Consider the following 144179-nt stretch of genomic DNA (forward strand, 5'->3'; position numbering starts at 1 on the left):
ATTAAAAACCCTATATCCCTCTCTTCCGAAGGTGTAATTGTGCGCCAATACAGAAAAAACTTCTGCTCTCCATGAATGCCAACGTCGCCTAATCATACAGTGCAAAAAGGGAAAGACTCAAATAAACTTCATGAGAGAGAATATTGCAAAAATCATACGAGAGAAGCTCGTTTTATCGTAGGCAGTCAATTCTCACTCTCAGTCACACATCACTACCTTTATCACAGTTTTGGCTTACCTCTTCTTCTTGTATGCTTTTCAATATACATAAAATTGGTATGAAAAACGAAAAAGGAGAGGTCTATCGGTAGAGTTTCATATAGGTTAAGTATACGCAATGTAGAACCCACCAGCGTCATAGAAGCAATTAGTTAACAGTCCGCACTCAATGTATGAATGGCAATTCACATGTTTTAAAAAAAATGCATTCTCTTTGATTCTTTTGAAAAATTTAAATGTATGTAAAATGACTTATGCACAGTAGCCGGTTTGTACATTTTCTTTTCAACAATATTTTTGCCCGAAACAAACTAATACAAAGTTCACTTACTTTCTGCTTTTCTTTATTTAAACGGATAGTTTTAACTTTTTCCAAACTCGAAAGGAACCCAAAACTGAAATCAAACTGGCAAATATTAATAAATTTCTGCACTTTAATGCATCCAATTATAGAGTGCTGAAAGCAACCTGTTAGACTATCAATATTTGTAAACGAAATCATATAAGCACGCAAGTACTCTAATTGACAAATAGCTAATACAGTTACAGTGCATGCAATTTATTTAATTAAATTTGATATTTGAAAATACAGATAAACACAAGCCAAATAATCGAAATTTCGCCCACAAATGGAATGAATTGAATGAGTAATGAAGTTGAACAGAATTAACGGAAATAATAACAACAACTTGAAATGATTTCAGCTGATTAGCTTCACAGTTGTTACCCACTGCTTATCAGTCACAAACTATTTCAACCAACCATTTGTGAAAATTTATTTTATTTCTCAATAATCTGAGATTTTTAATAACATGAAGAGTGAACATCAGAGAGATATTACTGTATTTGATAATGTAGTAGAATATTTTGAAACAAAAGAGCATTCTCTCACATTTATAATACCATAATAGAATTTCTAATTGGGCATTAAAAGTAACGTTTGCAGATAGCTACAGGTAACAAATGTCTATACATACACATTAGGTTATTTTTTTAACTATTCGGTGTTTTAATCCCTCATAGAGTAATACCCTATGGTAGTAATTGTGTACTAAAAAACCTATGAAAATTCCATACAGCCTTACTTAAAAAGCCGAATATTTCGTGAAGTATTAATGATAGTGAGTTTGCTCTCGGACCTTTTTTGTAGAAAATAAAATGTCCCTACAAGAGTTTGTCACTTTTCTTTTAGGTCTTGTTGAGATAAATGCAAAAGATATTCGATTTTCGTCTAAAAGTCAAGTTTAGAGCCTCGTACTACCTTGCCGGTGTGAAGAGAAAAGAATGAACGAGAAAAGTGCCAAATAAGCCCTTAACGTTTCATCAATTTATAAAGCAGCTCCCATCTTGGAATTCTCAAATGCCCACGCCAAACACTTTTATCAATAAATTTGGAGACTTTATAGAATTAAAGAGACTTAGAAAACTAGGTTGGGACAGATCATGCGAAAGAAGTCAGTCCCACAAAGATTTTCTTATTCAGAAAGGTGTTTTTTCCCATAACCCTAACTTCCAAACTTTTATTCCACTTAACAACGAAATCCGATCCCCAGTCTGTTTCATAGTCCATCAATTTAGCTAACTTGCGAGCTTAACATTTTATAACCTTCAGCTTATAACTTCCAGTCTCAACTATTTCAGTTCAGGAACCAATAAAGGTATTTAAAATCACCGAGTATGGAAGCAATTAAAAAATATATAATTTCAATAGAATTAAACTTTGAATTAAAAGTTATGTATTACAGAAGGAAACCATTAAATTGTTGATTCCTAGAAATATATCGAAAAATAACCCCTGCTGCAATTTTCAAAATAGAAATATAGCACTACAAATATTTGTGATACACTTATATATAGGACATGGTATGCCATGAACCATTGCGACAACAAGTTCTATGTCTATTCGTAGCCCATTTGATATAGCTGTCGTCGTGGTTGCTGATTCCGTTGTTTATCATTGCATCTGGCAGAGAGTCAACAAACTCAATTGGCATGCCATATATTGAGTGTGCTGTGAATTATTGATGTTGCCGCATTTTTCTGTTTGCACTGCAGTCATCGCTTTCCTCACTCTTACGTCCATTCTACCCAGCAAGTTGTTTTTGGTCACACCTGATGATGATGCTGTTGCTGTTGCGGGTGTAAGGTATCATAGATGTGCAGTTGTTATTTGGCGCTCTCTATTGGTTCATTCGACTGCACTTACACGTTTTACCGACATCATTCATGGCATTATAATGAGCAGTGCAAACACCTTTGGAAACTCACAATAGCATTTTATAACATTACCCTGAATAACTTAAGTCTGAAAATTGGTAAGTGAATTGTGGAGGGAGGGTGGAACATGAAAAAGGACAGGACGGGCCAGTTGCTTAGGCAGCGATTAAAGAGGATTCTAATGATTTATTTCGTAAAGAAGGAGCCCTGTTTGCTCTTTAAACTGATTAAGTATGTTTTCATATAATTTTATATTGTTCTAAACTAGAAATGACTTTTTTACAGCATTTACATTGCTTATTTCGGCTGTCTTCTCTGAAAAGCTCGCTTTGTGGTCATTGCACATTTCTTATAAAATGGATACTCAAAATGGCAACCAGAAACACATAAAGTAACTATATTCTGATTCTCGCAGTCAACATCGTGTATGCTCATAAATATTGCCACTTTTTATGACTATTTCCTCGCTTGGCTTGTCCGCCCACCAACAATTTAGTAGGGAGCATACTACATTGCATGAGCTAATATAAAGAATCCGTGTGTTATGTAAGCTATCACAAACCCACAAATGACCCGAATTTTGAGGAAAGCTTTTCATACCCTCCTCCTTTTTCTTTATATGCTCAATTTTAATATTGAAATTACTTTGGAAAGCTGCAGCCTGCTTACTATGAGGCTTTGAAGTCAGTAGGGTGGTCCTTTTACAGATTGTATGATAAGGAAACTGATTTGAAGGTACAGGTTGTCTTAATAATATCACTGCTTTTTTCAGATTCAGCAACAAAAGAATTTAGAGGTTTAATATAATTTTCAAAAAATATTTTTAAAAATTTTTTGCATGTGTAACAAAAGATCTAATTCATGTTGGCATATAATTGACTTGAATGCCGGAATAAATCGAAGAGAATAATATTTTTTAATTCATTAAGCAGTTTCATTCAAACCTTTGCATGGCTGATCTTTTAGGTGAAATTAAAAAACAAAATGCTATGATGATGAGACAGCGCTAAGCCCTGTTTGACAATACACATACCACCTAAAGGAAATGAAGAAGATTAAATGGAAAATGCAAAATATGCCGAGTTTGCTTGCTAAATGTGGGATCTAAGCTTTGCATAGTCTGTACGCCAAAAAAACAGCAACACAACAGGAAATCGAATGGAAAGTACAAAATAACACAATAATTCAGTGGCCTAAAATGCTTTTAAATTTTTCCGAATTTCTTCCCTTTAACTCCACTTAAAACATGTAAATGTGAAACGAATATTGAGGTCACCAAAGGCAAGGCGTTGAGAAAACAAAATGCAAATATATACACCCGAGTACAACGCCATAGGGAGCCGGGCATTAAAGATTCAATTCAATTGTGAATTCATTACACATTTGGGCCAATCGATTGGAGGAATAATCGAGACTTTGATTTTATGGCGTAGAAAAGAGCTTTTCAGCAGACTTTAGTCACTTTCGTAGGTGATGTGATGATGCTAATGGTGTTTCTGAAGGGGCAATTGTAGTTGGTGATGATGCCGGTATTGCGAGATTTAGTGCTGTTTGCAAATAAGTGGTGTCTACAGTAACCTTTTGGGTAGTAAGTAGTACAAAGCGGAATATAAGTAAATTGAATTTTGGACATTTCTATTCTTAAAATGTTCATCATCAGAAAGTCACCTTTGCTATCCAGAACAATGTTGTATTTACAAGAACTGAATCAAATGCATTCAATTTTCATTTGTTTTTCAGATTTTAGCGAAAAGGTAATAATCTCTCATTATTCGCTCCCACCTACGGAAGGACCTCAAATGGCCTTATAAATATGTTCATTTTGATATACGGAACAATCCTTTCTTATATAATTATGAAGCCAGCCATACTAACACTATACATATCAACACAGAAGAAATCTCAGCAAGATTCATATTGACTTATGCACACTTCAGTGCATTCAATTAAAACTAATGCAAATATTCCCACTTCACCCATCCTTTCCAGTGTGCACTGCAACGCATATCTCCCCTACCCTCCATTAAATCCGCAACTGCTTTCCCTCATACGCAGAAGCATATACTGAAAGCCTGCATACACATTTTCGCTTGCCTAGGAAGTAACTGAGTCAAAGGTTTTGGCATTTTCCTATGATTTTCCAGTCTGCATCAAATTCGCTTCCATCGCCAACAACAACATCTCTATGACTATGCAAACTAGCGTATCTAGTTCCGCCTGAAATATTCCGATTAGGCAGTGCCGCTAATATCCTACTTTACATTTCACAACAACAACAGTAACGCTAACTGTGTTCTTCGTCATAAAGTAAACAGCGTTGTTGGCGAAAAAAGCATACAGCGATTGTTTTGAAAATTTTATGAAGTTACTAATTTGAAATGAAGATGAAAAAAGCTTCACCACTGTGATTCCGACGATACCGATTCTTAACTCAACGATCTTATTAATGTTCGAATGTATATAATAAGCAGCGGAAATCGCCAATTTTTGTTTGCTGATCTCATCGACTACTGAAAAATGATTTCTTATCTAATTTTGAACTGTTCAGTCCATATACTTATTGCATTAAAGGAGTAACTGACTAACTAACAAATTCTTTCCTCCTGACTCCTTGAGAGAATCAAGCACTGAGAGCAGATAGCTTTCAAAAATCTCGAAAAGTGCAAACATGACATCACAATATAAATTATGTGATATGCCAACAACAAAACCAACGAAGTATCACTTAAAAGAACTTGTTAAACTAGTATGTCACTCACCGATGTTATAATGGTGTTCAATTTGTTCATAAGCGTTTTTCTTCTTTAAATATACCATGGACTTCCTACTTGACTTCTTCTTTATTTTATTATTTTATCTCATGATAATAAATTAAATACGGATATTAATGACAGTTGTCGGCCCAACGATACAATTTCCTTGCATGAAAGTATTATTCGGTACAGTTCTATATATAAGCAACCGAGATAAAACATTTGACTCTAAAACTTATTAACTCTTATTCCCCTCTTCTCTGTACTCAAAATAATCCATCGAACAGTTATTACAAAGTTCTTCACATAAAAGATTTTAAGTTTTAAACAATAGATAGCAATCTCTGAACCCATTCATAATTAATTTTGAGCTACTTATTTGTCTAACTGGTATTCATTTCCAAACCACTCCATTAGAAGCTAACCATCTGTCACGCCAAACTGCCGAATGCCGCCAGCTGAATGAATCGGTGTTTATTGTTGTTGAAGTCAATTGTATTTATTTATATCTGCTCTTTACCTCTTGAAAATACCCAAATTTCATTTCAGTCACCCTAAATACACGTATAAATAAATTAAAGAGGCACATTTAATTTACATAGAATAACGTTAATTAAAAACGAAATTGGATTTCTTGAACACAACCAACAACTCAGCATTCCGTTATTCGATTTCAAACATTGTTTTTGCTCCAGTTCCTTTCGTTTAAGAAATCATTGTCATAAATGGTCATCACTTAAACTGTCGGCCAGCAACTGCTGACTAATTACGATGGATATCTAAAATAAAATTCACAGAGCTTGCAGACAATGACAGAGAAAGCAATTTGCTCATTTGCTGAAGATGGAAGAAATTGTCTTCAGAGTTCTTTTATTTATTCATAGACACTCTTTAGAAGCTGTACTTCTGCATGTGAACTCTGCGCAGCTTCTATAATTATTAGGCATTCTCCCGTCGTCCGCCATTTATATTTTTCATTATTTTGTATTTGTAGATTCTTGTGGTAAACATTATAAATATGATAAACAAATTAAAAGTGACAAGATAATGAGAAGAATAATAAGATTGGAAAGCTTTCTGAAATATTAATTCTTTCCCGCTGAAGAGTGCAAGAATTTCCTTTATAGAAAGAGACGAAAACATTAACAGAGCGATTTGACCACATCATACGTAGGTTGCTAAATATTTCTGGCCTAATAATGTAAATAGGCATATTTATCAACGAAAATAGTTTTTTTGTTTTTTTTTTTCATTTTTATTTTTTTTTTTTTACGATTGCTGTTTTGTTTCGGGCTCATACGCATAGATCCATGATTCGTCACCTGTGACGATCTTATAAACGTCTTTTGAAGCACGGCGATCGTATTTTTTCAGCATTTCTTTACACCAATCCACACGAGCCTTTTTTTGAGCGATTGTCAAATTGTGCGGGATACAACGAGAACAAACCTGTTTTACGGCCAGGTGTTCATGCAATATCGAATGTATGCTGGTTGCAGAAATGCCCTTCACGGAATTCGTCTTTGAGCGAGCGTCGGCCACGATTGAATTCGTTGTACCAGTTTTTCACAGTGCCATAAGATGGTGCTTCATAGCCATACACAGATTTTAGTTCATCGATTCACTCTTGTCGTGATAATCCACGTCGAAAGTTGTGAAAAATTATAGCACGAAAATGTTCACGAGTTAATTCCATTTTTTGGCCGAGATGAATTTTTTAATTCCCTGTAAACAAAACAATTCACGATTAAATGACAAAACGTTCTGAGTGATGTTATGCTAAAAAATGTCAAACTTTCCAATGGAAATGTCAGATTGCACCTGGCAACACTTAGTGTTGCCCTAGGCCAGAATATATATAGCAGCCCTCGTAGTAGCTTATGGCATTCCTAAACTAAATAACTATTGGAAGTAATATTCATATATATTTTCCGTCGCACGTTGTGCTCATGTGTCTGTAATAGATCACGTTCCTGCTAATTAAACATTTTCAAGTGGGTTTGCGTAACCCTGGCGCAGAGATCCTTCAAAATGAACATATTTGCAACACTTATCTGAGAGTCACTTGGCGTACTGTGTATGCATCACAGGTCTGAAATAAAAATAAATACTATGATTATAGCAACAACCGCTGGGACGCCAAATAAAAACTCCAAAAGTTTAACTTATTTTTAATAATACTAATGTTAATAGCCTCGCTGCTCTGTTTACCAACCTTTTTGTTTTACCAGCGTGTTTTATAACATTTGCGAATTCTTCTAGAGCAATACTTCTTAAATTTTTTCACATGCTAACTGAAATAAAATTTATAATACTATCAATAAAATATTTCCATTACTTACATCTTTATATATTACGAATTTTATATTATAGTCTGCCGCGTATTTCCGAAAGACATTTGCTGAAAATTTATTGGTCTTATCTCAATGTTTCACATAAAGCAAAATATCTTGAAAACCGGATACTAGTAGTGAAATTAATAGTTCTATATACTTTTCAAACAAAATATTTGTTAGCAAAGGACGATTTTACACTTTCCAGACGCTCATGTAGCAACATAAGTTCTTCAAGATTTTCCATTCCAACCAATCCCCAAAAAAATTGTTTCAGTTTGTTTCCTGTTCTCCGTCGCATTAGTACTGGGTTTTCCTATAGAAATGATATAATTTCTAGGTAAGATTTTTGATGTCACGAATTGTAGTTTTTTTTTATAAACTAATGTTTCATCATGGAAAGACGTACGCAAGAACAAAGTTTACAAATTATTCAATTTATCATCAAAATAACGTTCTCCAATTTTCCGCTTTTTATGACCATAATAATCGCCAACACGTGCGTCGTGAATTTGCTGGTTTTGCCTTGCAACAACTTGAACGATTTTTTAAGAAAATCTTCTCCGATGAGACTCACTTTCATCTGAGTGGTGCGGTAAATAAACAAAACTGTCGATTCTGGTGCGAAGAAAATCCAAAAATCTGAAGGAATCATCGGTCCGTACTTCTTTCGGAATGAAGTTGGTGACACCGTTACTGCCAATAGAGAACGGTATAGTTCGATAATAACCAACTTTTTATGGTCGAATTATTGCGAAAAAAGTTTGGAGATTCGATTATTTCAAGAAATTGCGACATTGAATGAGTAGAGGCCATTGGACTGGGAAGTTGTGATTTAACACCATTAGATTACTTCTTGTGGGGTTATGTGAAGTCATTGGTCTTTAGCAACAAACCAGATATTCATGACATACGACTTTATTTAGTAAAAAAAGTGCTCTAAAATTTGGTTCATCGAACTCGTTTTTGCAACAGAATCGTTTCAACGATGTTATGTTGCATCAAGTGACATAAATATCGTTGAAATTAACAATTAGTGTGTTTACAAAAATTATATTACTCTTATTGGAATACTCTTTATTTAAACTTGTTGCCACTGTGCAGTTATTTGTTGCAACATCGCGCCTTATGTACACATAAATGCTTACGTGTCTCGTGAGCTTATGCTTCTGTCTCATCGCTTGTACTTGGCGATAAGATTCGTGCTTCGTGGGAAGAGTTTTTTTGTCGTTCATTAAATTACTTGTGGTCATTTTTCTAATGTTCTTTGTTTTTGTAGGGTTTTCTAATTCTTTCGTTTCTTTAGCATTAACTTTTGAAGATAACTCCTTAAAATTGCAAAAACAACAGAGAACTATTCGAATCTGTACATTCATATATGTGACAATTCCGCGTTCTTTATACCACTCATTCGAGTAAGCAAACTAGATGCAAAATGCTAAGAGCAGTTTGCACTAAACGCACATTCATACATGCATACTAAAGAACTAAAGCTCACGCTGGTAACCACATCGACCAAATGCTCTCTTCCACTTTTGTTGACCAGAAGTGGCCAAGTGCCAGTTATCAGCACTTCAAAGGTCTTTTCCATGTTCACTTTCACCATCAACTCAATTGATATACTTGTTAATTCTCTTTTACTCTTCCTTCAGCTCTGCAGTGACAATGATTATAATATAATTTACTCAACACATAGTAAAATTAAATTTGTTCACAATTTGTGCACTTTTTTGATGAATTGTCCAAATAAAACTTAATACTTATAATGCAAATGCAACCATGCACTCCATAAATTATGTAATGTATAAAGCTGCTGGCAAATTCTTCGTGGCACAAATCAAATAAATGGCGAATCCGAATCGAATTGATTTAAGCCTGTGAAATTTTTTTCGTACTTGCTAGCTTAGCTGCTGAGCGGATTAAAGCAATTACTAGAATAATGGAATAAAGGAATGAGCAGAGCTCCCGCTAATTAAATAACTTTGAGCCATTAATGGCAGAGTTCTTTAACTTTCGCCAATTAGATTAAGCTGGCTATTAAACGAGGAAGGATTAATTTATTAGAGGATATGTTCAATATTATTTAAATTAGAAAAACCGCTGCAATTCGCTTATGAGGAATATTGGGAAATGGCAAAATTAATTTGTTGTAATTTGTATACTGAATTTGAAGCGTTCTTTTTCCGTTAAAATTTAACCGAATTGGACCTCTCTAAATATATATCTGTATATAGAAAGTTGTTGTTAGTTACACCATTTATAACTCAGGAAAGGCTGAACCGATTTGACTGAAAATTGGTGGAGAGGTAGCTTAGAACCAGGGTAAGGATAAAGGATACCTTTTATATCTTTATGTCAAAATTTAATACAACTCATAAATACAAAAATTATATTTCAAATCATAAACATTTGTTCAAAATATTGTTTGAAGGAATCATTTGAATATACGCGTACCTTTTTTAACAGATTTTTCCTCAAAAATAATACAATTGCTAAGTATTTGTAATAGTAGAAAAGAACTGCAACCAAATACGCAGTGCAATGGATTATAACTGGCTCAGTAATCAGTCCTTGAGTATGTGAGAACCGGTTCATCATATGCACTCCACTAGAATGGCAGTTGATTGGACTCCAATGGCAAATGATGGAGCTATGTTTCCATCACACACCGACGCAAATTAAAGAGCGCTCAAGTACTTCTCAGAATCAGTAATTCGTTGTTTTTATTAGATTATGAACTTGCGAGGCACCCACTTTGCACATTGCTTTCGAATCTTTAGAGCATCATTGTCCTCGGTGCTCTTTTCGCCTGTTTCCAGCTTAGCAAATATCTTTTCAACGGAGGATTTCCCTAAGCCCAAATTCAACAATATTTTCCCTCGAAAAGCAATGGTTTACGATCCATTTTTTTGGAAACTAACACAAGTTGCTTAACAAAAATGCTATATCTCATTAGCTTATAGTTATAATCCAATTACTAGAAATCATATATGTAGATGGTAGTGGTAGTTTTATTTATGTATCAGCCACAGTGAAGAGTGGACGGGTCCTCCAGTTAAATATAAACAAATATTCAACGGAAATAAGAATTAACCCTTGAAGAAGTTTTTTTTAATTTTAACTAGTACTTCCCTACACTGAAATCAATCTAATTTCCTTAAATTCTTACTTTTAGCTTATTTCTAGCTATTTTAATTCACTTCGTTTAGAAGTCTTGAACCAATTTGCGAGCTTAATAAACCGTGTTCTAACCGATTTGATAGTAAGTTTGTTGTTCTTTCTATGCCTTAAGTTTACTAGCTGCGCCACAAACTTTTCTCTATGAACTTGAAATATGAGGCAATCAAAAGAGAGCGCTGAAACTAATGCGAAAGTCAAAACGGAAAGAGCAGCAGTTACGCACCCTCCTTGTTCCGCCAACTTCTCCCAGCGTGATTGAGTTGCAGTTAGGAAGTATAACTAGACGCCGCTTTAAGTGCGGACGGAATTTATTCAACGCTGAATGAAGTTCAAGCGCAAACCTTAGCCATCATCAAAAGGCACCAGTTGTATAAAGGTTCATTAGTCAAAATAACTAAAATTTAAAAGGGAGATATATTCAAGTAGCCTTTAATAATACATATTAAAGAGAGAGTCTTCAAGACTCTCGAAATAGTTAAAATAAAATTAATTAAAAAAAAATTATAGCAATAAATGGGCATCTATGTTGGCATCTACCAATACACATAACATAACTAAAGCCAAACACTCCGGAGGAGCTCAGCAAACGCAATAAAAGCAACCACGCACGGCAAAAGCAAGCACAAAGAATAATAACAGCAACAAAAACTGTTTGTTAAGTGTCTTTCTCATATCCCTCCTTAGTCGTCGGTGTGCATGTACTCCCATTTTCCTTTGTTGGTTTATTAGCTTTTCTTTCCTCAACAAGTAGCTGAATGGTGAGTCTTGTGATGAAGTCAGTGGAGCTCAATTCACAAGTCTTTTGTTTACTTGGTATCCTTACTAAAAGAATAAAGCAAATCTTGATAAGATGCGAAAGAAGATGAGATCTTGCGCAAATATTACTACTAGTTTTAACAAAAATAAAAAATGTTTGAGTGATTTCTTCGATCAGAAGGAAAGGCCAGGGCGTAAGTAAGTAAATAATTGAAATTAAATAAGTCAAGTGATCAAGAAGATTCGAATCGAATTTTTCGGACCTATCACTATAACCAAAAGACATTGTTCATAATTTAAAATTTTTAATTTATTCTTCAAAATTTATGTTGGCCCCAATACACTTTTCGTTTCTTTTAATCCTCGAAACAGTTGTTAAAGCCAATTTCCGAAATAGCCTTCAAAGCGCGTACCCATTTAATATCTTCAAATGACTCAAAACGGTTTCCACGAAGTGGTCGATTGAGTTTTCTGAATAGCCAGTAGTCACACGGAATACGATGGTTGCTGTATGATAATAGTTGAAAAATTGGCGAAAACTGAGGAAGAATCAATGTAATATTGGCCAAGAGTTGTCGGCTCATAATTTCGGCCTCTTTTTACGAAAAGCTTTGCATAACACTCAAATAGTATTCTTCGTTGACAATTAGGCCGGTCAGAAGGAATTAAGGCATAGGTACTCATCGATAGTAATAATATGTTTCATGACATCTTGGTAATCGGAAAGCATTGTTGAACAGACAACAATTTTTTTTTCGAAAAAACTTAGTGGTTTTGATACCAATCGTGCTTTCACTTTTCTTTGGCCCAAATGATCTTTCAAAATGGTTTTCACTGATCCTTTCGATATTCCAGCAATGCCAATAAGATCTCTAACCGTTAATCGCCTATTCTCAAGCAGCAATTCCTTTATTTTATTGACGTGTTGATCAGCAGTTGATGTTGATGGCCACCCTGGACGTAGTTCGTCTTCAACGCGTTCTCAACCCACTTTGAGTAATTTGTACCAATCAAAAATACTTGCTCACGACAAACAATTATCACCGAAGGCCTTTTCCAACATTCTGAATGTTTTAGCATCATATATTTGGTTCCGCACGCAAGATATAATGGAACTTCTTTGATGAATAATTGCACTCATCATAAAAATCGCCGAATGCACTTTATGTATTTCAGAGAAACAAGCGTATAATAAACACTTGTAATTATTTTAATGTGACGTTTGACACAGATGACACTGAAAGTCATGCCAACCCAAAAATATTTCGACATAATATTTCTTTCGGGCAAAATTTAAATTAAAAAAATCATACTATTTTTGCCCATAATGATTAGTCAATATCAATGACTTTTAATTGCTGACCTATGACATGAACAAACTGAAAGTCAAGGTGAGTGATTGAATTAAAATCAAAAATAGATCAAATCTGCTTCTCACTCGTTAACCGTGAACTAAAAATTAATTCAATGGCACATCAAGTCAATCAGCTAACAATTTGTAATGAAATGATAGCTTGACGTGATGAGACCCTTAGATGCCAACAAGTCTCGTTCCATTGCCTGTACTAGGAGCTGTTAGTGTTGGCAGGCAAAGTAAAAAATGAAGTTATCATTTATCGCACTTGTTGGTACCCACACACTCTCACACACTTTCGTTTGAATATGCTGCCGTTACCGGTTGACGTGTTGGCTTGTATAAGCTTCTCAGAATATTCACTGGCAACATTCTCCGACAGTAGTGGTGCGCGTTAACGTATATTCAATTATGTCACTCAAATATGAAGCTTTTAAAATTTATTGAACATAAATCATCATCGTTTTCCAACTAATTACAATCAACGTCTGTAAAAAATCATAAAATCAAGATCGTGAGTAGTGGAACAGGCGAAGCGTGGCGCCATTCGGTGGCTTCTTAGTGAAAGTGACAAGAAAGGCATTTCTTATATATAGTAATTATTTTTATCAACAATTTCAAAGTAAAGTAAATATGCAAAAAGTTGTTACATATAAAAAAATCGTATAATTAATATGGCATACTAAATTTATTTTTGTAATACCGACAACTGTCAACAGTCATCCGCGGACGATTTTTTTAGCAAATTTTAATATTTCAAACGGTCTCCGCCTTTGCGTTTGGTTACGTTGTTCTCCATCAGTATAAATCACTTTCTAGCCATACTTCAGCTTGGCTATCTATTTAAGTACTGACCTTGATTAATCAACTTCTGGTTTTACTTGGAGTCATTAATTCCACAAAATGTACAAACAAAAACTACAATAACCGTGAAATGCGAAGGCAGCAATTCCGAAGTAATCGTTTCACCGACAATAGCCACAATGGCTCCACAGTGAAACGCGTTTGTTTGCTTGGTGCCAGTGAAAGTTGTGTGGCTTTTTCGTTGGGTTTGACACTGAGTTATGTGCAGAACCGCCTATTTCGGTACCCACTGCCTAGATGACTTTACAAGCCAACGTCACATCTTCAAATTTTCGGATTAGCGAAGTAGTCGCTTTTTCTCCCTTTAGTGCTGGATTTATTTCATTTAATTTTTGACTGTTTCGAACAGTTTGCTTGACTAAATTTGGTGTAGTTTGCAAAGAGTCAATTGCATCCAACTGTAAAAATGTTGGACTTTTACAGGCAATGCAATCAGCGCAAAACAACACTAACTGTAAATAATGGCATTTATGTAACAAATTTTACTATCCAATTATTTTTGAATGGCATTGAGGAATGCAAAAGGAAAGTTTTGATAATCTGAGATTTATCTGCAGCAAAGCATATTTTGTCCCCAGGCACAATTGAAATACATTTAACATACCAAGCTATTGAACAAATTTTCTAGCTGTTCAATACGATGACAAATTCAAATAAAATATTTTTGTAAATGAATATTCCAATTGTCTTCAAATTCGCATAGCTTGAAATACAACTCAGCGAATTGTTTAATAATTTGAAAAGTTTTATTGGCATAGTAAATTCGATAGCTTTCCTCAGCTTATTACCATTCTGCGACCTTCGATAAGCTTTGAATAGTTTTGTAACAATTTTTTCGTCCTAAAAATAGTTTTTATTTAACCTAGAACAAATTTTTATTCACAGAAATTAGTTTATAGGAAGCTGTATTAATGCAATATTGAACATATGTATGTATGTAAAGTTTCAGTTTCTAACTAAAAGACAAAAATAACCAAAAAATATGCTTCAACCACCACAAATGCTCGCGACTAATATCTCCTCGTTCTTCCCACTTCATTGCCTTCAGCTCAACTTCTTATTTACTCTTCTCTATGGAGAGTTGTTGAGAAAAATGCAGCAGTGGTCGGGAAAGCAGCGAAAAGCCGACAGGTGCCTGTCAGCCAAGAGTCGTCAGTGTCAGTCACATTTAAAAACGCCTTAACCTTAGGTAACTGCATAATGTTGCTTTGGGAAATTGAAACGAAAGTGAAATGCTGCAGCACACAAATAATGCATGGAGCCAGGGAATAAAGTAAATATGCACACACATACATACGTACAGATACATAAAATATATGTTTAAGGATATGTTAATAGTTCGTTTGACCATTTGAATGAGTTTTCTGGCTGAAAGCAGCCCTCATAGGAGTATAAATGCGGTTAAACACTGACAAACAGAATTGGAAAAAAGAAGCTGAAAAGATATACAAAGTAGGACACTTTGCGATATTTTGACCCATTTTGTTTGCTTCAATTTGTGGGCCACTCAGGGCAGAGCTCTTTATTGGGCGTCAAGTTAAAAGTCATATGTATAACCTCCGATTTCAAGGAAACTCAACAATGCTGGTTCAGCGTGTTCATATTTCTAACGAAATTTCATTAGTAGCAGATATTCAGTTAAAAGTATACTTACTGATATATAAAGAATGTTAGAAACATACCAAGCAGCTAATTAAATCTGCTGAAAGTCAATTAAATTAAAAGCAGCGGACACAAAGGCTGTGTTCACATAATTCATTTCTCTTCGCCAGTTCAGATACATATACATACGTACGAGCTTATGTCTTTGTAGTCGTATGAGCATTCTCATGTGTATACTAATCACTGCATTTAAATTAGTTTTATTTACATGAAAACAGTTGCAACTAAAGTTCACTGGATGAGGGGGCAAAAGAGAAAAATGAAAATAATGTTTCCAAGTTTAATTAGGTAATATGTACATACACATACTTTGCCTGTTTTTGTGGAGCCCACTAACATTTCTTATCTCCATCAAAAAATCTTTGCTTTCTCTGCAAACACAGAAAATGGAATGAAAGTGAAATTCCCAGCATATTTGCACATGTGAATGTAGATTTATTGTATTATATGTGTTTGTATGTGAACAACAGTGACATTTCCGCAATATTCATTTAGTTTTATCATTTATTTCACTTTTGTGACTTTTGCTACAAGTTTTTGCTAAACAATGGGCTTAGCTTTGACGATTTAATTCAACTTTCATATTCATATATGAATATGAGAAAGAAAATTCTGCCGCTTGACGATAGCGGCGAGAGTTCAATTAAATGTAATACTATAGGTTGAAGTGTATGCTGAAATGACATTCAAACTTCTTTGAAAAGTTCCATTGCAAAAGTACCTCAATGCTCCTTTGAAAGTATTAGGAAGATAGGCTAGAGGAGCGATAGCCAACAGCAGATATATTTGCGAATTCAACCGAAGGGAGGATGAAGATAAAAATTGTGTGACAATGTATCAACCCTGGATACAACACAGAAAACTGGATATAATGATAAACCTCATTTAGAGAGTCTTCCGTTTATTTCTGATAATCCTTGCGAACTGTTATAATATATAGGGTGGCGCAAAAGTCAGAAGATGATCAGAAGATGCTACAATGACAGTAGTAAACACATGCGAAATACACGTAAATAAACAATGGTACGCTACACTGCGCGCCACAACCGATATGCTGAAGGATACATTTCCCGGGCGCCTAATCTCCCGTTTTGGCGATTTGCACTGGCCAGCAAGATCGCCTAATTTGACCGCTCCAGACTTCTTATTGTGGGGTTTTTGTCAACAAGCCTCAGACTCTTGTAGTTCTTAAAGCAATATCCGTCAAGAATGTGAGGACCTATCGCCGGAAGCTCTGGTCAAAGTGATGGAAAATGCCATGAAAAGGGCTCAAATGACAATCAACAGTAGCGGTGACCATTTACATGATATCATATTCCCGACTTGATGTAAAAAAATTTAAAAGACCAAAAAAAATAATCCACAAGCAGAATCAAAGTTTTTCATTTTTTAAAAAGTTTTTCATTTTCCAAAAAACATCGGAAGATAATTTTTGCGCCACCTGTTATATATTTTTTATAACTTTGAAACATCTTATACAATATATGTAATTATTCTTTTCTGATTTCTCAGTATCGTATTTCGGAAGATTTTCTGATTTTTCTGAATACTCTATAGAACTGAAATTATAATATAGCACTTAAAGTTATTGAACTTGGCTGATCCTTTACATTTAAATTCTTCGTATTATGATGTATTTTCAATAAATAAAAAATATGATTAGATGAAGTAGAAAATGAGACAGATATATAGTACTCTCATTATCGTATTTATTTCAAAATATTCATATAATAAACTAACCGTAATTTGTACTTTTTAGTTTAAAATTGTGATTTCCTTACTATAGAAGGTAAAAAAATTCTGACCCTCAGCATCTCTATTGCAGAGATTCACTACAAATTTTCAGAAAAGTGATATGAATATGAATCGCATTGCACGAGTTCAAAGAAAACTCCCTACCGCCATCGTATGCTCTCTGTTTTGCTAAGAACACGTGATTGTTTTTTTAACTATTGGCTCTCTGTTTGTTTGTTTACACTTGACGTATTCAGGAAAGAGCTCGTATCTGATGTGTTTGATCCGAAAAGAGCTCAGAGCTAAGTTTAACCGAAAAAGAGAGAATGAAAATTGAGCGCATGAACATCAAATTTAGTACATTTTTCAAATAGAGATAACACAGAGGCTCATAATTTGATTGCATATACTTTTCTCTCTTTTATATATTATTTTTTTCATACCGCGTTAACCGAACCCACCTTAGCACACGATACAGAACTTACTGCTATTGGCACAACACGAACTCTTTTCCGCCTCATAACAGACAACAAACTGCTAACTAAGCAGTGCCATGAAATATCTGTAAATACCTCTGTTAGTTTTAACAGCAAAGCAAAACGTAAACAGAGAACCACGAAACCAACAGCTCCGGCAAATGCTACCGCAGCAGCGTCGCCGCCAGCGAGAGGGACCACGTGGACACCAATTATGTGCTCAAGGATGCAGCAATAGCAGCACTAGCACCAACACAAGTGCAAACCCCAACAATTTCAGCAGCGCTGCCTTCATACACAGCCTCCGCATCTGCGATGTTCGCATCTGCGCCTTCCGCCTCAGCTCATTACTCGGCTACTCGGCTGGCACTTGGCTTTTTACCTCAGTCGCAGCGAAGATTCAGTTCAGTTTAGAACGTGGGCTTGAACGAGACGGTTCGCTACTTGTCGGCAGCAACGAGCAATGTGGAAATAGAAGAAGATATTAAAGAATTAAAGCAGAAGCCAAGAGCAGGCAGAGTAAAGTCCCACAAATATACATTTGTGCTGCCAAGTGTTGCGCGGTTGAGAGGCGTTCTGGTGGCCCGTGCCCAAGTGTGAAGTGTGTTCAAACTTAAATTCTCGTTCTTTATATACTGAAACTCTGTGTGAATTGTGAGACGTGATTTTCAGGCTTCTCCGCCTTTGCGGTGCTGGACGAATTCAGCAAATTAATTGTATTACGTTTTCGGTTATCCTTTCTTCTTACATTAAGTTGGCAATGAAAAGAATGTATAAAAAGTAAAACAAATAGAAATAAATTATTACAATTTGTAGTGAAATATAGAGCGCTTCATCAGGACAATAAACGCTTGCTAGCTGCGAGTTGACGGCAGCTATCAGACGCGTTGTCAGACATGCAGTAAAAAAATAAGTGAAATCTCGATAGCCAGTGATTGGAAAGTGGTGGCTAAGTGGAAACAAGCGATAAGTGGTGGAGGCAAAAAGTCTCGGCGAAATAGCGCCACCACAAATCTGTGTGAAAATCGTGATAGCGTTCAAGCATAGCAGTCAGTATTCAGATAAGACGCAAGCACGTGTGTGTGTGTGCTAGTGCAATTATTAATATTGCGTGTTTGTAGTGCGCTTCTTCTGGAGATAAAAATCCAGACCACGAGGGCGCATAAATTTTAATTAAACGCCCAGGCGCGTCCCTTAACAGCCGCTCAGCTCACGGTTTCCGTCTCCCAATCAGCGTCATCATCAGCAATATCCGTTGTGATAGTGAAAAACAGAACAAGGATCCGGAGCGTGCCTCTGGGAGAGCAGCGAAATCACCGTTACCATAAATTTCGAAATGTACGCACCAAAAGTCATTAGTTCTAAATTATTTAGCGTTTATTAAAAATGTGAATGTGCTTATGTTTTATTTTGCTTGCTGCAACAAATTCGTGGCAAGTGAGGCACTTTAGTGATTCTACTTCCTGCTTATTATTTTTGGTCATTTGTGAGATTGTGTTTGCTTTTAATTTTGCGCTTTTGCTTTTTAATGTGTTCTTTGGCAGAGATTGCATTTTGTGCTTTACCGTTATATTTTTTATGCCCTTGCAACATGTCGTCACAGAGTATAATAGTTTTGTTCACCTAACGGTTGCACGTAGCTCCTAAACTAATATAGGCAGATATAGGTTTAAACATATACGGTTATATATATGTAATGACGATTTAAAATCCGGGTGACTGTCTGTCTGTCCGTACAAATTGGGTACAAATGAATATATATTGATGAGACTTGGTCTACGTGTTTCTTGGCGCAAAGAAAATTACGAGTTCGTAGATGTGGGTAGTCAGACCACTACCACGCCCAGAAAACAAAATTAATCGAAAACTTATAAAGTACCATCACTAGGCATCAAATTACGATTTACATTTCTAACTAGGCACAGGAGATCGGAGAAGCAAGGGACATGTATGGGCGAACAAATTTTGAAAAAGTGGGCGTGGCCCCGCCTTCTAATAAGTTTAATGTACATACATATCTCTTAAATCATTTAAACTTGCTCAGCGCAAAGTCCTGCCGACAGTGTGAAAATGGATGATAGCCCCGCTCGGTGCCCATATAACGGTACTGTTAAAAATTACTAAACGCGCGATAAACCTATAACACAATTTGCAAGCGACATAAAATTTTACCTTCGAAATGGTATTATAGCGCTTTAGTGGAGACGCGGTCAAAATTGGACGATGGGCGTTGCACGGCCCACTTTTAAGTGAAAACACATATTTCGAGACCCGCCTGATCGATTTCGACCGTTCATGCTATTTTTCGGGTTTTGCTACACTCATGAAAATGAGTGCAGTTGGACTAAAGCCACGCCTACTTCCCACACAACACAATTTTAAATATCATTCGAAACTTTCACTTTCATTTATTAGGATAACAACCTTTCACGGATAGTGTCTTTGAGGTGCGCCATCTTACGACTAAAAATGTCCCAATTTGTACGAAAACTATTCCAGCCCCTAGGTCCTGAATATGATTAAAATTAGAATGAGTAAAATCCAGTGAAAACTCGCCCTAGACCTCATATAACTAACAGGCTTTATGTACTTGCAGGCACTTCGCTGACTTTAATCCTTGCAAGTTGTGCGGACATACCCGAACTTAGCTCTTCCTTACCTTACTTGTTCTTACTAAAAATAAGTTTGTACTTTATTCGTGTGCGTTTCCTCGGCACGTGCGAGCGCAAATTCTTTTCTTGTTCATTCATTCGTTTGTGGCTGCTCACAACAATCGGACTTGTGGCCGTGAAAGTGGGAACAATATGCATTGTAGCTTTTGAATGTTTTCCTTTCCGCTTCTGATTCACCGCCTTCACGAGGGCTAATGCTGCCGGAACATTCGTAATGTTGTGTTGCATTCCTTTTTGAGCTTTCGTTTTCATTTCTGTGCAAAGCCGCAATCTGGCTGGCTTTTGACGAAATGCTTTCATCTCCTCACTTTTGATGGACGTATCTCTATTGTATCAGTGGTATTCTTCAAATCACACTTTAACTGAGAACTAAATTTTAAGAATTAAATTTCCTGTATTAAAGTGTAAGTCTGATTCTGATCTGTTTCAAGAAGTTACTCATACGCCAAGGTGCTGTTTTATAATAATATGCTTATTAGGGAAAATTTATATCCGATATTAGTTTACCTTAAAGACACTTAAACCAATGATCACAGTTTTAAATAATTTTGGATTGAAATGTACGAAAAATCGCAATTTAATAATTTTTTGTTGTGTATATATTCGACACTTTTTATTTAACAATATAGTTTATGAATCTCCTGACCCATAAAATTATCAATTATGTTATTATTTAAATTACGTAAATATTTGATACAATCAAATCTCAACAATGTACTCAGCCCGAAGCAACGCATTACTAATACTTCTTTGGTCATATTTGTATGCTAATGGTCATTTGTTTTTGTTTTCTTCCACTTGACCGACCAAAAATTGCCAAATGCTTAACAAGTGAAAGGCAACAAAACGTTTTGTCTCATGTCTAATTCGATAGTGATATATTTTATGTCAGCGGGTGCCGAACACATATCTACACATATTTTCATGAACGGGCCGAGAAGGAAATCTCAGTTCCTTATGTGAAAAATATGGTAATTTTGAGGACCCTAAGCTGCAATTTGCCTTTAATAGCAAATAAAAAATCAGGTTATTAATTTTAATGGAATGGAAAGAAACGTAATAAAAGCAAAGGCAATTACTTGCCTCAAGTGGCATTAACAGTTATTTGCAGATCGATTGCGCCTGCAGCTCCGTGCGTAGCTTCTTAACTGCCATTTGTTGCGTTGTGGGATTTTTATAATTGAAACAATGCGAATTACAGTTAACGGTGCAATCATTAAACTACGTTTAGGTTTATGTGTACATGTATGAGTTTGAGTATTAGCAGTGATTTGTCCATAAATATTTTGTTTCTTTTGATATTAATTTAATGTGGCATGCCTCATTGAACTTGTAATATGTTGATAATTGCCCACGTGATCCAAGCATAACGAGTAAAATGCTTTCTATAGAATCGAAATATAATGTGGCTCATGTAAAGCAGCTGTTAAATAATAAATAAATATTAAAAGACTCGCATAAAGTTTAGAAAATTAAATTCTTAATATTTTTTAGTGGTTATATTTCATTCAAATTATGGCAATATCGGCAGGTATTTATTCAAATCTTTCAAACAGTACTAAGGAAAAATAAAGGCAATTGCAAACAGCAATTCATGCAAGAATAATGTTAATGGCACTCCACTCGAGCAGAATTTACGACAATGTTCACAACACCTCACTAAATTTCTCACTGCCATACACATACGCATTCATATGAACGTTATTGTAAAGTGTTTTGAAGTATTTCCTGGGCCTAAGCCTCCCACAGCTTAGAATTACTTTCTTCCCAGACGCTCATAAATCCTTCGTTCCTGAAAAGCCGGAGAAACATAGAAATATTTCGAAAAGTGCAAAAGTTCGCAGTAGCAATAATTAACGGTGCACGAGACGAGAAGTCTGCTTTGAATGTGGAGGCGTGTCATGTTAGGATTCGTAATTAAAGTGGCACCAGATGTGCTAGGACAGCGAAATGGGAGATTTATATGTAAATGTCACAGTTAAAGTAGGAATAATCATTTTCCTTTTTTCGTCTCAGACTTTGTTGGAATGTCAAAACGTTGATATAAATGGTAATAAATTACCAATAAATATTCACTTTACTAGGAAATTTTGTTTATGTTTAATTTGTGATTGAAAATAATAAAATCGATATTAAATTGTATTTTTTGCAGAATTCTTAAGTCAAGTTTTTTCGTTCCTACATCATTTGATCTGATATCTTAGCTTATTTAAGCAATTTACAATTCATTTGTATATTGTGAAGGCCGCAACAACTCAAAGTTTAGTTACGAACATTGCAGCGCAGAGGAAAAAAATACCCAAAGTTGAAATAAATTAAAGCTATGAACGGTTTTCTAACATTTTAAATGCTTCATTTCCTGTAACGGACTACTATAGCTTATAGCTACTATATAAACTGAACGATCCATCCAGTGCTTGTGTGGAAAACTTTTTGTACGATATTTGACGAAATATATTCACAAATCATTGCCAAAGACAATGGTGGAACCTTGAAAGAAATTGTTCAGATTTGAACAAGTTTTCCTAAGTAATTTTTTGTTATTGTGGAGGGTATTATAGCTTCTGTTTTAACCCTGTTTCTTATTTTTATTAAAATTGTGCACTTTTTCCTGTCTGAAGATATTTATTGAAATAAAGGGCTTGTGCACGAACACTCACTCATTCAACTTTTTTTATGTCAAACCAACTATTTTTGTGTATTTCGAGATTTTCTACAAAAGGTAAAGTGTTCTCCAATTTTATTTCGGAGAAGACCTAGTGAATTTATATGCAAACCTTTTCTAACTTCATGCAACAACAAAATAAAAACACATCAAGTAGACATTTTTCGATTTTTCCTGTATGTTGGGGCATGAGAATTTTCTTCCCTTATATTAGCTCTTATCAAATTTAAATTTTTTTAATAAAGTGGTTAAACTTTTCCGCATTTCCGCACACAAGCACAAACCAAAAACATGTGTAAGAAATAAAAATTATTTTAATTCCGAAAATATACGAAATTAAAAAAAAGTATGAACACATATGTGTAATCGCAAAAAAATATTAAAAAGACACGCAAAAGTGACACTTTCGGCATTCCTAAATGGAATAATCTCATTAATCTACACACATGTCATCATTGCCATAATATAAAAGCAGAACGTGTTAAAAATTCCGAGTTAACTAACCATAGATTTTTGCTGATTCGCTCACGAGTGTGTAATTAAAGTATATTTAGCAAACATATGCAAACAAATGAGCATTTTTATGTACACATACATATTTATAATTCTATTCAACGCATTGAAATCCGGAGTGAAATTGCTTTTAATTGATTTGTTTTCATTGGGAAATTCAACATTTGCGAAAAATACCACATTATCTTCCGAAAGTAAAGGCAATGGTAAACCAATGATCGGTTAGTCTTATAATACACATACATATATGTGTACGTAACCTGCTAGACACACTTACCCCTTAAATATATCATTAAAATTATGTACTTAGAAGAGTGTATTTAGTTACATTTTTAAACATATTGGAAAAATAAGGCTATAAATAATGAAACACGCTCACAACCCAAAACATTGCAAATGCATTTTTCTGGTGGGTGGACTTATGTCTTTAAGAACACCGAAAAAAATGTTTGCGATAAAAAATGCAAGGCTGGTCTGCTTTGCTTAAACTTCATTCCCGTATTCAAAAAGCTTATAGTGCTCCGAATATGAAGTATACTTTCAAATACATTTAAAAAAACACACATTGCTTGCCAGCTATTCGGTTCTTTGATCACCACTTGCTAAGTATCATATCGTAATTTATAGTTTTCTCACCACTGAAAAATCCAATGGTTGATTAATCCCACAATTGCTAATTGTAGTAGTACCGGCGTTGATTCTTTCTGCAAATTAAACGCACTCTCGCAACATGTTGCTACAGAGTATTATAGTTTTGTTCACCTAACGGTTTTTGTATCACTACTAAAACTAATCGGGATAGAAATGGATACTAGTATACATACATATATACATAAATGATCAGAATGACTAGACAAACCGAAATCCCGTGATTATCTATCCGTCGGATATTTCGACCAAAAAGGGGATATATTGATGGACTTTGATATATATGTACCTTGGTACCCAAAAGAGGCCGGTATTGCAAATGGGCGTAACTGAACCACTGCCACTAAATTAATATTGTACAGATCGCAGTAGTGAGGGACTCTTGTGGAAAATGTATTTTGAAAGTGGGTAGATCGCCACTCTTGCTCAAAGGAAACCCTCTAAGAATCCTTATACACTGCGAAAATGGGAAAAAATAAGTATGTAATTACCGCGCAAGATTCCCTTAGAATGGCTATGTTGGAAGGTACTAAAAGAGACTAAAAGATAACTCACTGAATAAATGCGCCTCAAGCATTTAATTCACAACCAGGAAGGTAAGGAAGGGCTTTATAGCCCTATTTTATAGTATAAAAATTGGACAATGCCACACCTCATCGCCCATTTTGATCAATTCAAGCAAATGTGATATGTAAGGTTACTCAACCATTCCTACATACACTGTGAAACTGCCAAATCGGTTAACAATCACGCCTACTTTCCATACCATAAACTTTTAAATTTCATCTGATGTTTTCACTTTACAAAATACTAATTAAAAAATGCGTAAAATAAGATCAATGCTTCCATTAGTCCCTTATACCTAATAAACATTTTTTCGAACTTCTGAAAGAAATTAATGAAATTCAGGAAAAATCTCTTTCCAACAAAAGTGTATTCTCTTGCCCAAAATGGATGAAAAAAGGGCAATATATCCCTTAGCTCCATAATATACGAATCTCGAAGATGCGCTTGACTTTATGCCTTAAATATTTGTTAATCTGTGAGGTTTCTTCATGTAAATGTAATATAATAGTGAATATACAATAGTTGAATGCTGAAAACGTGAGATATCGAGCCACGAATTACCTCAGCTCCCATATACTGCATATCCTAGTACTATATAAAATCATTTTTGTTAGATCATAATGAAATTGGGAATTCAAATCCCTTGGTAGATGTTTTTCTCATAAACCCCTTTTAATAAATTTAGCTCTAAATCACCTTATCTCACATATGTCAATTGAGTTAATTAGGTTTTTTCGATTAATGCGTACTGAGTTGTTTCGCAATATTTTTTGTATGAACTTTTGCAACACCTGAAAGTATTTTTCTTCTTTCGATCTTTTCAAATTGCGAGAGTATACAAAGTTCTATTACACACGAACTAAGACCTTCTAGCTTCTTCCTTTTTATGTTCCTTACCACAGGTTGATATATATGGTTTCCATATTCCAAATACACCTGACTTAGAAACTCAATGCATACAATTATTCCTCATAAATGTTGCAAGCCGAAAATAAAAATTTGTTTCCGAAAAAGATTTTATTTTGGCTGTCAGAAACGTCAATTTTATTTCAAATGTAAATTGAAGGCACTTCATTTCGGTTGCAACTCAACAAACCAAGAAAATTGCTGTAAACATTGCAACAACAACAATTTTCATACTTACAGAAAGAGAAGTTATTTTTCCCTCCAAGGTCGATTGAGTCGTAAAGACGAGCGGGAAATGGAGGCCAAAGCTAGGGAATAAAGCGGTCAGGAATGATCACCATTTGGGGTATGAGCAAATCTGCAATGAGACAGAAAGGAAAACAACAACAAGGACAGACAACATTATTTATTTTTTGCCGCAGTAGTACAAATGTGTCACTGGAAATGAAAGAGGAGTGAAAACAACAAACTAGAAGCGACACAGCCTCTGCATTGAGGCCACAAGCGGCTCGTGAGCGGTGATATGCAACAGCAACAAAAACAAGCATAGCGAGTGCAATTATAACAGCGGAAAAAATAAATCAACGACATGAACATGAAAACACCATTGGCAGTAACTTAAAAATAAAAACTCGCTTTCCTCACACATATACACACACAGCAACGCTCATTGACATATGTACATACTTGTACATTCACATACTAACCTTTTTTGGCAGGCCCAAAACTGTGTGTCCCCAATGCCTCGACAAATTCGCATTCGTTCGCGTGAATTCATGTTCGGTGGACGATAACATGTTGTTGTTGTGTGGCAGTGCGTCAGCCCCGAAACAGCACAGTAGAAAAGTAGAAGCAAAAAATTTGCAGAAAAATAAAAATAGAAGAAAACAAACCAAGCGAAAGGAAATGCGTACCAGCAACTGAGAAAGACGCAAGTTCATCGAAACGCACATGGATGCACACATACATCTACACTGCATCAATTGATGCCCCAAGGCCCAATGCCCCGGCGCCTCCATTTTCCATCCAATCTCGAATTCTATGTCAGCAACAGCACCTCCTGCTGTGTTACGCGCCTCGCCACATCCTTGCCACTTGGGACAGGGCGTAGAAGAGCGTTGTATCGGCTCGTTAAACACCCGCCTCTGCTTAGTATATGTTCCGTTATTATTGCCTACAACAAATACTTCCTCACGTCCTTGACATTTTTCAATACTTTTGGGGGCCGTGCCACATACGAGGTTGGGTATGTTGGTGTGTGTTTGTTCATTCATTTTATATGGACTCTTATGTGTAATCGAATAACTTAATGTGGAAATGTTCATAATATATTTACATGAAAGAGTGTGTGGTTCCCATGGACTTAATGTCGAGCACAAGAATTCCGCTGGCTTATTTACTTATGCAGGCAGCCGGGGCCTTACAATTTATGAACATATTTATGTGGGGGATTTGGTGCAGGCAAGCAAGAATTTTTGTTTTTGCTAAAGCCTCTTTAAGACACGCAGATTCCTACCAGCCAGCTGCGCCTTTGATACATATACATATTAACATATGTACATTTGTACATTGAAAGAATTTTAAATATCCTTTTTCTTTCAACTCACTGAGCCCAAAAAACCTGCAACATAAACAAACCCAACGAAGAGACACACTTTCACAGCCACATGTTGCAACTTTGAATAGAAGAGCTTATCAACAATATTTCCTGAGCTTACAGCTTTCAAACTAAATATTTATACACAAGAAAATATAAATTAAGGCTAATTTCAATTGAACAGTAAAAAGTGTGGCACATAAAAATTTAATTTTCCAAAGATTATCCAACAACGAGGTGTGACCCGGAAATTGCAGCAAAGTGGCAATATGGAAACTTCTAGTAAGGAAGTCACTGTGCATTCGCGGTTAATGTGTTGCTGCTAATGTGGCATTGTTGCAACGGTCGACAATGCTGTTATTGTGCTTTTCGCTTTTTCTCATTTCCATGCTAATGCCTTTGCGGCACGCTGAACTGTTGACAGCTCACAACTTGCCACATTTTGTGGCATGTACCTGCTTGTGTAGCATCTGCATTGTTCGCTTTATTCTTGACACTTTTCCCAGAAGCTTTTGCTGTTATTGTTACTGACTTTTGTCGCACTAACTATCCACGTGCCACAATTCGCGTTGTCTCTGCTGCAACAATTGGTGCACTTCGCTGTTATTTATATTGCATTTTGAAATAATTCTTCAATTTTTGCGAATTGTTTCCTTTTTCCTTTACCGTTATACCGGAGTGGCTTTGGTGCCACAGCCGCAACGATGACATAACAAGCAAATGGAGCTGCAATAATGAAAGTGTTGAAATAATAAAGCTCATGCCCCACTTTGGATTGCCGGAAGACAAAACATTTTCCCGCTTTTCTCGCCGGTAGAAGTGGCTTGCATCAATACAGCTGCGCGTAAATACCTGAATTTACATAATTCGTGGTTTATTTCTTGCTAAGATCATTCCCACAGACTTTTTGAAAACATTTCCAAAAAGAAAAACGAATTCAGAGTAAATATTCGCACGTCCCCAAAGAAACTTCTTTTTTCTTTATTCATGCTGCCTAGAAGATGAAGTGATTACTCATATGCTTCATCAGCACCCTCCTTGATGAAGTCCCTTATGCTTAGCTACCGCATTGCCGTTGATATCTTCGTTGATATCTTAATTACTCTATGAATTTGGAACATATAAAACTAAGCTACTGTTAAACAGAAAATACGCAAAATTATAATTCAGAAAGTCATTAAAGTTTCGTTAAAAATAACAGTCCCATATATTATTGCAAGTACCCATATTACCAAATTTGTTGCAAGTACCTATAATATTATAGTTTGTTCAAAATTAAGCGTTAGATGATCAGTCGATATATTTTATCCATATTAAATAGTATAATAAGATTTTTGAAAACATCTTTTTGGGCTTCGAAAATCTTTGGGGATACCCTGTTGTTACATTATTTGAGTGGTAATGAAGGTATTTTCATTGATATTCATCACCTACAATGAATTGTCCTCAACGAGCTTGGGTTCTAAGAAACTGCAGCATTATTTACATCATAAAATCTAAATAACGGAAACCGACTGATGCATTCGTTGCCGCTTTTCAAAAGCAAAATTCAGTTTAAGGAACACAGATGACACAAGTCTATAATCTACAAAAAAGTACTTTTGCTGAAATAACCGTTATTTATTCTGTTTATCTTGGTAAAGGTCGTCTTTCTCATCTAATTTTTTCAAGCACTGAACTCAGACGCTTTCTTGGTGCCAGAGAAAGAGAAACAACATTTTAAAGCTATAAATTGCTTGAAAGGACTAGAGACTAGACTAGTCTCTAGACTAGAGACTATGAGCGATTTTTGACAATTGCAAAAGGGAGCAATTGATATTTTTACTATTCGATTTTTAATCATTTGTTTATTTATATTTGAAGAGTACACAAAATTAATTTAAAAAAAATTTCATTGAGTTCTGCGTCCTTGAGGTAGAGGGAAAAGGTCATATCCTCGTCGCCATGATTTCTACCATTGCGGTGATTTGTATAATAAAACAATAATAGATTCTTGATTAGCACAAATATCCCTACCTCAAGAAGCTGCAAAACCGAATTTTTTCTTCTTTCAATGACGGCTACTCGAAAATGAAGATCGATTTTCTGACAAATTTTTTACTTGGCGATTTTTTTTTTAATATTGCAAGTTTCAATTTTTCATTTTTAATCTACAGAATGCCACATTTCAATAGGCTCTTTCGAAGATGAGTTATCACGACGGCCACATCAAAAAAAGTAGTTTCCAGAAGAACGAGATATAAGTTTCGTCCACTGCTCGAATTGGTCCACGACGTTGCCACGACACTAAACCTGCTATAACTTCGAAAATATTTTGAATTTTGAAAAATCCGTTTTGGAAGATATATTTGAATTTTAACTATCGAATAATGAAAAAAATGTAAACTTTTTAAAGCTATGGCAACAAAAAGAAATTTTGCATTGCTTTCTCCCCCCAATGCTGGGATATATCATTATTGCATTAAATAAAAGTGCAGAAGCCGATCAGAAGCATACGTGTCAGACAACGATTTTCAGCACCCACGAAGAGGTACGCGCACTTGAACCTTGCTGACAATACCCCAGGTAACGGCAACCGGAGCCGCTGGCAGTAGATGGTCGCAAGTACTCTCGTACATGCTTCATGTCACCTGTGTGAACACTCTCTCATGTATGCATCAAGCACACAGTGTTGCAACCAAACGAACACAGACGGCAACCAAAGTTCACTCATATGAACTCCGGTATTTGTTGTTGGTACAGTTATTGCTAAGCACTGTGATAGCCACTCTGTTGTGTTGCCTGGACTCTATGCAACTCTGCTTGCGCTTTCACTTGCACTTTTCAAATATTATTGTTGTTATTGCTGTATTTTTATCACATCCATCGCAAGCAAGTTGTCTTCTGTTGCTTATTGCTTTAAAAGCAGCAGTCGCTAACAGCATGAGCAAACAGATGAATGCATTTGGAGACTCAGGAGTCGAACAGCACCTAGCGTTGAGAATAAGTGAAACCGGAAACCCTAATTATTTATAAAGTTATAATTATATTGCTTCTGGAACCGTCATTAACGTCAATGGTTCATTGAGTCTCAATTGGTAATGTGACGGGCGACGATTAGTTTGTTTATATTGGTGACTAAGGTTATTTGCCCCAATTAAATGAAAATAGTTTGTACCTTTTTAAAACGTGGGTTCTGTTGGTTTGCGTTCATTGACATATGCATGCAAAAGCTTGTTATATTCCTAAAAATATAAAACTGTGTTTTGCTTACATAACACAAAAGGCAAGAAGTCTCTGCGTAAATAAAACAAACAATTTGAGTTTTTCTAAATTAAAGAAGCTAAGCAAACCAACAATAAGTCACAAATCACATGGCTTCTGGTTTAACATCACACATTTCATCTTTGTGGTTACTCTGACTTCGGTGCAACGACTGTGGCACAAGCAATGTAAGAAATGTTGGGAGCTATAACAAAAAACAAGCAACAACACCAGCAAATCCGTGTATTAATGTCACATGATATGTTTTGTGTTCTTCAAAAATCATCTCTCCTCTGAGGTTGACTTTTTGGACAACCTCTGCACTTAAGTGCTCTACAATGTAACAAGCCCCCGCTGAGTAAGAGTAATAGTTGGTTTTGAGCGGAAAGGAGGGGCACTGCAGTTTAGCAGACGGCGGGGATCCATATTGCAACTTGAAGCGAACATAAATCACCGCAAATCGCCTTTTGCATACATTTCGCACACTTGCAACACTGATGCAGCACTTATGTTACCCACAGTTTTTGCTATTTGCCATTCTTGCTCCAGCATTTTAGATTTCACTCTCATTTGCATAGCAGAAATGAGTACTTTGATCCTTGCTTTTTCCACTATTGCTCATTTAATTCAAATGGCAAATACTTAAAATTTTTAATATAAATAGTATGAAATAAGTTTTCATAATTCGTGAGGTCTCTCAGAATATTTTGGAGTACCAGCATATTACCATCGAAAATGGAAGAATGCAGAGCATACAACTATAAACGCTTAAAAAGATACGATAATTTCTCAAAAATATTCCACAAGAATATATTCGAATTACATAGCGGCTCATACCATATATATTATTTGCTTTGCTGATTTTTAAAAAATATTTTTGTTTTGGCAGTTTTCTGACTACCAATATCTTCTTGGTGCTATATCTAAGTAAGCTAAATATTAAGTGAACTGAAAACAATAATATCAGATAACCAACAACAATTCAACATTTTTTAACTTAACGGTAGCCATTCAAGTGGCATAATTTCTTATCTCGCTCTTAACAGAAGGACTTGCTTCAAAAGGCTGTGTCTGCACATTTTCTTGACAGGCACTAAACGAAATTTTGGGTTTTTTGATAGCTCGAGTTATTTATTGTACAAGTTAGAACACAAAAAAATAAATTCCTTCGATTCGCCTACTGCCTCCATGACTCACCAACTCCACTCACTTGCCCAAGGCTACCACAATATTTATTTCATCCGCTACTCGAGAGCCAAACCAAAGATGATAAATTGCTTCCGGCTGAAGGAAATTGTTTGTTTTAGTGTTGATAAAACATTAGTTTGCCGTGAGAAATTGACGCGATGAACGAAACCGTTTCTTCTTTATTTTTGAAATGAGTTCATTTTCTACTTCTTAAATCATAAGAAATCGTGATCCCTTTGCGAGAGATATGTATTTGCGATGTGCGAGAAGTAGAATATACTATATATAAACGGTGGTCTGATTAACATAAATTGAAGAGTATGCCACTCTAGAAATAAGCGTGGCTGGGATCTTAGAAATCGTCCAAATAAAAATATTACAAAGCGAAGGTTATAGTGCCATGGGTACCAAAGACTAACTAAAAGTTTTTTAATATTTCTATAATGACCTCGAATCTACTACAGTATTTCTGGCTGTCATCTTAATTAACAAATGCACACATTTTATTTCAAATATTTATGAAAAATCACCTAATTGTTATCGATTATATTCCATCCCAGAGGCCCAAATTCCTTCCACCTTTCGCAGTAATTTTTCCAGTGTCAGTAAGAACGCGACGAATCTTCTCTTCCAAAGCGTCAATTGCCTCGGACTTATCTGCGTAAACAAGCGATTTGACTTAACCTCACAAAAATGGTCCAGTGGTGTTAAATCGCCCAATCTTGGAAGCATAGACGCGAGATAATGCGCTCACCAAAAGTGTGCTTCAATAAATTGACTTTTTCGTTGGCTGTATGACATGTAGTAGAATCAAAGGTCGTCATCCATAGCATTTTTCATGGACTTTAATACTATGGCCGGATTTTGTAAGCCCCCAACCCAAGATCATTCCGCAAATCTCCCATAAAGTTTTTGAGCGCAGTTCCAATTGTGTGACAGATTTACTCATTATACATAGGGTATATTAAGTTTGCCACGAAGTTTATAACTCCCAGAAGGAAGCGTCAGAGATCCTATAAAGTATATATTTAAATGATCAGCTGAGTCGATTTAGCCATGTCCGTCTGACAGTCTGTCCGCCTGTATATACACGAACTAGTTCTTCAGTTTTTAAGATATCGTTTTGATATTTTGAAAATATCATTTTCTCTTCAAGAAGCTGCTCATTAGTCGGAACTGCCGATAACGGGCCACTAAAACATATAGCTGCCATACAAACTGAACGATCGGAATCAAGTTCTTGTATGGAAAACTTCTTCATTTGACGATATATCTTCACGAAATTTGACATGGATTACTGCTTAAGGTATTAAAATAATCTCCGAAAAAATTATTCAGATCGGATTACTATAGCATGTACCTTCCATACAAACTGATCAATCAGAGTCAATTGCTTGCATTGGAGACTTTTCAGTTAACGACTGGTTAACACTGGCCGATTACGTCTTTAAATTTATTTAAACACATAGTTACTAAAAGAAATGCTCTTTTAAATACTATATTAGCTTCGATACAGCCGAAGTTAACGATTTTTCTTATATTCTCTTTTATTCATAGTAGGAGAAAGCTTCGAAAGCCTGAGTGCAGAGATTTAATCCGCCTTTTAAACCTAACATACTCTCAACTCAGATCCCTCCCACGGAACCACCGTATTAAGTATTGTAGGGATTGTTCGGAAAGTAATAGGACTGAGTCGATTTAAAAAACTTATTTAACCAATGGTTACAATTCTTTAAAAACTTTCAAAATAGGCTCCTTCTGCGTCGATGCAGCGCTACCAGCGTGATTTCCAACCATTGAAGACGTCACGGAAGGCATTCTCCTGAATAGCCTTGAGAGCCGACGTGCATGCTGCTTGGATCCCCTCTGTCATCTCAAAATGCTTGCAGAGGATTGTCTCTTTGTCTCGGGATCATACTCAAAGATCCTTGATTCGCGACCTGTGATTACTTTATTGAAAAATTGGGGGTCACTTTCACACATGTTCAAATTTTTTTGGCACACTTCCACTCGCCGCAATTTATGGTCGGCAATGAGCACTCTTGGGACCATTTTTGCGCACACCTTGCGCATGTTCGAGTGCTCCGTCACAATTTCATGAGCCACAGATTTTGATAAATTTGACATCAGGGCAATTAAATGAATACTTAGTCGGCGGTCTGACTTCAAAACTATGCGCACACAAGTCACATTGTCGGTGCTTATCGGAGTCGCAGGTTTCCCAGCGCGGTCTTCATCAGCGACCTCTTCCCGGCCCTCCAAAAAAGCCTGGTGCCACCGAAACATACCACTTCTTGCTAAAGCAACATCTGGGTAAGCCTGCTTGAACATATCGAACGTCACTGTTGCAGATTTACCGAGTGTTCCATAGAATTTAGTCGCGTACCTCTGCTCTAACGAACGGTGCATTTTCGGCTTGCACCGCTCACAGAAAATGTTTGTCCTTACTTTCCAGGTGCTCGGAGACAACTGAACACCCCCTACCGAAGTACAGTCGCAGTGGAAGAAAATCAGTGCTATTACTTTCCGGAAAACTCCTAATGTTGCATTACACCGTCCGCCGCCTCTGAGAATGCGCATTATACACTACTAGAGTAAACTGACCCATAGATGCTCGAATTACCGAATCTGCGTAGTGATTATATCGACCGAAGAATGAACGCAGCGCGAACCAAATAAATTTGGACGATTTGTAAAGATTGAAAACTACTTATCTAAAAAACCCCAAAGTCAGATCATTGGCAACTCGTAGCTCATCAAGTCTTAAGAGGGAATCGACCGAACATTTAAGCTTCCTATTCATACTAGTTGGAGAGTAGTTTAATACTATTTAATTTCACTGCAACGGTCCAAACTATAAGCTCTCTAATCCCATCTGATAAGGTGAAAAGCTCACAGCAAAACATACAAAATGCTTAGAGTAGTATTTCTGTAAATATAGTGAACCTTGGACTCATTCAGGCAAAAATTGTTAATACAAATTAATGATGCGAGACAAATCTGAATGTTAAGGCCTGGAATTAACTTATATTCAGTATTTCGATGATTTTAAGCTATAACTAATAACCACTGAACTTAGAAATATAACGAACTTAATCATTACACCTTTGAGCAACAATTTTTCTTTCTGAGGATAAAATAATTTCGGAGTGTAATTCTAGGAATTAACTATTTTCTCAATTTTCTATATTTTATTTATGAGCTGTCACTGGCTCTAATTAATTATGTAATTTAGAAGAATTAAAAAGGAAAATAATAAAAAAAAAGATGATAATTAACTATTGAACTTTTTCTGCTTTACAGGTTTCATGTGCGGCAATGTGTTGAAGTGATGGAAACAAACTAAGAGAAAACAAGTCATAAGTATCAAAGAGATCATGTTTTATACCACAGTAATAACCAAAATGATAAATTAACTTAATAAATCATAATTTTTAAATAAAGCTACTAATACAGCTCGAATTTGGGACTTTTGTAAGCTAGACAAAATGTGCAATTGCCACAGCGAGCCACCACGAGTTCAGCGCCAAGGTGCCGAGCGGCTTTCCATACTCAGCGAAACGTGTTTTTCTCGGTCGCGCAGCTGCGCTCGTGAATAACGTACGGCGCAACGTTCTCCCACATAGAGTCACTACACAGTAACACTAACACGCACAGCGAACAAATATAACAATAACAACGCAGAACAACAAATGTGTTCTTTGCTCTCAGGAAGTAAGTGAGTTGTCTGCGTTTAAAAGCGACGGGGGAAGTGAGAGGTGCTAACAGGCGAAGCAACAGCTAAACCGCAACGCCCCTAAAAGCCGGCAACACTACAAAGTTTATTGGCACGAAAAATCAAAACGGCAGAAAAACCACAAACACCGTTAAGCGAGGTAAATGCCAAGGAAAAGAGAGTTTAAAAGTGCGGAACCGAAGTGGTGAACAGTCAAAACAGCGGAAAAAGGTTACAAAAAGACGAAAGAGAAGTGGGAAGGACCGTATACCAGAAGCAAGCCATTGAGGAAAAACAGACGAAAACACTCCAACCGACGTTTAAGTGCAATAACGACAGAAGCAGCAACAACAACAAAACCCTAAGAGAGCAACTGCAACATCAATAACACAATCAACAACAACAATAATTGCACGTAGTAACATCAAGTTACAAGTATTTCTTCCACTGCTACTCACACTTACTACTTCTTATAAAGTCCATGGGAATTCCAAGCAAAGGGTCCAAAAAAATGTGTAAAAAATTGCTCTTGATGTCTGAGGACTTTAAGTGCCGACAGTAGGAGCCCATAACACCCAAATAGTACCAAATGAAATGGAATAAATGGTTTTCTAAAAGCCAACTGCATTGTCGGAGAGGACAAAGTCAACACTTCTGGGTGGAAGTTCCAGGCCAAACGTCTGTCAAGAAAAACATTTCAGTCCACATTCGAAGTCATCATCGCTCCATCACTTCCTAAGCAATACCATCTTACTAAAGGTTTTAGGTGAATAATAAACGCTGCCGAGAATCGTCAACCAACAACATGTTCTAACAGTAAATAAAATAAGCAACCTATAAACAAAATGTGTGTGCCGAGTCGTATACGTAACATAAATTAAGCGATTGTTCTGAGTATTTCGGTTATAGAATAGCAAAGTGCCAATTTAACAACAATTTTCCAAAACACTACACAGTTCATAGCTGAGCTTGCAGCTGTTGACGGCGACCATCACCATTGTGCATAATTACCCACGCAAAAAAATAATATAAACAATTTAAAATTTCGTGAAAGTGTGTAAATTGAATTTGAAAATGAATTTGATTGTGGCCACAATGAGTTTCGTGAAAGCAAGTAGCCACCAAACTGCAAACATCACTCTCACCGCTGTCAGCTGGTTACTGCTGGGGTTTGGATTGATCATTTCATTGCCAGGTGAGTTTTGGTTTTGATAGCTGCATTCATCAATTTTAGCCAATGTATTCAACGAAATCAATTTTAATTTAATATGCGAAACCACTGGCGGATTACGTTTCCATATTTTGTTATTTTTGTTTTGGTGCAACCAAAGCAAACGTTGTTGAGCTGCTGAGCTTATTTCCCAATAATTAAAATAGCTTTTGAGGTTATTACCCCATATTTCGATGAAAAACAAAATGTATTCTTCAATAAACAAGGGACAGTTTCAATCACCTCTGCTGTAAGGGCATCAAGTAATGGATGTGAGGTCACAGAATAATCGAAGGCTTACTGTGAAGCGCTCAAGGTTCCAAGCTAAGCAATGGGATTTTCGAAAACCTCGGAGATCCTACAATAATATATGTACAAGTGTATACGTAAATGATCAGCGTGATAAGCTGGGTAAATTTAGCCAGGGCCGTCAATCCGTCCGTTCTGTATATGTGCGAACTAGTCCCTTAATTTTTTTTTTTCTCCACAAGAAGCTGTCGAAACCGCTGATATCGTAACACGTTAGCAAATATGCAGCTACTGAACAAAATGAACGATCGGAATGAAGTTCTTGTATGGAATGCTTTCTTATTTGACACGCTGTCGTCAGGAACTTTAGCACAAGTCTCAAGTTAATTCAATAATATCTATAAAAATTGCTCCAATCGGTCCACAACCAAGTATATCTGTATAAATATATACTTTTTTATAGAGACTCTTTTATGTGTGAAAGATTTTCTAATGTTTTTCTTGTCTTTAATTTAAAATTTGTGTAAATATTCATATCGGGCTTGTGAATAGCAGGAATTTTCTCTTTGAATATGGTTTAGCTTCACCAATTCCCGATGTAAAACTTGTTTCATAACATTCCTAAATTTTCTATAATAAAATTGACAGAGCTTAGCAGGCCAAGGAAGCCGATTACCTCACAGCTTATGAATATAATCAAATCAATTTGCTCAAGCTTTTCGACGCTTCCCTTTTATCAATCAAATGTATAGACTGGTTTCAGCTGATCCGCGCAGACATTTTATAGTTTTTTCGCGACACTAATTTTTAAAAAATTATTTAATCCCTAAAATTTAATAATTGCTTTGCAACTGCTAACTGCTAAAAGCCTCAACGGACGTCGAATGCTCTTTTTAACGCAAGTCAAACAAACAGAAGTGAAGAGATGTGCATCCACCACCTAAAGGATGGCCTCTCTTGAATTCATCTATGCGAAGCACAGATAGACAGAAGTCCACTAATTAAAATGTGCTGGACACAGACACAACGCAACATGCACATATCATAAAACATACATTGTGACAAAAAAGTAACCGGAAATTTTAATTAAATTGGCCTTAAGCTACTTCAGCGAATTTGTTTTATCTCTTCGATCGACTGAAAACGTGTTCACACAGAGCCAAATCTGGTGAACTCGGTGGTTGCTCGATGGTGTTCATTGCGTTTTTGGACTTAAATGTGGTCACAAGCGTGGCTCGCTGCTGTTAGTGCATTATCATAGTGTATAATCCATGAATTGTTCGTCCACAGTTCCGGCCGTTTTCAATGGATATTCTCACGCAAAACGGCCAACAGAACTCTAACACTTCATTCCCTTCGCAGCGCACTAGGTAGGTGTACCGACTCAAGCAGCTGCTGTAAACAAACTGATTGGCAGATCGCGCTCATATTTGGCATAGTAATTAAGGGCAGTCCTACCGACTTAGCAAAATATATTTTTCTGAAATGTAATTTACTCGGGGAATTTAAATTGCAATTTCCGCGTACTTGTATGCCATGGTGTATGTTAGTAGGTCAGTTATTAGTTAAAGTGAGCCCGAAACACCCTCGGAATATAGCAAACCCATTTCTATTTTGCTTTCAAAACACAATAAATTTTGTCTACGACCGAAACACAATTTGTGACTTACAGTTTCCTAAACAATTTCAATAAATGTTCAATAAACCCAAGTGATTGCACTTTGGCATCGCGGATAAAATATGTGTGTATGCTTGTGTTTTGCCGCCTGTAAGCATCCAAACAGATCATAAATATTTTTTCTGGCGTCGCCATTGTTTCAATAATTCCTAAGTGCCAACAAGAGGAATTCGGACCTTTTTCGCACACACTCACGCAGAGACACTCAGAGAGAGAAAACAAAATTTGAAAATGCTTGTCTGCTTTTACACTCGCCTACACTTTGCTCATATTCATTCTGTTCAAGCATTTCAACTCTTGGCATTGTTTTAAAGAGGGAGGATTAGAAACATGGAACATAGCAGCTGTGAAGCTTTATACAAAAGCATGTGTGTATTTAAAGCCAGATACTAAACTACTAAATAATAAAAATTACACAAAAATGAAACTGAAAATGGGAAAACACGTTTACGGAGCCAAAGGTGCATTCAATATTCTACTTTCGCTTATTTTCCTACCTTTGAGGACCATAATGCCCTAAGCAAATATTTATTTTAAAAGCTTACCTTAAAGTAATGTGTTTTCCCACCTGCGACCTCGATTTCTCTAAATACACTTGTGGCCACGCAAACCTTACCACTATACTTTCTTAAATTTTTTTCGGACTTTTTCGTTCGTTCGTTGGGGATTTTCTTCAATTTTGCTTTTTTTATGTTTTTAGTAAGCATAAGTAAACTAAATTATGTTATCTAATTAGAATTATAGTTTTTAATGTATTTCCATTAATGAGTAAAACACAAATTAGCTTTTCTGTGCTTATACAAAAGCTGCCGATTTTATTGTTGTTAAAATGATACACCGACTAAGCTTCGTGTTTCAATTAAACAGAAAATAAAACATTAGTTTCAAATATAGTGTAAATGAAATTAAATTAAAAAAAATCAAAAATATAATTTTTTCATCGCATGTCAGTCTCTTACATTTCGAGCTCATTTTGTAAAGCTTACTAACTTTCAATTAATTTTGCCTATAGTTGAATGTGTTTTGTTTTTAGTTTTATTATTTTTGATTAATAACATGCCATTAACTTATTTCTAAATAAAAAAAATTTCCATAACGCAAAAAGTACCGCTATAAAGTATAGTCAAATATGCACAATACCTGAAAATTTTGAGTGGTAAAGTTTGCGTGACCACGAGTGTAGGATTCGTCAATTCCACAATGCACGTTCAACCACTTCAAGTGAGGAACCTTAAAACTCCTAATGGTACATAAATTATAAAAAGAACACTATCTAATTGAAGTCAACTAGAGCCGCAACACACGCACCCCGATTTGGCGTGACAAATTGATGTTTGCTGTCACCAACAGCTGCTGAGCTGCCTTCCTCACATTCATGGCCCATTTGTGTGGTAAAGAGGGCCATGACGTTCCCAGAAACTTAAGTAATGTGGTACTAACCACGAACAATTAAAAGCCAAATTTCAAAAGAAGAAGAGAGAAGGGAGAAGGGAGAAAACAAAAATATCTTGGCAAATTACTTTAGAAAGAAAGTTTCACACAAATTTCACTTTTCTCATAATCGACAAATTAAATAAAATTAATTATGAAACCCAAGGGGAAGAGTGGGGTGGTTGCTTGAGCTTTCAATTGTCGTGTCAATTTCACATATACCTACATACATGTACATATAGCAAAGGATAATTATTAGTTCCCCAAACAGCAGCACACTTAGACCATTTCCTAAACATATTTCAATTCCCTCAAGAGGGCTGGAAGTAGTTAAGTTTAACACTGCGCTTAAAACGAATTCATAGTTTTCTTACCCCAAACATACATTGTGACAAAAAAGTACCTGGATATTGTAAAAAAAACGCAAAATATTTCATTAATCATTAGTATTATGTCCCTTTCAAAGTTATACCCACCATATGTAGTACACTTCTGCCATCGATTTTTCCAGTCCTTGAAACACTTTTCGTTAGCACTTTTTGGGATGGTCTTCTGTTCTTTCCGCGAATTATGTTTTATAGCGGCAACTTCAGTTTGGAGAACAAGAAAAAATCACACAGAGCCAAATCTGGCGAATACGGTGGTTTATCGATGGTATTCATTGCGTTTTTGGCTTTAAATTCGGTCACAATCGTGGCTCGATGGAAAGATGCATTATCATAGTGTAAAGTCCATACATTGCTCTCTCAAAATTCCAGCCGTTTTTGAAGAGTGTTCTCACGCAAATGTCTCAATACATCCAAATAGAACTCCTTATTGACCGTCTGTCTCTCCGGAACAAATTCATGATGCACCAAACCACGAATATCGAAAGAAACAATGAACACCATATTGATTTTTGAGCGGCTTTGGCATGATTTTTTTGTAACAGCTCGTTTTTCCCCCTCCATTGATTGTTGACTTGTTTGCAGGTCGAATTCATAAACCTATATCTCATCGGTAGTTATAATTTTCTCCATAAATTTTGTCCAAAGAGACCTGTTTACGGTTCTATTTTTGAAAAAAATTCAGTTTTATCGGAACGAGTCGAGCAAGAAAACGTTTCATACATAAAATAACCACCAAAATTATTCAAACGGACTGGCGAGAGACGCCGAGGTCTCTTAGCATCTCTCTAACTTATGCTTGATGATTTTATCTGCAACAAATCTTTCATTTATTTAATATTTTCATCAGTTAAAGAGGTCGAAGGTCGCCATTTCCAACATTCGCAAGGATTCTGGGCACAAAACTTAATTCGAAATTTGAGACAAATTCTTTGTTCGATATTTTTTTCATTGTAAAAATCGCAACGCACTACCGAGGTGTACCGACTTTAGCAGCTGCTGTAAACACACTGGTTGACAGATCGTGCTTCTCTTTAGCATAGTAATTAAGAACAGTCCTACCAGCTTGGCGAAGTACATTTTTTTGAAAAATAGTTTACTCAGTTTACCATTTCCGGGTACTCTTTTGTCACAAAATATGTACATATATTCTACATTATTTGCGTGTGTGTTTGTCTTTGATTGAAATTACCAAGAGCATTCACTGCCGCTGTTGTATCACACATACTCATGGTTTTATGGCGGATAGTAAACTTTGCTAAATTATGGACACTTATGCAGCTAAGCAGGCAGAGACTTATGCTTAAGTGCGGGCAAAGGTATTCTAGGGCTCTCTCATGCCAACCACTAACGGGAAGGGTTGTGTGTCAGGTAAAATCCGAAAATGACACAAACGCTCGCTCCAGTCGACTTTTGTTAAAACCGCAAATATTTGGAACTATATAAATTTATTATTTAACTACAGTTAAGTTCTTATTATATGCAATAAAAATATAAAATATATATTTTTTTTCCATTTAAAGTTAGAAGTTTTCATTCGCAAAATTAAAGAAAATAGTTTCAGTGCAACAATAGAATTTGGGATTTCTACACTCTCTCTGGGAGCTTCGATGAAGACCATCATTACAGAGAGCGTTTTATTTCTAATTATTTTTTGATTAAATTCTCGAAGCCAATGAATTCTAATACTTTCTTTCCGAAATTTATGGTTTTTTTCTGATTAATATATTCTCTGAACAATAAGTATCTTCTTATGTTAGCTAAAAATCTTTGGTAATCTTAAAAGCAGCGTAATCAAATTTTAGTATAACTGTTCATTTAGTATCATATCATATCACATATGTGTTGTTGACCTTCCTGAAAACAAATGCCTAATCCGTGCTGCCGATATAAAATAAATACATATTTTAGTTATTTAAAGAAATTAGGCTTACAAGTCATTAGCACTACTTTAAGAAATTACTTGGAGAAAATACGAGGGCTGCCATATATATTCTGGCCTAGGGTAACACTAAGTGTTGCCAGGTGCAATCTGACATTTCCATTGGAAAGTTTGACATTTTTTAGCATAACATCACTCAGAACGTTTTGTCATTTAATCGTGAATTGTTTTATTTACGGGAAATTAAAAAATTCATCTCGGCCAAAAAATGGAATTAACTCGTGAACATTTTAGTGCGATCATTTTTCACAACTTTCGACTTGAATTATCACGACAAGAGTGCATCGATGAACTAAAATCTGTGTATGGCTATGAAGCACCATCCTATAGCACTGTGAAAAACTGGTACAACGAATTCAATCGTGGCCGACGATGGCTCAAAGACGAATTCCGTGAGGGTCGTCCAAAAACAGCCGTTGTGCCAGAAAACATCGATGCAGTACGTAAACTGATAATGCAAGACCGTCATGTAACATACCTTCAGATAAAGGCATGCCTATGCATTTCTCCACATTCGATATTGCGTGAACACCTGGCCGTAAAAAAGGTTTGTTCTCGTTGGATCCCACACAATTTGACAATCACTAAAAAAAAAAGGCTCGTGTGGATTGGTGTAAAGAAATGCTCAAAAAATACGATCGCGGTGCTCCAAAAGACGTTTATAAGATCGTCACAGGTGACGAATCATGGATCTATGCGTATGAGCCCGAAACAAAACAGCAATCGACAAAAAAATAAAAATAAAAAAAAAAACAAAAAAAAATTAAAATAAAAATAAAAAAAACATTTTCGTTGATAAATATGCCTATTTACATTATTTGGCCAGAAATATATATAGCAACCTACGTATATAGCAAAATATTACTTAGCATTATGAGCAGTGATTTCTTACGGGGTGCAAGTGCGTGTTTTCTTCGTAAAATTTATGATGTCATAAGTGCGACATTCCGCCATCACATGCGTTACTGCACTTCCGCATTTGTCAACACGACAACAACCACACGTACACGTACAACATGCCAACAACAATATGACTTAAGTAGGGTTTTCTGTGTGAGAGTTGTTATTATTTCGCTTGGGTAGTCAACAAACTCGCAAATTTCCCCGCTCACCTAATGAGTCTGCTGTGCGCTTCTCCGCACTTCGCACACATACATTTTCAAATGTTTCCATTGTCTGGGGGGAGTGAACTTCTTAGGCCACTTAACCACTTGTGCTTTCAAGGGTTGCCTCTTGTCTTGTCTTGTCTTATTCAGGGCAATGCTTTTGCTTATTTCTTTTGAGTTGTTTTCTTTAGAAAATCTTTGTGGCTTTGTTGTGGCTTGTTTGTAGCAGCTTAATCACTGCTTGTAAAGAAACATATTTGTATGTATATGAGCAAGTATGTAACATGTCCATGAATATCAATTTTCCACTTTAGAACGGCATTAAGATCGATATAATCGGTCTCTTTGTGCAGTCAACCCTTTTAGTTAAACTCCGCTTTGTCTTTGGTGTGATTTTTAATCTTGTTTAAAGCTTCAGCTATTTCTAAACTTCCTGAATTTAAGTTTCGTTATTCTTGCTATATTTATATTTCTTTCTATGCAAAATAATGAATTAAATTAATATGAAACTTAAAGAACATAACTCTTACTAACTCTTACTTTTACGGTTTGAGAAAGGCAGACAATCTTCCAGATTAAAAGGCCATATTATAAAAAAAGAAAACGCAACTTTAACAACCCGGGTATTATGCGAAAAAATTGAAAATTTTTATGAGAAAAAAAAAAACAATTAATATGACTTTAAAAAATTATTTAAATTTGTGTCTCAAATGCAATCTTTGTGCGCTCTTTGCCACGGTTCTCTAGGGTTCTCCAACATTGTTTCCCTAAAGGTCAGCAATTTGTGGAAGAAAATTTCTCTTTAAAAGAAATATATTCACTTCCAGTTTCCTTGCCCTCAACACAAACCCTACCCTAATTGCATTGTCTTATGCAAATGTCACAAAATGAACCGCAGAACGTTATGTATAAATCGTGCTAAGCCCAACCAAGAGTCAACACGGCAAGCGTATGTGCACTCATGCAAAGACATATACTAGAACAAGTAGTGTTGCCCACGGCGTATGAGTAACATACTCCGACAAGTATGCGAAAACTTTGCTGAGATAATATTGAAATTAATGTTTGAACTAAAACTGATTTATCCACTATATTTGCATTGAAGGAAACTTTGCATATAACTATTGGGACATTAACTATGGCTCACATACCACATCATGTGAACCGAAAATCGAATATCCATTTAAAATACGAAAAATACGTTAGAAAAAAGTAAAATATTATGGCAAGACAACGCTGTCTGCGAATCCTACTGTTGATTGTTCACTGATGCGACTATATTTAAGGCACGTTGGCTCCAGATTTCAGGCAGAATTTGATTGCGAATGTCACCTGCTTAAGACCACTGGGCGTTGACCCTTTTGGCAGGTCTGCCAAAAAAGAGAGCATTCAAATACACGAACATCACGAAAATTTTCCTTACCCCTTTGCAACACATAGCAAAGCTCTAGCAGTTGTTGGCGAACTATCTTATACAAAAGGCAGTTGCGCGTCTTGCCGGGTTGGCCATTTAGGCTGCAAGCTGTCGGCGTCGCATGTGAAAGCTCTGTCATAGTTGTCTGACACTAATGCCACACGTTTTTCCGACACAGTGGACGCCGCCGCTGCCAACGCCACTGTCGTAATGGTTAGTGTTTTTCTTCCTTTATATTGACTGAAGCATTTTTTGTTTATTTTTGTGATTGTTTATAATTTTTATTGTTTCCGGACGGCGCACTTTCAGGTTTTTGCTGGTTTTAGTAAAGTCTGACACCAGCACTGGTAGTTACCTAATTGCCAATTTTGTCACTGAACCTTTCGCGCCACTTTCTCAACGGGGCTCACAAGAACAACGGCAGTAATAACAACAACAATTTTGGCAAAAATAAGACCTCTATCCACCTCCAATCAACCAGTCGCCATAAGTAAACGAACTAAGTGTCATATAAGGCGTACAATGATTTGGACGAGTGAATAAACTCTCTGACTAGCTGTGAGTGTGGCAGAAGATGTTTGAACTTGACTCTGTGAGTCTCAGTAATATATCGCTTGCAGATAATATAATATTTTTTGCAGCACATAGACATATTTTTGTTTTTCTTTCATATCATATAAGACACATTACTCAATGTCTAATCCATTTACATCTGATCAAGACATAACTTTATAAAAGTACATTATATAAAGATAATGATTTGGAAAAAAGTTAAGAAAGGATGAAGTTATAAGAAATTTTATGTTCATTTTTGATGAAAATGGCAGCTGGTACATTTATAACCTGAGAAACATTAGTTATATTTCCATTCTACAGCATCTGAGATCTCGTCCCAGCGAATGAAATAGTTAAGTGGTACTATACCATTGGCCCTTCTCCTAAGGAAGAGCATTACTAAAACGCTTCAATTCACCAAGAAGTTTAAGGTTACCCTTGGCAGCAAGTCTGAATAGAATGATTTCACTCTCGAGCTACTGCTTAGGGATAGTACGATCAAATGGAATATTGGACTTTATCAATATGCTGGGGCTTGGTGAGTTTTTGTGGTTTAGGAGAGGGCACAATAGACCTAAGGTCGTGGTGCATTCCGAGTTTATCAATCAATAAATCAATCCGAATATTGACAACGTATCCCGATTGGTTGCTCCCACAACACATTCAAATGAGCATTGAAACCCATTCATTTGCATTTGATATTTCTGTTCTAAAGGCAGCACTCACTCCTGCTCAATTCTCGATTACAGGCCATTTGCCACAGCTTGACTCAGCTCAGAGTTTCAGGTGCGTCGGCTTAATCCACAGTAGCAGCTAACATATGCACATAACTGTATTCACAACATATTTCCCAAGCGTGTTGATGACTCCCGCACAATTGCAATTGCAAACACGAAGCAAACGCTGTCGATCTGCATCTGATGATTTATTTATTAGCCCTGGTTTGTGGCGTATTGCAAGATGACAGTAGATGGTGCAATTGGGCGGGGCGAAATTTTGTAATAAAAATTAATTGCGGATGAGAACTGTTATGCCGCGGCTTATAAATGGCTACTGTGGTTATTATTGTGGGCTAAATTGTTTAGATTTGATTTTCAAACAACGATAGCTTAAGTTTTTGCTTTAAGCACATTTGCTTTTCATAATTATTGCAAAATTTTTTTATTAGAAATCCTGACGACATCTAGATAAATAACTGGGCTTATAGCTATACAATTTTTATGCGAGACGTTAAGAGTTCGCTTACTCTCGCACCTCTTCGCTTCTCCCAGGATATTATATAATATTTAGAAAACTGATATTGTGATAACTACACAATAAGCATGTAGTCAAAAAACATTTTTTATAGAATTATATATTCAATGCCAATTATGTAAACTATTAGGACTTTTTCTTCGAAATTTAAGCAAAGTTGGTGCCACACTTCCTCATTGTTTTTCACTAATCTCTCCGGTTAACCTTAATATTTACCAAAAATGTGGATTTCCTAGCACTACACAATTCTCAATAGCAATAAATTTAAATTATGTTGGATGTAATAACAAAAATCCTATAATAAAAGGGATCCTTTTTAAACATACCCATGTGCCAATAGTTCAGGTGCGTTTTTGTACCAGCGATGATGGGAAAATGAGGAATAATGCGCTGCGAGTGCATAACTGCACCATAGTATTATTAATATACATACTAAATAACAGCACATTGTCTCCTTCTCAACTACGCTTAACCTCAAAAGTCTTATTGTTCTCTGGTATAGCGTACATTTAGGGGCAGACTAAAATCACTTTATACAACACATTGCCATTGATATAAGGTAATCTTGGTGCAGGGATGAGTATAACTTTCCTTAATTTATGTTGGCTTTCTGGGTAAACCGGTGAAGCTCACAGGCTTATCGCCTCCCTTCTCCACCATCTCCATCGCCATTAGCACAATTTTACAAATTTCTACGGCACAAATGTGCCGGCGCAAAATCACCGACTGGCCTAAGTAGGAACAACAATAACAATAATTACAACACAACAGCAAGAACAAGCTGAAACAGCCGCTGTAAGCATTGCTTAGCTCTGTTGGAATCGCTTACGGCAGACAAGAACACCACCTGTGTAAGGATAACGAGTAGCAGAGAAGCCTCCGCTAAGTTAACTCTGTGGTCGTCTACAATTTCGGTTAGAGGCAAAGCGTATCCCATTTCTTCCGGCGTTAGCCTCGTTAGAAAGCTCTGTCCCTTGCGTTTGTGCAGTTGTCGTGCCTTTGCTGTGTTTGTAAGCGTGGATGGTATACACATACACACACTGGGCTTTCATTCATTCTTTTACAGTTTAAAGGTAATGCTGACTTTTGGAATATTTTGTTGAAACTGTTTTTTTAATTCATTTGGGCCAATATGGTTAGCAAAATATATTGAAAATATTTTAATTACACAAACAGTAAATCATTCTTATGAACGAATTAGTTAGACTTAGGTCATTTCCAGAGCTCAGTACTTCTGAAGTTCAACGAACTTTTGTCATTTTCCCAACAAACATTTATTGTACAACAACATTGCTGTTGGCAAGACTCAGTTCATCTGCATTTATATAAGTATACGTATATATATATACATATGTATATATATGGTTCAACTGTCTGTCGACTCCCTGCGGACACTCGTCGACTGCTGGCTGTCATTTTGACTTGGACTTTAATCAATATTGCACTCTTTTTTCCAATAACGGTCAATTTTACCGTTGGACTACCGCTTGCATCCCTTTATTCCCACGGCATTCAGCAGGCTATCCCGGAATTGACCATCTCTGCCGTTAAGTTGGGCATTTATTGGAAATTTTATTTCATTCAATTTCGTAATAACTTTTGTAACCGCCTGTTCCACAGCGAAAATTCGATTTTCTTGAACGCTTGTCAATTATAAGGTCAATGGAAAACTGCAGCTTGATGGCGCTGCAGTTACAACAACGACGAGATGGCGGGAAATAAAAATGGCCCGAAAAATGAGTAAACGTTGTGGTAATTGTTGAGTATTTGCAAGTTGCAAGAGATAAACCCGAAAAAATCCAAGAAATATGTGGCGCTGATGTGACGGAGAGAGGTCATTTCAAAGTGATAAAGAGGTTTAAAACTGAAGTGTGGCTTGCTGTAAAGTAAAATAACCCCCCTCTCTCAGATTTATTTTTTCGAGAGAGCCTTCGAAAGTGTGTTAGACTAATTGTCAACCGTTTTGCAATAGCACGAGATTTATATTTTGTAAAGTAGTTGAACACGCTTTGAAAAAAATCTCTTTTAACAGAGGGATATTTGAGCATAAGTTACTCATACAGTACAATTACAGTTTATAAAATTTTAACACCGCTTAAACCATAAACCTAAATAAATTATACACAAGCTGTTGTGTAAGCAAGTTGTGACATAAGGTCATAAAATATACATTCAAATCATACATCAGTACGCCTTCGTAGCGATGATACAAAATTATTCGGTATTTGCTTTCTTATCAAGGATGATATCACCCATTCCAAAAGAACTATGTACATGAAAAAACACATCGGCATCTTGCTACTTTCTGCGTTTATATTTTTCATACTCCTCGAAGAATATGACATACGTATTGCTAGGAAGTACTTCTTGTATGGCTTTAACATTTGAAAGCAGTAAGTAGAAAAAAGAAGTGGAGCTGTGGAATGAATTCCCAAACGAAGCGAGTAACCTCAAAAGCTACTGAAGCCCAATATCACAAAAAGAATACAAAATTTAAGCAGAAACCAAACTGAATACAGAATTGCACATAATGATATTATGTATAAGGAGAAAAATACCACAAATGACTTAAAACTAAATGAATTCGTGGCAACAACAAATGCGGAGCGTGGCAATAAAAGTAAAAAATAGATGACACAACGGCAATAACAAAAACAGGTACAACCCGAGAACAATCCAATGCAGCTGATTCTCCTCAAAACTAAACGTAATGCCGAAGCAGGAAGCAAACACCAATATGAAGTGGAGCAGACCGTCAGGAAGGATTATACAAACCAAACGTGCCCAAAAAATATGAATGACAAAAAAACAGATTGCACCAACAGACACGGAGAAAGCTTTTTATGCTTCTCTGTTAGTTGGCAAGGAAGATGTCACAGAAAGAAGGTACATCCTTTGTATCTTCCCGAACAACAAGCAAGCCCACTTAAACTTCGCAGAAAGCATGAATTACACACGCTGATGACGGTTGGCGACAAGTCGACTGCGGAGATTTGGGTCAACGCAATATATCGCATAATTTCGGAAGTGAGGACATACATTTATGCTGACAAGTACATGCATGTTAGTGTGTTTAATACATGAGGAATGGGCAGATAGGTACCTGAAGATATGACGGAAGCCTAGTTGCCGTTCAGAAGAACAATAAAAGCAAGAACATGGCTAATCCAAAGGAATATAACGTAACATTTAGACCGTGTTTGAATGCTGTTGACTTGGACTTCGCATTAGTTCGTACTGATCGGTGAAACCAGTTTCAACGTATTCTTTCACTAGCAGCAGTAGTCTCCTGGGAATCACATTTAAAGTAAAATCTTCTGAATTTACAATTTAAATTATTTTTTAAATGTCCGATTTAAAGCAAGTTGCTAAGCAAAACCTACTGAGCTGTTTTACCAGCTTTTTCTTTAAGGAAATGTGAGCGTCACGCACGTTTCATTTAAAAACTTTCAAATGTCCTTCCCACACTTTATCCTTAGATACAAAAACAAAAAATACAGCTCATTTTACAATTGCTCTCAGCTATTTTTACATGACATTTTAATTATTTCTTTTTACGCGAAAGTCTTCATTTAATTTTTCGAATTCATTAGAGCCAAAACTTGCAAAGCTTTGTTAATCTCTTAATTTGCCATCCACTTCAGGGCACAGGTACAATTCATTTCTTGAGCAAAGTAATTGTAAGGCAAAGAATTCTCTTTGAAAGTTCAAAGCGGGAATTTCTTAATTTTAAAAGAGCACCTCCCTTGCTCCTACAGAGACTTGCCGATTTTTAGTAAAGTTGTTAAACAATGGAGATGCCTCATGGCAAGAAATGTGTAAACGATTTTTGCTCTTTAAGTCTTTAAATTTCACTGAGAGTTAAATGTAAATCTCTTGGCAATACCATTTCAAAATGTAAAAGTTCTCAGAAGTCTCTATTACGAACAAATAAAGCTAAATGTGTTGCACTCCCACAAAAAAACACAATATACCAGAGAGGAGTGGGGCTTAACAACTGATAAGATGCAGCGACCGAATTTTTTTATTACTCACCACTAAATATTTTTATATTATTTGAAATATATCTCAATTTATTATCTCTTACTTATTCCTAAGTTCTGGAGACGCGAAATTTTGTTTCTGCAATTTTCAGCTTCTTTGATGCGAACGTCCTGTTATGCCGTTGAGCTTTTCGCTGGCTTCGCACAGGTTTCAAATAAATTAAATTACTTCAAACTTCAAATGCCGACAGAGTGGAGGCATTCATTTTTTATTACTAAAGCTATTAACATCCACACTCGCCGGCATCACACTGGCTATTAATCACATCGTCAACGAAAAGTAAACTCTCCAACCAACGTGTGCTTCTCCACTAACATGGCGCTTAGAAAAACGGCCAAACAAATTACCTGAAAACACTTCGGAAACAAACAGCGCCGTGGCATTTAATTACTCGTTTTGTATTCATTAAAAAGTATGGCACCAAAAGTCGTGAGAAGCACAAAGGCTCGTCTAAGGTGGCCACTTTATACGCGGCTTCTGTTATTTGTTGCTCAAATACCTCGCCCCTTCAACTTTCGTGGTCCAAACGCCAAGCAATTACGATGAAAATCTAAAATTTAAGTCACTAAACGCAAAGCTTCAGAGGCTAATGACAGCCATTGAGGTCCACCCAGGACAGAAAAATCAACAAAGCAGCACAAAACAGAGTTGGGAAAGGGTGTGTGATTCAACGAAGCAGAAGTTAAATACCTGTATTTAAAGACGTTATTTGTGTGGGACGCAAATTTATTTGTCATAAATTTATTGGCACTAAAGTAAATGCATCAGTGAACGAATTAGCTGTGTGTTGCAAATTTTGCGAAAAGACTTACGACCGCATCTTTAAAAATGTTTGCTCTACTTTTGTCGCTTTCTTTTTTAAATTGCTATCTCTTCTATAACTCCTGCACACGCAAGTGTGTTTGTGAATTTATGTGTATTACTGTAATTTATGTCAAGCTTAGAATTACTTTTGGTTTGGTCTCAAATCCAAAGGACTGCCGTGTTAAGCGAAGCAATCTACAGTAATTTCTTAGACCACTAAATAGCTGCTTTGCTTTCATTTCTTCCACTTAAGAATGTGGATCAATGGAAGAAATGGATTCTAATATAGATATTGCCTTACTTGTTTAATGAGCAATTTATCTGAGGTATATACATATATGTATGTCTAACAATGTAACAAATAATGCCAATTGTTTCAGATAAATTTGCATTTCTTCACCATTTTGAATGCCTAAACTCCTTTACTAAGGCCTATTGTAACACTCGCCACTCCAGCATTTCCCACATAATTCGACATCACTTTTCTGCTGATATTTCGACATAAAATTAAAAGATGTCTACCTCCATTAAGCTAACTCACAGCATGCTTTATCTCATTAAGCTAATTTCTTCGGGAAAAATTAACGATTTTCGCGGACGCCGCTGTCAGACATTTGACCTTAACAACAACAATGTTTTATTTAATTAGGCGATTAATAGTTTGCTCTACTAATTTCCTCCCATTTTCACAATGTGAGTAGGCAGCCCCTATTTAACGGTATCTGCAGCGTGTGAACACCATTAATGTGATTATACTGAAGTGAGCTCATCCATCTCCTTTGGTGCTTTACAAATGCGGTACAATTAACAGCTGCTAATTTGCTACAGTAAAAGCTTTGCATTCATTCATAACTGAGCTGGTCTCAAATGAGCTTAATCGATCATTTATAGGGAAACCTTAAACGAGTATCTCTCTTCCACATAGCAGATTGGTCAAACATTTCAGTGGGAATATCATAGTTTACACTGAATGTAAGCTCTGCGATATTCTCACCAAACTACGACCTTCTCGAACTAACCGTCCAATGTAGATTGTTCTTCACTATATTTATTTAATCTTTCCAACCGAAAATTTTAGGTGCTGACACGATTTTTTCATGCTTTCTCCTTGTAATTAAATAAATTTTAAGAAGAAAAATATAACTGGCTAGACTAGCCTAATTTTAAAGCCCCTAACTTCCTCCCATTCACTTTAAAAACCAATAAAGGACACAATGCTATAAGTCGCTAATATCAACTGCTGACCTCCATACACACACACATGGTCTTCTGCGACAACTTTTCTTAACAAATCAAATTTCCAAATCGATATCCTCCTGCCATCACATTGCAGTCCTTTGTTGACCGGTAAAGTAGCGAACAGGTGAGCAAATAGAAATTCTGCTGCAAATAATGTGTTGTTGGTGATTTTCCGTTTCAATAGCACCGTTATCGGACTAACCTTATTGGCAAAGTAAATCCAATGACGGTGTATTTGGGGCGGACAAATTCAATTTGAAACACAATAACAGCGGGCAACGGTGCATGTGACGTACCGAGTGGCGCACACACCCGCACTTTTGCAGCGAAGCAAGTGATATGAGGAAATGGTTAGAGCCAGTTGACAACAGAAAGTAAAAAAGCGAGCAAAAGTGATAAAAGCAATCGTAAAAATAATCTAACAACATGAGTAGAAAATACCCGTTATATTACCCGTTTACTTCAGGAATAGCAATGATAACGCAAGCGTGGTATAATCACTACACCGTAGTTTGCGGTGCGCTTCCGCTAAGTACCGTAAGAAACGCTCCAAATGTGCAACAAATCGCTGACAGAAGAATACCGCTACAAAAACACCAACTAAAGCAAATAAGACATCACAACCAGGAACAAATGTGCGTTAAGTCATCGCAGCACCTAATTTTCTCACCTTCACACTGCTCCTTAGCTCAGTGTGACGCCCTCATGATTATTTGAGAGTTCGCCCATCGCACTGCTAGTTGCTCATCACAATTTGATGATTCCAAATTTAGTGTTGCCGTCATTCTTCATTCCCCTCCTCAGTCTTGCGTTTTCTTCAACCAGTTTTTGTGATGGTTTCCCGTTTTAAATTACCTAAATGACGTATACGCCATTGTGGCAACCGAGAGGTTGAAGTGGGCCTTCGGATTTATTTTACTCACAAAGTGTACAGTGCTGTTGTATACGTACGCGGCACGCGCTTAACTCCTCCCCTTCAGCATGACACACCACAATTGATAAATGCGGGCGGCACTCAAATCAAACACTTAACACACCCGAAACCGAACAATCACTTCCGTAAATCAGACTATATGCGCGGAGTGCAACTTTTAACTTTTTTACATTTACATTGAAGGCATTTTGTGTTTTTGCTGGTTTTACCACTCCACTATACCAAATGCAAAGATTATATTTTATCTTTTTTCAAGCATTTTTCTAAAATTTCATTTTGATTTTAACTCTCTATTTCTTACTCTTTTACAGTTTGCACAGCTGGCCCGCATGAGAAACGCCTTCTACACGCCCTGCTCGACAACTACAACAGTCTGGAGCGACCCGTCGTCAACGAATCCGATCCACTGCAGCTGAGCTTCGGGCTGACGCTAATGCAAATCATTGATGTGGTGAGTTTTGTTTGCCTTTCACTCTTCTTTTTTGGAAGTATGTAAGTAGGTGTTACCCGTATCACACGCTCCCATACATTAATCAGAAGTTTAATGTGCAAATTACATTTTAATACGCCCTGAGGTATGCTACACTAAAATCATTACGTGAGCAAACAAAGGCTGTCACGCGGGTATGGCGCACAAAAGGGATTATTTAGCCTTCAATTAGCCTAGAAATATATACAAATATTTCATGTGAGCGTGATCCACACACATCGTCAAGCTCCCGCCTAGTAAAGTGGCAGCAAAACCGACGAACAGAACCGCAGGCGATGAAAAAAAGGCTTCTGACATTAACATAATTAACATGTGTTTAGGCGAATATTAAGAAAAAGAAATTCGAAAGGACTACTGCTATCACAAAACTGTTATATACTGGGATAGACACACGAGACTGCATTTGACACATGCAAGTAAAGCACATGTGGGTAGTGATTCATTAGGTCTTCTTAAATACTACAAAAACACTATATATAAATAAAAAATAATTTATCGGCCACAGTTAGTGATAAATGAAAACCAGTAATTTATTTTAATATTTTTATAGTTTACACCTTTAAAATTAACAACTAAATTTTACATTGAATATTCCAAATAACAAATTACGGAGTTCTCAAGTCAGCTTATCTTGTCCCGACACAGCATATCTCGATGTTGTTGCGGTGGCTCACTGAGACAAATGATCCCATCGCCATCAGCAAAACTACTTCATACAATCAACTATTTAAATAATCATGCTAGGAATTTTATTATGTCTTAACACAAAGCTGATGACTTCTTTAACTAACTTATCTTCTTCTTCTTCTTTACTGGCGTACACACCGCTTACGCGATTATAGCCGAGTTAACAATAGCGCGCCAGTCGTTCCTTCTTTTCGCTACGTGGCGCCAATTGGATATTCCAAGCGAAGCCAGGTCCTTCTCCATCTGGTCCTTCCAACGGAATGGAGGTCTTCCTCTTCCTCTGCTTCCCCCGGCGGTTATTGCGTCGAATACTTTCAGAGCTGTAGTGTTTTCGTCCATTCGCACAACATGACCTAGCCAGCGTAGCCGCTATCTTTTAATTCGCTGAACTATGTCAATGTCGTCGTATATCTCATACAACTGATCGTTCCATCGAATGCGATATTTGCCATGGCCAACGCGCAAAGGACCATAAATCTCATGGACTCATCACTTGTTATCATGTCGAAGCCTCTGCACCATATAACAGGACGTGAGAGCCAAGTCGCGAGAGCGACGCCTGTTTGTTTGATGACAAGAGATATTTCGTCTTACCCTCGTTCACTGCCAGCAAATGGGTTTGCTTCCTTGTCCAGCGGTTTTGATCTTGCTCAACGTCAGTTTACACAGCCGTATTAGTTTTGCAGGGATAACAAATTAAGACATCGCGGCATAAAGGCAGTTCCTTTTCGTGCTGTCGAAAGCAGCTTTGAAATCGACGAAGAGGTGGTGTGTGTTGATTCTCCTTTCACGGGTCTTTTCCAAGATTCGGCGTATGGTGAATATCTGGTCAGTTGTTGATTTGCAAGGTCTAAGGCCAGAATGATGAGGTCCAATCAGTTAGTTGACGGTGGGCTTTAAGCTTTCACACAATACGCTCGATAGAACCTTATACGCGATGTCGAGTAGGCTTATCCCAAGGTAGTTGGCGCAGATTGCAGGGTCTCCCTTGTTGTGGATTGTGCAGAGCACACTTGAATTCCAATGGTTGGGCATGCTTTCGTCCCACCATATTTTACAAAGAAGATGATGCATGCCACTTATCAGTTCTTCGCCGCCGTGTTTGAATAGCTCGATCGGCAATCCATCGGCCTCCGCTGCTTTGTTGTTCTTCAGACGGGTAATTTCTACTCAAAGTTCTTCTTGGTCGGGCAATGGAACGTTTGCTCCATCGTCATTGATTGGGGAATCGGATTCGCCTTCTCCTGTCGTTGTGCGTTCACTGCCATTCAGCAGGCTGGAGAAGTGTTCCCTCCATAATTTAAGTATGCTCTGGGCATCGGTGACTAGATCACCTTTGGGGGTTCTACAAGAGTATGCTCCGGTTTTGAAACCTTCTGTAAGCCGCCGCATTTTTTCGTAGAATTTTCGAGCATTACCCCTGTCGGCCAGCTTATCAAGCTCTTCGTACTCACGCATTTCGGCCTCTTTCGTTTTCTGTCTGCAAATGCGTCTCGCTTTCCTCTTCAACTCACGGTATCTATCCGATCCCTCACGTGTTGTATTCGATTGTAACATTGCGATTTATGGAGCATGTTTTCTCTCCGCTGCGACACGGCACTCTTCGTCGTACCAGCTGTTTTTTGTATTTTCCGAAAGTAAAAGGTTTCGGTTGCAGCTGTAAAGAGTAAGGAGTTTGAAATGCCGTCCCACAAATCCCTTATACCGAATTGTTGACGAGTGTTCTCAGAAAGCAGGAGTGTAAGTCGAGTAGAAAATCGTTCCATATCTAAAACACTGCAGAGGTGTCTTCCGGCTGCCACAACATTATCGATCTGGTTGGTGGTTTTTCGATCCGGAGAAAGCCAGGTGGCTTGATGAAGTTTCTCATGCTGGAATCTAGTACTAAAGATAACCATATTTCGGCCCTGACGAAGTCGATCAGCCTCAACTCATTTGGGGATATTTCCTCGTGAAGGCTGAATTTACCGACCGTAGTGCTAACTTGTGTCTAGACTTTCATCCACTGGGGTGAATAACAGTACTCGGTGTCGGAACCTCTCTCGCACAACGAATCCCACTCCAAATTTGCGCTCCTTTATATGGGACCTACTCGTCTCAGTCCTTGTCCCGTCCATCGCATCTCTTAGACGGCGATGATGTCAGCTTTCACTCTAACGAGGACATCAACCAGCTGGGCAGCGGCACCTTCCCAATTAAGAGTCCGGACATTCCAGGTACATGCCCTAAAATCGTAGTCCTTAATTCGTTTGCCATGGCCGCCATCAAAAGGGGGGCTCGTCTTCAAACGGATGTTCTTAGACTACCCAGAGGATACTTGGTCAAAGACAGGAAGTCGTGAGCTGCTTAAGCCATATGTAAAAGAATCGTATCTGGCCACTCCCAAGTGAATGGCGATCAGAGAACTTTCCTCACTTGCGTGAACTTCTACACATGACCCCATCCTCTTAAATGTGCAAGTTCACCACAACAACCAACGATCAGAAAAAAGTAATAGCACCTTCGATTTCGCTACTCTTCTTTGAGAGATTGGAAATCACGAAAATAATAAAGCTGAAATACTTTCCATAATATAATATACTTCTCCTCAACTTTAAAGCGACGATGTGTTTTTATATTCAAACTAAAGATGAACGAAGCTCTCAAAACGAACGATAAAGTGACGTGCAAATGTAACTTAGGAACAGGTACTGGACTCCCAAAATGTCAGCAGAAAGTGCTGTTGTCTGTAATTGATTTGCAGATAAGTGATTCAAGCACCAACACAGCACAAACAGAAGCAGTTAAACAGACAGACTGACATCATGCGGTTAAGCTGCCGAGCCGCCGCATTGTGAAGTGAATAGCATGAAAGCAAAAGTGTCACTTATCAAGTGATTTATTATTGCTCGTCAAAGTAGTTGACGCGAATTGAAATTACACACACTAGCACGCACAGTTTATAGCAGCCAGTGGTGCGCGTAAGCAGTAACATCTCGGTGTACCCGTCATTGCTGCGAGAAGGAGTCACGGGAGCTTTCATGACTTCTGTATGGTGTGCGTAAATGTTTAGGAAGTTCAAGTACGAAGCAAATTTTATTAATTTCATTTTCGTCGCTGCCATTACCTTACTTCTGTAAGCCCTTACAGCTCGGAATTTCATACTTAGAAACTATGAACGACACCACGACCTTGACTTTAAATGAAAAGCTTGACACAAAAAGTTTCGTTCTTCTTCACTACACCCTTATTTCATTTATCAGCCCGGAGAGCCCAGTTGGTAATCATATTTGCTACAACGCTCGTTCAACACACAATGTATTTACTCAGCACTGCCAACTTAGCTCTCTAATTAGAGTTCTAATTAAAAGAAAACAGAAGCAAACCTTTTAAAAGCTTATTAAACATGAAAATTAACACAATAAAATTATTTAATGTGAGATATTTGAAAATGCAGGCTTCTACGCGCGCTGTAGAGGAAATGCGCAACGGAAACGGAAGCTTGCTCTTAACCAACTCGCCAACGCAGAGCAATGCCAAGCGAAATTCGCAGAATAACACACGAACAAAAAAAAATAAAATAAATAAGTTAAACAAACACTCGTCAAGGTAGGACGCAGTCGCAATGGTGAACGCGAATGCTTTCATTAGCCCAACGATGCAGCTGCGCCTATTGTTATGCTACGTTTGCCGCATTTATCTTCCGCTGAGTCTTCTCATTCAGCTGCGCGCTTTTGTTGCTTTGTGGCTTTGTAAATCCACCAGTGCACTAACATACACAACCTCAGCCACATTCACACACACTGGCGTTAGGCATTTAATTACCACTTGAGTTGAGTAGCTGGCGCGACGACACTACGGGCATAATTAGAAGGCAATGCCACTTCGATGCTTCGTGGCGCAACAATTTTCAAAGTCTGCTGCTCAGCCGCCAGCTCACTCACAACATACCAACAACCATACCAGCAGACAAGGCAAGTGACAAGCCAAAGCACAAACCATTACTTAAACTCTTGCTGAGGACTACAGAGTTTACACATGCAAGCTCTTGCAATATTTATCCTTTCATTCAAGAAATTCACGCCCTCTGTCTGCACACACACACACGTATGATACACACAACCATGTGCTTTACTTGTGGTTTTCTATCGCTTTTCCGCGTGTTCTTTCGCCATTTACTAGTTCACGTTGTCGCCGCAAACCTTGCTATCTTATTCACGAACACATGCACACACACATATTGTTTACCATTTACATTGCGAACATTTAAGAATCTAATATCTGCTTATACAACTCATTTAAAATTAAAGTAATTTCAAACAAATCAGTCGTTTTGAATTGTAATTTAATATTCGCTGCCAGGTAATTCAGATTAAACTATAATGGTTAATTAGCTGCCTACAAAACTAAAAATATCGCTGCTGATCGCTTTTTTCAGTAATATGTCCTTGACTCTATTTCTTCTCAATTTCTATTCATTTTATAGGCTTTTCATTGGATTTTTACCGCATCCTTCAACTCTACTTATTCTTCTGCCGTTATTACAGAGCACATTTTAAAACTATTTTTTTGCGAATCATTAAAGCTACTTGCCTTTCCACTATCATCAATCAGATTTTATAGCTATTCTGTAAAAGCAGTAAGCTAATTATTTAGAATAAGTAATTCATCATTTTAATTTTTGTTGACTGTTATTCCGTTCACTTTGACATTCCGCCTAGGCATCTTTTGTTTCATCCAGCAAACTATTTACTTTGCATTGCTTGTCGTATCCTTAGTTATATTTGTCTGTCTGATACATTTCGTCAGCTGAAATTTCAATGAACTCAGCGTCTAGATTGTCTAAAGTATTCAGGTGGCGGTGACTTTATTAATTTTATTCAAAGTCGGTTTCCTTAATATTTATGAGGTCACTAAAGGTTTTCATGCCGAACAAGTAAACAAGCTTTCACTTTTGATAGGCAAGGAAAACTGCCATTATTTAATACCGAAAGATGTTCACTCCCGCATTTACATATTGCAGAGAATCTCATATAACTTTACCAACGTCTCCAAACTGAAAATCTCTTACAAAGAATACGTCTCACTTATCATTGAGTGAATCTTTATTATACGAAATTATATTCAAACACATCGCAGACTAATATTCATTATATTATTTAATAATCTTGCAAATTGTTGCCACAGAATACATTAGCTTTGTTCACCTAATGATTGTAAGTATCACCTAAAACTAAACGAAATAGATATAGGATGACGAGACGAGTTGAAATCCGGGTGACTGTCTGTTTGCCAGTCCGTCCGCCCGTGCAAGTTGTAACTTAAGTAAAAATTGAGATATCTTGATGAAACTTAGCAAAGAAGTAAAGACGAATTTGTAGATACTAAATTAATATATAGAACTGAAATTTGGCACGGAGATTAGAGTTGCACGGGACACCCGTGGACTAAAGGGTATGAAAAAATTGGAGTGGTCCGCCCTCTAGTTGGCTTAACGTACATATCACCTAAACCACTTAAACTAAAATTACCAATCTCGGCAAGGACAAAACCCTTTAGCACCCCTTCGACACTTAAGAAATAGATTAAATCGGAATTTAACCCCTAATTTTGAGATTAAATCGTATATTTCGAGACTCGACAAACCGATTTCAACCAAATTTGGTATGTGACATTCCTCTGGTATTTGTTATATTACAGTGTGCGAAATGGGCGAAATTGGACTACAACTACGCCTGCTTCCCATATAGCAAAACTGTAAATAACATTTGATTCTTTCACTTTCTAGTACACAAATCAGGAAACAATTGATATAACGGGATAAAATGATACCTTTAGAGTACGCCAATCCAAGCAAAGCCGTTTAAGCCAGTAGGTACAATGTGTAGGATATGCATTCAGAGAGAATCCTTTCCTAACAATAGAAACTCTATGTATCGAAAATGGGTTGAATCGAGTCAATACTTCCCTTAGACCCCATATACCTAATATAAAGATTTTCGAACTTCTGAGTCACTTTATACTGCAAATATCGGCTAATATTTGAGTAATCTCTATAAAAATAAGGGACGTGTTTCACTCATAAAAGTAAAGCTTTGTGTATAAAATAGATAAAATTTGGCGAAAACTTGACCTAGCCCCCATATAACTAAAATCTGAATTTTCGAACATCCGGCTGTGTGAATTGTATGATTGTATGTAGTGCCGGATTCAGAGGGACGCAATGATGGAAATTTCCCCTTCGCAATAAAAAATGGCTTATTGATAATTTTACTACACTGAAAAAATATAAAGGCATTTTTTGTTACTACTCGATACTCATCGCAGCCGTGTGCTAATTTGAATTTATAATTGGAATTTTTGCCTGTGTAATATTCTACCTCTAACTCATTCACTCAGCGGGATTCTACAGAAAGAATCGATCGATCTGGCCAATGCATCAAATCGAAGACAAAAAGCTGACGAACATTTTCGATCCATTAATTCAGACACGATGCAGACGCGATGTAGACCTATACCCCATAATTCATAGTTTTCTTCGCATATTCTGCTGATTGTGGCTAATGCGAGCTCTGAACGCTGTTTTTCGCAACTTCGCCGCATGAAAACGTGGCTGAGGACGAATATGGTTCAAGATAAATTGAACGGCCTGAAATAGATAAAATTGGGTCGATACTACCCTAATTCTCATATGCTTCGTACAACGATTTTCGTTTTTCTAACCAACCTTATGCCAAATATGCTCTTCAATTAACGAGTTATATAAAGTATATGTATGCATATTGAAAATTGCGTGAACACCAATCCTTTGGTTAACGTTACAGGCCTTAAGGTATTTCCCTAGAATTGATTCCAGCAAGTTGGAAAGGAATAAAAGGTTAGATTGCAACCAAAATGGACTTTTAAATATATTTTTCGAAAGAGAGAACCGAAAATTTACGTAATGCACACAAATGAGTAGCTAAGGCAATGCGAAGTATACTCACTAAAAATTCTAACCGTTTCCACTAAGCTAAATAGGTGCATAAGGGTCTAGAAGGGCTCTCTTTTTTCGTACTCTAATTCTTCATTTTAATTCCACTATTTAACTAATTTTTCGTTCCATCTACCAATCTTCGGATACAGAGTTCTCTACTATCCGTATAGACAAATATGTATATACTGCGACGTTGCTCTTTTTTAAAAATGTTAGCAAATAAATTTACAGCCTTTCACTTGTATCTAAATATGTGCAAATTAAGCAATAAATTTCAAGTTAACACCCCGAAGAATTAACTTTTGCAACTAAAAATTATTGTTTGAAATTGAAAGCAGAAATCCAAAAGCCAATATTGAAAATTGTTTCTACAAAAAGCAAACATGCGACTTTCGACATTGTGCTGAAAGTAAACAAAAAATATATTTATTATATCCATTTTACGCGGAGGAGGCATCACGTAGCTTTTTCTAGACTATACGGCTTACATAGTCAAAAGTATTTTTATTTTCACTTCGGCACAACAAGCTGATAATGTATCAATTTTCTACGTGCTCTCTGCTTGATCATACATATGTGTTGACGGGCGTCCAGCATGACGTATGAGCAACATTCTGTAAAGACATATTAATCTATTCTAAGCAATCTTTGTAAAGCAATGAAGTAGCCCATCGAAGTAATTGCTGATTGAACTTAATAACTCTTGGCACATGTGGTGTTTTATATTACCGTAAATTACGTGATCTCTTGATATTACATTGAAGCTACACATTTCGCGCATCTAAACGTGTGTGTGTTACCAAATAACTATTTCCTTCTCTTTCACTTGTTATACTTTTTTGAAAGCGCATTTCGAGGCATAAGATGAGTTTGAGGCAATGAATCACTGCATACATACACTAACTTCCATTAATATTCAGACTCATGGTAATTTCGCTACTATTGAGAAAGCCTGCAAATGAATTAACTATTTACATGTAATAGCAAGGAAGGGCAGAGTACGGCTGTAATCGAACATTTTATACTTTTGCAGCTTGCAGGAATCAAAGCCAGGAAAATACCTTAAGGTGTAAAACGTCAACCAGAGCATCGGAATCCAATTAACATGCCTTGTCCTAATAAAATGATCCCTGGGTTTTATTAAGGTACACTACCTACCTTCACCAATTATAGGTAGTAAAGCTAGAGCAGGATTTCTCCAATTTTATCTATTTTAGGCACAAAGATAAACTGTTATAAGTAAAACCTGTCTTAATTCTATTAAAATAACTAAAGTATTCGTCGAGGTATGTGTTATAAAGCCAGCTGGAAGTACGAAAAATGTTGTATTAGATATATGAGAGCTAAGGGAGGTATTGACCCGCTTCAACCCATTTTTAACACAAAGCCATACCATTGTCAAAGAAGGATTATCCCTGAATTTCAAATATATATCTCGCACATCGACCGATATTTGCGGTTAAAGGTCAACTATAGATACTAGGGTCCACATATTCGGGATCAAGGGCATTGAACAGTTTTGGTTAGATTTAGGCGATTTTTGATCTCAAGGTGTTATTCCCTAAAGGCTTTATTCATTCAAAGTTTTGTCCTGTTATATTATCTTCTTCTTGATTTGTGTACTGGAAAGAGAAGGAATAAAGTGGAATTCAAAATTTTGCTTTAGGAGAAGTAGGCAGAATTGTAGTCTGATTTCGCCCATTTTCGCACTGTAACATAGGATTATTAGAAGAATCTCACTTACCCAATTTGAAATTAGTCGAGCGGGTCCCGAAATATGTGATTTCACCTAAAAATTCAGTTTTTACCCCGGTTCCTATTAGGCTTTCTCAAAAATTAAATAAATTTAAATGATTAATTTTAGTAATTAATAGATTATTAGTTCTCAACAGGGCCGTTATATTGAGAGTGCACGGGGTTATCTTCCGATTTCATTCATTCTCACACAATGTTGTTGTTGTTGTAGCAGCAGAATTCTGCCGAGTTGACAGGCCATGACCGGTAAAAAAATCCGGATCTCTTTCGGTTACGCAGACCCGACTGTCGTGGGAACGGATTTTAATGTCAGTATCTGTAGGAGTGCTTAAGGGATTTGTTCTGATCGAGTTTGGATATTATTTCTTAAGTGATTTAGGAGATATCTCTTAGAAAGCACAGCCATGCCTTTTTTTATAATTTAGTCTACAGCTTCTTGTTACAGTTCTTAATCTTAATTTAGTGTTCATTCAAGGCACTTTACAAATTTTCGTTTAATGGCAATGGCGTGATTACGACTATCTACGAACTCGTCCCAACTTTTTTGCCAAGTAACGCGTTTTTAAAATATCTTATTTTTTACACAAGTTATCGCTTGCACAGACGAACAGATAGTCACTCAGATTTAAATACATCTCATCATCTGATAATTTATATATGTAGTTATTTAAGCCTATATCTAACTTTATTAGTTTTAGGCGATATAAACAACTATTATACTCTGTTGCAACATGTTACATGAGTACAAAAATTTTATATTGTTGATAAAAAAATGTGAAATCAAATAATCATAGTTTTATGAACAGGTATTTCTAAAATTTCCAAGGACTAATTAAGTTCATTACTCAACAATTGATTTGTTGTTATGTTTACTATGTTCAACAGCCTAAAGCAACGAAAAATTACTAATTACCAACGCGCCATTTCTTTTTCCGTCCCGTTTCCCATGTCAGGACATCCTTCACATCACTCACATAGGGCAATATGAGCATACTCTCTGCATATGTCTTCCGTTTGCTGGAAATAATTTATTTTTATTATATATGTGTGTTCGATGTCAGAACGACTGCCGTTAGTGATACTTTTCCGCTAATTATCGCTTTAAAGCCTTTTTCCTATCCGCCGATTTATTCATTATGCATAATACTTGTAAAAATGTGGACGCAAATAAACGTGTTTCTAAGTTTTATAAATTCTCGCAATAATATTGGATATGCATTATGCTACAAGTAAGGAACGTAAGTTAGTGACAAATGGAAACTACACGTTTGTTGATAAACATACATATATCTACATACAAGGGCTTCCATGGAAATAATGCTAGGTATAACACCCTGCTTACTTATTACTTTTAGCCCTCATGATGACAATCCAAAAGTGAGGTATGTGAAAAGTGCTAAAGTGTGAGTGTATGTAGTATGTTTGCTGTCAATCGACACCGTCACGTACACAAACAATTCGTTTAATGGATATTTACTGCAGATGTTTCCAACCACGCTAATCTCGATTTTATTTCCAAAACCCTGATTTGTGCCGTTACGTCCTGCGCAGATTGATGGTGCGGCTTTTATTGCCAGTCATTGCACATTTTCGTATTCACTTCAAGGCACTTAAAGTCAACACTTTCTGTACTTCACTCAAAATAAACAAGAATTGAAAGATGTAAAGCAAATGAACCTTTTCAATTTCACTATTTCCATTCAATGACTGCCCACATGCTTTCTACCAAAAAGTGAAAAATTGTCACGCATACAGATTTGTCTTTACACTTGCTCGTGGTTACGCCTCTCTCCGAGCCCATCAAAATAGCACCTGACAATGGCTTGTGCTAATGTGCCAGCTATTTACACAAAAATTCACTTAACTGCATTGATAACAAAGCGGAGGGAAAAGGTTTGGACCCAATAGCGAGCAGATGACTAATGAGTAGACGACAGCCCATATGTTAAATATTTTTCAAAAATATATATGTATGTATACTATATGAAGGCATTAGAATGTGAAAATGATTTATGCAACCAAAAACGAGTTTAACGGTACTAATTTAAATGAGCACAAAAAGAAGCTGTATTATGTCACAACTCATTTTATTGAATACATTAGTACTCAAAATATCCGTTTTCACATATTTTTAACAAAGAATTCAGTACTCGCAACTATGCTATTCAGTTAAATCTATTTAAGCTTAGCACATTGTCAAAGAAATATAAAAGCAGTATGTCTGGCCTCATAAATTACAATTAATATCATCAAATTTTAATAGAACGACCGACGTCTAACGGTATTCTGAGAATTTAAATTTTAAAATGATAACAACCTACACCGAAGAAGCTAAATTTTTTAAGCTAAAATTTTACAACTTCTCATTTAACATCCAAATATGAAATACATGTCTGTCTGCATGTTTATTTAATACATCTTACTTAAAATTCAAAATTTTCTCAGAGGCGTGAAATTATACGCGCCGCATCGCCATAACTTTCTATGTATCATTGTACACACACATTTAGTAAATACAAATGAAAAGCAGAGTATGAGTACAATCATAAAAAGATAAGTAAAACGCTAATAAAGACGCATCTGAAGTCCACCAGGCGGCTGAGGCACGTGAACATCACTAAAAGCATCCAGATTGAATGAAAAGCATAAGTAAATGCTAAATGTATGTGGAGAGGGAGTAGAAGATACTTGGAAACGAAATGAATGAAAATATTTCAAAGTCACTGATTTCCTCTTGACTTTCGCGCTGTGCTGCTGGGCTGAAAAGCAGCACGTGACAGGCATATAAATGCCGTTAAGTGCGTAGATATGTGCTCGTTCATATATCACTTTGAGTGTGCTTTGTGGTCAATGCGTGTAACACAGTGCAGCGAAGCGAGGGTTGCTGATTTGCTAAAGACAAATTTGTTGAAACAACATTCGGCATCGGTGGAGAACTTGCTGGCGACATTTGGAGGCTGTAGTTCATGCAAACGAAGGTCACATGGACAGCTTAGTGCTGTGAAATGGTAGAAGTTAAGAGGAACATGAAAAAGTAATCTAAGATTAATATCGTTGATAAACCTATAGCGATTATAATGATTACATTTTGGGTTCCCTGTGATTATTTTTTGCTTAGATTACCGTTTGTAAAACAGTGAAATAATCTTCATTACAAATTTGCGTTTACAAAGCCTTAGAGAATTTACTGGGACATACGGGACTTATATTCTAATAACAGCAAAACAACGAATACAAAATTATTCAGATTTCTGAAGATAATATGTCAACAGCTGTCAACGGCAGCAACTTGATTACATGTCACGTGCTTACGTAGACACAACAACATCAGCACGCACACACAAGAATTCATAATTAATTGTTTTCTGTATTTACTAGGAATTCATTTAAATTCGTATTTACTTATACAAAATATTGAAGTTTTGTTTGTGTGTTTAAGGCACAGGACTGATTGTTCCTAGAGTCATTGTAAATAAGGCATTCTCACAAATTTCAACTTTTTTCTTCATACACATGCCAGAGCTTATTTTACAGCATTTTTCTTTTATGCTCATTAATATCAGCTTTTTTCGTTGTTCGTGCCAAACTCCGACATGCTTCATTGAAATAAAAAAAATTTACTAAAATATACCGGGCTTCAGTATCCAACTGAGCTTTGCATTATTCTCACTAGTCAAAGGCACTGTTTAGTGTGGCTGTAGCTGCAGTAGCTGAGCTGTAAAGGCAAAAAAAAACACACACATTATTTTTCCATGCTCTTGCTGACACAATGCTGTCCCTTTCCTTTCTCTAAACAGTTAATGTAAATGTTTGTGAAATTTTCTGGTTTTCTGTGCTGCCATTTTAAAATAATGTGGTCTTACGTCGTGGTCGTTGCTTCTTCAATTATCTTTATTTTTGGAAATTCCTTTCCTTATTTTCCAAGTTTGAAATACCTTCACGGCATATTTTCAACCACTCAAGAGGGAATAAGACTCCGATCCTAAAGCACACACCAAAAGACGTCCACATACAGGAAACTTTTTTTTGTTTTGCATAGTTTTATGTTTTTGCGCTTTCACAGCTTCCTGTTTTGTGGTTTGCCTTCGTGTTAGTGTACACAATGCTCAAGCCAAATTCACACTTTGTATTTTTTAACTAAGCCTTTTTGGGTAGTCATATAAAGGAATACCACCCGAATGTGTTTATTTATGAGCATACACTGGCCTATTCACACTTGAATGTAGGCTAAAAATGAAAACAGAGCAAAATTTAACAAAAGCATTGGCTTTTCAGAACTGGAAAAGGTTTTCATATGCAGGTTTTTTCCATTAAGATACAGACGAAAAGACAAAATATATGTTTAGAGTTTTTTTCCCACTTTTGGTGAAATTTTCCAATAATCTTACTAACGAGTGGGTTTAAAGGAAATATTTTTGCTAGAATTTTCTTACTATGAGTAAATAAAAACGAACTTTATATGCTTATTTGTACTATTAACCATCCGTTAACCGTCTCATTTGCATTAAAACCCTTCTTATCTAATGCCATTCATAAACTGTATTTAAATTTATGTAAATATTTAATCAGAATCCAAAAGAAGTGTGTTTAAATTCCATTCAGCAATTCAACTTTAAACTCGTTAGTGAGACCTATACATGCAAACTATACCATTTCAAATGTTAACTGTTATCAATGAAGGTACAAACAACCACCTTTGCATATGCGGAGACACTGCCATTGCCAAAACAACCAATTCAACTTTACAAAAAATTGTAGAGACTCCACTTTGTACGAGTAAAATCAAATAAACGCCACCAATCAGCCGCTTTGCCATCATTTTAACAGCCTTTGTTTTTGTTGCTGGTTCAGCTGCGCAGCGCTAACGATAACAAGTACCACAGTGACGCTAACGCCAATGGCAATGGCAACAACTATGAGTGCTGTAAAATCAAATAAAACCAGCTGCAAAGCAAAGCCACAGCCAAGCGGCACGCAGCTCTGCATCGCCGGTGGTGTTCCATCTACTCGCACTTCCGCTACCACAACGGTCAGTGTAACGGAAATGACCCAACACGCGTAGTGGCGAAGCGAATTTATTATATATGGGAATATGAATGTGAATTTCGGTGTGTGTGTGTTAACCTATATGAAAACGTATCCACCATGTTCATCGTTTGCACCATTTCGTCGCCATTGATGAGAGTTTTGTCACTCTTAGCGTCGCTTTCAGAAGCAGGAATAAACAAACAGAAGTACGGACAGACACACAGGCCAGCGAACAGCTACGAGACATGTTAAGGAGTTTTCAATTCACCGGCAAAACATAACGCATTCCGAGGTTACGCATACGCCCCGCTGCACCGATCACCGCTTCAATCTAAGCGATCATTCGAGTTGTTGTTTTTGTTGATGATGTTGCTGTGGCTTTTGGCTTTGTCCTGCAAGTCATGCAAAATAAGTCATTTTAAAGTCCCATGTGGGAAACGGTCAACTAAGTAGCATCAGCGTAAGTAGGCGTGTCCCCCGACCAAAAAACAGAGATGAAGCGACGCAAAACTAATTACCATGGAAACGCGCATAATAAGAAAAGTATCTAAAAAAAGACGCGTTTTTGTTGTAATTTTCACTTCACTTTGGATAATGAATTTCATGAAAGTTGGCGCGGAGATTTTCCTCTCGGCATTCCGCGCGTTGAGTTTTTCCGGCAGTAATTTCTACCCAAAATAAAATACTCATTTCAGTTGAGGTGGCCGACGCTCAAAACAGAATTAAATGCTACTTATTGCATTTTTCCCTCTTTCCTAGTATTTCATTTGTGGCTTTGTTGTCGTTTCTTGGTTTTCAGTTTCACGCCGTGGAGCGCCCCTAATGAGTCGAGTTGCATAACAAATGTAATGAGTACACCGACGGTGAAGTACTAATGAAAAAGTGTTGAAAAACTTGTCACGCAACTTCCGGGCAGTTTCACGCCACAACAACAAGAATAATAATAACAAGTAAGGAAGCGTTACGTTCGGGTGTAACAGAACCACTCTTGCTACTTGCAAGAATTATAGTGATATTATCACGCTCTCTCATTTTTAAAGTCATCTGGAAGCTCGAAAATCATTGTATTAATTATAAAGAGACTAAGAGAATTGACCTCTCCCCCATTTGATCCACTTGTATCACACTTGTATGTTTGAAAAATGTTTTGTACCAAATTTAGTGGAAATCGCCCCGACGGGTCCCGAGATATGTGATTTTACCTGAAAATGGTAAACGTTTTTAACAGTACCGCTATAATGGATTTCATCCATTTTCACACTGTCGATAAAGGTTCTTATAAGATTTGTACTCAGCAAATTTGGTTGTGATAGCTTAAGTAGTTTAGGAGATATTTACTTGAGAGATATAAACTTATTAGAGGGCGGGGCCACGCCCACTTTTTCAAAAGTTTTTGCCCATAGTTGCGCCTTGCTACTTCGATCCTCGACACCAAATAATCTCGTGCTTAGTTATGGCACTTTATGTGTTTTCGGTTACCGAGTTTCGTCAGTATATCTCAATTTTTATTCCAGTTACAGCTTGCAGACAGTCAACCAGACTTCAACTTTTCTCGTCATTCTGATCATTTATATATATATAGCCCTATATTTATTTCGCTTAGTTTTAGGTGATACGTACTCTCTAGCAACATGCTACACGAGCATAAAAAGAATGGGAGCGACATAGCAAACCACAATCTCATAATTGCATTAAGCGAAAATAAAGGCAAAACAGAGACCATAAAATTTACGAAATAAAGATAATAAATAACTGTAAACCCTTTCGGCTAATTGCTACTTGATTACTTTAAGCACAAAAAATAAAGAAGAGGCAAGCAGAATGACGCAACGTAATATCCTAAAGTTACTGTGCAAACAGATACTCACTCGCTTAGGAGATTAATTTTATTATCCCTCAACAAACTCTTTTAATTTGAGAAAAACAGCAGTGCAGAAATGTGGTCCTAAACAAACTCGAGTTGTAAGGCGTCCAAAAGCATTGTCACATTACCCCAAAATTATTTTCAGTATCACGAGAAAGGAATTCCAAAAACATTTCTTCTACTTCTTTGCATCACAAAACATGTTGGCCAGAATGAATCTTAAAAGCGACAAGAATTCGCCAGTGCTTTATGGCAACTCGAGCGTTTTGGGAAAATGAATTTTAAATGTTTGCCGAAGCTTGGTGAGCATACCAGCATGAAATATCTGCCCGAATTCTTTGCTTGCATGAGACCTCCGCTCTTCTTCATTTTTGGCATATTTGCTTTTAAATTATTCGCTCAGAATTTGTTATCATTTGGCTCATCTTTATGAAGTCAAGACACATTTGTATTTGTTATGGCGTTGCAGATGAAATGTGTTGCCACAACACACATGGACATGTAATGGCAGATTTTCCTCTCAGCTTACACAGACGGTCCGTTGTTTCTGTACCCACATAGCTCTTGAAACAACAACTGCAGTCTCCAGCAATTTTTTCTCATATAACCTCTGAAGGTAGCCGTCGATGCTGAATGCTATTTCAACAAATTTGCCTTCAGCAAACCAGCAATCTTGGCTTTTTTATTCAAAATTTAAAATCTCGACCTACAAAGAATTGGATATTATATTTCGCTTGAAGATATATCAACTTCCAATCACATACACATTTGTCGCATAACAGTGATTAATTACGTAATTATAAATTCAAATTAATTTCCAATTGAATTCATATTTATGACTGTGATATGATTAAAGTAATTAGAAAAAACAATTTTCATTTTGACACTGTTGAAGGACCAACAACAACAACTGCATTAATTTGTACCAAATTTCACCGCCAGCACACGAGAACTAAAGCGACAAATTGAACTAAACAGATATCAAATTAGTGAAACGAGAAAATTTATAAAAATTTGACAATCGGATTCCGTTAAATGGCTCAAACTGCAGCAGAAACTGGGCGAATTCCCCAAAGCAGGCGCAGCTTTACTGTTGTGTGAAAACATTGTCAACACCAAAGCAAACGAGCATGTTGTTGTTATTGGCGTTTATTTATTTACAACACGCCAACAAGCGGCAATTTGCAAACATTTCGCAGCAACGAATTTTGTTGACGTTAACGATTTTTGGACCGCAATTATTCGCCGAGCTTGTGCAATAACAGCAACGGGAGTCAACTGAGCTGAGAGCAAATCAAAAAGCGCACAAATAATTTCCAGCGAAATTTTCCGGTTATTTGCAAAACTCATTGTGGCAACCCTAATTAGCCACAAAGTCCGAGGGTTACCATATTGTGGGATGTACGTTCCGTAAGAACGTGTGAGAGTATATATGTGTGATCTCGTGCCGCTCAGCAATTTAGTCGTTTATAATTTAGGAGCTAATTGCACAGCTGTTTTGTAGTTAAGGTTTTTGAAAGTACTCTCTATAGTTTGAAATTTTATAAATATTTCCTATCCTTCAGACGGTTCAATTTTTGGACCTGTACTGCCATACTAAGATCTTTCTCAGAGTTGATGATTAACTGCCAATCCCACCGAACATGCTCCTTTGACTTTATTGTAAGTAGCTAGCAGTAACCAGTAACCTCCTCTTCAGAAATGGCAAAGAATCGCAAATGGAAGTTCAGTCCACCAGATTTTTTTGCTTTAACTTGTTAAAGTGATTCCAATCTTTAGCTTCTGGGCATTCAAAATAGTGCACACATGACGGTTGGACGCGAGAGTTTACTTATTTTATCGATATTTTTGGTAATGAGAGTACTGCGGTTACTAAGCCGCTTTACAAGGAGTTGCTTAAAATAATTGCAGTTATACATATTATATAAATATCTGACTACTATTTACTTAAGTCACATGGAATGTCTCCAAAAAAATAAGCCACTAATCAATTAATACCTATGTATTTATTTAATAAATTAAGCCTAAAATAATAAAGAATATTATCGTCAATTTGTAAATACCATCAACAAATGCTTACCCTCAATACTAACAGATACTTTATTTGTGCTCTCTCTTTTTGCAGGATGAGAAGAATCAATTGCTCATAACAAATATTTGGCTCAAATTGGTAAGTTGGGAATCAAATCAGTAGCAAATGCAATATATAGAAGTTTGTCACGCCCTACAATAACAAATAACATAACACACATTCTCACTCGTCGGACAAAACTAAACTGAATCAAACACAAATGAATAAAAGCCGAAAATATCAAATAAATCACGAAGCATTATATAAATAAAACACAGCAAAACAAACAAACTGCTGGTCGGTACACAAATTTATTCAAATCTGAACATGTCCGAGCGTCAGATAGTTCGATTAGAGACGCATTAATCTTCAGCGTCGGCAAATCGTCTGTCCAGGGAGTAATGTCAACATCTATTACGGACACACTTGCGCAGAGACAGCAAATAAACATAATTTGTGTTCAAGTGGCGGGAGAAATAAGAACTTGCATTTGTAAGAGGCAATATTGAATACCAAATTTCGATTTACCACAGAGTGCTTTATGTCATTCCTTTCTGTCCATTCCTTTCTTAGAGCGTGATTTGATGATTTTATACACTGAATTTATTGCTTTTCTTTTGGGTAACAAAACTCATTGCTGAACGATTGAATAATTGCTTTTGTATGGCCTGGCGGATTTGAGCTGGTGAGAAATCTGCCATCAGAACGTGATCAATTCCAGAAATTTTTTTTGCTCTGATAAAATTTTGTCAACAAAGGAGAAGAATGAAAGATAAGAAATTGGATAAAAATGGATCCAGACTAAGAAAACCTTCGTAATAAATATATAATAGAAATATCTAGTCTTATCCAGTTCAATATTATTCGTTGGAAAAAGAGTAAAGATGTCAAAACCCTGGAGAACAAGCTTAACTGACAAACAGATAGCTTGGTACAAAAATTTTTTTAAGAATGCTGAAGAAGAAGAAAGCGAATATAACTGACGTTTGCGGCCAAATCTTCAGTTCTCTTCTCGCCTGGTAAACCTTGATATAACAAAGAGTGACAACCCAAATCCAAAGCAAGAAGGGAATATCAAAAAGAAGAAGACAATTCAAGAAAACAAAGAAAGAAACACTCAAATAATTTCAATTATATACCAGCTACAAAGCTGCAATTCACCTAAACGGCTAAGCGGCTAAGCGGCTTTTAGCGAAATTTGATGATGAAGTTGGATTTAATACACTCACACTCTCAAGCAGGCGCTTAGAAACGAGATTTATGTTCTTTTAAATTTTCATCTTCCTTCCTTCCAATGCAAAAAGAATTACAGAATAAAAACATAAGAAAGCACATTTTTTATTCGCAGGGTATGGGTGGGAGTGCGACGGTGCGTATGAGTGACATTAATTGCTTGGCACTTACTTATGTTTGTAATTGTAACTGTTTATGAATGATTGATGTAAGTCTGTTTGTGCAGCTTACTTAGCTATGCACACTTAGAAACCATTTACCTTATTATTCCCACAATAACAACAACAATCATGGCAGTAATTTTGTTCTCATTTCTTTGCATTTTCACAATTACCGATCACTCATTTATGAATTATGGCGTGTAAATTGCACACAAGCTAAACGAAATGTGGCACATGTGCCAAAAAGCTTCTCAAGTACCTGCTTGTATGTACATTGTACATTCTCGAAGTCGCATTGTTCGTTTTGTGTTCAAAGAATATGAATTGGGCGCAATGGCTGATGCCGCTCGTTTGCGATATTTTAGAGCTTTCCTCCGCCTTGCAGACCATCTCCGATATGCCGGTTCCATTTGTAATAGTTTGTAAGTCACGTTTCTCTGTTGCGGTCACCATCCGCTACTCCTTTGCCACAACTCACGATGAAATGCCTTCCATCACTCAGCTTGCAGCACTGCGTTCTTGTAATTTGTCTCTTTCGACTATTGTTCTAGCGCTGGTTATTTGTTCAAGCATATTGGCGAGTCTTTATTTTCGTTTGCTTTGCCAAAATTGCTTTTTGCGGAAATTGGAAACCTCTTTTTCCGTTCCCAATAATAGAAATATGCACATATTTGTCACAGATTGCCAACTGGTGAAGAAGAGCGTGTCTGTTTGTTCAAGTATACCACAATCACTCGCCTCCCCATCATTTGTTTGCAGCCATTTGAGGAGAAAAAAATTAGTTCCAAATAAACAAAAACTGGTAGCTTCTTCAAATTAGGAAAATACAACATGAAAATGATCACGTTTCTAATGCAGTGCTGGTCGCCATCTACTTATTTCTCGACCAAGTTCCCATTTAAGGCTCTCCTCAAGCATTTGTCTCTTTCCTCTGCATCATTCATATAGCATTAGTGCCTTCGTCGAACCCGCTCACATGTTAATACTATGCATTCGCTGAAATCTAAATTAGTGGCTAAAAGCGACCGAAAGTGAGTGCTTGTACTTGTAAAAGCGCTATTCTCCCTTCCATTTTCCATAAGTTCGTTCAAGCGATTTGTCCGCTTTGCATACCGCTTATGATTTGGCGGTTGCGCCAAATGCTCTGTGATTAATTCTGGCAACACATGTACTTAGCAAATTGCATTTTAGCGCAGTAAACAATGCAACACTGCGCTATTAATAAAGGTTTGCCAAAATTAGGCCGCCAAAATGGATCTTAAGTAGAAGCTTTCGATTGTTGTTGTTGCAATTTAAAGCGAATTTTCTGTGCAATCCATCGAGAAGCACTGGAGCAGTCATAAAAAACATTGACTACAATTTTTAATTTTTTTTTAATTTTTAGACGACAATGAAGCAACGAGTAATGGTAAAATTATAATTATTTGGTTGACATAATAAAGTCTCTTAGATGATAGTTTTTAACTTGAAGTATACACATAAGTTGCCGTTATAGTCTTTAAAATGTTTCTATTTATTTTGAAACTCGAATGGTTTCCTAACACTAAAACAGTCTCACAAGTTCTTTGAAAACAATTAAGAATAATCTGTCATCTAAATTTATAACACAACGCTTCTGTTTTGCCGCTTAGGAATGGAATGATATGAACCTACGCTGGAACTCAAGCGAGTATGGCGGTGTACGGGATCTGCGCATTCCTCCACACAGACTTTGGAAACCAGATGTGCTCATGTACAACAGGTGAGTAAACTATTTTAGTGTTAACAACAGCAAACAGGTAATAAAAAGCTTTTTTTATTTTTACGAATGAGTGAAATAGAATAAAAAGGCAACCAATGACAGACATTTTTCGAAAAAAGCATGCAAGTATATATAAACATAGAATTCTACACATTAAAAAATATTCCAGCATACGTAGGTCTTCTGCTGTCTTCTCGTCCTGACCGTAGACAATAAAAAAGCTTCTGCTTATGTTTGTAGTTGTTGCCCTCACTAATGCTGTTTGTGGCATCTGCTGAGCTGCCTTCAGCATTGCAGTGACTAGTCCTCCGGGCGCGATGATTATTCCATTCAAAAGCTTATTTTATTTATTCCTGGAGGCACGTTAAAGTCCCTGAGCGTTTAATGCAGGTCACTACAGTAATTTTCTTATTTTCATTGTTTAGTTTGGCCCTAAGCTCGCCTGCACAACTTCGTATGTATGTATATATATGTATAATCAGTGGTTTGTTTGGTTCCTCTACTCGTGACTGTGTGTTTTCTTACTATTAACATTATTGGGTAGTCGAAAAAGTCTTTTCTTATTTCTAATCAAACTTTAACTTTATTTATTTATTTATTAAACGAAAAATAATAATACAATTATTATTTCACAGAGGAAGAAGCACTAGCTACCTGCGCTTACGGCTAAGAACTTCAACTTAATTTTATTTATATTTATAATGAATTTTAATGAACTTAATATGTACCGTTTTTGTCGACCACTTTTTGCTATTTTTCCGCTAGAGACATTAATGTAAAACTTTTCTGGTTTCTCGGCGAAAAACTGCGACAAGTAATTTTCACAGACTTCTCTTGAAGCCAACTTTACTCCATTAAGGGAATCCGATGGTGCAAGGTCAGGGTTATATGGTGGATCCATCAAAACTTCCCAGCCGAGCTCTCCCAGTTTTTGCCGAGTCATCAAAGATATATATGGTCTAGCTTTGTCCTGACGGAAGACGAAGCCCTTTCTGTTGATCAGTTCTGACCGTTTTTTCGATTGTTTGCTTCGATCTCATCAATTGTTGAGAGTAAAGTGTAGAATCAATCGTTTGACCAGGCTGGAGCAGCTCATAGTGGATGATTCCTTTCCAATCCCGCCAAACACTCAGCATAGCCTTTCGAGGCGTCCTGGTTTTGCGACTATTTGTTGAGCTTCACCACGCTTGGACCATGATCTTTTTCGCACACAATTTTCGTGTTGGAACCACTTTTCGTCTCCTGTTACCATTCGCTACATAAATGGTTCGATTTCATTTCGTTTCAGCAAAGAATCGCAGATGTTAATTCAATTCATTAAATTTTTCACAGACAATTCATGTGGTACCCAAACATCGAGCTTCTTTTTACAGCTAGCCTTTATTAAATGTTTCAAAACCATTTAATGATGAATGTAAAGTTCCTTAGCAATGTTATGGCTACTTATGTGACGGTCCTGGTTAATTTTTTTCATTATTTCATAGACTTTTTCAACGATTAGTCGACCAGAGCGAGGTGCATCGAAATTTCCAGAGCGGGAGCGAGCGAACCATTTTTGTGCTACGCGAACTGATACAGCAACGTCTCCGTAAACTTCTCAAATTTCATTGGTGGCTTGCGTGGAGTTCTACCTTTTTTTATACAAAAATATAGCGAATTTCTCCATTATTATACTCTCGCAACAAAGTTGCTAAGGAGAGTATTATAGTTTTGTTCACATAACGGTTGTTTGTAAGTCCTAAAACTAAAAGAGTCAGATATAGGGTTATATATAACAAAGTGATCAGGGTGACGAGTAGAGTTGAAATCCGGATGTCTGTCTGTCCGTCCGTCCGTCTGTCCGTCCGTCCGTGCAAGCTGTAACTTGAGTAAAAATTTAGATATCATGATGAAATTTGGTACACGTATTTCTTGGTACCATAAGAAGGTTAAGTTCGAAGATGGGCAAAATCGGCCCCTGCCACGCCCACAAAATGGCGAAAACCGAAAACCTATAAAGTGTCATAACTAAGTCATAAATAAAGATATTAAAGTGAAATTTGGCATAAAGGATTGTATTAGGGAGAAGCATATTTGGACATATTTTTTTTGAAAAGTGGGTGTGGCCCCGCCCCCTACTAAGTTTTTTGTACATATCTCGGAAACTACTATAGCTATGTCAACCAACCTCTATAGAGTCGTTTTCTTCAGGTATTTCCATATACAGTACAAAAATGGAGGAAATCGGATAATAACCACGCCCACCTCCCATACAAAGGATATGTTGAAAATCACTAAAAGTGCGTTAACCGACTAAAAGAAAACGTCAAAAAAACTAAATTTTACGGAAGAAATGGCAGAGGAAAGCTGCACCTAGGTTTTTTTTTAAATTGAGAATGGGCGTGGCGTCGCCCACTTATGGACCAAAAACCATATCTCAGGAACTACTCGACGGATTTCAATGAAATTCGGTATGTATTATTTTCTTAACACCCTGATGACATGTGAGAAATATGGGTGAAATCGGTTCACAACCACGCCTTCTTCCAATATAACGCTATTTTGAGTTCCATCTGATGCCTTCTCTGTATAATATATACATTAGGAAATGAAAATACAATTCAATACTCAAAATACACAAATTGAGCTAATCTAATTAATTTTACAGCAAAATAAAAAAATATGTAAAGGACGGATAATGAAATCTCGATTATCACTTTATCATGCGAGAGTATAAAGTGTTCGGTGACACTCGAACTTAGCTCTTCCTTACTTGTTTCCACTCATTTTTGAACAGCTGTAGCTTTTTTTCAACTTTCCTGTAGCTTTTTTTCAACTTTCCGAATTTAATTTTTAGTAGCACTGCAGATATACGACTGTAACGCCACCTATTGACAAAATACGAAAAGTCTTTTTCGACTACTCAATAATTTAAAAGTTGATGACAAAGGAAACTAATTTAAAGATATGTTTTAGAAATGTATCGATCAGAGAATAACAAAGTCAAGGAATTTACGTAGAAGGAGTTTTATAGCAGCCTTTTCAACATTTCAGTGAAACATCTCGAATTTTAATCGATAAAGTCAACCTGAAACACAGTAGTGCTCATACTCATAAATTATGCGGCACGCGTAGTATTTTCGAATAAAAAACCCCGATTTCTGGCGTTTTAATTGCCGATGTCAACTGAAACATTCACAAGCAGCGTAACAGGAGGCACATATAATAATTGCATACAAATAATATTTCATACGTGTGCTTGAATGGAATACAGAAGGCAGCGAAATTAATATTTCAATGAGGACTTTAAGCCAAATCAGCATTAATTGTGTTTATTGTTTCACTCTCTGCACTTGGAAACGCTCCTCGGGGTGTGGAGAATCTGCATACGTGGTCACGCATAAATACTTGTGTATGTGAGGCGCGTGGCTGCAAAGTCGTGTCGTGTTAATCCTCACATTCAAAGCGAAGCAAAAAGTGTGAGCATGTGCTAAATCACAGAAATAAAGTTGCCATAATCCGTTACGCACACACCACACACCAATGCACAGTACGAAGTCCCACATGGCCATATTTTTCATTTTAAGTCTTCTTTTAGTCTTTTTATTTTTTTGTTATTATAAGTTTCAATAAAAACTAAATATTCCATATAAATCTTATAAAGTGAGTAGAATTAATCTCAAACAATTATACTAGTCACATGAATGCAAAGATTTCGGGTACGAAAGAAGTAATATTTAACATATTTCCTACTGGGCACAAGTTTACGTACTTCTCCGTGTAAATGCCTCGCTTTTGATTACCTCCTCAGACACATTTTATTGCACTTTTCTCTTTCCTCTTGCCCACTTTGCGTGGGCATGACTGTAGGACATTGGCATCGCCGATACAACACATAAATCATCAATGTTTCCACACTCAAGTCAATATCAGAATGGCAGCGCTACGAAAAGTAATATGTGCGCCACACAGTTTCACTGTGCTTTACCCATATATGCCATAAATTTGGCATAATTGTGTCTTCGTAAAATAAATATTTGTATAAACCTTGAAATGACTTGTGTTAAGGCGTTGCACAGTAACAATAAACTAAATATAATTATTTATTATTTCTCTATTTATGAGAAAGCATAACTAATAAAAATGTATACGAATTCGAACTAAGCACTCCTTAATAGATAGTGGCTGTCAGAGCCTTGTCAAGTAGAGGCAATTCGTACGCAACACCCTCTTCCTCTCTCTTTCATTCTAGCACATTACCGCCATCAACTTTTGGCGCGATTTTCATTTCTGCAACAATTTACGACCTTTCTACCTCCCGACTATTTTTTGTTCAGTTTTGTAAACCTTGACTTTCTTGCACAAATATCCCCGGGGTGCATTCGCCCACGCGCACACATACACGCACATTAATTGTTCTTATTTTTCACTTACTCAGCTTTCCGCATGTCACTCACGTGCTGACTTACGTCGGTCGCACTAAATGAACTTCCCGTTGTTATTACCTTCTTCCGTCTCCTCCACTCTTTGTACACACTCTCTCTTGGTTTACCTCTACACTTACATGCGTCCATATGAGCTTTTGAATATAGTGAACATTATTTCACAATTTTAGTTTCCAAACAGTTGTTTTTTGTTATTTTTTCATTTTTTGTCTGCTTTCGTTCATTATTTTTTACGAGGGCACTCATACGGGTAGTGTTCTTACGACTGTTTCACGTCTCATTAGTTGCTTTTATTGCTCTTTGATATTGTTGTTATTATTTATGTTTTACTGTATTTCATTGCATTTTATTTCACTTCATTCATTCATTTTCATTATTTGTTTGTCATCCACAATTCAAGACGAGAAAATAAATAATAAAAACAACAATGGCTGAGCATTTATTCGCACTTTCCCGTCACTGACTGTCTTTTGGACGAATATTAGCTCTTATTGTGACTTTAGAGAATTTTTAGAGTAAGATTTATGTACAAGTATGTTATATAACTTCAAACTTAACCGAACTTCCTGCTATTTCCAGGGATGCTCAAACTTTCTTTAGAACTAACTACATGTTAATATGAGGCTACAATTGCGGATCTGAATGTTACTAACTACCCTCTATAAATTCAAATAAAATATTTTTTCAGAAACTTATTCCTTCACAAAAATTTAAGAGAAAATAATTCTCATACGATTAAGAAACTTCATAAATCGATGAGATGTTATAATTGAAAACAGTAGTTCACTTAACATTTATGAATTAACTTGACTTTCCTTTTCCACAGCGCCGATGAGGGTTTCGACGGCACCTACGCCACCAATGTTGTGGTCCGAAATAACGGCTCATGCCTGTACGTGCCGCCCGGCATTTTTAAGTCCACCTGTAAAATCGACATCACATGGTTCCCATTCGACGATCAGCGCTGTGAAATGAAATTCGGCTCTTGGACATATGATGGCTTTCAGGTGAGCACACACACAATTTTGCGAAAAATACATTAACTTTAACTAACTCTTTTAATTAACATCAAAGTTTAAAATAATGAAATTTCTAGCGCGACAAAATTGAGTAAAGCAGAAATGATAGCCAATAATGGACCCACAAACGAATTTTACAAGCCGCGAACAATTTCATCGACGTAATTTGGTGGAATTAATTTAATGGCTTTTTAATTTGCTCGCTGCAGTCAATTTGCTCTTTTGTCTCTTCTATAAATTCTCCTTTTGCAACTCAAGCTGTTTCCCTTTTTTCCAGTCGCGATGGTTGTCATGCAATTACCGTTATTACTGTGCCATCATTATGAGCAGTTGACACAGGATTTAGCGTTTTATAATTATGGCAATTTAGAGAATACCGTGCAAAGTGAAAATGGCTCTAAATCAACTAACTTAACAATATGTGTGAAAATTTAATATCATTAAGTAATTCTTTTAAAATCTTTGTCCTTCCATTATATGTATTATAATCATGGATATTGGACCATTTTCGCAACTCGTTCTAACCTAAAACCACTTTAACAAACTAAAATGCATTTCTCTCCTCAATAGCGGGAAGTAGTTGGAGGAAACCCACTGCACACCAAACTCTTCTCATGTCTTGACTTACAGAGAACTTTTTTACTTTTAAAAGTGAAATAAATAAAACTTTTTCTTCAAAGTAAATCCGCATCACACATAAATATGTCTCTTTCAAATAAGTTCTGTATTGCTGCAACTGACTCAAAAGTATTTAAGCGCAAACAGATGGCAACAATGGCTGAACTATTCGATATTCCTCAACCAATATAACCGAAAAATCACTGAAATTCGAATACCACAAAGCATTCGAACCTTAGCTAAAGCAAAAACAGTTAAGTTGCAACAAAAAACATTCTGCCACACCACCAAAGGCATTGACTGCCGTAGAGTTGGCGTTGCAGTGGCGCCCTGAAAGCTTTTCTTCGTTTCGCGGTTGCTAAGAATTGCTCTGAGTAAGTGATGATGCGCATTTGCAAATAGTCATATGGGCATATACGAGTATCTATGTTTTTCGGCTGAAAATCTACGATGTTGCATATTTACCGACACTTCACTGCACCAATTCTAGATTTATTATGCCACTAAAAGCGTTCGCAATTCCACGCGGCGCTTCTGCGGCGGCAGGGACATTGATAAGTGTTGGCGTTTGGTGGTAAGTCGACAGCGCGAATTATGGCGAGTAAATACACAAATCAATCGCAATTTAACGCTTGAAATCGTAGAGAGCAGCGCTGAAATAATCTATTCGTAGTTGCAAGTATTGGCTGCAAGATCGTTAATTTGCGAATGTAACTTTGATAAGCTCTCTTTGAGTTGAAAATATGCCTTGGCGCCGCCACGGTAGGAGCTGACGTACAACGGCATACGAGAAGCCGCCAACCGAGTACGTAAAGTTGGCATAAATGTTTGATTTTGGCTGTTCTTTGCAACCGCGAAACAAATATAGTTGAAAGCCGAAGTTGCTCAAGTTGAAATTGCGATTTGTTGCGGTTGCTTCTCGCACAGCTTCTAGTCACAATTGTTAATTTATATTTTGGCATCAGCATTCTTTCCAGCGCAAACGATTTCAATGTAATATTTCACGAAGAAACTTTTCGTGGCGAAAGACGGAAACGAAACTGTAGACGGTCCAGTCTCACTGGGACGTTCATGTGTGCTATAAATTAGAAAATCTTAATATTCATGTGGATATGATTCTTGTTGTAAAAATTTCATATATAGAATAGGCAAGTGTAAATTTTTTACTTAACAAAGCAATTTGACTGGAAAATATCCCCGATTCCTTAAGTATTTACTTTTGCTTGCAAATTAATTAAGTTAGATGTCTTTCGCCATTCCTTGTCTGATGGAATCAGTTCAACCAGAGAGACAACGAAATATCCAACACTAAATGAACCATGGAAGTTGGTTATAGTTCTCCAGGTTTGTAAACGGTGAGAAATATGCGAGATGCTTTCAGCTTTATTAGAAAAGTTCTCAAGTGAGACTTTGAACCCCAAAAAAATGGTACAGCCATTCAAGAGCTTTTTTATTTTCAGAGAAGTTTTAGAATTTTTTTATTTAGACTGAAATTGTTGCACGAAAATATATTTCTGGCATATTTTATATACAATTTCGACTAATCTGGCTTTCGTACTATTCCTGGAATACTGTACCCACTTACTTGCCAAGAGAGCGACATCAGACACCAGTTTCACTTGATATTAGAAAGAGTTATTTTTTACCCCGTTGTCCTCTTTTTCCGGCTGTGCTTGCACGCTTCTCTTAATGTATATTTAAAAGCTGAATTTTGTTGAATATTTCATTTGCATTGCACAGACTTTTTAATATGGCTTTTAAGCGCCGGAGGTCAAACAACTCCATTGGGCGGATAACCTTGTTGCAATACTGAATTAAGAATAACAACAAATGTGTATGCTGCCATGACACCTTTTAGTGAGTATTTCCCACTTGGCTAAATCCATGATTTTGCCGCTTTTTCGTTTCATATAAATACTCTCGCACTTTTCCTCGGCATTGTGTGGGGGAAGCAGAGGCACAAGTCATTTGGAATTCAGTAAAAAATTAGCACATTTTTACGGTTACTCTGATACATACATACACACATGTATGAGCATTTTAAGTAGTCGTGGAGGTGAGTCAGTAGAGCCGGATATCCGCAGTAGTAAGTTATACGTTCTCTTGGGAGAGCTGATAGGCAAGGTTGAGTTGAACGTTATTTACCTTTTTGATCTCATGTGGCTAACAATTGCTTGTATCTTAAATCGCTTGTTGTTGCAAATAAGTAGTATGAGATTGAAAAAGTGAGTAATTGCATTTAATGCAATTTACGATAGAATATAAGATAATAGTAAATTTTAGGGCGGCGGAGGCAGCGGTCCACACCGTTCACAGCAACAAAATTGTATTAAAAATCGTACATTGGAAACCTTTTAAGCTTTGTTATGCGACCAAGCATCAATTAAAACTAATTTACAACAATTTGTTCCCCAAAAATATATAAATATTAATTATATAACAATAAGTACCTAACTATCTACACATAAGTGGTCAATTGAAAATTTCCCGGCTTGAGACATAGACACATAGATGGCGCTGCTAGAACTAAAAGCATATGAACTTTAATCTTCAGAAAGTCTGTATATAAGTTTGCCAGTTGTCGGATGATTAGTTTGTGAACTATTTTATTTTGAGTTAAGCAGTTTTAGTTACTGGAAAATAAAATTAATAAAATATTGTTTTTTGAAGCGAGAGCTTGATGACAAGTTTCCGCGCAATGCCTCAGAAAAATCAACCAACAAGGATTGTTATGCTAAGTTTAGACCTGGTGAAATGATCACTGAAGGCGGCGAACACAGTGGATGCCCAAATAAAGGCGAAAACATCAAAAATGTCCAAAATATATCTGCAGCCACCATATTCTCCAGATCTGGCTCCATGTTCTCAGATCTCAAACGAATGCTCGCTGGGAAGATATTTTCGTTGAATGAAGATATGATCGCCGCAATTGTGGCCTATTTTGAAGCAAAGGATAAATCGTACTGTATTGAAAAGTTGTAAGGTCGCCATAATCAGTGTATCGCTCTTTAAAGTAATTACCAGGTTGTTCAATAAGTTTTGTTGTTTGATAAGAAAAACAGAATTTTATGATTTAAAATACACTTCATTATTCAGTATAATCTCCCTGAATATTAATACACTTGCTCAAACGATCCTCTAATCTGTGGATCCCATCCCTGAAGTGAGAATCCGGAAGGTCTGCAAAATACTCTTCAACAGCCGCTATGAACTCTTCATTTGATGAATTTCGCTTGCCACGCATAAATTTTTTGAGTTCTGGAAACAATTGGAAGTCGCTGGGGGCCAAATCCGATGAATACGGTGGATGTTCCTACTATTCGAACTTTAATTCATGGATTTTAGCCATTGTCAAAATGCTCTTGTGACACGGTGCATTGCCCTGATGAAAAAGGATTTTTTTCTTCTGCAAACAAGGTGTTTTCCCACGAATTTTTCCTTCAAATAAAAAGGTTGCAATAATATTCAGAATTAATTGTTTTACCAGTTTGCAAGTAATCCACAAACGAAATTCCTCTCGCATCCCAAAAAACTGATGACATAACCTTCTTGGCCGATTTCCGGACACGAACTCTTTTCGAAGCGGAACAAATTGGTTCACACCATTCTTTAGTCTGTTGTTTTTATTCAGGATCATGGTGATAGACCCAAGTCTCATCCATAGTGATGAATCGACGCACAAAATTCATAAGCATAAGAATGTGTTTTTGTCCCATTGTGCACACAACTTTCTAAAACCCGAAATTTCACTTAAAATATGGCTCACACTGATGTGTAGAGCTTCCACTAAATCTCTTTCAGTCAATCGACGATCTTCCGAAACCATATCCTGTATTTTGGCTATGATTTCTGGTAATGATGCCCGTTTCGAACGTCCTTCACGTGGATCGTTTTCAAGGCTTTTACGACCACGTTTAAATTCAGCTACCAAACTCTCTGCTGTTCTAGTCATTATACGCTTTTGAGATTCGTTTTTGAATTTCTTTTGGTGCTACACCTTCCAAAAATAAGAATTTTATCACTGCACGATATTCAATTTCTTCCATTGTAAAAAAATACTGTTACTCGGCGACACTAAATGGCTTGTAAACAAAGAATGAATTGACAGATTGAAATGAAACTTCACATACGTCACAATTCATATGAAGATTGTACCAACAAAACAAAATAAATTTGAGCTGGTAGCAACGTCCTCTCTTATTGAACGACAAAACTTATTGAAAAACCTGGTATGTTGAATAAAAAATCTAATTTTGCACAAAAAATGTTTTTTACTATGGTAGGCCGGGGACTTATTAATTGACCAATTACGCCAACAAGAGCATCTAAAAGTTTTTAAAGGTTCCAAGTTAAACTTATAGTTTTTACATTCGAAAAACTGTACTAATTCGCACTATACGAGTAGTGTTGTATGTGATTCAACATTATTTTCTAACTAAAATTAATTATGTAATATTTATTTGGGAGTTACTGCATTCCCCTCTATCTTTCAAAAATTCAAGGCGAGCAGCAAACAAATAAAAGTTAAATAAAGACCAACAACTTTCAGAAGATTTAGAACTTTTCCTATCAAAAGCAGCACTATTCACTACGAAGTTTAGAATTCGATTGAAGACTTCTCGATTTGTTCGGACGGCAGCAATGCACCTTTTCATGGGGTTAATAGAAACTTTAAGATGCAATCAGGCGTTATCAGTTTAGCGAGAAACATTTATTTTCCCTAGCAAACTGCCCTATAAGCTCACAAATACTCTGACGCACACATTAACACAATTTTTCACGAAGCCGGTCTGTGAAATAAATTCTGAAGCTGCAGGGATTGCAATCGAAGCCAATTTCATTTCGCCGACACAGCCAGCAGCAGGCGAAGAATTACATTGAAATTGAGAAATTCTTCAGCGACCACAAGTGATTCATGCAAAGAAAGCGAAACTTAGAGATGTGAACGCAGCGATTCCGCTTGTGGTGCATGAGCAGATTAGCTATGAACCGATGGCGGTAAAACAAGAGCAATATAAAAATTTTTCAATACTTAAATGAAATGTAGTCGTTAAATTTCTCTATTATTATGGATATTGGCTCACCACTGGTCGTGGCTAAATTTCGAATTTATTTGGCCTTCCAGAAAAGAAATGCAACGTTATGCCAATATTGCGATAGTGCATTTGATTGAGGCACAATTTTCCCAGGTCAGCCACATTATTTTCATGAAATTGCAATATACAACAACAACACATGCATCAAGGCGATTCGCGTTCATTGCAAATGAAAGGAATTTCAACGCAAGTTCGTCCAGAAATAACCACTGTACATTGAACGCCATATAATCGCAGCCATCCGAGTAGAGATCACCACTCTTATTGCCGAATTTTACTTTTCAAAGACTGCAATTTTTGTAATCATATTTACTGCAGAACTAATTTTGATGTTCACTATGAAGAAAAAACGATATGTTTGACATTAACCTAAATAATACACTTGTCGAAGATACAGCTCTCGTAGTTGATTGCTTCAATTATCAAGAGAACAGAGATTTGTTCCTATATATTACGAGTATTTGGTCTGACCTCCACGTACTTATGCTTTTACAAAGCAAGAAAACTGGCAAAAGTTTTGTGATTCTGTAGCCACCAGTCACAGGGTTACACTTCATACCAACTTCTAAAGAATGAGTATTTCTATTTGCATTTAATTAAAAAAGAATTGCGAAAGTTCTGTGTTATTTGCAATTCGAAGGATTCTGCACTGGTCACAACCCAATGTCAAGCAACAATTGTATCCAGCCTTGCAAAATTTAAACTGTAAACAACGCACAACTATAATAATGAAAATAACGGTAATAATGGCAACGGCATAAAATAAATACAAGCGCAAATTCTAAACCTCGTCGTAACTATAAAAACTTGCAGGCGACACAGGTAGTTGTGGTTGTTGTTGTTGCTGCGCAGATGAGAAAACTTTCACTTTGACACACAACAACGCAGCAAAATTCCTTCTTAGTCCTCACTCCTATGCAGCAAGTTTCATCAGTCCCCCTCCTCTTTTTCCTATGCGCAAGTTTCATAAATCCGCGCTTTGTCCGTTTGCCCGTCGGCCAAAAGCGACCTTGCGAGCGAACTAACTCAACCACTCACAAAGCGACGAGCAAACAATGCTACGGTGACAGCTAACTGTCAGCAGAGAAGCAAGAAACGTCAGACGTCAGAATTCCAAAGCAAATGCTAAATATTTGTACACGAATATGTGAGCAAAAGAGCGAACTTGAAAGTCTCTCACGTTTGTTAACTGTGGCAAGGCTACGTGGGTTCCTTTAGGACGTTTAAGTGATTTAATATTATATTGTATACTTATATATGTACATGGTATTCTGTCCAAGAAACAAATCCTCAACGAATTGCTTGGTTTTTTATACTAGTACTCACTTCTGTTCCAGTTTTCATTGCTATCAATTTTTTCGAATCATTTATTCTCAATGACAATTACCTTGGCTCTTTTTTACCATTCCTTGAAGTGTTAAAGCATTTTTCAGTATTCGATTTACTTACATCTATTGAAGTAGTTTATATGTTAAGTGTAGGCAATCCTTAATTGAGCTTCGGCGGTCGGTAAATCATCGTACCAAGTGCTCTTACTTGGCGGCTGTGTTAAAACGTTTCCCAACAGCTCTGGGAAAGGTGTTGGGAATTAGGTAATTAAACAGAAATTTTTGGTTAAATGGTTAATGAAGTTTATATAAATTAAATTCGCCTGTTTAGTTAAAAGGTGTGTGCTTAATTGGCGGACTTTTATTTAATTATCTTTCCAGCTGGACTTGCAATTGCAGGATGAAGCCGGCGGTGACATCTCAAGTTTCATAACGAATGGCGAATGGGACTTGCTAGGTAAGACAGAGTTCGCAAGTGCAACTAGTAGTCTCAAATAATCTTTCTTAAATAATCTCGCAATAATCTTATATAATTAACTAACAGTTTAATTAACTCACAATTTATAAAAATAGTAAATCTCTTCATTTCTGCTCTTGCTTTGACATATTTACCACTGCTCATGTTAAAAAAAGAGAACTATCTAAAAATTCTCTACAAACAAGCAATAAAGAATCACTCTACATTTTTTTACCAAACTATTAACAATTCATCACTCTCTCATTTACATTTGAACATTCTTAAATTTTCATATGCACAATTTCAAATTGACATATTTTTTATTAATCCTATCTAATGCGCAACTTTCTCTTTCTCTCTCTCCCTCTCTCTCCCAAAAAATAAAACACCGAAAACCATTCACCCTCTCTTGCATTCGTATTCGCAACGACGATCGTGCTCTCTTTGCACTCTCTTTGCAGGCGTGCCCGGTAAACGAAATGAAATCTACTATAATTGCTGCCCAGAACCTTATATTGACATAACGTTCGCCATTTTAATACGACGGAAAACTTTGTACTATTTTTTTAACTTAATTGTGCCGTGCGTACTGATAGCCTCAATGGCACTGCTAGGGTTCACACTGCCCCCCGATTCTGGTGAGAAGCTCTCGCTCGGTAAGTGTCGTATGTCCGTAAGCTTTGTGCCCTCGAAAAGGCAATTTAAATAAAATTACCCAACCTCCCTAGTGAAAAAATTTAAACGAAATTGTTTGAAGTCTTAAGCAGCATCCTCTTAAACTCGGACAGATTTGTGTTTGGAATTATTGTAACCCTTGAACAACCCCTCCAAACCTTTAAAGTGCATGCCTTCCCTCGAACTCAAATCGTTGACAAATTTTATTTTTAACACTGATTTGCCTATATTTTACGTTTTGAAAACTCAGAGTTTCTTGTTCCATGAGCATTAGGGTTCTTTGACATTAGCAGTTTGACTGTCAATAAGAGCTTCAATAACTATATCAAAAAGGCATCATAGTATTATGGTGTAAGTGTCGGTGAAACATACATCGTTAAAGCAGCTAGCTGGCCATGATCCAGGGGCAAGTAGTTGAAAATAATCAACTCAAGCCTCTTTTATCAGTCAAAGATCGTCGAATCACAGATAATTTTCGGTAGCAAAGCTATTAAAAGTCGAGCCTTCTGGCTTACCAAAATATACTTGTAAATGAGGATTATTTCAATTTTTACCATTTTAATGACTGTAAAGTAATTTGTAATACATTATTAACAGTAAACCATATAATAATGACTATTTTATCCTCTACCATTTAGAGGGGAAACTGACGCTCACAACTGCAACCATAGAAATTTCATGCATCAATATGCCATTATTTGGATCTCGAACTTTGTCACCAGCTGCAAAAATTTTTTTCACGCAAAGTGAATTTCGAAAAAAGAAGGATTTTTAGGGATATCTATTTTTTTATTATATAAAGGAGATTTTGGAAATGGCAAAGCATATTGTGACATATCACTCTTACCGTAAAAAAGTGTTTTTTTTAATCTTGGAATAATAGTTGCCGTCACTGTCGCGATTGAAAGCGCATTAAAGTGCGTCCATTCAGGGAATCTAAGAAATTGCCATTTTGATTTGAAATTGATGATTTTACGAAACTTACTGAAAAGAGCAAAAAACACTTGATATTTGTATGCTCGAGCGCGGCAAACACGTTTCTTCTACGTGAAACGGCTGCAACTTAATCAATTTCGCATTTACTCGAGAGCAGCAAGAAACTATTGAACAGGCCGCAGCCGTCGCGCTTTACGTGACGTGAAAGTCCCGCTGAGCAGTGGGAAAAGGATCAGGACACGAAGTGGCGACGAGCGTGGTTGTCAAAAAATTATGATAAATGTAACATAAATCCAGTTTAAGAACCTCAAGCGAAATATGTGTACTACAACTACAGGGAGAAGCAAAGAGAAGACACATAGCGGAGAAAGAAGAATGAAGGCATTGAAAGGCTATAAAGCCCTGCTGCCAACTCGCGTCGACATCAGCAAATGAGAACGCCATAAAATGCCATCACTTCTGATCAATGTCAACGGCACAGCGCTTACAACAATAAAGCATCTAGAGCACAACAAACGCTGGTGGTACGACTAAGTGGTAAAACGGCAAAATTTTCGAAATTTAGGTGGCAGTAGACGAGCTTTGAAGTAACTCAGCAGCATATATGTAAACCCAGCAACACAAATACACACATCCATAGACTCACACTGCGTGGACGCAGTAACCTTGACCCAAAGAAAAGCAACAGCAACAAGGCAAAAAAATAATTCATTGCAAATATTTAAATGCCCCTCACCCAAGTATGCAGGCGCTTCTCTTTGTGCTCGGAATGGGAGCAAAAGCGAAAGAGGAAATGAACGCGCACAGTTTCGCTGGTGAAGCCTCAAGGGAGTTGATGAATACTGCAATATGACGACAGCAACAGAAGCGCATACAACCATGTGTCATGGCGTAAAAGTGTACTTAATGAGTGGAGTCGCACAGCAAAAGCAAACTGACACACAAAGCCATTTTCACTCTGCGCTTGATATTTCCTACAATGATCTCTCGGTGGTTTTTACATCTGTTATTGCTTCCTCTATGGTGCCAAATCTTCTTACATTCCAAATCGAAGAAGAGTTTTTAATGACTTATGATTTAAGCTCATCATCGGTTATCAACAATTACATGCACTCATTTGCAACTAACAGGAAATTAATTCTTCGGCTCAGATAAGTCTAATGGTGTGATCTGAATCAGCTGTGCACTGTCCAAGAAACCGAAAATGGCTAGCTTTCATCTCAAAAACAATAAATACATTTTCATTGACGAACTTTTTTCAGTCTTCTTCCAAGCTATTAATCTTAACATTGGCAGCTTTTAATTAGCTTAGTCTTATTTGCAAATAAGCTTTCAGCAGCAATATCAGTATCCTTGGGGCTATGAGGTACATAATGCCGAAGCAACAAACCGAATCTTGGCGTATACTCGAATATTTCTTTCACGAAAAAGTTTTAGTTTTGCATCAAATAGTATCACCGATCTAACTCTTATCTATGACAAAAAGAGTACCTCATATTCGAGGAAAATGTTTGCAAAGGCATTTTTCAATTCCTAAAGTTCTTAAACTTTGTGGCAAAAGTCAATAACTATTTGAAAGGAATAACGAGAAAAGTTTCTTTTGTTTCCTCATCAAATACGGATTGCAGCGTCTACTGAGACTAAGTAAGAATGAAAAACTAAATAAATATAAACAAAACCACATTGAAAAACTTGTAGAACACGAATCAATGGAACTTTAACACATACATACATGTGTATATATAAGACAAGTAAGGAGGGGCTAAAATCGGGTATAACCGAACATTTTATCCTCTGGCAGCTTGCCAGAATCATTATCCGAGAAATTCCTTCAGAAACATATGGGAGTTGGGAATAGTATTGACCCGATTTTATTAAGATATGCAATTAACATGCCACATATTAACAAAGTGTTCCATGGGCTTCATTAAGTACCTCACATACCAATCAAAGTAAAAAGTCAGACAGAAGTTCGAAAATTCTTATAAGTATTAGTTATATGGGGTCTATGTCAAGTTGCCGGCCAATTTTTTCTATTTTTGACACAAAGATACACTGTTATGAGTAAAATACACTCTGCAATTTTCTGACATATTGACCGATATTTGCAGTATAAAGTCACCCGGAAGTTCAAAAAACTTTATATTAGGTATAAGGGGCTCAGGAAAGTATTGAGCCGATTAAACCCATTTTTGATACACAGAATTACTATTGACAGAAAAGGCGTTAGGTAAACAAAACTATTATACTCTGTAACAACATGTTGCAAGAGTATAAAAATGTGAATGTGTGGTGAAAGTATTATATATGTAATAGAAACGCATCAAAAGTGAGCGTGGAAGCTGAATACAAAATAAAAGTCTAACAAGTCTTCACATTTCCCCCATTTTTACTAGAAATATAACAGCAAGAGCTGAAAATTTACTTCGAAAATTCTCGATGGCGACTCAAACTCACGCAGTTGAAGCTAAGTGAAAAGAAACGCAGCAGCAGGTGCCAAGTACACGAGCATTACCATGACTTTGGTAACATGCTGTACGTGTGACACTTCACACTCTGTAACAACAAAAAAACAACAATATGCCTGCGGTGAAAAGCTATGAAATTTTTATTATTTTTTTTTCTTGAACAATGAAATTTATGCAAATGTTGAGGTAAGAGCGTCTAAAAGGGTGCCATAATATGCTTTGCCCATGACTAGATCAATTTTAGAAAAAAAAATCCTTGAATCACCCTCTTACTAACGCATGCGAATTTCCCTGCACCCTCCGCCAGTAGAAAATGAATTAAAGAAGCTCGAAAGAAAACATATTTTTTATGTCAAACCAACAAATGTCGCAAACGATGATTGATTCGATTTGAAAAACGCAAATAACGGTAATATCAACATAAACATAACAACAACAATAACACCTAACATATCTGGAATCGTAAAAAAGACAGACTAGCCTGTGCATACACGCTAACGCACAACTCTTGACTACTGCTGACTGATGACTGCTGACTAATGACAGATAATGATGACACTGACAGGGTTACATTGAGGTTCAGCGCAGAGAATATGGTAGTAGTTTTTTATTTGCACCACACTGACGACCAGATGTGTAACAACAACAGCAACAACAGCAACAACAACAACAACACCACCACCAAAATAACCACCTAAACCAGTTAACATATTTGTATGTAGCGCTGCAGGCAAAAGTTAGAACGGGAATATAAAATGCAAATTGCCGATCTCGCCCACTTAACCGTCTATCTACACATTTGGCTTGATTGAGTCTTGCGGGCCATGAAGTGCAGTCGCCAGAAAAACCATAAACCACAGTCACCAATAAGTACACAGCAAGCACAGCTAAACTACAACAACAACAATAATAGTCACACTCGTACACTCTCCGTAACATACGAATCTAAGTAGTAACGAGTAACTTATGAATCTAACTAGTAACGAGTAACTAAAAATAACATTGTTAAATCAAAAAGTGAAAAAGTCTAAAATTAACTGTGTAAATTCCATTAATTTGATGTGTTCTCACCACTTTATGTTCCAAAACACTTTCTAGTCAAACTCTCTTTTCTCGTTTCTATGAAATATTTCGCATCACAGGAGTTACAATTCTACTATCGCTAACAGTCTTCCTCAATATGGTGGCCGAAACGATGCCAGCGACCTCAGATGCAGTGCCGCTCCTAGGTAAGTTGGGCTTTCCTCAAACGAATTTATTTTATTTTATCTTTTTCTGTGAATTTCATTGAACTTTTGTGAATTTTTAATCGAAATACTTGAATTCACTTGAATGAACTCGATTTTAGTTGGCGATATTGCAAAAGGGCGCCTAACTTCAGTGCCCTCCGCGTCTCTCCACACAAAGTGAAGGAGATGTTTGTAGATCGAAACCAAGCAGCTGGTAGTAGCTGCTTTCTTACAACATTTTTTTATCATGATATTGTATCCCGTAATCTAAAAATCTTTAGTCATTGGGAGACTTGGAACCTTTGACAATTTTCTGTTCTAAATTTCTTTGTTAAAGCAAAAACACAAACATATACGAACTCATATTTGCACACTTTGTGACTTTTCCGATTAGTTTCAAATTTAGTCTCCCAGCTCAGCAATAAACACGTGCGAAATTATATTTTAATTAGATTTCCGTGGTGCACTCACACACATGACTTAGGCGGAAGTGAGTTTGCCACACCGGAAGTTGGCTGCGTGCTGAACTTAAACGAGTTGTTACTTGCTGCTCAGTTTCTTATTTTTGTAATACACTACAAAACGGCAATCATTTTCGATATTAACTCCGGATTGGGATTGGTTTATAAAGACAACAGCTTATTGATCACGAGTTGGTAAGTTGTGTGAGAACGTGGCAACAAAGTTCTTCCGGGGCGCAATTATTGAAAACTATCTGGGAGTTGGGCTGAAATCTTAAAGGTTCACTAAGATTTACCGTTATCTTATATTATATTTGAAAGTTTCTGCAGTGTTCCATGATTCACTGTAAGTTTTTGCTGAAAATTAGAGAACGTTGCAAGAAAAAAAATAAAAATGAATTAGTTGTGGAATCACGAAGAGATGTTGAATTATTAATCAGGGTACATCAGCCGTAAAGCTTTCTTCCACTTATACCGGCGTTAAACTCTTGACGTTCCAACCTTTGTGTGAAAAAGGTATGGTAAGCTCATGAAGTGGTTTTCCTCCTATATAAATGTAAATATATTTTTCCAGTACCAAAGAACTGTAAATAAGCCACCTAATAGCAAGAAAACTCAAATCCGAAGTAAAGTAGTTATATTTTAGTATGATTTCCTTTGCTCGCATAAACACAATTAATTAATTCAAATTTCCATACACTTCTGTACATAAACACATTCTCATTTTTACTATTTCACATTTTAGAAAAACAAACTTCAATCCTTTATATTTTGAAAATAATATTTTACTAAACCTCTTCCTTCAAATTCGAATTCCCCCAGACAAACAACACAACAACGAATTAGTCAAAGCATTTAGAACACACAGCTTTCAATGCATTTCCATAAATCAGTGACAAATCACAGCTCTTTCCTGCTCATCCACATATTTACATGCATACATACATGCACATTTTATATATCGGATAAGCCCTAAAAAATAAAATAAATATCGAATTCCATAAACATTGCGTCGACATTCACAACGTCGCCCATACTCGTCGCGCATATTCGTAGTTTGCTTGCTCTTATTACACACACACACACACACTCATGCAAACGCGTTAATGCGTTGGCAAAGCAAATAAATGCACAAACACATACACACAGCCAAACATATACCCTGCAATGTTTCTCATTTAGATGCATGTCGCCGAGCTTGTTTTTGTTGTTGCTATTGTTTCTTCTAATTCCATTTCGTTCTTTTTCAACATTCCGTAATTTGCGCAATGAATGCAACACGAAAACAGTAAAAACTACTCAACAGCATATTTTGCGCAAATATTTAGTTTTATGGTAAAAAAACAACAACAAATACATTCTTTGTTACTGCGCTGCCCGACAGCAAAAAAGGGCACATTATTTCAAACTAAAACCAACGAATCAGACTCACTAAAAACAGAAGCAGACACAAATGTAAATACTTGTCACTAAAATATGTAAAAAGCGAACACAGCAGCGGAATGAACAAAGCCAGCCACTACACTGACACACACACACACACGCACATACACACAAAAGCACCCACACGTCTGCGCGTCCAACAACACCACCAGCGGGCGACGGTTTTCGACGTTCTTGCACACCCACACACCCCCACACACAGCACACAGTGGAGCGCGCGAGGCGGCTTGCAAATGTTGCTCATACGCCCGGCCACACCGCCGCAACGACACGCCAACACCAATAAGCACTTTTATTTATGGAATGCAATAAACAACACCAAAAACAATAGCAGAGCAAATAAATACAATAAATTTAAATAAGAACTTACATGTTCGCCACAAAATAAACACGCTCGCACGCACACACACAGATACACGCACATGCACATGCACATACCCACGAATTTATCCAACTAAACAATCCAAAAGTAAAGAGGACTGGTATGGCAAACAAAGCAAAAGTAAATGTTAAAACAAGTAAATGTTTATGTACACTTTAATCCTTAACCCAAATACAAATAGCCGAACACGTAGCGATCCACAAACGAAATGAGTAACGGCATTTAGGAGCATAATATGCTGCTAAAAGCGAAATACAAACGGAAAACATGTTTATAAACACAAAACCAAATAAAAATAAAAAATTAAAACCAAAAAAAATATGTAAAAAGCAAAAACCGTTATGTGTTGCCAAAGGCACACACACACTTACATACTCGTGCCTTACGGTGCCGCGCCGCTTGCCACGCGCTACACGCCACTTGGCAGAGCCGCCGGCGGGCAACGGGCCAACCCATTGTTCCATGTGCTCAGCGGGCCGCCTCTCGGACAAGCCTCGCACAGGCGGCGTGCGACCTGCCGCTTTGGCCTGTCGCTCCAACCACCACATAATGTGAGAGAAAAAACGTTCTTGTTGGTCTGCACAGCAACACAAATGCGCTTACAACAACAAGCGATTGCAAAAAGCAAACGAATCGGGAAATTTTAAGTAGAAAAATGCAAATAACTGTAATGCAAATGCACGTAGATTTGAAAGACATGGTAGAAAGAGCAAAAGGTGTGGCAAGACTAGGTACTAGTGACTTGCCAGTGAACTAAAGTGTGCCCACAAACCGGAAGCTGAGCTGCCAGCGTTTTGCCGGCGCGCTTTTTCTCTTTCGATTACTTTCCGCCTGCCTTTCTTGTATGTTTTTTGCCAACTTACTTTTTTCACATTAGCGTTCTTGTTCTTCTTGTCTTTATTTAACTTCTTCTCTTTGTCTTCTTCTTATTGTTATGCTGCTTTCTTACTCATTTTGCTTCTCTTTGCTTCTGCACTGGAAGGGTAAAGCGTTTTGTTGCGCCTTATGTCTAAAGTAATTCGTTTTTTATTGAATGGCATTGCCATTCACACGCACACACACATGCAAGCCAGTTTTCGCACACAAATGCAAGGTACAAAGAGTATCACTCAAATGTCCAGGAGCCACAAGTAGCGTAGAAATTTAATTACGGCATTGGAGAGAATGAATGTCAAGTTCCTTTCTTAGAAACCGACTAGAATCGAATTCCTTAATATATATCTTAGGGCAAAATTATAGAAAATCTGTTAATCTGTTCCTGTGTATTAAAAAAGTGATTTTGAAGAAACTTCTCGCTATGTATGTTGTGTCAAAAGAACTTATTATTACATTAGGTCGGGTTCAATGGCTGATCTTCAAGATGGGGATCGCATTTGGACTACAATTTTTGTCTTTGAGCGGGATCTCAAGTGCCAAAGCCTTAATCTCGCAATTCCCCTTATTCAGCCACTCAGTTTTCTCAACTAGAATAAGATTCCCACCATCTGCGTGAACACCATAGTGCAATGATCAGTTAGAACTAGCGTTAAACTATCCTTAATAAGAGCGGAGAGATCACTAGACCTTTTGCGATCCACCAATAGGACCACTGCACAAAAATAAATGGTACCCCAGCTCTGACAAGACATCGCAAAACCTAGCCATCCAGCAAAAGAATACACGAAGAGGGATAAGCAGCAACCCATTTCATTCTACTGAGTGTGAGGGTAGGATACCTTTTCTTCCCAGCTCGTCAGCTTTACGTGCGATTCCGCTATGGTCTGGCACCCATACCATCACATTGTGACACGATACGATAAGCATTCATTAGCTAGCCACAGAATAACAAAATGTTCCGAGGGTGCCATATGGAGTAAATTCACCCAGATCTTCGAAAATCCTGATAATAGTTTTAGGGGGGCTAGGTCAAATTTTCGCCCAATTTTATCTATTTTCAGCACAAATATATACTATTATGAGTGAACCACGCTCTCTCATTTTCATTCAGTAACTCTCATATTGGCCAATATATGCAGCATAAGGTTACCCGGAAGTTGCAAAATCTTGCAATCTTGCGGGACCCGAGATATGGGATTTCACCTTGCCGCGCCACGCCCATCGTTCCATTTTCACACCAGCAACCATAAAGCTCCATCATACCATCTCCATTATAAAATTTAATGTCTCTGGCGTATTTAGTTCTTAATTTATCGCACTTTTAGTAGTTTTAATAGTGCTGTTATACGGCGAGTGAACCGGATTACCTTCCGATTTCATCTATTTTTACGGTGTGAATGTCCTGAGCGAGGTTGATTATTGTAGCTTAAGTGGCTTAGGAGATATGTCGGTGCCACGTCCACTTTCCGAATCAAAAATTTTTCCCACAGATGCCACTTACCACTGCGATCGCCTGTGCCAAGTTATGGCACTTTATACGTTTTGGGTGTGGCAGTGGTTCGATTACGCTCATCCACGAACTCCGCCTTACTTTTTGCCAAGAAACATGTGCACCAAGTTTCATCTCATATCCAAATTACAGCTTGCAGGGACAGACTAACAGTCACCCGGATTTCAACTCTCTATCCTTATGAGTTTTAGGTGATATGTACAACCGTTAAGTGAAAAAAGGTTGCAAGAGTATAAAAAGGAAAGATCGGAAGTACCTTGAGCCTAATTTAACTATACTGAGACTGAGAAATTTCCACAACTAAATTTCTTAAGAATAGAGCTCCCAAAATTTGACAGTATGTGTTTGCTTCATCGAAGCGCTGCATCTCTTTATCTCTCTTCGTATATAATATGCGGATGCGAGAGTCGCTTCACACCTTCATAGCAATCCTTTACCGCTTCAGTGCTGCTACGCTTGCAACAAGCAAACAAGTGTCATGTTATGAGACAACTCATAAATATATATATATATATTTATAAGAATAATAATTAATAATGCTTTATCCGACTGGCGGCATATTTCCATTTATGTTTGATTTTTTCTTTGGTTATGCTTCACCTTATGTGATTTGAAGAGGAAGCGCTTTCTGTGTATTAAATTCTGAATTTCAAGTGATGCTTTCTATTTTTTTAATATAAAGTTTCTGCTTCACTTATTTACTCACCTCAGCATTTCACTTTTCACATTTCTCTGACATCACTCTTCGCGAGCATCTCTGCGCTGTATCATACACGATTCAACCAAATCGCTGAGCATTCCGAACTTCCTCCGATTCATTCGTTGTCGTATGCGCTTTCGTAAACTCACATTTTCGTATTAATTTTCCATTCGCATTGAATATATTTTATTAATAGCAGCAACCCATGATTACTTTATTTGTTTTTTATTGAAAATTTAAATGTAAGCAATTAAATGTTAATAATGACCAATCTAAAATCAAATCTTGTAAATATACTATATGATTGTAAATAATTTCGAATAATTAAACCCATTGAAATGCAAACTTGGAGATTAATGTGAATAGAAATGATATGTTTGCAGAAAATCGTTTTCTTTTACTTTTTTAATTGATCTTACAAAAATATTTTCGAATATTTATTCGAATAATTTCGGTAGTCAGTAACAGTTAACAGCAAATTTCGATATTTTATTTAGCAACAAAGCCTTTCTATTCTATTAATATTCAACAACCGTTAAACTCCTTATGTTAAAAGATCAGCTAAAGGGTGATCCAAATTTTTAAAAAGTTGGAAAAGAAAATTTTTTATGTGCTTTTGAGAGTAATCTCTGACAATTTCCAAAAAAAAAATTCTACGAAACCGTATACTCCGTTTTAAAATAACGCAAAACTTAAAGAAGTTGGAAAAACAAAGAAATCGCCGACTTTAATTCGGCAAAATATGGAAAATTTGGAACAGCCTTCAGTAAATATTAAATCACAGTTTCGGTGTAAAAACATTAACCAGTCGTTAACTAGATTTGAAATGTTAGTTAGTGAGCAAACAGCCCCACAATAATCCTAAATTTACCAAACTAAATCTATAAACTATTTACTAAAGTAGCGATAATATATAGATTTCACCCACAAATTAATAGAATGGCGTAATTCTAAACTAAAATCATTGCGAGAACGTATGTACATGTTAACCCTAGCTGTGTAACGAGTCACCCTATTTGCGAAGTCACGACTACACAATTACAACAACATTCACAGCCTTCAATTATTTACGTGTTTCAAATGCCTCCTCGTAGTTTCTTACAACCCACATGCCACACCATCTATTCAACAACTTTCCATTTCAATCAAATCAATATACTAAATAACCAAATAACCGAAACAGTGTCACCGAAACCACAACAATGAAGACTTCAAGCCATTTTCACAAATCCTACTACCCACTTGGAGCTAAGGAATAAAGTAAACAAACTAAATAAAAAGCCTATTCCAAAGCTAAGTCCACAACTAAATTTTAGAACTCAACCCTAGACTATTGCCCGCCCCACTTGCCACCACTCTAAGTACTCTACTCCATACCCCAACTCACTGACAAGCTACGTATTACCAAAAATGATCAAAACGCAAAAATGAATGATGAACATGAAATAGTTAGCGGGAAAAGAGAACCGTTACAATTGCGGTCATTGCAAAGCATGATGATTGCGGATAATTGGTTGTGCACAGATTAATTCAACATATCACGGACGAACGGTGATAAAAAGGGTTGAAAATGCAGGCAACAACGCCAGGTTCAAGTCAACGACAGCGTCAGATTGCTCCGCCATCGCAGACTCGAGTGTTTAAGTGCACTCGCGACACGAGACGCCAGAGAGACGAACACTGATCGCCGGGACCGAATCTTTCGGCAATTTCATGTTGTCGCTTGAATTGGGCCTCAAGTTGTTGCTGTTGGTGTTGGGATTTCCGGCCACCCACTCACACAGTTACAGATACCGTTCCTTGTCTTGCTTAGGTTAGGTCGTGGGCAATTGTTGTACTGAGGTTGCGCTTGCGCAGAAACGATCAAAACCGAACGGAGGAGCCAGGCTTTATTGTTAATCCAGTAAATAAATAATTTTTCTCGTGCTGTAAGATAGATTAATTATGATATCTGATATGTATTTTATACTTTTAAATGCTTTAATAATTACAAGTTTTTCTATATTTATGCTATGAATATTCGTACGACAATGCAGTTTGTGTAATATAAATCAGTTTTTTCCATAATTTGTTCACAAAGTGTTTTTGCTCCTACTTTGTCACGATTTCAATATATTTTTAATTTCAAGTAAACTTTGAGTATTTTCTCGTAAAATAATCCGAAAGCTCGACCAATACAAGTAAATAGCATACAAAAATGTAAAAAAAGGGTAGGCCACATTGATTGTGCGAAGAGTATTTTTATGTTTTGTCCCAACAGCCACGTATTCGTCCTCAGCATAAATAGAAAGTAACAATATGAGGACCCTTATATTGGCTGATATTGTGGACTCTTGTTGCGGCCTTGAAAAGTAATTGTACAGATCTGCGGGCAATGGCTGTTGTGCTGAACGTCAATAAATAATGCAAGAACACTGACTTGATCATCGCCTAACAGCCTAAAAAATGCAACCCTATTATTATCTGCATTCATACAAAAACCTCGGCTAACAGGTTTTCAAAATCGTTGTGTGACCGGAAGGTTACGGTTCATATCCTTAAATATTATAGATTTCACTTGATGAAATGACGGGACGCTAAATGACAGGTAATGACGCCCACTCTAAAAGCAGCAAACAATATCAACGGGAAAACGGTGCCTAACTTGGCAGGAGGACGACCGACTGGTCACTGAAGGAAAGATTTGCGTGTTTGAACGCATTTTCCTACTAAAGTCCCACATCATTATGAGCCATTTTGGTGTTTTCATTCCGTAACAATTTGTTTTCTTCTTTATGTTAAGATGTATAAGGAAATATCTCCTGTCATCAAAGAAACAGTCAGTGCATTCGCGACTTGGTTTGCACGTAACTGTTGACAGCCACAACCTTGCAGCCGAAGATAAATTCATCTATCCTGGCACCAGTATTAACACTAACATCAATCCAACGCAGAATAACTCTTGCCAACAGGTGCTACTTCGGACTAAGTAGGCAATTGAGAAGTAAAGCCATCTCTCGACGAACAAAGACCAAGCTCTATAAGTCACTCATTATTACCGTCCTGCTGCAGGGACAAGAACGATGACAACATCAGATTAGTCGGCGTTACGAGTTTTGACAAAAGGTTTTGCAGATGATGGAGCATAAATATGCGCGTTGGCAACGGTGAACATCGCAATCGATGGAACGATGAGCTGTAGTTCAGCGAATTAAGAGACATCGGCTACGCTGGCTAGGTCATGTCGAATGGACGATAAAACTCCAGCTTTCGACGTAACACCCACCAGGGCAAACAGAGGAAGAACTCCACTCCGTTGGAAAGATCGGGCGGATACGGACCTGGCTACATTTGAAATCTCCAATTGGCGCAAAACAGCGAAAAGGAACGAACTGGCGCGCTGTTGTAAACTTGGCTATAACCGCTTAAGCGGTGTCTACGTCAATGAAGAAGAGGAAGATAATTGGGAATAACTTTAGAACTTTTTTATAAAACAAAAGAATTTGTCGCAAATTTCGCTTATGTTTTTAAAAGTATTTACTCTCCCTCTCACGGATCCAATTTAAATATCGTTTGGTTTCGCTCTTCACACAATCAATTTCGCCTGCTCTGGTCTCCAAGACCGATCTCGAATTGAATCAAAACAAAGCTTTAAGTGCACCATATATAACTTTGTATATACACAAATCTTTATATAAAACCGAAAGTACCGTTATACGCTTGGCCGGTCAATAATGGTGGCACAAAGCGTTTGACCGAAACTGAAGCTGAAGTAATGAATCGCGTTGAAGTTAAAGCTACCGAAATGCATTGCAAAGCAAAGCGCACACACAAACACACGAATGTGGCCATGCAAGGCGAAATTTTGCAAATATAATTTCAGCTGAGTTGCAAACATTAGAGAGCCAACAACATGCCACACATTTGTACATGCGCCGCAGACGCGTTGGAACATTGGCGCATGTACGAATGTGTGGCGTTGCCACTCTGTACTTATTTGAGTATGTGCCGCTGCATACAGATAAACACAACAAACGTACGTACAATATTTGTGTAATTTTTGTGTCCTTCTAGGAACTTATTTCAATTGCATTATGTTTATGGTGGCCTCATCAGTTGTGTCAACCATACTTATCCTCAATTATCATCATAGAAATCCAGATACGCATGAAATGAGTGAATGGGTAATATTATATGCAAATCAATTCAAACAGTAAACAATTTTTTATTTAAATTTCTTACTTGTTTTTTAACATTTATATATTTACTACAATAGTGCCAAACAATACATACATACACACTCGTGCATACACGTGTAACATAGCGAAAACAAACACATGCAAATACATGCATTAGCAAAACTATGCACTCAGCACACACACGCGCACACCTAAACATATTCACACATTCAAACCTATTTACATACATACCATATATACGGTATGATGCCACGCCTAACTCACACTCAGCGAGTCGCCACTCTGAGTGAACCGAATGAGCTTTTTTAATCGATTGCAAATCTGTAACATTCACGCACACACACACACACATACAATCCACTTTAAATTCTCGCTTAAACGCTTCTTTTTTGTCCGGAGCTGGCCTCACTTAGAGGCATACGCCCACATGTGTCGCCTGTGTGAAGGAGGCAAATGCATTGTGTTATACTTCGGAGTTTAAATTAAATAATTTACATTTTTTAAGGCATTCCAACTAATCGAGCAAGTCTATGTTCGAAAATTGCATGCACAAACAGAACAGCAACACAAACAAATCACAGATATGCCTGCCACACACACACCCACACACACGCATCTCCACACATGCCGCCGAATGTAATTAAAGTCAAAAATTTGCTTGCATAAATCTTGATTTTTTTCTTTAATTTCCGAGCTTTGGCAGCTTTCTTATGAACAGTTTTCAATGCATTCACAATGTTGCCTCAACTGCTTTAGAAAATTTTTCATTATTGTACGAAATTTTTTTCTGGAACTAACATATTCTTTAGTACTTTACATAAGTGTAAATATGAACTTTAACTTGATAAATAGCATAATGTTAATAATCACATATTTCAATAAATTTTCAACGCTTTCCCGGCCATGACGCTTTCACCGGCCTTGCCACTGTTGTTTGTTGCTGCTCCGACGACTGCTTCGCTTGGTGTCGACTGCCCACTATCGCTATGCGGCTCTGTCGGTTTCGTACTCGCTGTTTCTGCCTCTATGCTTGTCCTTGCCTATCTCTCTGTTAACTTACTTGCTGATCGTGTACGCGCTCGATCACCGTGCGTCCCTCATTTTTGATATAACCGACACAACTGCTGACAACAACATCCAACATGTGTGGATGCATTTTAAACTGCACAAACAACAACTAACTAACTAAATTTATAACCGAGCTGATATTTAAAACAATAACAATATTAAAAACAACAATAAAAATAACAAACAAATTGATTGAATTACATTCATTGCATTTGCTGCTGGCGAATGCCTTACACTTACTATGCGCAACTATTACAACAACAACAAAAATATGCAAATAAATTCTAAATTAAACCGAAACTTAAACTAAAACTAAAACCGAAAACTGCAAAACTAAAACCAAAACTGTACTAAACCGTCAATACCCGCACACTACTCTCTCCCTCTTTCTATCGCTGTCGCGTTCTCTCACACTCGCTGTCTACTACCGACCACTTGCAAAACCCCCAGATAAGAGTAATATTCCTTTATTGGTTACCTTGCATATTGCGGATGCAAAGGCCGGGACAGGTCGGCTATGAGTGCCCACCGCCGCCGTCGTCATCGAGCTCCTCCAATGCCGGCGATAAAAAGCACCAGATGCAGAATGTCGAACTGAAAGAAAGGTAAGATATACTTTAATAATATACTAGCTGTCTTCGATTCCTCAAATCTTGTAGAGTGGTGAATCGAACAAACGACTGATACAAATCAAATAAACTGTTATAATCAAATTGAGTTTTAAATCTAAGCGATCACGTCGCTTTAAAGAGTTATCCATATAGTTACTTTTATTGAACCCATCAGAAAACCTTCTTCATTCTCAACAACAGAACGAAAGAAGTCAAGCAATGCAGGCAGATAGTGGCGAATCGAAGACGGCTACATTAATACTTAATATTTGAATATCGGAAGTATAATGCTAAATAAGAACTGGCCACACTGTACGCCCCGTCTTTGTACATCACATTTTTTACCATCCAAAATCATTGATGTGGCGTTCAAATGCCACAGATATATTTTGGACCAGCTTTTGTCAAAAAGCCAAAATCGAATATGTTCATGTTCTCTCTTTATTTGTTTCCAATGGGCTTTGTGTATCCTTATCAAATTACAAACAATCGCCAACTGTGAATAAGCCCGTGTTCTTTTTGTATTTGTAAATTTAATGAGTACAAATATAACTTTTCTCACAAGCAGATCATCGAAATCATTACTAGCCAATGTTCTGGACATCGACGACGACTTCCGTTGTAACCATCGCTGCGCCAGCGCCACGTTGCCCCATCAGCCGACTTACTATCGCGCCATGTATAGGTAAGTAGATAAGCATTGGCAAATTATTTACGGAACTTAACCAATCTATATACACCAGTGTACCGTAATAAAAAACCTTGTTTCAACAAAGTGAACCGATTAGAAGACATTTTTATTTGAGAAGAGATCTTTACGAAATTTGACACGGATTAATGACCAACGCTCAATATTCGTACAAATTATTCGGATCGGACCACTATCGTATATTATTGCAATTCTAACTGAACAATCAAAATCAAATTACAGTCTTTTCATACCCTTTTATGCTATAAGAAATTCATCTGTGAAGGGTATTAAAACTTCGGTGCAGCCGAAGTTAACATTTTTTATTTTTCTTCTTTTTTACCGGCGTAGACACTGCTTACGCGTTTATAGCCAAGTTAACAACAGCGCATCAGTCTTTTCTTCTTTTCATTATTTGGCGCCAATTCGAGATAGCAAGTGTAGCCTGGTCCTTCTAGACCTGATCTCTCCAACGGAGTGAAGGGCTTTCCCCTCCTCTGCTTACACCGGCGGGTACTCAATATAAAACCTGGAGTGTTCTCTTCCTTCTGGACAACTGTCTGGACGCTGTCTCTTGATTCACTGAACTATGTCATTGTCGCCGTATATCTCGTACAGCTCATTGCTTCACCGAATGCGATAGCACGACGGGAATGATAAGGGACTTGTAGAGTTTGGTCTTTGTTTGTCGAGAAATGACAACAGTGTCGTGCGAGTCAAGTCGCAAATGCGATGATTTTTTTTTAATGATAAAAGATATTTCATCTTGTTCTCGTTTACAAGCAGACCCATACGCTTCGCTTCCTTATCCAGTCACACCTTATAGCTGATTGTACCTTTTCTATTTAGCTCTGTTCGTATTTTTTTCTCCGGCAACAGATTGGAGAAGACACACGATCGGAAGTCCCCTTGTCTGAAAACTCGCTTTGTACCGAACAGCTAGGAGAAGTCCTTCCCAATCCTGGCAAGGCTTTTGTATTGCTCAACGTCATCTTACACAGCCGTATTAGTATTGCAGGGATACGAAGGCGGCTTTAAAGTCGACGAAGAGGTGATGGGTGTCGATCTTCCTTTCACAGTTCTTTTCCAAGACTTGGCGCATGATGAAAATCTGATCGGTTGTGGATTTTCCAGGTCTAAAGCGACACTGATAAGGTCCAATCAGTTTGTTGTCGGTGGGCTTCAGCCTTTCACACACTACGCTCGACATGACCTTACATATATGCTATATCAAGGAGGCTTATCCCACGGTAATTGGAGCAGATTGTAGGGAGCCCCTTTTTGTACATTTAGCAGAGCACACTTAGGTTCACATCATCGGGCATGCTTTCATCCGACCATATTTTGCAAAACAGCTGATGCACCTTGTCAGTTCTTCGCCGCCGTATTTGAATAACTCGGCAAATAATCCATCGGCTCCGCCGCTTTGTTGATCTTCAGGCGGGTAATTGCTATTAGAATACCTTTATAGTCGGGCAATGGAACTTCTATTCCATCGCCATCGATTGGGGAATCGGGTTCGCTATCTCCAGATGTTACACTTTCACTGCCATTCAGTAGGCTGAATAATTTTTCAGTCCATAACTTCAGTAAGCTTTGTTGCATCCTCGTATCCTCGCTTCAATAAGCTAGTGGTTCGAGTCGACGTTGGGACTACGGAGCGTACTTGAAACATGTCAGCCATCTATTACAGCATGATCTGGTTTCGAACTTTTTGGACCGGAGACAGCCAAGTAGCATGATGAACTTTCTTGTGCTGGAATCTACTTCTACAGACAACCATATTTCGGGCCGATGCCAAGTTGATCAACCTAAACAAATTTGGAGAGGTTTCGCCATTTAGGCTGAGTTTTCCGACTGTTGCCCACTGGCGTTCAAATCGCCAAGCATACCTTATACGTCGTGACACGTGAAATCAGTGTTATGTTGGAAAATTTTGCACTGATGCGGATTGTGCTTTAATAATTGTCACAAGGACCTACTCTGTCCTTGTCCCGTGCATTACTTTTCTTGGACGGTAGTATTGTCCAAATTCCGAATTTAGGGACCGGACATTCCAGGTCTAAGGGCATGGACCTGGAATCATAGTCTTTATTAGGTTTTCTGTGGTCGTCATCAAAAATGAGGTCTTTCATCAAAGGCTGTTGTCCCATTTTCATTGGGGGTCCCAAACCCTGAGCACTACCTCGCTAAGTGAGTAGTATAGAGTTTTATACACATTTATATAGCAAACCGCTTGCTTTAAGACCGACGCGCGCTCGCATCCGCACCTCTAGTGAATATACGCTGTAATTAGACTTCAGCGAACTCTTAAACCGAGTCCACCGTGACCCCAGGCCCCCCAAGGGTTGGATACCACATCTTACACAAAGGTTACCCACGTTTCCAAGGTACGTGGCGACTCAAGAGTAGGAATTTCTCACCAGAAGCAAGACCATACCCCATTACACTCCATTTATTATTTGATTTTAATATTTATCTCCCAACTTGTTTATTGTTTTGATTAAATGTGAATGAGACCACGACACGGCCAGGACAACGGTTGCTCTAAACCATTTATGAGATTAATAATAATGTGCTCTTCTTTAACTTTTAAGTTTCTGGCGTTAATTGTAAAGCAGATGTCAAAATTTCATAATACCACCCCGCTATCATATCATTTGCCATCTTTTACTACGGATAATGGCACAAACGAGCTAACTATAACGGCATCACGCTATCATCAATAGTCAAAGTTATTTGCATATTCAAAGGACAATTTAATTTGTTCGAAGAATGTCAACGGAATCCATATTGATTGGGCTCGTATACCAGTGATTGATATTCTGTCGCTTTTTCGCATCCATATGTTCTCTCATGTGTACCACATACTCATACATTCCAAAGCACTTACAAATATACATACATCGCTATGAAAACATATTTAAAATTCTCCCTTTACAGGCAAGGCGATGACGGCAGCGTCGGTCCGGTGGGTCCCGTCGGCCCTGTCGGCCCGGTGGGCGATGCGCGGATGCACGAAGCCATGTCGCACACCTGCCTCAGCTCATCTGCCGAGTATGAATTGGCGCTTATCCTGAAAGAACTGCGATGGATCACAGATCAGGTGAGGCGAATAAATTGACAACAATCTACCTTTACTATCCTTAACGGCACTTGGATCCCCGAACGAAGATACGTGCTGCAAGAAGGTGTGCGTGAGATGCGTGTGTGTAGCTGCTAGCTCACCCACGTGCAGGGGTGTGTCAAAAATGCATGATACTCACAGGGCGCCAAACGAAGCGCAAATAGCAAACACAATCAGATGCACACTTGTGAGCGCACACAACATGAGATAACGGTTTTCATTGATAGTCTATTGTTTTCGATTTTAATGATGTCATTCATAAGATTTGAAATTGACAGCACTGAAATACGGATTTTGCGATGGCATGCGGGCGCCAAGGCGGCACTTTATACCTAAGTAGATATGTGTGTTTTTACTTGAACACGCGTCGCTTCACAGTGAAAAGATGTCTGTCGACTTTTCTTGAAGTGGTGGACAGACTCTGTAAGGAAAACGCGAGTCATCAGTTTTTACTATACAGTTTGAGAACAAGTTGATGCAGCGTTAAATATCCGTTGATCGGCTTTGGAAGTTTTGAATACACATATTATTATTTAGTTCGAAATTGAGTTACAAAAAAGTGGATATGCATTAACAGTAAAATACAATCTGATGAAGTTGACCCGGACAGTCCCAAAAGTCATCTATCTCCCATCATAGATAACAACATTCGAACGATGTCTGAAAGTGCCTGAAAAAAATATTATGCTACATCGTTTATGGCCTCTTCCCATAGAACTTTTGCTTTGCATCAGACATTTTTGGTATGAGTACGTTCACATCAAAAAGTGGGCGCGAAACTAAGCAAAATGCATATTTTTGAGCTTTGCCAAGCAACAGTCACCATTTTTAGAGAGAAACTCTTAATCCATTGTTTTTTCGCTTCGTTGTTTGTGTGTGAACTGTCACCCAAGGGGGAGAAAGTTGTATGTGAATGGGCCATTCTGCCGTTACTAAGCAAATCCGCGTAAAAGATAAAAATAAGTGCATTCAAAACATGAAAGTATGGTTTTTGTCCGTATAAACTTGTATGCAGAAACGCTAAGTTTGAAGTTTTCGCAGTTTCCTACTGGGTATTTGACAGTGAGCGTGCCGACGAACGTCTGTCTGCCCCGTTAAAGTTCGAATATGGATTGCTTTGTTTACGCTATCAATGTGTCAAATCATGAATATTTCAATAGATCCATTGCATCACATATGAAGATAATCTAATTTTCGTGTCAAAGAGTCGTTATGGGCCAACCGTGCATGGTTAAGTGCTAACACATATTCACCGATATACTAAGTAGCTTTACTTTGGAGAACTTCGAAGAGATTTGTCGAACCTTAAGCTGTGTATATTTTATATTTTTTCCTACTGACATGAAATTGTTTAATAAAGTAAATGGATTTTCAACCAATGCTCATCTACCATGTCAATAATTTTTTTAGCGCACTCAATGTTTTTTTTTTTTAATATTTTTTTTACTGAAAAAGTAATTTTTGCGATGAGTAGGATATAAAAAACGGGTTTGGCATAGCAAAAGCCATCTTTAATGGAGTTAATCTAGCTAATAGCTTTTTTTTCTTTTGCTGTTTCTGTTGTTCCCAGGGAAAATTTTCTTCTGACGGAATGATGATGTACTTGTACTTAGATAAAATATGTGCTTTAATTCTTACTTTCAGCTGAAGAAAGAGGACGAAACGGGCGACGTAACGCGCGACTGGAAATTCGCAGCGATGGTAGTTGATCGCTTGTGCCTTATAATTTTCACGCTGTTTACAATAATTGCCACTCTGGCGGTACTCTTCTCTGCGCCACATTTCATTGTAAGTACCTTTTCGTATGAGTATATGCTCTGCCGAATGCCTCTCTTTTATTTTATTTTGTTTTATTTTATTTTTTTTTATTTTATTATTTTTTTATTTTATTTTATTTTTTATTTTATTTTATTTTATTTTATTTTATTTTATTTTATTTTATTTTATTTTATTTTATTTTATTTTATTTTATTTTATTTTATTTTATTTTATTTTATTTTATTTTTATTTTATTTTATTTTATTTTATTTTTTTTATTTTATTTTATTTTTATTTTATTTTATTTTATTTTATTTTATTTTATTTTATTTTATTTTATTTTATTTTATTTTATTTTATTTTATGTTATTTTCTTTTATTTTATTTTATTTTATTATTAATATTACAATTTCAATCTTATTAAATTTGAAATTTCTCTTCGCAGTTCCCATAATTTGTGTCAATGTCTAAAGTCAGGCAACTACAAAAACAATATTTGGTGCAGGCGATAACGCAGAAAGCTACGATTACAATCAAGAAACTTTTATTCGTCGTTTTTGTGTTTCAATAGCAAATGTCACCAGAGCGATTTTCAACCTCGAACTATGGAAGGAAAACAAAAACAAAACAACACATGTAGCAAAAAATGCAAATAACAAAAACAAAATGTGCCTCAGTCAACGAAAGAAAAATTGTAATTTTATGCCGAAGTTGTAAAAATTTTAGGTTTTTACGCAGTAAATGATAAGAGTAAAACGACAACACCCGTTACAAATGTTAATAGACTCTTGAATTTTCTCCAACTAGTTTTGATCCGTGAACCAAACACACAACAATTATCCCTATTTCGCCACCAAACACCTAACAGTACGATTATAATAAAGTGTTGGCTTCATTTACCTCTAATTCGCTTAACACCACATCGATGACTCGTTCTAAATGGATTCGGGATTGAGAAATTTTATAATTATTCAATTATTGCTGCTTCTTGTGGCGCCCGAGAAGGTGCAGAATTTTACTTGCCCACTTTTAAACAATCTTTCTACATATTTGATCAAACATCGACAAATATTGGGGCTTTATAGAGGACTAAAAGCACTTAAATATATAGGCTCGCATACTCTCAGCCATGTTACATCATATACTATATTAGTTTGCGAATGAACTAAATGGGTTGAGCGACAAAGGAGCACTCAGTGCTGAGGTGTTTGGTTCACACTCTGTTTTTTTTTTTCCTCTCTAATTTCATAGCTATTTTTTGGTTGAACTAAGTTGAATTGGATATAAGGAAAAAGGCAATAATTAAAAGTGAATAAGAGTTCGCTGTGATAAGTAAAAAATTGCTGGTGTAAAAATGTGAATGAGGAATTTAATTCGCATGTAGAAAATGTCAAAAGTACACTGTAAGTATGTGTGTCTAACTCTAATTATAAAGCTAACTCGAAGTCGATAAGCTGAGTACCAAGGAAGTGACAGCTAAGAGGCTTATCAGTCAATTTATTGTCAAATAGTGCGGAAACCCTGTGTTTCGACGATATTCGCTTTTATTAACCGATTTCGAGTGGCTTATACTTGGAAATATCACTTGACATATGAGCATAGAGAATGTGATAAATGAAAACGAAAGCAAAATGTGAATTAAGCGTTAATAACTGTATATGTGGAAAAGAGTTGTGAAAATTGCAAAGGCATTTGCAGTCATAATTCTAACTATGATACAAACAAACATACAAAAAAGATTCTAAGTATCAGCAAATCTAGTAAAATGCTTCATAACTATATAGGCTATAGATTTACGAGTCTGTGCAATTAACATTACACTCATACAATACTTACTTCCGCGCGACTGCAGCAGTCGAAGTACTCACATTTCTCCGCACTCTCTTTCAAGAGATCGCTCAACTCATTCTCTAACCGAACTCAAATTGCCGACGTCGTAGGCAAAAGAGAGCAATCTGCGAAAATTCAAATATCTATTGTACTTAATATCGAGAAAGTATAAAGTTAACTATTTTATAAAGTAGAAAATGGTATAAGGATATTACCTAAGTACTTGTTAACGAGAATAATGCTCCATATACATGCAATACATACAATACAATAACAAAGAGAACACAAATAATAATTTAAAAAATAAAAGAGAAAACGAAAACAAAAGCAAAAAGCAAAAACCAAAAACCAAAAAATAGAAAATAATAATAAAAAGTTGAAAATAAAAGCAACACTTACATTTAAAACATGCAATATAATTAGGAGATATACTTAAGTCTAAGACACAATTACGGTTGATGCATTACATAGCAATAAGTCGTTGAATTACATGCGTAGCCAATTGTATATTACAAACGTTTTGATGCAATTTAAACAGCAAAAAGTTAACAAATTTCGTGCGTAGACTCTACCCTCTAAGATATATTATAGAACACAGCGAGTAAAACATGATGATTTAAGTCTAAAAATGCATGACAATGCGCTAAAAGTCTTCAATTAAAGCAATCATAACGAAAATCGCAATAGAATTACAGATATATGTGTATGTATGACTATATAGTGTACGCACTTTGAATTTGGTGGCCAATAATACTCTGCGATAAGCGATTTTTTAGGTTATTAAATCGACGCTAGACACACATCGGCTTATTAATAGTGAGAGAGACACTGTGGCTAGAAACAAGTTGAGAGTTTCGAGACGCAGAACACAGAAAGCAAGAGCAATGTCTGTATAGATTATTGTATACCCAGAACCTGTAGTATGCTTCCAAAAAGACCTCTCAGCTTCGCTTTTTTTGCTCGCTATTTAACAAGCTCTGAGCACTTCAGTAATACATATGTAGTCAGGAGTATTTTGACAGCATAATTTTGCCTTCCCGCGCAACTGTAGCGCAGATAATACAGAAATTTGAATTAAACCAACAACTATGGCCTAGAAACGTAGGCATACATACACACATATTTGTATGGCAACATTCTTGCATTTGCATTGGCAAACGATAAACAATAAAATTTCTATTCACTGAACGTTAGCATAGTTATAGGCGCAGCAACCATTTATCTACCATACGCATACTCACAAATATAGTTACGAATATATACATATATACATATTTATATAAATAGCGAATTGGAAATTATTTGTGTCACATTGACATGCTTTTGTATCGACAAACAAATAGCCAAATACATACGTACATACCGTACATAAAGTTAGTGTTACAAAACATACGTACATACCTACATATATAACGGTACATCCATATGCAGCAAATTAGAGAAGCAACAAGAGCGCTAGGATTATAAAATATGAGCAGAAACTTTAGATATATGCATACATTAACAAATATTACTTGGCAAGTCGCAGTCAATAGATAAATTCAACAGTTTTAGCATGATGCACACATGTGCATCTCCATAACCGACACAGCAACGCAAACATATGTGGGCGCTTCGATTGAGTGAAGACTCCACGTTGAAGCGGAGCTTTAGTTTAGACAAGCGCGGTTATTTTTATTACAATTAGACGAAGAGACAATTAGCTAGTAAATCGAAAATATTCAATCACGAACACATTTGTACATACACACACACACACACGCTTGCACAGAGTGGCTTCGTCATCGCTAACTGCTGAAGCGCTTCGCAGCGATCCACCGCCGCCTGCAACACTTCCGCGGCTATGAGTTTGTAAATACCCCCGCAACCCACGCGAGTTCCCCGCCCCTTCCATGCACACACACACACAACTGCACAGCAACAGACACCTACATTTATAAACGTACATAGTATATATAGATTTGAAGAACACAATGACAAACCGGCAAAATTGCACGCGAAAGTGCAAGCAAATATGGAAATTTGAATGCGAGAAAACAATGGTCTTCCTTAAAATTAATTGTAACATAGGCAAAAGTAAGCGCATAATACGCAATCAAAACCAAATATATACATACATACGTACGTTATGCGCGTAGTTAAGTAATACATACATAGACGTAAGCAGCAAAACGTAGAAACTCGTTTAGAGTTTCAATTTCAGTTGATAAGTTTCATTAAATTAGGTGAAAGAGCGATATGGAATAGAACATTCGACAACCTTACTATATTTTGCTAGACACCCGATTGACGCTGTTATTGAACAACCCTAGCATGGTATGACCTACACACTTTCTCATACACACCCCGTCGGAAGAAACGCGGCTACAATGTGGGAATCTCGTGAAATGCGCAGAAAAGAAAGATTTTGGGTTCCACGCTCAGGGTACAAGGTGCACAGTTAGGCATGATTATAGCTACCAAAATTATTTATTAGGAAAGGTCTAAAGCCATTTTAAAAGAATACAACTTTCTACCAAATTTTTGGACATTTGATACTACAATGATTTAATTTTGGCAATGAGACTAAATTCCTGCTTCCGAGCGGCTACTAAGGCTAATAAATGCGCAAATACCGGGCTGGGCGAATGACATGACGAAGAGGGTTGCCCCTTAACTTGTTCGCTTTTTGCTAAGTGTAGAGCTAAAACATAGAACATAGAATTTGGAAGTCACTCACTTAAAAAATTAAAATACAATAATCTATAAAAGTTTCACATATAAAATATGAAATAGGATAAAAAATAGGAAGAAAAAATGCCAGAAATTATAAAAACTCCCTTCCTTTATTGGACGGTGCGAATTGGCTGCGTAGATGCATAGGTGCCCACTTATCTACACTTTTTGCATGAAACGTCGTTACTTATGCCAATCGGGCTCGCATATGATCCCAGTAGACTGCGAGCTGTCAAGAGCCGAGCAACCTATCAAAAGGCCAACAGTCATCTCGGGTCGGGTCGCCTGAAATCTGGATCCAACTTCCTTAGACATTTTTGAACCGTCTATCTTATACTCCTTCTTTTAGTTTTACTTAGTACTGTCGACTAGATGTATCCGCTCTAACGATTTTCTATTTGAACTTTTGCTTACAGCCTTCCCCACCACACCTAAGCACCGTAAAGCAAATTTGTCTTAACTACCGCCATGTCACCACAATACATGAGGCCAGATTATAAACTCCATCTAGACCAGGCCCGTCCAACATAATTTTGTGAAGGGCCAGGTTTAGCATTTTCATAACCGTAGCGGGCCAAAAAAAAAAAATAAAATGACCTTCAGTTTTGGCATATTTATTTATTTATAATAAGCAACATCACATAAATCTTAATATATTATTATTAATGTAACTATGGCCTTAGCATATAAAGATATTCTTATTCTTAAAATCTAATTAATGAGATGTCTGAAATTTTTTCTGTTTGCACAGCGCATCTACTTACGTCAGCTGGAGTTTTAGAAGTGGCTATGCGCAAAATGCCTTTAAGATGGCTATCTAATAAAGATGATCTGGTTTTGATTTGTTAAATTTCACGCGAGAAAACAGCTGCTCGCAAACATATGTACTACCAAATAAAGAAATATGTTGAATAGCCAGCTTAGTAAGGTTTGGGTATTGACTGGGTGTAATATACTTTTTGTAAAATTCAATTAAGTTTGGAAGACAATTATTATATGCTGTTTTTAGATGAGAGCTGCTTTGCAATTCTATTAACTCCAGCTGTAAACTCAGCGCAGCGCCTTCAATTTCAACATCGAATGGATTTTGAAATACTTTCATGCAGGAGTTTGTGATTTGAAGTCTGCGAATCTGTCGTCAAACTCGTTCCTTAACCTTTGTAACATCAACACGTACTTGTCAAAATCCAGGGTATCTTGCTTTTTTGTAGATAAGGTCTCCCAATGAATCAACTGCTTTTGTTCCAGCTGCTTTTCCAACAATAAAAGCCTTTTTGTGAAAGCTAGAACGTGTTCATATAACTGTGTGCATAGTTGGTCTTTCCCTTGTAGTTTTAAGTTAAGATCAGAAAGATATTTAGTTATATCAACCAGGAAAGCCAGATCAGCCAACCACTCCTCATCAGTAAGGAAAGTAATTTCTTGGTCTTTGTTGCCAAGAAAAATCTTTAAGTCGTCCAGCAGGGAATAGAATCGTTTTAGTGTGGCTGCTCTGCTGAGCCAGCGAACGCGACTGAAGTATACAATGTCTTCGTGATCTGAACCGACATCAGCCAGAAAAGCCTGGAACTGTCTGTGGTTAAGCCCTCTTGCGCGTATAAAATTAACTGTCTGCACTACTTTATCCATCACGTGTTTCAGGCCTATACAACTGGGATGCCCAAAGACTATAAGAGATGGCGGGCCGGATGAAGGGCCTATGCGGGCCGGATGGTGGCCCGGGGGCCGTATGTTGGACAGGCCTGATCTAGACCATAGCATCTTCTTACATGCATAGAGGACTCCACTGGCATTTATAACAACCAGCCTATCCCCCCCCCCCCCACGTTGAGTACGAAATTTTAGTTAATTTTTTTACACTCCTCACTCTCTCCCTGTATGGGAATCTGAATTGTCTTGTATAGAAAAAATGTAGTAGGAAAAGCTCAAAGGGGAACTAGACTTCCAAACTCCCAGCCGCCCTGCCAGTCGCAATTTTTTTGAGTTGCCGTACGGAAATCTTCTTTGCCCATCTCCAATCGGGGGCTAATTTATGTGTGAAACCTTGGACCACGATGCAACGAGGTGAAGGCGAAACCAAATAAATAGCCTCTCGCCCAACTGTAACTATTTCTAACAAAGTTTCGAATCATATCATTTTTCGAAATGAAAACAAGGTACAACAAAAACAGCAGCAGAGCTTTCTTAAAGCTTCTTTACTTAACCAGTTAGACTACTTAATTGAATTGCTTGAAACTTGAAAAATAAATAAACAAACCAAAATTGAAACACGTATGCAAACATATCTTATAACGGTAAATGCGTCAGCGACAATACGTCTATATGTTTAGTTTAACTGTTTTCTATGCCAAGTAAGCAAACATTAATGACAATCGTTTTGTTTATAATCAACCAGAGGTTTCCGACTTATTTCGTGGCCGCCGCGCCACGCATCTCTTTTATAAAACCCGTTTTTTTTTGTAAAAAACACTGCAAATCTTGAAGTAATTGCAGGGTCAACTACGAATTTCCATTGATTTAATTAGAAAACTATAAAAAACAAATAAATTATATATACATACAAACACTAAGTAGTATCGGGTGATTTTTTAAGAGCTTGATAACTTTTTTTAAAAAAAAAACGCATAAAATTTGCAAAATCTCATCGGTTCTTTATTTGAAACGTTAGATTGGTTCATGACATTTACTTTTTGAAGATAATTTCATTTTAAATGTTGACCGCGGCTGCGTCTTAGGTAGTCCATTCGGAAAGTCCAATTTTGGGCAACTTTTCGAGCATTTCGGCCGGAATAGCCCGAATTTCTTCCGGAAATGTTGTCTTCCAAAGCTGGAATAGTTGCTGGCTTATTTCTGTAGACTTTAGACTTGACGTAGCCCCACAAAAAATAGTCTAAAGGCGTTAAATCGCATGATCTTGGTGGCCAACTGCCCATGCATCCCGAAAAATGCACTGTTTGGTGTGGTTTGTACGCTGGTGGAATCATTGGACCGTATTTTTTCAAAGATGCTGTTGGACGCAACGTTACGGTGAATGGCGATCGCTATCGTTCGATGCTAACAAACTTTTTGTTGCCAAAAATGGAAGAACTGGACTTGGTTGACATGTGGTTTCAACAAGATGGCGCTACATGCCACACAGCTCGCGATTCTCATCTCAAGAAATGGACCCGTAAGTTGGCCACCAAGATCATGCGATTTAACGCCTTTAGACTATTTTTTGTGGGGCTACGTCAAGTCTAAAGTCTACAGAAATAAGCCAGCAACTATTCCAGCTTTGGAAGACAACATTTCCGAAGAAATTCGGGCTATTCCGGCCGAAATGCTCGAAAAAGTTGCCCAAAATTGGACTTTCCGAATGGACCACCTAAGACGCAGCCGCGGTCAACATTTAAATGAAAATATCTTCAAAAAGTAAATGTCATGAACCAATCTAACGTTTCAAATAAAGAACCGATGAGATTTTGCAAATTTTATGCGTTTTTTTTTTAAAAAAAAGTTATCAAGCTCTTAAAAAATCACCCGATAGAATGCCAAGAACCTCAACTAAATTCGGTTTCTTCTTCAACTACGTAGAGTTGGCAACTACGAAGACATGACGCAGAGCGCGACTATGTTACGAATATCTTAAGTGTAGTAAATCTAGTACTTAAATACGCAACAACTAAGCGCTTACTGGCACACACACATCCACACATCCTCAACACACACAACTACTAGCTCGCACATTTGCCAAACGCATTTCGACTTCCCCCCATCCACCTCACCCTAATCCCACGCATTGCCGCTTAACAGACTTCCCTTGGTCTTACGTTGTTACAGCGTTGATATTAAGTAAACTAAGCCACACATGCATACATGCATATATACTCGTATATAAGTAAGTGAGCTTGTAAGTGCATATAGGCCAAACGCTTCCAGCTGCTTTCTGGCTCCCTGTGCGGTGCGGTGCGGTGCTTTCCGCCTGCACACACACGCCTAATTGGTCTAAAGCTACTTACTAAAACAATGAAAAATACTAATTATTATGCTAAATAACGGATAATGAAACGGAAATGCTACAACAGTTCGTATGTATGTATACAATAATATTGAAATGCAAAAACCCAAATGACAACAACAAAACTGTGTAAAGCAAATATCTAAATTAAATATGTAAGCGAAAATTTTAACAACAATAATAGAGAAACACAAAAAACAAAGCATTTTAAAGACATAATTAAATAAATGAAAACAAAACCAAACAAACAACAACAAAAGCTGTTCAATAACTTGCGAACCACAAATATGTATGTATGTAAACATGCAGGTCACAATTTCTCACAAAACAGCAAAACTTACAAAAATACATTTATGACTTTTTTCAGTGGTTACACACGCAATTATAACGGAAACTCAAAACAAAGCACGCAAATTAAATCGAAAACACGCAAATTCCCACATAAGAAATGATAAAACACTTTTCGAAATTTTAGTTTACACGAAAATTAAGAAGCCTCATTGCTTTACGCGTTACAGGCTCTTCTGTTGCAATCCAAATCTACTCCGAATCTGTTCGTGTTTGCTGCCTTACCTTCTGTGGTAAAGGTGAAGCGCTCAAGTTCAGAGCAACGGATCACTTGACTTGACTTGACTTGACTTGACTCCGTAGTCACAAATGGCTTGCACTTTAATTTTGCCCGTGTAACGCTAACACCGTTAATCAGACTTTTGATTTAGCGCCGATAATTCTAAGCAACTTATTGAATTAACAGAAACTTTATCCTGCTCACATAGTAAACTCTAGTCCGCCATTTGGAGGGACAGTACCAGTAACGCTTCCAAATCTTTTTTTTTTGTTTCATGTATACGAATTAAATGAAATTGCTTAAAAATAAGATAATCGAAGAAACCCAAACACCTACATATTCTGCGATCCGAGAGCTCAGTCGCTGAAAATCGGAACCGCAAGCCGTTTTTATGAAATAGTCATAGTAATAATTTTAGAAAACACCAAAACTCGAATAGAAAACGAAAAAGAAGAAGTAATAAAAAATAACCTCAAAGTTAAAAAGTAAAATAAGCATAAAACCAAACAAAATGCAAATTAAATTCAACAATCAACTATTAACAACAAATGCATAAACAAATATGGTTGTAAAAGTTAGACAAATTAAATTTGAGAAACAATATAAACTAGAAGAGTGAAGCAACATACAATATATTATAGAATATCAGACAGGACCAGCAAAATCAACAAGCTAAACTATGGTTAAAGAACAACAAGTCAAACACTAAGTTATTGTATTAGCAGTAGAACATGCATACATACATACATAGTTTTAATTTAGGCTAAGCTATAAGGTAATACATTTCAATTGCGGTGAAAAGGCACAATAAAAATTTAAAACGCAGCAAACATTTGTCTACTTTTATTATTACACAGTTATGGGTGGTGAATATGAATAACAATCGCTCAAAGAGAGTTTCCAGAGCGAGTTCACAGGTGAGCTGTGCTTGTTTTAGCCGGATATGAATTTCGTTGCTCGCTTGATAACAATTAGCATAAGCTTGGTAGACAGTGAGTTGCTTATAACGGGGTTTTCAATAAGAGCGTTGCAAAAACGGTTTAATACATCAATGAAATTCTTTATTCCTGTGAAAGTACTCGATTTCTTTTGCATGGCCACCACGGGTAAACTTGCAGAAGTTCAGACGCTCAACCGAATTTTTGACGGTTTTCAAGCATAAATCAATGTTCGTACGAAGTTTATCAATCGTCGCTGGCTTGTTGGCATAGACCATAGACTTGACGTAGCCACACAAGCAATACTTGTAGTCTAATGGCGTCAAATCGCAAAACCGAGACTACAAATTGGCTGGGCCATTTCGTGAGATAACACGTTCACCAAACTTGGTTTTCAATAAATCGAATGCGACATTCGCTGTGTGGCTTGTGGCGCCGTTATGTTGGAACCACATATTGTCCAAGTTCATATCATCCAACCCAAGCCAAATATATTATTATCATTATATATTAGCGATTCCCATTCACAGTAACGTGCCGGTCTTGATCATCACGGAAGAAGTACGGCGCAGTGACGCCGCCGGCCCATAAACCGCACCAAACCGTAATTTTTTCGGAATGCAACGGTGACTCATGGCGTACGTGTGGATTGCTGCCTGACCAATTAGGCATATTTTGGTTATTGGCGAAGCCCTTTAGCCAGAAATAATTTTTCAATGAAAATTCGTATCATTTTCAAATTGTTGCTCAGCACAGTTCACGACCGTACGACGATTCTGGTACGGCGAAGCGGCTTCATTTCTTGCGTCAATTTGAACTTGTAAGGATGTAGGCCAAGATTTTTCGCACAATTCGCCACAATGACGTCACAGAGATGCCCAACGCTTGAGAACGATGTGTGAGAGATTGATTTGGGTCTTCCTCGATTGTTGCGCCAGCGGCAGCAATATTCTCGACACTACAGGCACTTCTTTACCTCACTGACACGAGAACATTTTGTAATCCACTGGCAATTAAACTTTTTTCACTAGACGCTCAATTGTTGATCTGACAAGACGATTAATACGACCATAGTTTGGACGTAGCGCTCTTAAAGTTGAGACCACTGACTCCGAATTTCGGTAGTAAATTTTATTAATCTCATCTCATCTCATTGCTGGATCGTACATCTTTCCATGATGAAATGGCAAACCTTACTTAAGAGAAATGTAAAAAAAATGGCTTTGCTGTCCTTATCGGTCTACTTTTGGAGCGTCTCTAATGAAAACCCCGTTAACAAGGTTATTTCGCCTAGGCTCTGCTATCCAAGTGTAAACCGTAAGCAAATCAAATTGTATGAACAGGCGAACCTTAAAGTGGTGAGTTTAAAAGTTGCCATTGACGTTTGATAGGTGTAAAAAGGAGGTGTTGGTGTACACGAGACTAGCTTCGTGCAAGGCATACATACCACATATCTTTGACAAGTCGGTGTAACGCAGAAGTTGTACTTTCTCGACACTCTAGTCAATTCCACTGCTATAAAGTTGAAAACCGTTATACTACAGATTGACGGGTTGAGTTGGATTGAAGTTAATAACGAAGTACAAAACTTCAACCAGCAACAAACCAGTTGGGTTAATCCACAAATTCGGGTTTGTTCCGGTTGCTTAGACCCGACTGTCGTGAGAACACAGTTCTGCCGCCACTACAGCAACAACATTATTTTTATTTTGTTGGTTTGAGCTTTCAAGATTTGGTACGGGCCTAGACTTCAAGCAAACGATAGATACTCAACCTTTCAGTAGAGAAGTAAATAAGTAAGGATTCTGAGTGAGTCCACTTTTTCAGCTTTACAGTTTTAGTCTAAACTACCCAGTTCGTGCTTTTCCGATAATAAAGAAATATCGGACAGATTTGTTGGCAGCGGCTGAAGACCTCATATAACATTCCATTCCTATTCTATACATTCAGCTTTGCCGAGATTTATTAATTGAGCAGAGCTTAGCCACTAGAAAGAGAAGTGGAATCACCAATTCAGTGACTACCTCAAGGATAAGCCTGACGTCATCGGCGAATTCCCGCGGTTCTTTCGTCTGAAATGGAGCGAGCAATAGCAGGGGTGATCGTTATCAGGAAACTATGTTAGATGAATTAATAATGGTAGACATATGGTTGTATTGAGGACGATGAGATTTGGTGACAACGATTGTAAACTTATGATTCTTACTTTGTATTCGGTTGATAGGATTATACTTACCGATGAAAGAAGGATACTTTTATAGCATGGAACAATTGTTACAGATTTGTTTTAAATAGTACCATCGCTAGACGCCTTACCAAATTGTGCAAAAGAAAAATATTTTGTTTTCAAAACTTTGTTTGGTTCAGAACGGTTTTAACAATGATTTCGTCTAAAATTAATTTACAGTTCAGGGATAAAAAGTCTCCTTCCACTTCTTTTTACTCTTTGGGCCTTCTGGTCGCAATGCTCTTGGTATGTACTCCTTTTGATGTTGATCCAATGTTCTCAACCATGGATTTATGCCTAACTCAAAGAAGCGACGTTTTGGCTCCATGACTCTCGTTTTGTTATCAATTTTATAAATCTTTTCCCAAAGATAGATTTCAGGGATAGCTAAATGTCGAGGTCGATTGGACATTAAATCTTTAAATACACGTTCTAAAAATTCGCGCTTTTCCGCATTTTCATAGTCAGCTATATACTTTACATCTGATCCCAAATAGGGTTGCCTTTCGCTTGCAGATCTATGGATCTCCGGTGCATTTATATAAAAGCGTATAAGATATCGCAAGACATCCTCGTTAAAATCAACAACTTTACCAGAACTATTTATTTCACCATAGAGTTTCATCTCGGCAGTTCCTCGGCAAAAATTAACTTTCGGATTATCATCTACATGATGTGAATGTACAAGTAACGTGTTTAACTGGTATTCGTAAAATGACCAATCACGTCCATTTGTTACAATGGTTTGCGTATTCATTGGATACGTAAGATCGTTAAAAGTATTAAATCCGTTGTAACTAGCTTGTGCTAATAACCAAGAATAGCTACTTTGAATTGCATGAGCGTGTAAAGCCTCTTTGAAATCTTCAACTCCGTATGTATCTGGTCTTATTTGAAGAAAAGCTCGTGACTGATAAGAAATGCTCCCAAAAATATTTCCACTGCCAGGCCAGAACCCTTAATATAAAACACAATTTTTTATTTATCCAAAAAAACGAGTTTTTTTTTCTACCTGGAATATTTGTTAGGTGTTGATGACTACAGACATATCCTAGGGTACGTGGATCATAGTTAAAACGTGGTATAGTTTTCGCCAATTCGATATTTGTTGATTCCGACTCGTTTTTCCATGGAGTGAGTTGGTTCCGATGTCTTATTGCAAGAAAAGGCTTTCCTGAATATTGCATGAGGCGGTCATAAGGATTGTTTGCCATTTCTTTTTGCCATTTACGACCCTTTTTACTCTTCACAACGTTTTTTGGAGGATTTATACCACCCACTGACCAAAAAGCTTCGTGTCTTGGACTGTAATCAATTTCCGATTCTTGGAGATGAAGAAAATCACTTGACAATATATTAATTAGTGTTCGATTCACTTGTTCAACAATAAGTCGGGCGAATATATTTTCCCTTTCCTGTGGTTCCATATTCGCTGCATCTGGATATGCATTACTAGAAAAAATGTACTTATATAAAAAAATATATGATACTATTACACAACTTACCTAAAATAATCGTTTACATATTCTATTCCTTCTTGTATATCAGATTTAATTGATTCAATATATACTTCCAATTTTTTATCAACTGTTTGTGCGGTTTCTTGTAAAGGATCTTTAATCTTACCATCTTCGTAAATAGTGCGAGTGTAGTGCTGCATGGCAGGCAAACAGTTGTATGGCACTTTCGAGTCACTCAAATCTACTACTTTGAATCCATAATAACGAGGCATGTTAATCTTGATTAACTTCTCTTCCACGGTCGGTACTTTACGTATTTCCTCATGCCAACTCTTAGTGTCACGCAGTTTGCGTGCTTTAAATGATAAATCTTTTATTTCGGGATAAATTGGCTCATCAGTATATACGGTATTATCGCGTGCATTGCTTGCTTTGGTCGATGTTGCTACTGTTGACTGTAACCGAGATGTAAGACAAGGTGATGTACAAAGTATCTGTAGTTTCCTACAGGTTTCCCATCTTATAACTAAACTTAACATCTTTGACCACACAAAACTATTCCTATATAAATAATTTTTCACAACTGAGTACCTATTAAATTCCTATTGAACAGGTTATGAAAGAACAGCTGATACAAATGAAAAATGTTGCCATACAGATTTTTTATAGAGTTTCGTTCAATAAAGAGCCGTTCCAATAGTCTCATCACAACATGTTGGCACATGTTTGTCCATTCAGGTCGTCTTATTGAATTACTATGATTATTATCAATTTAATATATCCATTTATATAATTATGTAAATGTTCTACTAATTCATATAGATAAATCGGTGAGATACGGAATCAATTATTGTAATGATCTGAACGCAGTGTTTATGAATCATAAATAAACAATTGATACAAAAACTTTCATAATAATTGTAAATTTAAATATTAAATATATTACTGGCGTAATCTCTAAAGATATATATGGAAACAAGTATCCATTTTTATTGTTCCTTTTCATGAAGTCTAAAGATTATATAAAACAACTTTTGGAGCAACCCTGCAGGTTGAAACAATTTATAAAATAAACTCTGACAACAACAATTTTAAAAGTCACACGCGGAAAGAAGGAAAACGGAATCGAGTGGAAATTCGCAAGAGTATAATTTGCACAATTTCCATCAGTGCGGACAAGATATTTAAAATAAAATTAGAAAATTCAAAAAATAATAATAATAATTGTTATTATAAGTGCATTCTTTTGAAAACCGCCTGACGTTAAGAAAAAAGCTTCATTTTTAGTCGGTACTGTGGAGCCGGCTGTATGTAGATGTGTGCTGAACCATAATGTGCAATTCAATGATTTTTGGTTTTGAGGCAATGTAGTGAATTTCGATGTAAATACAATCTGTGTCTCAAAGATTTCGTGTTACAAACAGAACCACATTCAGACAGTTACCGCTTAAAGTCCTTTATTGTGAAAATATTGAAACATTCGTTACCAAATAAAAAGCGGGACTTCAGTAGATGTATTATAATCGGTGAGTTGCAGTTTTTAAGAGCCGTTATTAGAATATGGCCGATTAATGGAAGTGCAGTTACTTTCGGCTCATGAGGTATGTACATATGTATGTGATTTAACTTTTAATGGAATTTTTTTTTTTATTTTACATAAAAATATATTCTTGTAGCATCATACATAAGTGTATAAATGGATTTCAACTTTAAATCATTTAATGACTAATAATTTAATTACAATTAACACATTAAAAACAGTAGCTGTAATCTAATGTTAATTAATTTCTATTTACATAAATTTGCAGTCTTTTTTACCTAATTGTATTTAAACCGTAGGTTTTAAAATCTATTCAATTTCATATTTACCAACTAGTAGTTCTCAAGTCTGTACTAAAATTTTGAGATCCCGTTGGGAGTTTTCTTATACTATGCATAGCCACGGTTACGCATAATATACATATGTACATAAATACAAGATGAAAATTTAAAAATTTTATTAACAATTGTTTCGTGATTTTTCCTTTCAGATAAAGGAAGGAATAAAGTCCGCTCATTTTTCCAGTTGACAGAAACTATGACCGAAAAAAATCCGTCAATATATTTTGAAACTAAGGTATTTAAGTCCAAACATTAAAATACGAGCAAAACTTAAATTTTTAAATTGACTCGTGTGATATTCTTACTAGAGGTAGATCACTATTTGACGGTACATGTAAAATATACACAAATGTCAGTCATCTTAGGAGTGTGTTAAATAATATATGATTTAAAGTATATCGATATTAAATCTAGTATTGCGTTGAGATTGAAATGGTTGCAGGCAACATGAAAATCATTACACTTACAAACGTATCAACTGTGAAAAATCAACACCTCAGCAACAATGTGGTAAAAGCTAGCTCCCCAAATTCGATGAATAAAGCAAATGTTAGTCAGCATACGCAAGGTAGCAATACAAACGAATCCCCTAAAATGAGGTATTTTAATGGAACTAGTATATATAATCATAATGACAGTGCTAAGTCTCTGCAAACACCAAAACAATGTAATTCTAACAACAAAAATTGTAAAAAATCACAATCTCACATGTTCTACAACATTCCAACCACATCAATTTTAAATCGCAAGAAATACTATCAGCAACATCACCGTCATAACCAACATCAGCACAATTTTGTTAATAACAGTAAGGAGATCAGAAATAATATTCCAATTAAGAATCATAATTTGTTAGAATCTGATCCTTCGAACCCAATAGATGTACATCTTGCATGTGTGCAAAAACAAAATATACCGAAAGTTGATAACAGTAAGATGGAAGATTTCGTAAATAATAATACAACAACATTAAATGTCAACAACATATGTATACAACAAATTCCTGATGATAATTGCGATGGTACGACCGTTGACAATTCCATTGCTCTTTCTTCGCACAGAGCAAAATCAGAGTTTAAACAACACGCCCCTTCAACGGATAGCTTTCCAATCTCAACACCCGCCGATAAACATAATTGTGTTGGTGAAAATAAAAGTATTAATCTTGATTGCAATAGCTGTTGGACTAATCTCGTTGCTCCTCAGTGTACTGAATCTCCGGCTTCGATATCATGGCCATGGGTACACATAAGTAGACGTAAAAGTTCTTCAATTAGTTCAACATCGTCGTACTCTTCGTCAGTGTCATCAGCATTATCAATTTCGGCCGAAAGTAACCCGGAATTGCAACAAAGTATCACCGTTACATACGCAAATAACTCATATACATCGAAGAAAAAGTCGTTTCGAAAAGGTAATATCAATAATAATAACAGAGGTAACATAGATACCCGTTATTCATCTCCACGTGCAAAGGGTCAAAGGCAACGGAGGGCTACTAACGTATCGACTGATGAGGTACGTAAAATCGATTACTCAATTCCTTTATTTTCATTTCACTGTAATTCCTATAATAAGGATATAAATGAATTTTATATTTTCAAGGTGCCACTAATTACTGAAAGTCAAAGGAATATACACCCCGCTGAAGATCCTACAGCGATGAGCACTGCGTTGGCTACGAACACAGTTTCTGCCACAGCAACAACAACAAGTACTGTCAATTCTAAAGCGGAAATAACTATTGCTGCAGAAAATGCAAGTGGTTTAGTTAAGTCTACAAGTAATGTCGTAACACTAACCGTTACATCTCCTTCATCATCATCTCCCCAGGAAATAACTAATATAGACGAATTTGCTTGTCTGCCAGTACTACCTGTAGCACCGCAACCGTCAGGCGAAAGCATAAATTCTTCCGTTGCTTTGACGACGCCATCCGGTTCACCGACAACATCAACGCCGGGATCATCACCCTCCAATTCATACTCTTTAGACTTTTTGCACTCAGTAGGTGTACAAATGACAGGTGGAGCAAATCTATCGGCGCTGTGCAAAAATAATACAAACAATAGCCGCACAATAACGCCATTCAATAGTCAGAATACAGGTGTAATGTCACCTGTGCGTACCGCATACTCCTATCAAAATATTTTACCACAAAGATCGCACCAAATGCATGCTCGTTATACGCCGAACAGTGGAGGTATTAGCGTTGGTAACAGCGGCAATCATATGAGAGACCAACGAGCACATAGCTACCAGCATAGCCACCATCATCATCATCCGCAGCAACTGACAATTGCCTCGTTCATGCAGAAAGAACTCTTAAATGAAAACGTTCTTGCCGGTAGCAACAGATGTGATATCTCTGATAACGGTCCAGAGGACAGTGATGGCGTCGACGTTAACAATAACAATGCTGAATATACAAATCAACATTCCTATCGTAACCATCAGCGTTTTCATAACTACTACCAGTCGCACTATCAACAATCACAGCAGCATCGTCTATCTGGAATGCAGCATGGGTATGTTACACTGCATCCTTCGTATAATAGAGAAGCAGACAACGAAGGCGGTTCACGTGTGAGTCGGAGCGGAAGTTATGCTTACTCGCAACATGTTAAGCGCAATAATACATATCAAAATCATCAAAATAATGGCGAGGCTACATCGAATTCTGGCCAATCGCTTCCTGTTCATAAACATAGTGTAGAAGATATAGACAGCGAAAATGTTAATTCTAGTAACAATGTCAAGGGAAATAACGCAAATAACAATTCATGGTCTTCCAAGCAGTTTCATCAGAAGCTATTGAGTTCTAAAAAATCAAATAGTGGTTCTAATGTATCGTATTCGTGTTCATCCTCGTCATCCACAACGTCATCGGTATCTTCTAATTCATCTCAAGCTTCAACCAGTTCTTATCGACAACAGAAAGTGAAATCCTCTACTCAAATGAATTTAATAATCGAAACCCTTCCTAGAAAAGTGAACACGTCTACACATCGCGGTAATCACAGGTTACAACAGGTAAATTACCATAACCAACAATATACATCGGCTGCAGGTGGTTCACAATCATCGACTGCTCAACAAACCCATCAAAATATTCATAATTTGACCTATGTCAATACCGAGGGTCTTACAACTATGTCCAGCGTTGACATGGGCTCAACTGTTCCATCGCGTAGCTCTAGCCCTTCACAGCCTCCGCCTGTAGCTAGTACATCGGGGGGCCCATCCCAAGATGCTGTTTCATCTGTGGTACTTTCATATACCCCTAATCACTTTCAATCGCAACAGCAACATCAGCAAAGTTTTTTATCCGGGAAACGTTTGACACCTTTTGCCTTAAATGTACCTTCTACACATGTGCATTCAACATCCCCACATCCGGTTGGGAATGTGATTTGTTACGCACAGCTGAACGATTCTGTCACGTCCTCTGATTCAAATCAAGCACCGAGCGCTGTTCAGGGAGCAAAAACTCGCGACTACGATGACTCGGATTCCTCGTCGACAAATTCAGCGGTACAGTTACAGCGTCGAAATAAATATCAACAAGCAAAATCAGTATCGCTCTCGTCATCGTCGTCAACATCTTCGACATCCTCGTCAACTACAAGAAATTTTAATGGACCAGTGCCTGCGTTATCTATTGTTGCCATGCCACATTTGCAGAGCCCAGAACCTACCGAATTCGGGTATAATCCAACATTTTCTTCAACATCTCAGCATTACGCGCCCCAGACTCAACCATTAGCTTCACCACAACAACAATCGCCATTTCGTACTAATGGAGTTATATCAATGCTAAATGTGCCTTTTGCCAATAATTATCCGGAAGATGATTTGAATTCTATGAAACAACATTCACTGAAACACCAAGGCATACATCCTCATCAGCGGCATTTTTACTTTGCATCCGGAGAGCATTTAAATGCTACCCCGTTGTCAGCACATGTTGCGAATGCCGGGTACTGGAGTCCGTTACAACACTCCAGCTTCATATACCCTCAGCCTGCTAATTTTTTGGCATCTGCACCTTGTCTGACACCGACCGCAACACTGTCACCTGGCTTTAGCGAACAGGATGACCACCACTTTCACCATCCGCACAATCAACAGCAACTCAACATTATTAACCAGACAGAGGGCCAAATAAAACGCAGGTATGTAGATTCATTTTACTGACTAAGAGAAACTTTAGGGCCAAAAAAGTTTATCTTATTTAGAAATATTATACCGTCGAGTGAGTTTAATCTTATTTAGTATATCGAAAACTCACTCGCTGTTTAGCAGTTGCTATTATATTTTGTAGTTGTATTAAATTTCTCATATTATTGACAGTTCAACTCCACAAATGGGTGGTGCCATCATGTCACAGCAACCACACCAGCGTCTGGTACAGTCAACTGCATCACAAGGTGGAATGGTAACTACTACCACAAATGTAGCTGCGTTACGTCAACGTAGTGTCGGACGTAATAGTCAACAGCAGACGCTGCACCATCATCAACAAATGACTGCCCCGCCACCAACTCCTATTTCTCATGTATATCCCCAACATAATCTGCTCTTTGGTGGACCGACGACTCACATTCGTACTTCTTCCAATACTTCTCATGAATTTTTCACTCATACACCACCTGACCGGTTTTTAGCCCGAGCACATCTTATAGAAGCTAAAGAAGCTCCGTGCTCATTATTGAATAACTCGAAATGGGACAATCTATCGCAAGGTGTCTGGAACAAATTTATAAACTCTCAACAAACTGAGGAGACCTTCAAGCAGAAAATGCGGTTATGGCGCTATCTCTATATTATTATTAAGGTTGGTACTCCTTACCATTGTTCGAAATTATATAATTATTGTCACACCTGATTACAGAACACTTATCCACGTTTTGGCCTATATCTGGTGGGTTCTACTATTTCCGGATTTGGGGCAGATACTTCAGATGTAGATATGTGTTTGGTGTCGCGCAGTACGTCAAATGTGGAACCCCGAATGGAAGCACTGTTCAACTTGACTGTCCTGCGAGATTATCTGAGCAAATCAGGTATTTTTGTTATTATTTTATTTTGTTTTTATATAAAGTAATTAGTTGAATAGTTGTAGTCTGACCGAAATGAAAGTTAAATAAGTGAGGAGGGGTTAAGAACGGGTGCAACCGAACGTTTTATACTCTTGCAACTCGCAAGAATCAAAGCCAGGGAAATACTTTATAGTGTAAAACCAAAGATATAGAGTAAAGTCAGCCGAATGTTCGAAAATCCTGATATTAGTTTTTGCTCAAATTTATATTTTTAAGGCTCAAAGATCCACTGTTACGAGTAAAACATGCTTTCTTATTTTCATTGGTATAAATCACATCTTGGCCGATAATGTTCGAAAATCTTTATATTAAGTATATGGGGGCTAAGAAAAGTATTGGTCCGATTCAAACTATTTTTGACTGACAGACATACCATTATAAGAGAAGGAGTATCTCTTAATTTCAGTTATATATATATCACATATTGACCGACATTTTTGATCAAAAGTCAACTATAGGTACCGGGGTCTAAATATTCGGTACACAGTGGCTTGGAACAGTTTCTCTTTGGACTTAAAAAATGTTTGGTCATAAGGTGGCACATACTAATGACATTATTCGTTCAAATTTTTTATAATTGCTTCTTGATTTGTGTACTTGAAACAGAACGAATCTAGTGGAATTTAAAATTGTGCTCTATGGGAAGTAGGCGTGGTTGTTATCCGACATAAGAATGTAAAAATAATGTCTAAAAACTAAATTTTGTCGAAATCGATGCTCGGGGATTTCACCAAAAAGTGGACGGTGCCACGCCCATCGTCTAATTTTCATACCGGCTCCCATAAAGCTCTCTCATAACATATCGGTGGCAAAATTTAATGGCATATTTAGTTATTGACTTATCGCGCTTATAGTAGTTTTTAACAGTACCGTTATATGGGTAGTGAGCGGCTTTATCCTCCGATTCCATTCACTGTCGGCAGAAGCTCTTATAAGATATGTACTCAGCAAATTTGGTTCTTGTAACCTCAACAGTTTAGGAAATAAGTATGTACATTAAACTTTTTAGAAGGCGGGGCCACGTCCACTTTTTCAAAAAAAATTTGTCCACAGGAGCTCCTTACCGCTGCAATCTTATGGCACTTTTTATGTTTTCGGTTAATGGCGATTTGTGGGCGTGGCAGTGGTCCGATTACGGCCACCTACGAACTCAAAATTTTATTTGTACTAAGGAAACCCCATACCAAGTCGTCGAGATATCTCAATTTTTACTCAAGTTACAGCTTGCACTGACGAACTATCATTAGCTAGCAAAGAAATGGAAATAATTTCTTAATCAAAAAAAAAAAAAAAACTAACAAGTGTAAAATGTTGGGGAGGTTCGAGCAAGCAAATAACTGCAGCAATATTCTGCAGATACTCAGCTGATACTTATATTGCAACATTTTTGCGTCGAATATGATGCCTTGCGATACTGCCGCAGTGATTGAGACTCGAACATCCACGTTGCGAGAAAATGCTGCTGCTGTTAAAGCATACATATGTGTATCACATGCAAGCGATATTTGGCACATTTGCTTTGATTTTTTATTAATTTTTGTTCACAGTTTTGAATTGTGAAAAGAAATATTCAGGTATAGATATAGAGTGATTGTGAAAAAACAGAAAACATGCGGATATTTTCTTGCTATTTTTCCTTTTCTTTACTTATTCATTATTTCGCTCATTGTGAAAGTAATTTGCAATCTTCCTCCTGATAGCTACCAGCTACTTGCAGTTAAGAAACACGCTAAAGTCAATAAAAGAGTTATATGTAAATAATTGCTATTCGTAATTTGTATTTCAAAGCAATTTCAGCCATCATTTATGTCTGATTAAATGGGGAAACAAGAAGGTCGCGATTATTGTCGATTATAGGAGACGATTTTTCGATATCTGCTGAAGCTGATATTTTAGTATCAACGTTAAATAACACAAAAGAGCGATATCTCCTACCCTTAAAATCAAACAAAGCTATTTATAGTTCGCGCCAAGTTCGATGGTTATTGAATGCTTTAAATATTTTGTTACCTGGTTGAAGGAGAAAATTTCTCATCAACGTGAGTAACAAAGAGTGGCAACTTTCAGTTAAATTTAGTAATACAAATTGTTTGGATTTTACCGGTTGCGTTTTCTTGTGTGAGCATTTAGTGTTCGGTGTGGCAAATATTGTTTTTAAGTTTTCTTCAAAGGTCTAGTTTTATTAACTAATTGAATTGTGTTATTTCATTTACAACTAGCCGAGTTCGAAAATTTCAACCTTATTGAAGCAAAAGTACCAATATTACGCTTCAGAGATCGGATTCATCAGCTGGAAGTAGATTTAAACTTTAACAACTGTGTAGGGATCAAAAACACACATTTATTATATTGCTATTCACAGCGTAAGTACAAATTTAATGCAAAAAATATATATTTATTTTACGCAACATGTACATTTCATATTAGAATATTGGGTCCAAAAGTAAGATAGGTTGTTTCTTTTTTAGTGGATTGGCGTTTACGACCCATGGTGTTAGTTACAAAACTCTGGGCGCAATATCATAACATTAACAATGCCAAAAATATGACAATATCCAGCTATTCTTTGGTTCTTATGGTAATACACTTTTTGCAGTACGCTGTCAGTCCAGCGGTGCTTCCGTGTTTACATGATTTATTCCCTGATAAATTTCCATTGGTAAGTAATTTTAATAACATTTTTAATTTTGTCGCATATAATCATGTTTGCATATAAATAAATATGATTTAATAATAAAAACTTACTTGCAGCTGCGATCAAATGACTTTGGTTACGTGGATATGAACGAAACTATTGGCCCATATGAGTCTAAAAACACACAAACTATCGGCGAACTTTTTCTCTACTTTCTAGAGTACTATAGTTGTTTTGAGTAAGTCATATAACGCTTGAATTATGTTACGAAGTATTACAAAAGTGTTCCGTTTTTTTTTGGCATTGCAGTTACACACAATTTGCCATTTCAATTCGTACTGGTGGTCTTCTGCCAATAAACGTGTGCCGTCTGGCGAAGTCATCGAAAAACGATATCCACCAATGGAAGGAGCTCTGCATTGAAGGTAATTATATATATATAATATATCTATTACACTCAGTCCTTTTTTTACGCGATCTCTTTTTACGCTATTTCACTTTAACGCGGTTATTTTTGCAGCGCAAATTCCTTTTTTTACGCGAATTTTTCACTTTAACGCGATTGCTTTTTTTCGTTTTTTGCTTGTTTACATATTTTTAAGCGTAATAATTTTTGAATATGTCGGCGCACCCTAATAGTGTGTGGATATTGGTATGCGTGTGTGAGTGTATGGGTATACAGTTTCGGGTATTTCGTTAAAAGACTAAAGGCCTAACTATAATAAGGTCTTAAGCTTGCAGCAGAATTGGAAAATTATTTTGTAGCAAATGATACTGATGCCGAACGTGCACGAATTTTTCAAAAAGAATTGAGTCTCTGCATGTTAAGATATAAAGAACTACATCGGAATTTATTGGGTCCAAAAAGAAGCATTCAAACAAAATTAACTGAATTTATGGTGCAAACTCAGTCGGAGATGCTTAGTCAATCAGAACATCAATCCATAGTTCTTACTATTGATTCTGGTACAAATTCTAGTGATATCAGTGCCGGCCATCAAAATAAGCGGCTAAGAATAATTTCCACTACGGATAATGACAGTGATTAAACAGCATTCAACGGTGTTTTCAATAAATCTACCTATTTTCTATTTTGTTCTCTTTTATATATGGTTTTTGTTTTGTATTTTTTATTTTGTTATGAATGAATAAATCATAAGTCTGAAATTTGAAACTTATTGTATTGTTTTTGAATATTTTTTTGCGCGTATATTTTGTTATACGCGATATTTTTTATATTCGGAATCAATTCGTCAGTTAATATTGGAAAACTAACCATTTTTACGCGATTTGTGGCAGAACCAATAATCGCGTAAAAAAAGGACTGAGTGTATATTGAAATGTGTAAATAATGAATGCTTTGAATGCTTTATTTCCCTTTCTAGAACCATTTGATTTAACAAATACAGCGAGATCGGTGTATGATTTCGAAACTTTTGAACGAGTCAAAGCAGTATTTGTGGCTTCTTGGCGAATATTACAGCAAACATTAGATTTGAATTCCATTTTTGCACCAATTATTGTACCGCCAACAAACAGTATTGTCTCCACGCTGAGACACACGGGCTTTCAATATGATGACTGCCATAATAGCGCACCTTCAGACATTTCTACCACGGATTCCAACACTATAAATGTGAATGCGAATGGATCTACAACTCTTTTAAGTTCAGACAATAGTTCGAATCTGTCTCCTGCTATTTCAGTGGCGTCGTTACCGATCGAGGCAAACAACAACAATCCTGTTACAAAGGATATATTTAACAATGCGAACGGAAATAGTAAATCCACCGGAGGTTCACTAACAGAGCTGGTTTCTTGAGCTATTTTACACTGCAGCGAAATATTCAAACATGTGTGGCGTGATTCTCTTCAAAATGTACATGCATGTAAGTTTTATTGTTGCGCAGCACCATACAAAATGAAAATCTCTAGTCATACTGCAGGTCATGCTAAAAGACTGATATTATGATTTATTAAGTTAGGAATACATCGTTAACTATCTTTATACATTTGAAAAAAAATTCACTTCCAATGCTTCGTAGGTGCATGTCAATGAGAAAAAGTTCTTACAAATGAACTCTAGTTAATTATTTTTTATGCATTCTAAGTTAGTGGTTTAATTGTTAAAAAGTGTACTTGATTTTTAATAATGACAAATGGTTAATTTTACTTTACTACGGGTAAATAGGTTGCGATAATGTGACAAGATTTGTATTTATCGTATAACTGTATCTTATGACATACATAATTCACATATCTCAAAAATTCTTGCATTTAATTTTCTCACACCCAATATGGCGTCATATACTTATGAATTTTGCCCAACAATGCTTTAAAACATTTTCTTTCTGCATTTCAATTACTTTCTCAAGTTCTGCTCGGTAATCTAAATTTATTAGTTTATAATAGTAAGTATTTTTTACCCACTGTGCTTTACATCTGTATCCTGATTTGAAGATTGGATTTTTAAGTCATTCCACCTTAATTCTGTTGTTGTTGTAACGGCAGAAATGTTAAGGTTGTTTTCTTAAGATAGTCGGGTCTATGGTAGAATGCTGTCGCTGCTGCAACAACAACAGCAACCACCTTAATTCTATTTGGTCATTGTTTCCCTTCAGCGCACGCAATTTTTTCTAGAGACTGATTCATGGTTTCTAACAATGTTAACATTTTTTCCATTTTCTATAAGTTAATTCGATCAACTCGATTTCCTCCTCATGCAAAATGCAGTGTTCATTTTCTCGATTTAGTTTGCAGTAGTTAATGTACCACTTCCAGCCAACCCATGCCTGCAACAAAACATTCGGAGAATTCATCAAATTTTAGATTTATCCAGTGTTTTGGTTCATAAATTGTTTCAAACGATAAGTAACAGGAATAATCAACGGGCATACTAACTGTTAAAAATTTAATCAGCTATCCCACTTCTGATTTTTGCGAAAACGCATTGATAATATTACAAAACATTGAGGTTCACTTATCGAATAGTACTCAGCTCTGGCTGCCCAGAGCTCATTTCATATCATATCATACATTACGTACTACTATCTGTATTCAATATACCCAAAATGAACAGATTAATTACAGTGTTGATGGAAATGGGTATTTATAAATACATGTAGAATAAATAAATTAACGGCACTTATTAATTCGAAAATTGTTCCTTTATTTCACATGTATATAGCACACTAGTAATATTTCGGTACATTGGTAAGTTAAACAGAAAATGATACTACGTTGCACGGTACGATGCGTCTCGATCGGCGTTATAATCAGGAATCAATATATGAAATGGAAAATGATGGACGCTAAGCTTTACCGCCCACAACTTGATCGTAATCCACAGTTGGCATCCACTATTTGACGTTCGGATACGTGGTTGCCACTTATCTGTCAATTCGGATAAACTATGGAATACGATTTAATTCTAATCCCACATACATATCTATGCTTAAGACTACATTTGTATGTGCTGGTTTTCAGCAATTCATTCATCTTTAGGTTGGTTTCTTGGACTACATCTTAACATTTTTTCTTAATAAGTAACGATCTCAGCGCACATGTGTACTGAAGATTGGGCAAAGAATATACCTGTCCCGTTCCTCTGGCTAATGGATGGCAGATTAGCGCCAGAATCACTAGATGTGTGATTTCTAATGATGCATCCAGGCTGTGCGACTGATCTTTTAAAGGTTGTGAATTCCAAGTGGGTGTTGTGGAAGCTCTTCGATCCTGATAGAAGCTCGGAAATCTGAAGGTCGTAGGATGGGTAGTGCAAGGAAGGTCTCAACTCTGGATACTTCAAACTCGTCAACGTTTGCTGTCGAAATGCTGACGTTCCGTCCAGCATATTCAAACATCTGCATCTGCTCAGATGTGAGTTCACGTGCGCGGTTCCAACCGCGACTCGGCGTATATCCTACTGAACGTTCCGGAAATACCACTAATCAGGGATCGCAAATAATCCTGAAGTGTGAGATTGTAGCCCTTGATATTTCCTGTGCCGTCTAGGCAATATCCTATTTCACCACGTAAAGCTAGAGAAGGGAGCTTCAATTCCAAGGCGTTATATTAATTTATCCCGTCGCCCCTATCCGTTCCGACAAATTTTAGTCGCTTCCATATGAGCATAATACAGTAATATTAATACCCTGAGAAGGACAGGAACTTCTGGAGACCTCGTTCTAAACGTGTCATGACGTTGTAATTCCTTCGTACTATCTGTAAGTACTGAGGAAAATTCAATTGGAATTCCCTTATACGTGCACACTCGATCGCTCCATTTTGTCCATCCACTAATATTGCATCCATGAGGAGAGGGTCGTTTCTCTCAACTGATGGAGTCGTTGACAAGTGCGTTGGTTTAAAAGCCGCGGCATTGTTGTATGGGTAGGCCGAAAAATAACATGTGTCCTTGCTGACGTTGTCCATTATTGGCTTGTTATGCATGTCTGGTTACCTCCCCGTCTACGGGTTGGGCGGCGGTCACTTGCTTCCTCTTCCTCCTACGAGAAGACTTGGGTTTAGTGGCCTCAGTGAAAGCTTGAGCTGATGTTGCTAGTGTTGTTGTTGATTGTTTGGAGCTGTTTGCGCTCATATTATTGCGTGTATCTACACTTAAAACCATTTGCCTATCGGAAAATGGTTCTTCTCGTTGCCTACTGATTCAGTTACATCTTGCAGTAATTGCTTTCTATTATCCTCCTCCATCTTTCCAAACAAAATTCGTTAAATAGATACAGCAAATTCATTCGGCGTTTCCTTCTTGGTTGCATCAATAAATCATTATATACTTCCAATGCATTGAACCTATTCTCCAGTGCTGAGTTAAAATTAGTGAGCCGGTGACTTCTCAGTTGCGCAATGTAAACGACAATTCCTTTCTGATGGTCAAAGTAGAGCTCCATATTGTAAAGCACTACCAGTTTCCATGTAACATCTTACCAATTTTTTCCAGATATATTGCAATGTTATTTGGTATTCTACGCATATATTCATTTTGAATAAAATGAAAATAATAATCGTTAAAAATTTAATCAGTTATCCCACTTCTGATTTTTGCGAAAACGTATTTATCTTTTTATTTCTTTTAATTTTATTCATAAATGTTGAAACAGATTTTGTTGAAAGCTTCATTTCGAATAGAATGAAGCGAACAACAAGTTCGACCGAAAAGCTGAAAAGTAGTACCAACCTATTCATTACGTACTATTGTGTAATGTTTAAAATGGAAATCATTAAAATGCTGAACGACTGCACAGCCGGGTTTGCGGATTGTTGTTGTTGGGTTGGTTGTGTTGATGACCATTTATTCTTAATTTCTGGTCAACCTCGCTAGTAGTTGACACAAATGACCCTAGCTTTCTACCCTTTTTGGTAGCCACCTGCGTAGAGCAGGGATGGTGAGGGAAGCGAGGTTAAGTTTTTATCACAAGTACAAGTATTTATATTCAATTAATATACTAAAACTTAGGGTCGTGGTACAATATGTGGCTTAAGGAACTTCATTACCTCCAACAAAAGCCACTGCCTTTGGAACTCCATCCCGCTGCCGCTGAGGGCGTTAGCCTTCCGAACTTCCCTCCCGTACCGATCGCGAAGTGTTAGCCATCTACGGCGACACATTTCTCCTTTATAAATATAGTTAATTATCATTAACAACATAAACAGTGGTAAATAACAAAGCAACTTACCACTTGCGTTCAACTCCCTTCCGATTTCACTCCACAAGGCATCTTTCCTCGATTGCAGCTTATAGAATGGACTGCTCTTATTAAATAATTCGTTTTTAGTTTCAACTAAAGCAATCAATTTTTTCTCATCCATAGTTTACAAGTATTTATTAGCACACACGTAATTTCAATTTTGAACCGATCCAATAATAAAATAAGAAATAACCGAAAAAATAGCTGCTTCGCGATTCTCTCTTCTCTTCTCCTAAATTCTCTTTTAGTCCTAAATTCGATAGTATTTGTACAAATAGGGTAGAGAAGGTAACTCTCGCAGGCACTTATACATGTGAATATTGTTTATTTATTATTTTAGTTAAAAAAAAAAATATTTTTTTATTGCTACGCCGAAATGCGTGAGTTAACAAACTGTTGTTTGTCGCGAGTAAAAGAAATTATATTTATTTGGGCAGTACACTTATTTTCGTGTTGCCTTTTTTTATTCATAATGTCTTACTGACTACATTTTATAATCTTAGTGCTATTTATACTTGTGGAAGCGGCTGCTGTTATCTGCTTGCAACTTCTTTGTTGTAATTCGATATCTCTTATCTTGCTATCACTTGTTAGAACAAAGATAGTTTTGTTATGCTTATCAGTTTTTCGTTATGGAATTCTGTCTGTTGTGCTTATAATGCGGGAATTTTATTGTTTGTTTAGGTTAAGTATGAAAGTTACTTAGGCTATAACTGTAGGCGGCGATAAAATGTATTACAGTCTGGTTTTATACAAGTTTTATTTCTTCCCATTTTTAGATTTTCAGGCCGTGAAGTTAGCAGTAGCGATCCTTTAGTATTATTAGGCCATTTAAATATATTATTACATTCCAGCGCGCGATAACCGGAATAATTTAGCATAGTGCATAGAGTTGTTTTCCCCACAAACTTTGCTGCATATATTACAGTATTAAATTCTTTTATTCGGCAATATTTTTGTATCTCGGTCCCAGTTATTTTATGAAATTTTGCCGTGTAATCAACGTTAGTAGGTCGTTGATGTCTATAAGCTTTATCATAGCAAGCATAGCATAGCGAACATACATACTATAATGTTCGTTCTCTTCAGTGTTAGCTTCAACTGGTATATCAATAGCAATGCCTTCATTATTCAATTTTATTATCTGATTATTCATTATTAACTCTTGAGCGTTTATTACTAAATGGGCAATGTCATTATCCGAGTCTTGCTCGCAAATTAAAGTATTATTAAGACCACACAACGTATAATAGTCGGATATTAATTTCTGATTGGTCGCGTCTTTTCTTCATATATTATTTGGATTATTATTTTTAAAGAAATATGGATATTTAAAAGTCCGGTCACTATGAGCGGGACATAAATTATTAGAACGAAACTCTCCGTCAGTAGTAGAGGCGGTATGGGACACAACCTTATCTGGTTTTCGATAAAGGACTTCGTCAACTGGATTCGATTCACAAGTTGCGGCGAGTGGGGGAGGACCCTTACCTCTTGGTACTTCAGCTGCCTTACTTGAGGTGCTGGTATCACCGCACTTACGTCTAGCTGGGTTTTCCTCTAGTCTAGAACTGGCAGTTGCAATAGTTTGAAGCCTTGTGGCTGACTTTGATCTAGGCGGGTATTCCACGACTCTAGTCTTAGCTATGGCGCCACGGCTACTGCTTTTTGGCTTCTCTTCAATAGTCTTATTCGACATTCTAAAACACTATTACAGCTTTTAATTATAATTATTGAATATTTTCGAATTAGGCTATCTTCGGCGTCGCTAACTCGTGCCCTTTGTTGATATTCTTAAAACTGCCTCTAATATTAGATGTTTGACTTGTAATATCAAACTGTTTGTATGATCAAACTTTAAACTCAAAAAGGAATCTTTAAGTTCTTACCGCTGATGAGGGAAAAATAAAGACCTTATTCTAGCTGACAATTATTCATTCTGTGGAGGGAAATGAAAAGTCTTTTCTTGAATGAGAAATCTTTCATTCTGTCCATCGTTCCAAACAATATGTGATGAATAGTTCCTACAAACACAAACGGTGCTCCTTTTTGGTTGTAGCAAGAGCTCTTTATCCAATTCTAATGCGTTGAATCTTCTCTCCAGTGCTGAATTCATCATTTCACAGCTGGATTCGAAATTGGTGAAGAGATGACACTGTTTTTTCAGTCTCTCGATGTAATCAGCCATTCCTTTCATCTGGTTGAGTAGGGTTCTATGTTGTAATATACCACCAAATTCCACGTAGGCAGTGCTATTCCTCTTCGCAAAGGAATAGGGATATTCCAACAGATTTCTTCACGTTGTGAATCTCTAAGTACTAATGAGAACGTGTTAAACGAAAACTAAATGCTTAAAATTTGATCAATTATCCCACTTTTGATTTCTGCGAAAACGCATATAGTTTTCGGTGCAATAAAAGAACTCAAGCTTCTTCGCTTGGCTCTTTATTTCCACTTCAGAGTTAAAAATAAAAAAAAATGAGCTTCCTTGCTTAGTTCTATACTTCAACTGAACTCATCTTTATTTCAATCTGTGCAGCTTACATTCTAATTTGATGTGCGCGAGTTACCAGTCCTGCGATCACAATCCTCCGCTTAGCCTTAATGTTCACACTCAAATTGTTCACTTAAATTGTATTTATGTAGTTACATCACTTAAATACACTTGTTATTTATTACTATATTATTGCTATTTGATTTTCATTGATCATTTAACTGTGCGAGTTACCAATCCTGCGATCACAATCCTCCGCTTAGTCTCTGTTCACTCTCGAATGAAATAAGAAATAACCGAAAAAATAGTTGCTTCGCGATTCTCTCTTCTCTTCTCCTAAATTATCTTTTAGTCCTAAACTCGATAGTATTTGTACAAATAGGGTAGAGAAGGTAACCAGTGTTGCCACTGACAAAATATTTTCTGTATCCAAAAGTGTAGCAAACCGAAACTTAATGTAGCCATACATTTTTTACACCTAAAAATTGTAAAAGACAGTTATTTTATAGAATTTCTTTATTCATATAATTTTATTTAACTCAAAAAAATAACCACTTTGTGTTAACATTGTTTTTTATGTATTTAAAAATAATTGTATTAAACTTAAAGAAACACATTTGGTGATAAATATTATATAATTAAATATCATTGTTATTATAAAAATAATAAAAAAAATAATTCTTGTGTTAAATTGATAAAGTTGTAAAAATAATGAAAATATTTTTTTGCTGACCAAACAATATTTCTATTCGTTAGTTATTTACAGGTCATTATCGCATGAAAAGTACTTACTTCCAGTGCTGGTTTTAATTAATTTAAGAGAAGAGAATGACAATAAATTAAATACAAAGCCTCTGAGATCTGGAAATTTTACGTCGCCCAGTCCATCTTTCTTGGAAGCGACTTTCTCCCAAAATAAGTCTATATCCAAATTACTATTTAAATTGTGATTACTTAATTTATATAAAGTCCATTGCGTAATGATTTTATCACAGTCACATTCAAATAAGTCTGCATATTCCAAAACTAAATCTAAAATATTATTGTCATTTGCTGACATCACCTCCTCAGGTGTTATTAATTTTAAAAGTTCTAAATCCTTCCTGGAGAAATCAAATCTTAATTTTATTTGATCTAAAAGCTCTATGTAAAATGCCAGGATGTTACCTTTCACTTCATTTATTTCATCAGCTGTTGCCTTTTTTTTTAATAGAACTTCTGCTTTTGTACCAATAAATATTTTTGGTAGTTCAATATGATTACAAGTGCTTTTATAGTTAATATTGACGTGAAGTTTTTTGTTCTTTGCAATAAAATTATTTAAAATTAACAAGAAATATGATTTCATACTCGAATAGAGATATGGAAGACGACTTTTTTCTGACTGAAACTCCTTGTTCAAATTGTTAATCACAGGCAACGCATACGAAAGAAATAGGAAATAGGATTTTGTTTTATTATCTTCCATTTTTTCAGGCAATTGGTTTGATCGAATTGCATTGACTTCTAATTTTGCATATATAAAAAAAAATGTTAAGGCGTCCCATTGCTCATTTATTCGGGAAACAACTCCCTCTAAAGACAGCCATCGTGTTTGACAAACACCTAATATTTTATGTGGTTTGACGGAGCAATACTCCTGAAATTCCTTAAAGTCATGAACTCGTTTAAGGCTATGCGAAAAAAAGCTATATATGTATATTTCGACAAAACCAATTGACATCTTCGGGTATTTTTTAGTGGCATAACTCACACACAAATGCAAAGAATGGCAAGTACATTTCAAATAAAAAATATTTGTTTCTGACTCCAGTAACGCTTTTACGCCAGATAAATGGCCAGCCATGACACTTGCACCATCTGTTGCCATACCTATAATATTTTTTAGCGGAATATTGTTGTCTAACAAAAACTTTTTTACTGCTCCAAATACTGAAGCTGAATCACACTTTGGTAGCTCAATAAGTGCTAAAAATCGATCCTTTGCAATAAAGTTCACAACGTATCTCACGACCATTACCAGACATTTTTTAATTGAGATATCCGTGGTTTCGTCAATGATTATTGAAAACTTACAGT

General features: G+C 36.8%; 3 protein-coding genes across 4 annotated transcripts; 2 read left to right on the forward strand and 1 right to left on the reverse strand.

Moving 5' to 3' along the window:
• The first annotated feature begins 17976 nt into the window (after positions 1-17976).
• On the forward strand, positions 17977-112698 carry LOC120773413 (neuronal acetylcholine receptor subunit alpha-7). 2 transcript variants are annotated; one of them, XM_040102282.1, is made up of 15 exons: positions 17977-18886; positions 34851-36457; positions 53820-53959; positions 72413-72457; positions 75384-75493; positions 80744-80924; positions 88360-88435; positions 88897-89091; positions 93657-93743; positions 103169-103278; positions 104812-104966; positions 105541-105657; positions 108604-108766; positions 110432-110575; positions 110991-112698. In XM_040102282.1, the coding sequence occupies exons 2-15, from the start codon at positions 36337-36339 to the stop codon at positions 110997-110999; spliced, it is 1653 nt and encodes a 550-aa protein (XP_039958216.1). In that variant the 5' UTR covers positions 17977-18886; positions 34851-36336; the 3' UTR covers positions 111000-112698. The 2 variants fall into 2 exon arrangements, with proteins under 2 accessions (XP_039958216.1, XP_039958217.1); XM_040102283.1 differs by lacking the exon at positions 88897-89091.
• A 10231-nt stretch (positions 112699-122929) lies between these two features.
• On the reverse strand, positions 122930-124903 carry LOC120775445 (39S ribosomal protein S30, mitochondrial). The gene is made up of 3 exons (XM_040105631.1): positions 124326-124903; positions 123833-124272; positions 122930-123777 (listed from the first exon to the last, which is right to left on the reverse strand). Exons 1-3 carry the CDS (start codon positions 124817-124819, stop codon positions 123002-123004), a joined length of 1710 nt encoding a protein of 569 aa, XP_039961565.1. The 5' UTR covers positions 124820-124903; the 3' UTR covers positions 122930-123001.
• A 499-nt stretch (positions 124904-125402) lies between these two features.
• Positions 125403-135856, forward strand: LOC120774111 (poly(A) RNA polymerase gld-2 homolog B-like). The gene is made up of 11 exons (XM_040103471.1): positions 125403-125881; positions 126311-126396; positions 126470-127679; positions 127767-130336; positions 130515-130998; positions 131056-131227; positions 133483-133626; positions 133732-133922; positions 134015-134136; positions 134208-134323; positions 135284-135856. Exons 3-11 carry the CDS (start codon positions 126594-126596, stop codon positions 135718-135720), a joined length of 5322 nt encoding a protein of 1773 aa, XP_039959405.1. The 5' UTR covers positions 125403-125881; positions 126311-126396; positions 126470-126593; the 3' UTR covers positions 135721-135856.
• Positions 135857-144179: the final 8323 nt, after the last annotated feature.

This window comes from Bactrocera tryoni, chromosome 4 (assembly GCF_016617805.1).
Source record: "Bactrocera tryoni isolate S06 chromosome 4, CSIRO_BtryS06_freeze2, whole genome shotgun sequence".
Taxonomy (NCBI): Eukaryota; Metazoa; Arthropoda; class Insecta; order Diptera; family Tephritidae; genus Bactrocera; species Bactrocera tryoni.

Coding starts and splice junctions, on each gene's coding strand:
- LOC120773413 (XM_040102282.1), top strand. CDS start 36,337: ATGAATTTGATTGTGGCCACAATGAGTTTCGTGAAAGCAAGTAGCCAC. Junction 72,458..75,383: donor CAAATATTTGGCTCAAATTG/GTAAGTTGGGAA, acceptor TTTGCCGCTTAG/GAATGGAATGATATGAACCT. Junction 105,658..108,603: donor TACTATCGCGCCATGTATAG/GTAAGTAGATAA, acceptor CTCCCTTTACAG/GCAAGGCGATGACGGCAGCG.
- LOC120775445 (XM_040105631.1), bottom strand. CDS start 124,819: ATGTTAAGTTTAGTTATAAGATGGGAAACCTGTAGGAAACTACAGATA. Junction 124,273..124,325: donor TATGTAAACGATTATTTTAG/GTAAGTTGTGTA, acceptor CATTTTTTCTAG/TAATGCATATCCAGATGCAG. Junction 123,778..123,832: donor ACACCTAACAAATATTCCAG/GTAGAAAAAAAA, acceptor TTTTATATTAAG/GGTTCTGGCCTGGCAGTGGA.
- LOC120774111 (XM_040103471.1), top strand. CDS start 126,594: ATGGTTGCAGGCAACATGAAAATCATTACACTTACAAACGTATCAACT. Junction 130,999..131,055: donor ATCTCTATATTATTATTAAG/GTTGGTACTCCT, acceptor ACCTGATTACAG/AACACTTATCCACGTTTTGG. Junction 134,137..134,207: donor GAGTACTATAGTTGTTTTGA/GTAAGTCATATA, acceptor TTGGCATTGCAG/TTACACACAATTTGCCATTT.